We start from the raw sequence: 144,179 nt of genomic DNA, 5'->3' as shown, positions 1-144,179 counted from the left end.
AAATAGCATTGAATATTTTGTGCTAAATTCATATCTAAGCTAACATATTAAAAAAAATTTTAAAGCTTCCTTCTTGGTAGGCTACTGCAAAATAACACAAAACATGATTCTGAAAAAAATATAGTTAGCTATAGAGCTATAGAAAAGAATGGACAGCTACAATTACAATGGGGAGAATTATAGAGGCAGCAAGGTGGTGTGAAATATGTTTAAAGGAGAATGGCTTAGCAGAGAAATTTCCTTGGTTCTAGTAAAATATACTGCATTTAAGATACTTGAATAACTTTTCTCTAGTTTCTAAAGTATCTTGAGTATCATGTGTGCAGTGGCATATGGCCAGTGTGGTGAGTGGGAATATCTGGCCTGGGTGCCAGGCACAGATTTACAGTGGTGGCAAGTGGTAGCAAAAGCACACTCCCCTCCATGGCCCTCCATGGGGAGGGGGTGTGCCCTCATTGCTTAAAGTTGGGCCCATCTGCCTTCAGCTCTGTTTGAATCCAAAATAGGAGACATTCTGGTAGGGATGGTGTAGTGTGCAGATGGCCCATGAAGACCACAAGGCCATATTGAAAACCTGTGAATAACCAGATTCACATAGATAAGAATTCAAACTAGTATACTTTAACATCAAAAGTGATTTGAAAATATGGGTTTCAGACTTTACTCATTAATGCCCCCACAGTGCAGCCCTTAATTGCAGTCAACATTGACATCCTGCAGATCTAGGGTTTAATTTATTCTATAGAAGTTAAAGGGATGTATTGAGATACTTCACTCTGCTCCAAAGTACAGCACCTTGTGACAGATCACTTCAACATGAAGGAGAAATTAATACTGTGCTCTTGAGCTGCTCAAAATCTGAATATGCTGTTATTGACATAACAAAAGTATCATTGATGGAACTGAGAACAATCAGACAAGATGTAAGGGAACAGTTTGCTCAAGTTTTTATGACAGAAAGGCATATTACACAAAGAACTATCATTTTGAAAGGCAAGCAGAAAAAGAGGTTCTTTACAGCAAGAGGAAGATTATGTCATGAAAATGCAACTATCAGAAAATGAAGAGTAAAACATGCCAAGTATTTTATAATAGCCTCATGAATCTAGAGGTGTTTAAAGATAACTGAAAAGTAAGCATTGGAGACTGCCACTTACAAAAACGTCCAACCTCTGGGGAGAGCGAAAGAGCATTTATTGACATGTGGAACTCATTGCCACAGGATTCTGTGATAGTGTTTTGGTGACTAATTAATGATGGCACTTTCCTGTTCGGAATAAGAAACATGAATCCCGATTACTGGTGCAGCGGGAAGACAACAAGGGGTGGCTTTCACTATCTCATATTGCTTATGAGCTCTCTAGAGGTCTGGTGGTTCAGTGTTCAATGGGTGGCCTCCTTCAGAAGTCTACCTTGTTTGTATCTGCAGGGATCATTCCACACATGGGGAGGAAAGATGGTTTGCCCCACAACTAATGCCTTCTTAATGCTAGTTTAAAAATAGCGGTTTACAGAATGCCACTTGAAGGCACCAGTAGGTATCATGCTAGGCAGGCCTGGCTCTCTACTTCATTTTGGTCACAAGTGAGAAGAAACAAAGGCAAACCTGGAATTCCTTTGGATCCCAGAACACTTCACAAAGTCATCCTTCAACAGCACCATGCCACGGCAATGCCACCAGACATTCAGTATCAATTAGATGGTCAAACGCGTTTCTTGTTTTGACTGCGCAAAAGTCAGACTAGATGGCCAGCCTGCCAATTTATGTACTTTCAGTATTGCATCACAGGAAATCTAATCATCTTTAGTGAAGTCAATAGCAGGACATTTACAGCCCAGTCCTATGGGGCTTTTATGATAGAGGATTTTGCTGTTGTAAAAGTCGCAGTGACACCATAAATGGCACACACCACTGCTGAGTAAGTTGGAGCCACTGGAACAAATGACCAACAGATCTGTGTATCTGTCACCAATGGATCTCGCTCATGCTAGAGAGGTTAAGGTGCTGGCAGGAGACACCATGGGCAGGTTGTGGGCAGTTCAGTGGAGCTTTGAGGAGGGGAGGGAGGAGAGCAGGGGGATGTTTGGGGCTGGAGGGAGTTGATCTCGGAGGCAATAGTGTGCACCAGAAACCCATCCCCATTTTTCCAGCCCAACCTACCCACTTCCTCTCTGCAGATTTATGTCAGCAAAATAGCCCACAAGCGTCCACTGGCAACCACAGGCCCTACCAGCAGGTAAGTAAAAGATATTTTATTTTACCTCTCACTGTCTGATCACCGCTCCACCACTGAATGCAGCACATGCCCCATCTGCTCCATGGTGGAAGATGGTGGGGGATAGGATTGGCCTATTAGATATGTCATGTACATCCACAGCTGACATGATTTTATAATGGAGAGGCATCATCAGGTCTTGAAGAATACGATGGAGTCCCAACAGAGAATATTAAAATCAATCCAGATTAGATACAGTTTGCAATCCAAGAAGACAAATACATAATGCATATTATTTCAGCCCAGGGAATAGTTAATGGAAAAATCTGGCACTCTAACTTTTTTCCTTCAATATTCTCTCTCTCTCTCTCTCTCTCTCTCTCTCTCTCTCTCTCTCTCTGTGTGTGTGTGTGTGTGTGTGTGTGTGTGTGAGAGAGAGAGAGAGAGAGAGAGAGAACACCAGTTCAGAAACCAAATTTTAACCCCCAGTGGTCCCACACAGTAAAGGATGTGTTTGCTCAACTAACTTTCCAATGCTGAAGCAGCTGTGTGTCCTGCATTGAAGGGGCACTCACAGAGGCCCCCTCAAGGTAAGGGAATATTTGTTGCATTGCAGCTGCATTAGCACTAGAAAGTTGGTCAGGATTGGGCTGTTAAAGTTGGTTTAGATGCATCTAGAAGAGCTGTTTGGATGAATCCTCTCCGCCACCCCCCACACAAATGCTTAAAATAACCAACCAGGTGCCTAGGGGTGGGGTCAGGACATGTGTGTGCACCATATTGTATCACTTTAAGGTTAAAATATCACATGAAATTGCCCTATATGTGTCATCTTAGGATAACACTCCATACATCTGACAAGGAGGATTAAAGCTTATGTTACAATATGTTAGTCTTTAAGGTCCCAAAGTTCTTGCAATGCTATAAAATCAGGCTCTGCCTCAGCTTAAATCCTAATATCCCGGATTAATTGTATTGCAGAAAAGGCTATATTGAATCTCTCTTGCCCTCTGAGACCAGTCACCCCCTATCTTCCAAAACTCACTCCTGATCCCTCTCCTGCAGGCTGTAAACAAAGCTCACTTGAAGCCTTGTTCCACTCTAGCCTACCAACAGCCTTTGGAAAGGAAGATATCATGTGAATGACCCATTTGTATGACAGGAGCTTTAGGTTGGATTATTTGCTTTTCCAGCCTCTACACTTGCACCCCAAGCAGCTACATAAATATGTAATATAAGTGTGCTCAAACTGTCCTAGGCATTCAGTTATGATATATAAGTGGCAAAACATGAAGTGGGGAAGTCAGGGCAATTGTGAAAATATTTGAAAGCAACAAATGACTTTTTATGGGCTGTATTTATCCTGAACTCAATACAGTTCCATGCTTCTTTGCAGTTCTTGTGAATTGCCTTGTTTCTTCTACACAGAAAAATTACTCTGAATAAAATCCACACTCCTTAATTTCAACAGTAGACAATTGTAAACTAAGGTTTTGGTGTAGTTTTTGTGTATTTAGCTTTATTGTTCCTGACGTCAAATATCTCCTTGGTTTTGCTCCTTCATGTAAATGCTTCCTGTAATTTACTGGTGTAGGGACAATTCAGAGTGTTTAACAGTGTTAATTAAAGGTGTGCTGACAGTCTAAGCTTCAGAGAAATCCCAAAATGTGGAGTCAAGATCTGCCAACGTATTATTGGAACTCTGAGGTAGATTATTTGGTTACACAGAATGAATCTAGGATCAAGTAGGTATGATCAATTCCTTCTCATTGAGGAAGCTGAATGACAGGTTGGAAAAGAAAGATAATACAAGTAGAATATGAATTCAGCAAGAATCACTCAACAATCCCATATGGAATCTCATGTCGTGTCTACTGATAAAGCCTTTCAGTGATTCTGGTTCTGTTTTTAAAAGGCCTTGAACTTTATGGTCTAAAAGAAACCATGCAGTTTTCCTTTTGTTCCTATGTTCATGTGAATGAACATTTTTATAAGTAGATTTATTCAATGTCAGAAATGTATTTCTGAATACGCATCTAACCTAGTATCCATGATTTTTCAAATTGAGAATGTCTGTATTTCCTGTGATCTTTTTCTCCGTGTGTTACTATAATGCTATAATGTATGTCCTGGGAGTTACTGAAACTGTAATAAAATGATATTGTATATTTTTGCCCTTAACAAGAAATTATTGCTGGTCAAAATTCCTGCTCTTTATGAAAACAGTCTCGTTAGCTAGGGTTTTTCACTTCATGCAGAGGATAAAGTATACAGTGGATGAGACTGGCTTAAGTGTCTTGATGAATTATTTGGGTCAGGTAACATTTTCAAGTGCATCCAACGGATGAGGAAAAAAAAGAATGAGCGTGGGAAATAAGCATGTCGGTGGTTTGCAGCAGAATCCTATGCATGCCTACTCAGAAATAAGTCCACTGAGTAACAGCCCAGCCCTGAGCTGTCCAGTGCCCAGAGGAGCAAAATGGCTACAGCTGAATGGCTACCAGTGCCCAGAGGAGCAAAATGGATACCACTGCATCCTATGGACTTTGCCAGCATCTCTTCAGAGAAACGGGACATGAATCATCTTCCCCCAGGGAAAGGCCCAAGCCCCGCAATGGGGCTGCTCAAGTCTGTGCCAGCTATTTTGCCGGTGCAAAGTTGAGAGGCCCTTTGTCAGACCAGGAGACCCAACGCAGGGTTCTGAATCTGGCGGAGCAGAACTCTGCTGGTCCCGCCCCATTCCCTCCCCACCGTCCTGCCTTCCCCCCCCCCCGACTAACCTCTCTGCCACCTGGAGCTCACTCGTTGTTCCGGGCAGTGTGTGGCAGACCTGTGGCTGACACTGGCTCAGCACAAACTGGTGCTGAGCTGGCACCAGTGTTGACCCAGCACTGAGTGTCGCCCGCATGCCTTATGGTATGTTTGCAACACTCAGCACCAGCAGAGGGCCAGCAGTGAGAGTTCATGATCAGGCCCTAAGTCCTCTACTTCATCTCAGATATGAATAGGATTGCAGCCTGAGAAACCTTGTAGAAAATACACTTTCCACATGCATTACTTTAAACATACACAAGGATTTGCATGGTTTTTTTGACAGTGGGTTTTTTTGAACTTTTCCAGACAATGCGCTGTCCCTGTATTTTGGAAACTTCCCTGAAGTTAGGCCTTGCACTTTTAAAAAATAATATTTTATCATAGTCCAGTCTCATCCTACTCTCATTGTCCCTGTCTATAAAACTATCAGGTACCCACTGAAAAGGTACCTATGGCTATAAGAACACATAATCAATTAAAAGCATAAGGTTTTGGTATAATGTATTAGTGGCATGCTTGTTTCTCACAGCAGAGTCCTAAGCATGTGCATCCAGAACTAAGGGCCTAATCCTATGCTTGCACTGGCAGCACCAGGTGTCGTGAAACGCTATAAGGCTCTTTATCACCAGTGCTCAGCATGCAGTGACAGCACAGAGGCCAGCATTAGTTGGCTCTGGACCTCAGCACTGGGAGGAACCGCTGCAGGAGCAACCAGCGGTTTTGGGGGCAGGTGGCTTTTGAGGGCAGGGGGAGGATGGGAGGAAGGCAAGTGGAGGGTGGAACTGGGCAGGGGTGGGCAGGCCAGAAGGATGATCAGGCCCTGGAGGGGGCAGAGATGCCAGCAGACTCTGCCACTGAATCCTATGCCCTCTTCCTGTCCAGGAAGCCCGACATGGGCTGCGTCAGTTCTGCACCAGCAAAATAGCCAGTGCAGCTCCAAGAAGACCCATTGGGGCTGCAGCACAATGCAAGCAGCATCCTCTATTTTGAATAGGCACTGGCAGACAGAGGAGAGGTACTGCTTGACCTGCAGGTATATTGCTGGGTGCTGTGACCCTCTCAAAGTCCTCTTGAAGGTTCAGTTCCCAGGTGAAAGCAAGGGCTGTTGGGAGCCGAGGAAATCGGTTTCATGCTTCATTCCGTAGCAAGCATCTTCTTTCTGCACCAACTAGCTCTAGCGAAAAGATTACATTTGGTGTTTGCTTCAGGCAAATTCAGAAGATGTGCATCCAGACATAGGATGCCTCAAAAGATGAACAGGGAACATACTGACTTACGGACACTGAGTGCAGACCAGGGAACGTTCTACTTACTGGAATCTGAGCTATAATTCTGCTGACTCTCCAAGAAGCTATCAAGAAAGAAGCATCACTGATATACATCACCTGCAAGATAATTCCAGCACTAAAGTCTGGTGAAGGTTGCCCTGCTCTTTCTGTAATCATTTGTAAGAAACAGGAAGTATAACTCTTCTTCACAAGCTAAAATTAAAAAAAAAATGCTGGGTCAAAATCAGGTATATCATAGTAAATATACTACGTATTTTTTCTTTTCTCGTACCTTATGCTGTGTACCCTTTAACTGTGATCCAGAGAAGCAAATACCTATATGCTTGGTGTTTGCATGCAGCAAAGCTTCTTTCTTTTTTGGCAGTCTGGCTCCAGAATTCAGCTCCCCCCACCATTGTTGCCTGTCAAGCTGCTTTGGAAAAGTGGAAATTTTCAAAACGAGTGCATTGTAATTATACTGACAGGTTATTGCTCCAAGATTGAATACCCACAGCTAGGTCGCAGGAGGTGTGTTCGGTTAAAAGACATTCAAATGACTGTTTAATCTATTTCATCATCCTTCCATTGTCTTCAATGGGTTTGCTTTATAAATTGTTAATTTTATTTGTAAGATTTCTCATGATTGCTTAAGGATTCCTGTTATATTTTCCCCCTGAGCTCAGAAAATTAACCTGTGCAGTTCAGGATGTAATCATTATCTCACTAACTTCTGAACAGCTCACTACAGCCTGGAAAGGTTACTGACAGAATTATTGGGCCTGATTATAACAATTTTGCAAGATTTACTCATCAGGGAGGGAAGGACTTTCTTAGATAAAATCCTTTCTGCAAATCCTGTCTTACTGCCCAGTCCTATTATGGATTGGGCTGGCAAGTGGAGGGCTTTACGACAAAGGTAGGTGCAACAGTGGTGGATGCAAAACAAGGTGAGGTTGGGTTGAAACAGGAGCAGGGAGGGAGGTGGATCGGGTGAGGAATCACAAGTACTTGCGTGCGGAAATATCCTAACCCAGTGTTTCCCAAATTGTTTAAAATAAAAAAAAGCCGTGATCGGAGGCCACATCCAGTTCTGTTATTGGAAACTGGAAGCGGCATCCAACCGTGTTTTTCAAATTTTCCAGGCTTGGAGAGCCCTGCAGAGGTGTCCACGGGGCTCCTTACACCCTCCCAGACCCCGTTGCTAGCTTCAGGTAAGCCAGGAACCCTCCCCTCCCTCTTTCCCCAGCACCAGCATGATCCTCAGGATTGCGTTGCTGCAGTCCCCCTACCCGTGCCCCTTAAGGGGCCAGACCTAACTGTTTTCCTGGCCAGTGGATCATGACCCACCAGTTTGGGAACCACTGCTCTAGAACAGAGGTCTCCAAACCCCGGCCCGGGGGCCAGATGCAGCCTGCAGCGAGCCTCTACCCGGCCCGCAGCCAGCGTCTTGTCCCCTGAAAGAGGACTGAACACTCGACTGAACATGACCAGAGCTGTGCTCTGATTGCATCTGGAGGGTGTTCTGAGGGTCAGAGAGGCTGAGTGAATGAGTCCACTCATTCATTCATTCATTCATTCATCTAAGTTCTATCTCTAGTTTATTTATTTAAATTTTATATTTAAATTTTTTTCCGGCCCTCAGCACTGCACCAGGTATTTCCTGTGGCCCTCTGGCCAAAATTTTTGGAGACCCCTGCTCTAGAACAAGAGCATCTTTGAGACTCTTCCTTGTATTTCTTCAAAGTTAAATTTTCCTTAAAGAAACTCATCATACCTTGAATTCACCTTAACCCTATTTTCTGAGAACAGCGTGTGTGTTCTAAAAGGAAACTCTAAAGTGTTTTATCAACAACACATCATGGCAGTATTTTAAGATGCTATAAACATGTACCAATCAATCAAGGATTTCCCTAAGGAAAGAGGAGACACATCAAATATATAAATGGTTGAGATGGTACAAATTCAAAATGAGTGCTTCAAAGATAGCAAGGAGACACAAAGCAAAAGATGGGCAGAACCATATTTAGACCTCAGAAGAAATCCTGTAAATAAAGGTCATGAATCAATTCCAGGGGAGCCAAGACCACAGAATAACCCAAGTTAATGTGACCAAAAATTCCACTTTGAAGAAACACACATTTCATGGACAGAGGAGACACTGAGAGGGGACACTCAAGCAGAAGGTACCTAGGACATTGGACACCTGGGGCAGGCTGTTTGAAGCCATAGGTAGACCTGGCCTCTGCCTTGAGATTTCTTGGTGGAAGTCAGGTCTACCCTTTGGTTCAAGCAACCAGTAGACCGGGATATCTAGAGGCCAGGTCTACCCGTACCTTTGAGTGGCCACTCAAAGTGACTTGGCATCTGCCTCAAGATCCCTGGGGGAGGTCAGGTCTACTGGCTACTCAGTGGGGCATTTGACACTTTGGGTGTACTTGACATCCAGGGCAGACCACCCCCCTGCCCCACCTTTGGTATGCTACTGCACTCAAGATACACTTTTTGCAAACAGATGTGCTTTTCATAATTATGCTGATATGCAAAATGTATTAACAAAAAAGGCAGGATATGACCAATCAGAATATGGTGAAGATTTGGACCACGTTACTCAGTCAGAAAGCTTCCTGCTTTCCTTTTATTAGACAAGCAGCTGAAGTGGGGGTGAACCTTGGTAGTTTATATCTGCTGCTACCATCCCACAATACAGGAACTAGGCAGAGGAAGGCCATCTTGGGGGGGGGGGAACCACCCCTCTCAGGAGAATTGAACTGAATCCCAGGAATTCTTATTAAAAATCAAACCCACAGTAGCATCTACTGGGTGAAGAGACATGACAATTCATATGAATATTATCCAGGCAGACCAAAGGTCACAATGTAACTAGTTTATTAAAAGTCTAACAGAAAAGAAATTAAAACTATGAGGAAAGGTGGGTAGTACTAGTACAGCCAGGCTGTTGGAAAATGCCTGAACTTTGTTCAGCATACAGCATGAAGAAAGTTTTTCACCATATAGATGCAGTAACCATTAACAACCAGCAGATGGAGCTGGAATGCTACTCCAACACTCAGCCTACATCCCCCCTCCCCCAACACATTGTTGTGTTAAATCTGCTGAGCAACTATGTAACTAGATGATCCTGGCTTGCTCAAAGAATCCCCAGTCTTTGTACTTATGGGTGAGTAAGTAGGTCCTTTTCTCTGAGCTCCTAACAAATGGGTCACTCAGGTGACTGGCAGAGAACAACCCCCAGTTCCTTAGGGCTGGGAAATATATACAGTCAGTTTTTGTTATCTGCAGGAGTTAAGTTCCTTAAAACCCTAGCAGATAGCGAATCCACAGGTAGTGAACCATTTATCCAATGAAATCAATGAGATTAGGAGGAGGGATAGCTTACCTGCCAGCAGTGGAGACAGAATCCAGTGGAGACCAGCACCCACAGCAGTTTGAAGGTCTCTGCAACCATTCTGAATGTCTTTGCAGAAGGTCAACAGAGACCTTCAGAAGGCTGTAGAGACCATGGGTAGCCAAGAGCACCCCGCGAATGGCGCAAGGTAAGTGTCAGTCTAGCTGCCCGCGGATAAGCAAATCCATGGATAGCAAATCTGCAAATAGCAGGAACTGACTGTAACGATGAGGATGTGATCAGGTTGCCCAATTGGAGGAGTGAAACCCACCTGGTGGTCATTCCACCCAACCCCCTTGACCAAAATGAACAGGTTTGGCTGCCCAATCATCTAAAGCATGCCAAACTCAGTACAACAGAGATGGAGGAATTTCCCCAATCTACAAATGCTCTTAGAGCTAGATAATGAAGCTTCAAACTAAGGACATAGGCTGCTTGAGAAGTGTGGCCCAGCCGCTTTTTAGGCTGCTGGATGAACCTACACAGGGGCTCCTGAGAAGTTAAGTGTTCAAAAATGCAGAAAAACAGGCAAAAAAATGGAGTGGGGGGAGAACATCACACTTCAGCAGATGGGAAATCATCAAGGATTCCATTTCATTTCAAAGGACAAAGTTAGAGCTAGTCAGAGAGCACTTCTGCAGTCACAAATGAGAGAAGGCAGGCTATTGGCAGCTGAGCGCTTTTTTGTTTACAGATCATTAGGAACAGGAAGGAACAGAAAATAGGTTGAGAAAATAGCTCAGAGAGAAAAACCAGATGAGCTAGTTCAGTTGGCTGATCTTGTCAGTCCTTGTCAATTGAAAACAAATACCAAAGCAAGTACCTTCTGCATACTTGAAGCCCCAAACCTGCAAGTTAGTGGAAGCCTCTCTACAGCTGATTAACTTTAACAACAACAACAACAACAACAACAACAACAACTCGGTATTTATATACCGCCTTTCTGGTCATCGGATTACTCCTCTGACTTTATTCAAGGCGGTTTGCATAGGCAGGCATTTCTAAATCCCTCAAGGGGATTTTTACAATCACAGAAGGTTCTCTCTTTCAAGCGCCACACAACATTTTTGACAACATTTCAGATGGATCTTCTGGGTCTGATTTCACTTCTGGCCTCCAGGGCCTCCCCCACAGGTTGACAAGCAGCTCCTTCATCTCTCACATGGAGGGCAGCCAAGACGCTTCTTTGCTCACACATCGAAGAGCAGATGGAATAACTCGGCTCGGCTTGTCAGCTGCTTCAAGGTCTCGCCGTTGAAGCTGCCGGTGTTCTCAAACTGGCGACCTTCTGATGTTACCTTCCGGCTAACGGAGGCTCTGCCCTCTAGACCAGACCTCCTGCTCCTAATAAAAATAGCCTTATGCTACAGTGCATGGTGAAAGAAACTGTCTTTCAGTTTGTTGTCTGCTTTAGGGGAAAAAAATTACAGTATTCAAATCAAACGTTTTGAAATCTGACTTTTCTTTCTCTGAAACTAAAGATCACTTTGCTGATGGTGCTGGTGAATATATTCTATAAACTGCTGGAGCAACATCTAAAGCAGGGGTGTCAAACAGAAGGCCGGGGGGCCGGATGCAGCCTGTGGAAGCTTTTCATTCAGCCCTCAGGCTCTCAGCTGCTGAGTAGTGTTGAGGTGTTACTGCTGTAAGGGCAGCCCACATGAAAATTGGCTCTTCCGTATCTTGAAATATATGAAGATTTGTGTATTTTCCCATATCTTCAAATATATGTGTATTTTCTCTTCTGTCATTTGCAGCTAATGAGTTCCTAAGTGATAAAAAGTGCTTATTTTTGGTTATGACCTATTTAATGACATCAGTTCCTGCCTAATGACATCACTTCTGGTCCTCAGCCGGCATCATGAATACTATTTGGCTCTAAGTATGAAACGGGTTTGAAACCCCTGATCTAAAGCTTGTCGCTTGCCTTACAGCTAATGAGGGCGCTTCGGACTGGACTGAAGTCACCTGTACAAGATACCAGGCTTTCCCCTCTGTAAGCCTCCCAGCCTGCATTGGGTCTCCTTGGACCTGCACCAGCAATTTGGCTGGCACATGTCCAAGGACAGAAAGGGAGCGGGGAGGCTCCTAATAGATAGGATCCAGTGTGTGCCATCACTGTTGGAACCACCCCCTCCTACAGCCACCCATCCCCTGTTCCTCCCCTCTCCCCACCTGGTTTTGCCCCTTCCTTATCCCCGTTCCAACCTCCTCCCCCAACTTTTCCCACCTCTCGTGCTGGCTTACCTGCTTCCACAAGCAGCCAGCACTCCAATGAAGCATGTGGGAAGGCTCCGGCATTCCTGCTAGTGCTGTAGCAACACATGCCACCGGAACGTGCTTAACGCCTGCTTTATAGCAGCCAACACTAGTTTTGCCAGCAGGGCAGCCCATTAAGATTGTGCTGCCCTTTATAAGAAGATTCGCTCCAGTTGGTTGTCCCTAATGGACCATATCTTATGCCACTGATGTGACTATCTTTGCTCCTCTTGAGCTGACAACGTTAGAAGATAATTTCTTTCCCCAGGGCAGCTTCTTCCATGCTATCTTACCATTTTCTTTTAGTGAAAAAGTTTCCTTTGTGGTAAACTGCCGTGGAGAATTTCCTCACAGCTTTTTTGAAAGACACCTTGACCCAGGCAGTGCTTTCTCTAACTTCAATCTACATTAATAATCAGAAGCAAAATAAAAGCAAATTTGAAACCAGCAGCACAGTGTGCCATGACAGGTCATAATGGAAGGTTTACTTGACATCACACGTTTGACTTTGCCAAAAATCCTACATTTCTCAGTCAAATAGCTGCTGGCTTTCAACACATTACTGTCATTTGGAGAGGAGAGAAGTTAAACCAAAATTAACTGTTCACCACCAATAGAGTCTAAACAAATGGGAATTCAAACAGAGTATGAAATGCTCAGTGTGCTGCTTTAGAACAAAAAATGAAAAAAAGAAAAGTTCAAATCAAGATAAAGTCACTTGTTATCGTCTCTAACTGGTGTTTGAAAGGATGAACTACAAATATCGGCTTGTAAAGTTCCTGCAATATTTTCTGTGATGCTAAAGGGTAAATATATTCTCCATAGAAGTGTGAACAAAAAAAGAAACCAAGAATGGATGGGATCAACTTTCAAACAGCTGATGCTATCAGACAAAGTGATAAAGGAGCAAGAAGTGGAAGAAAAAAACTATGAAAACATGATCTAGAAGACAAATACACCTGAGAAGTTAGATACGTAAGGAAGAAATTAAGAGCAGGATTATAACAAGATGCTTGTTTACAACAATATAAAATCTATCTATCTATCTATCTATCTATCTATCTATCTATCTATCTATCTATCTATCTATCTATCTATCTATCTATCTAAGCAATGTGCACAGAACAAGAATTCTCTTTGCTGGTCAGATCTTCCTGGCAAAGAAGCCCAGTTCAAGAAGTACAACCAAAGCAGCACCCCACATTTCTGTCAACCCCCTTTTTTTTGCAAATGCACACATCAGCCTGCGGAAGCCCCAAACTACTGCCATCTTCTCCTGCTTTGAGGAAGAGGCCAACAGGGTAAGAGGGTGGTGGTGGCAGAGCAATCTCAGACCATCCCATTCTTCTTGCCTCCTCCAGTGTGCTGCTTCCTCCTTCCCTACCCAGTTGCTTCTTCAAAAAAGGTCAAATGGAGCATACTGGAAGCAGAAGAGGGCTTCCTTCTGCTCCCTGCAGGGCCCACCTAGCCTGTTTTAAGCAGCTGAACAGGGAAGAAGGCAGTAGAGAGGATGGAGTGATGGGATTTTGATCACTTCCCTCCCAGAAACAGGACTGTAGCAAGCCCCTGTTTTCTTCTCTTGTCCTGCTGCTTGATTGCATCCCTTCTCTTCTTCTTCTTGCTTGATCTTCTTCTTGCTTGATCTCTGCAAGTGAGAAGAGGACTGGAGAGCAGGGTGAAGTGGTTAAATGAATAGTGGGCTGGAGGAGGTGGTGGTCAGGCACAGGGCACCCTGGTCAGTTCATTGCCTTCTCTAGTCCATCACTTGCAGCCACTTCTGCAGACTTTATGGGTGGCCCAGCCCAGCCCAGCCGGCAAGGAAGTAAACCCTTTTCAGAATATTGGCTGTGGTTTCCCTGAACCACAATTACATCTGGGGCATAATTTAGTGGTCCAGAAGCACACAGAGATCTAAAATTGATCACAGATTACAATCACCACATGTTTATGACCTTCTTGCTCTACTTGTTGTTGGCATCCTTCAGTCTCGGAAGACTATGGTGTCACGCTCTGAATGGTGGTTCTGGAACAGAGTGTCCTTTCCAGTGCACAAAGCCTGGGTAAAGTAGGTATGGAGGATAGGCTGTTACCCATGCAGCAAATCCCTCCTCTCCACGTCGCTGAAATGGTCCAATGGAAAGGCGGAGGCCAATACGGTTGGTTCCAGCGGCGTCGCAGGAGTTGCCAGAACGTGACTATGTTCAGCCATGAACTGCCTCAGGGACTCCGGCTCCAGATTTTGCCTCGAGGTTGACTCCTGAAGCCTTTTCCATAACTGGATGTAGCCACAAGGCAGTGGAGGTTTGGGATCAGAGTTTTCCTTCTCTCAGATGAGCTGCCTTCCCAGGCTGAGGAGTCCCATCTACCCGGTGGCTGTTTAGTCGCCTCTTACGACAAGTACAGCCAAACTGAGGGCCTATTCTTATCCCCAGCCCCCAAGGGATGGCCTATTCTTATCCCCAGCCCCCAGGGTTGGGGATAATCCATTGGATTTGCTTCTTGCTCTACTAACAGTGAATATAGATAGGTAAAATTTGAGCATTCCATAAAAGGAAAAGTATGAAATCAAACTGGGCAAAATAAAACCTGGTCTTTTTACAGTCTAGACTAGAAAGAGGTTGGACATTGTTCAGGTGAAACAACGTCACATGATAAAAATATTCAGGGCTGACATCATGGATTGGTCAGATCAGCCAATCAGATCTATGGCCATCAGAAAGTCTCTCTGGCTGGGTCAACCTCTGAACCCTTAATATTAGTGGCACTGATAACCCCCAACATGCATGAGGTACAGGTGGAGAGGGGGAGGTTGCCATGGGGGCCCAATGCAAAGCTTTGCTTCAAGAAACCTAGTTCTGGCACTGAAAATATGAACAGGTTGTTATCTCACATGGGGATGCTGGAGGGTCACCATTACAGGAGGCATGGCTCTGGCACACAAGACACTAAAATTGTCAAGGTACACCATCCATTGACAATTGACAAGACACACTGCTGATGGAGACTAACATCCCCCAAAGGCCCTACTAATGAAGGACCATCTCCCAAACTCCTATGGACCATTTGTGGTACACCAATATGCCCCAGCACACTGGTTGAAAATTTGAGAGAGTCAGAAGGGCTGAGCCAGCAGGATCCTCTCCAGAGCAATTCAGAGCCAGCCTAGATAGCAGCTCATTATTTATAAGCCTGCAAATTTATTATTTGAAGGCAGGATAGTTTATAATGAGGACAAGAGCAATAGAAAAGCCAGCATCTTAGTACGAGTATGTCCCTGAAGGGACTTATTTATAACCTGCTGGACAACTGCAAGATAATTGTGCAACAATTTCTAAGGAAACTATTCCCTGGCCTGGAATGATCTTAAGAGTTTTCATTATTTGTTTTCTTCATTCACTCTAGTTATGATTTGAGTTATCTTCCAGAAAGAAAGAGTTATTAACTTGAAACATATAGATTCTATCATAACCATCTTTACCATTTTAACTGTGTTGCAAACCATAAGTTGAGATTATACTGCACTCATCCTTGAATGTATTCACCCATTAAAACATGGTTTGTGGGAACCTCTAAATGACTCCAGCCTATACCAGGGGTTACTCTAGGACAGCAGTCCTACAAAGCTGGGGCTTGGTTTGAATGTGACACAGCTGTGTCACATGGTTGCTGCATTGTTTAAGAGACACTTATTGGGTAATTTGTGTGCAGGATTCGCATCTGTGTCTTCCTGGACTGCATGTGGCTAGTATGCTAGTACTGAAGATCCATGGCTTACTGGGTGAAGCAAGCATCTTTTAACCAAGATAACAGCCACTTGAAATATTTACAGGTGTGCCATCTGCATGGATCATCATGTTTAAATTACATTAAATTTCCTTTGGTGCTGAAAGGGGTTTGGCTGTTTAGCTGCATATTTGAAAGCAGCAGAAATTTCAAAGATCTCCCTTCCATCAGGTACACAGCTCTCCATCACATGTGCACATAGCTTGATAGAATTATGGCCATGTACTTGCTCATTATTTTCATAAAATACAGTGGCTAGAGAGCATCAGTGAGTAGCTGTTCTTCCCCAGTGTTCTATCTTGTAGTACAGGGGTGCCCAAACCCCGGCCCTGGGGCCACTTGCGGCCCTTGAGGCCTCTCAATGTGGCCCTCAGGGAGTTTCCAGTCTCCAGTGAGCCTCTGGCCCTCTGGAGATTTGTTGGAGCCCACATTGTCCTGACGCAACTGCTCTCAGCATGAGGGTGACTGTTTGACCTCTCACATTAGCTGTGGGATGAGGGCTCCCTCCACTGCTTGCTGTTTCATGTCTGTGAGGCAGCAGTGGCAGCAAAGGAAAGGCCAGCCTTGCTTTGTGCAAGGCCAGTTATAGGCCTTGAGCTATTGCAAGACCTTCATTCATTCATATAAGTTCATCTTTAATATATTCATTTATGTAAATTTATTCAAATTTTAAATGTAAATTAATTCCTTTTTTTGCCCGGCCCCCCGACACAGTGTCAGAGAGACGATGTGGCCCTCCTGCCAAAAACTTTGGACACCCCTGTTGTAGTACATTAGTTCAGTTTGAGAACAAATCATCATGGAGTGGCCTGCCAGCATTATCTTCAATGAGCAACTTTTTACAGTTAACTCATGTTTGTTCAGTGGGGACCACCAGAGTGGTAAGCAGCTGCAAGCAGCTGTAGCGCATGCCTGATCTAGTCATTTATTCACATTAACTTCCAGAGCTGAGCATACAAAAGAATTTACCTGACATCGCAAGCATAATGAACAGCTCCAAATGTGACTGAAAGAGCTTTTCTCAAATGTAAGGACCAGCTGTGTTTTGTAGTTATTTCTGCTCAGCTTCACCTTTCATGGATTTTCTGCTCCAGTCTAATAGGTACAATTCTCCTGTTGAGTTTGTTGGGTTTTGCTTTTGTTTAAGGAAAAAGTAGAGAAATATTTGTCTTTTTGGTGCTGAAGCTGAATAAATATGCAGAAGGCTGGGCTCGATTGTCCATTCCCACTGGGCAACAACTAATCAATTCAATTAACAAATAAGGAAAAACAGTTAGTAGCTTGCTGTTTGGTCTTATAACAAATCAGTGAGGTCACGAGGGTTTGTGTCACCTGGTGTGGAGAACGCCAGCGTGTCGCCCCCATGATGGACCTCCTCTTACGCAGTGGGCGGGGCAACAACCTGAGTAGTGAGCATGGTGATGTACCATCGCCCTGCCCCCACTGGTATTTTGTCCATACCTTTTGATAGAATAGAGGTATTTCAAAGCGGTTTGTTCCATTACATTCTGCTGTACATTATGCATCAAATGGTATATAACATGATCATATTCTTCCTACAAACCACAATTTTTGCGATTTTGGTCACTAGTGGGGTCACAGTCTCTAGGGTATCTCCTTACTGACACCTTATTGGTTCCATGCAGCGTCATAATAACATCTCATTGGCTCTTCGAACAATTAGTCTCATTGATCCGTTTTGAATTAAGGAAATGTACTTTTTTGTTACATAAGACAGTCACATTTTTGTTTTCTGGTTTTTTGGCCATAATTTTTGGCAGAATTGAGATATTTCACTCTGGTTTTTTCCATTGCACTCTTCTGTAAATTACACATTGAATGGTATATAGCATGATGGTATTATTCCTACAAACTGCAATTTTAGCCATTTTGGTCAATAGTGGTATCACTCCCCCAGTGCGCATCATCCCCCAATACACTTCACCCAGTGCAGGCTGCATCCCTGCACCCCCTAGCAATGCCACTGTAATAACATATCTTTTCTGTCTTCGGCAAAGAAAATATTGAAAATGACAAGCCTTTCCTTCTCACATTAGGAGCAAGGACTCCAGCCTAACATCCAAACCTTTTCAGATGACACAATCAGGATGAATAAAAGTGGATGTGGGAACAAGTTCACTGCGAAAGATTCCACTATTTGTGCATATTGAGTTGGAGTCACATGCCTGGGAGAAAAGCTACTTTTCTCCTTGGGCTCCCACTGGGTGCCAGAGGGGGTGGAATCACATCCACTTTCGGACTAGAGGTGGGACATTGCATAGGCCTACTGGAGAATTGGAGAACTGGGCCAGCAATTTGACCGTCACGGCAATCAGTGGCGAAGGGAGTATTTAAACTGACTTGCCCACCGCAAGCCTTCCTTGCCGTCAGCTTGGCAGAGAGAGTACCTCTCCATCTTGTGCTTGGGCCTCAGGCTATATTTCACTTTTTAAGCCATTGGCAACCTGCTACTGCTGGTTTCTTGCATTCAGGAGCAGATGGGCAGCTCTGGTAGGGCTGTCATTGAGCCCATCTACATAGATTTAACCTGGTGTATCTGGTAACCTCTGTATTCAGGGTTCACAAAGAATAGGCAGCCAACGTCATTGCTTCTAATGACAGTTCCTCCTCCCCCCGGGCCAGTGGTGCTGGTATGGGAAGTGACAATGTCATCCATCCATGTCCACTTAGTCCTTGGATATAGACACTGCCAGTGTGCCATTGGACCTGACCAATGTTCCCCTGTCAAAATGGCTGCTCTTCTGGGAACTAACCCATTACAGCATCTTAGGAAATAAGATACAGGCCCCTGTTTCACAAGACGAATAACTAACATCAACAAGAGTGAGTTTGCAACTATCCTCAGGGCAACAGAGAATAAATTAGTTTCACAACTAGTTTAACAAACAGATATCGTCTGCTACATTTTATAATTCACATTTTTCAAATATGCAATCACCGTATTAACCAATAATTTGATTTTGTGGCAGTCCTCAATGGCCTGCTGGTTCCCTAATCGGATTGAACATTAGATGAAATTAGTGTGCAAAACTAACTCATTTATCCAGAACATGTGGAAAATTGGAAACTGCATATGCTAACATTTGCTAATGTCCCTGTGAAGCCTCATCTCAAAGACCTCTGGAATTTCATATCCTAGCATGTGGTTTCTTCACAGTTGGCTAAATTCATTTGGAATATGAAAGGAAGACGCTCTCATTACACACTTTAGATGGCTTTGCATTTTAACTCCATTTGTTCTTATAACAAAACCCATTAAAGCGTATCACCCTGACCCAGAAAACTGAGTTTATGACTCTCCATAGGTAGAAACCGGAGTATGCCCTGTGAAACATCAGACTATAAAAAGGGTAGTAGAACAGGGAGGAACTGATTAAGGCAGGCACTCGTGCCCCGAGGAATCTAAAGCAGAGTGGAAAACAACAGTCATGATTCTCTGACCTAGTTTACAAAAAGCTGTACGCATCTGAAAGCATTAAGGAATTCACACCACTAGAATCAGTCTGGTGACAGTAATAATACTTAATACTAATAATACTTTGCCGGAGTGGCCCACCCACCAGGTGAACTGAACTGCCCACTTGGGGATGCTCCACACCCTGCAGTCCAGACCCACCAACCACCTGCTTCAGCTGGCTGCTGTCCCTCCTCTTCTCATTGGCTCTCCTTGTAGTGTGTTGCAGAAATGCTTATAATTTGTAAATTACAGCCTAATCCCACCTAAACCCCCCACAGGATGCAGCCATGCCTATGGAACACACGCTACATCCGGGGGGGGGGGTAATTGCAGAGCTAAGGGGAAATGTGTTCCCTTACCATGGGGCAAGCATCCACTGCCCCAATGGGCCTCCTTGGATCATGCCAGCCATTTTTCTGGTGTGATACCAAGAAAAGCAAGGGAGAGGAAATAAGGGAAGGAATGGACCAAGATCCTGGCTCAGGTCACTGCTACTAGTATCCACCCCTCCCTCCCATGTTCCAGCTCCCAGTCTCCCCTTTCCTTCTCAGACACTCCCTTGTTCCACCCCACACCTGTTCGTCCCACCGCCTGCCCCTGCTGCCAGCTTACCAGCACTGGTGATGAGTGGCTCCTGTACTGGCATGCATGCATGGCTGCCAGCCATGTGGACTCACGGCTTCATTGTTTATGTCATCACTGCGACATTTCTGCAGGTGAAACATGTTCTGCCAATGGCTTTATCAGGATTCGGCCTTATCACCCAATCCTATGCTCTCCATGTTGCTGGTGCAGGTGTGCCATCTTGGGTCAAGCCTACGCTGTGCAGAGGAGGTCCACACGGACCCATAGTGGTGAAATCACTGCTGTCAAACATGCCACCTTCCTGGACCCAATCTGCCCTGCCCCGTTGCCTCCCCACCCCCGAGTTAGCATCACCGACAGACTGATCCAGCACAGTTACCATGTGTGAGGCTGCTGCAGCTTGTCAGAAGCCCATAAGGCAGTCACCACTGGCGAAACCTTCATTTTGCCAACAATTAGTACCCAATAAGATTGGACTAGTGCAGTGCAATCCTATCCTACACTGGAGCCAGGAGGCCTGCGCTGTATCCAGCACAAGACTGGGGCCAGAATTGGCTCAGCCAGAAGTAAGGGGAAACTCTTTCCCTTACCACTAGATAAGCCACCGCAGCCCCAATGGATCTCCTTGGACCTGCACTACCTCAGGAGGTGACTCAGGTCCGAGGAAAATGGAGTGGTTTGGAGCCACTTCACCCTGCTCAGGGAACAGGATTGGGATCTGGCAGAACTTCTGGGTTCCAGTCCCCCTGCCCACTCCCCGCCTGCCCGCCCCCTGGAACACCCTCCGCCTGCCCTCCCCCCACCCTGGAAATCCTTCCTCTCACCTCCTCACCGCCCTCTCCAGACCCCTGCGTCAGCCAAGCTTGGCCAGAGCAGACTTACCCCTCCGTGTTGGTGAGGGGACTGGATGCAGCCTCTGTGAACCAGTCATCCTGGCTTTTCCACAGCATGATATTCTTGATAAACCTATGGTGGCATTGAAATCTTGGCCCATTGTTCTGACTAATTGTGTTGTCAGCAAGAATGAAGTGGAAAAACGGTGTTTAATGATGCACACTGATTTATTGAATCAAAGGAAATTAAATATATAGTTGATAAGGAATTAATATAATATTATAACATTTTAATATTTTTCCCCTCTGAATGTGTAACAAAAGAGAACACTGGTCAGACTTTTCCAAATTAAATTTACAGCTGAGCTGTCATCTGGTTTTGCAAAATCTAAATTCAATAGCTTCATATTGGAGGCTCAGATGCAATAAGAAGCTATTTGGATTTTTTCTTGGGGGACAAATGATTTCTACACATCTGATTTCAAAGTGCTATCTGTGTTAGTACTGGTGTCCCCTGTTTCCCTGCAGTTTCACTTATCAGCAGTTCATAAACTCCCCCCATCATGCTCAAGACTCATCTCTCTTCATTAGCCAAGGCTTTGCAAAACACAGCTTTTTCGCTTTACTACAGAGAACTGTGAGAACAAAACCAGTCACTGAGAATGCTAGACTTAGAGCTTCTAGACTAACACTATAGGAGGCAACAGAGAGAACTTACATTATTATTATTATTGCAACAAACAGCTAGCCACATGGAATAACCAAGCCAGGAGTATGTGTTTTTGTTATGATCACCCTTTTTCCCCATTTCACTTCGCTTATCTGGCCACCTGCTCACACTTATTGTCTTCCACTTCAAGAAGCAACAGGAAACACTGAGGGTCCAATCCTTTTCAGCTTTGATGCAACCTTGCCAATGGGGTGCGTGCTGCACCCTGTAGTGGTGGCGGAAGTCACGGAGGCCTCCTCAAGACAGGGGGACGTTTGTTCCTTCACCTCAGGGCTATATTGCAGCTGCATCAGCTCTGGGATGTTGGATAGGATTGGGCCCTGATTTGTTTAGGGTTCATGGGTTGTTACTTTTAGTGCTCATAGATTTATTTTCAGCAGTGATAGAAATGCATTTATCCATCATAAGATTAAACAAAAATGAAACCTCTGCATCTATTGCTTTCTTTGCTGGAATAACTTCTTTCATAACCCACAGCTTTATATCTAAAGCTGGCAATGTCTCTCTATATTTCAGTGTTTTGATCTCGGCTACAAGGAATCTTCCTCGTCTCTGTAGCAATAGGCACTCTGCTACTTTGTGATAAAATGCTTATCTGCTAACTTATCAAGGTCATGGGAAAGGAAAAGGCTTTTGGCCAAATTCTATCCATTTTTCCAGCACTGGTGCAGCCATGCCAACAAGGCATGCGCTGCGTCCTGCAGTAGGAGAACAGGCACAGAGGCCTCCTCCAGGTAAGGGAATATTTGTCCCCTTTCCTCAGGGCTGCACTGGCATTGGAAAGTTGGATAGGATTGGGCCCTTAAACAGGCAACTCAAGAGCCCAAAGGATTGTATTGGAAATGGGGGAGGGAGGAGTCATGGAAGCCATAGCATTGGGCTAATTCATACTGTAACACCTTAGAAAAAGTAATTTCATTGCTTGCAAGATATAGCCAACAGTGCAGGTCTCCAGCACAGATCTTGGGTAGCTTCAGGCAGTACTTCACTGACCAGCCCCTCCTCACATGGTGTGAGCATTCACATTCTGCTCCCTTCCTGGGATTCTAGGGCACCATTGCTTGCTTTCATGTATCCTCTGATGCAACAGTTATCCTGGTCTTTTGTTAGGTGGATTCCAAGGACTTTATAAGCCTAGTGTGAAGGGTTCTATTGGCCTCCATACCATTTGCCTTCCCTAGAGGGCAGTGTCTCCTTCCTAATAACTTTTTTGTACTTCTGCTTATGACTTTAGTGCAGTGATTTTCTGCCACTGTGCAGAGGCACATTGATGTGCTGCAAACAGTCTGCAGGTGTGCTGCGAGAGTTTGGTGAGGGCCATTTATTAATAGGGCCATTGGAAGGATGTGAGCCCCCCATGTTAACCTCCCATGTTCCAAAGGTTTCAAATTGCTGCTTTAGTGTCTGAATATTCTTTTAACTGTTTCTAAAGGGCATTTCTAAATGTATTGCTCATCAGTGAAAATATACATTTCTGCACCAATTAAAGAGGTTAAAGAACCCCAGCCCTAATCCAGCCCATCTATATTAAGTCCCCAAAGGGAGGGGGAAACAACTAGCATCACCAAAGTGGACAAAGCTGCAAACCATGATATATTATCTTGGCTGGTCATTTCATATCTGAAGCAGCATATCAGCAGAACAGGGACTGCATAGAGTCTTGGACCTACTAAACTAAAGAACTAATTAGATCCACAAAGACTCTTTCCCTAAGGACAATAAAATTGAAATGCTATCAGGTTTGTTTATTTTTTAAGCCTTTGGATTCTCTGAAAGTTTGGTAATAAGCAAATTAAGGGCCTAATCCTATCCAATTTTCAAGCACTGGTGCAGCCGCAATGCAACCCCAAGGTAAGGGAACAAATGTTCCCTTACATTAAGGAGACCTCTGGGACTGCCTCCCCACCACAGGATGCAGTGCATGCCCCATTGGCACGGCTGCACTGGCACTGGAAAATTGGATAGGATCAGGCCCTAAGTCTCTAGTTACTAGTTTTGTGGAGTACCACTTTCAGAAATTTGATGTTACTTTCTGAGCAAGCATCTAACAACAATCAAGCAGAATTAATGAAACACTTTCCCCTACAGGTCAGGGCATTTGTTGTATTTTAAACCAGAGTGGGCAGAAGGTAGATGAGATCTATCGGTGAATCTCTAAGCGATTTGCAATAAGAGCATAAGAAAAGCCCTGCTGGATCAGGCCAAGGGCCCATCTAGTCCAGCTTCCTGTATCTCACAGTGGCCCACCAAATGCCCCAGGGAGCACACAAGACAAGACACAACCTGTGCCCTGGTGCCCTCCCCTGCATCTGGCAATCAGAGGCAGCTTGCCTTTAAAACCAAGAGCTTACACACACCTACTATGACTTGTAACCCATAATGAACTTTTCCTCCAGAAGTTTGTCCAATCCCCTCTTAAAGGCATCCAGGCAAGATGCCATCACTACATCCTATGGCAAGGAGTTCCACAAACTAATTACACACTAGGTAAAGAAATATTTTCTTCTGTCTGTCCTACTCTCCCAACACTCTCCCAAAACTCAACTTTCATGGATCATCTGGTGATATGCGAGAGGGAAAAGAGTCTCTCTCTCTCCACTTTGTCCATCTCCTGCATGATTTTGTATGTCTCAATCATGTCCCCCCTCAGGCACCTCTTTTCTAGACTAAAGGGGCCCAAACGTTGTAGCCTTTCTTCATAGGGAAGGTGCCCCAGCCGAGTAACCATTTTGGTTGCTCTCTTTTGCACCTTTTCCATCTCCACTATATCCTGAGATGCGATGACCAGAACTGGACACAATACTCCAGGTGTGGCCTTACCATCAATTTGTACAACAGCATTGCAATATTAGCTGTCTTATTCTCAATGCCTTTCCTAATGATCCCAAGCATGGAATTAACACTCTTCACTGCTGCCGCACATTGGGTCAACACTTTGATTGAGCTGTCCACCAGCACCCCAAGATCTCTCTCCTGATCTGCCTCAGACAGCTCAGAACCCATTAGCCTATATGTAGTTTTGATTCTTTGCCCCAGTGTGCATTACTTTACACTTACTTTCATTGATACGCATCTGCCATTTTGCTGCCCAGTCTCCCAGTTTGGAGAGATCCTTCTGGAGCTCTTCACAATCTCTTCTGGTCTTCACCTCTCGGAAAAGTTGGTGTCATCTGAAACTTGGCCACTTCATTGCTTAGCCCTGCCTCCAGGTCATTTATGAACAGGTTGAAAAGTACAGGTCCCAGGACAGATCCTTGGGGCACTCCACTTTCCACCTCTCTCCATTGTGAAAACTGCCCATTGACACCCACTCTCTGCTTCCTGGACCTCAACCAGTTCCTAATCCAGGAGAGGACCTGCCCTCTAATTCCATGACTGTGAAGTTTTCTCAGCAGCTTTTGGGACCGTGTCAAATGCCTTCTGAAAGTCCAGATATATAATATCCACAGGTTCTCCCACATCCAAATGCCTGTAGACCTTTTCAAAGAATTCTATAAGGTTCGTGAGGCAAGACTTACCCTTACAGAAGCCATACTGATTCTCCCTCAGCAAGGCTTGTTCGTCTATGTGTTTTGAGATTCTATCTTTGATGAGGCATTCCACCATCTTACCTGGAACAGACATTAGGTTGACTGGCGTATAATTACCTGGGTCCTTCCCTTTTAAATGATCGGTGTGACATTTGCTATCCTCCAATCTTCTGGCACCATGACTGTTTTAAGGGACAAGTTGCATATCAGGACATCAGCAACTTAATTCTTCGGTTCCGTAATAACTCTTGGGTGGATGCCAACAGGGCCCGGTGACTTATTGATCAATTAGGTCTGAAACAGCTTCTCTTTTAACCTCTATTTGACTTAATTCCTTGGTCAGGAGGGGCCATTCAGGCAGGGGTATCTGCCCAAAGTCTTCTGCCCTGAAGACAAATGCAAAGAACTCATTCAATTTCTCTGCCATCTCTAAGTCTCCTTTTATCTCCCCTTTCCCTCCCTCACCACCCAGAGGGCCAACCGCTTCTCTGGCGGGTTTCCTGCTTCTAACATATTTTGAAGAAGCTTTTATTAGTCCCCTTAATGCTGCTGGCCACTTGTTCCTCATAGTCTCTCTCGGCCTCCCATACCACCTTCTTACATTTCTTTTGCCACAGTTTATGTTCCTTTTTATTCTCCTCATTAGGGCAAGACTTCCATTTACGGAAGGAAGCTTCCTTGCCCCTTGGCTCCTGTCAGATTTCCTCCAGGGATCAGTTTAAAAGCTGCTGTGCCACCTTTTTAATGTTGTGTGCCAGCAGCCTGGTTCTATTCTGGATCAAGTGGAGCCTGCCCCTCTTGTACAGGCCCCGCTTGTCCCAAAACGTTCCCCACTGCCTAACAAATTTAAACCCCTCCTCCATACACCAACATCTCATCCACGCATTGCGACCCCGGATCTCCGCCTGCCTAGCTGGTCCTGCACGTGGAACAGGCAGCACTTCTGAGAATGCTACCTTTTGGGTTCTGCTTTCAGTTTCCTACCCAATAGCCTAAATTTGGCCTCCAGGACCTCCCGGCCACACTTCCCATGTTGTTGGTGCCAACATGCACCACAACAGCTACCTGCTCCCCAGCACTCTCTATCAGCCTATCTACAAGTGATGTCCGCAAACTTTGCACCAGGCAGGCAAGTCACCATGCGGTCCTCACCTCCGTCACAGACCCCCCTCTCTGTGTTCCTGATAATTGAATCCCCCACTACTAGAAGTCCTTGACCCACCTCCCGCGAGGAGTATCCGTCGCACAAATGGATACGGGCCCATCCCCTGAAGAGGGTGCCCCCCCCAGGGGATAAGCAAGGGTTTCAAGCTCCCAGTTATTTCACTGTTTTCTTTGTTGCATTTCAGTATTCAAATGTCATACCCTGCTTTTTTGCAGGGGCAACCATTTATTTTACAAATAAAATGCACAATTTCAAGAACGATTGCATCAAAGATACTACTCGATAAAGTAAAGCATCTGCACCAGCACCAGAATCATAAATGTGAGTAACTGGCACACGCTGAAACCAGAACGGTTGCTACAGACAAGGAGGGAAAATACATTCATAATTGCAACAACTTATTTCCCATTTTCAATTAGGCTACTGAAATCAATAAAGCTTAGAGATACACCTGTTCCTTGATTCTAAGTGTGTTTCCCCCCACTTCCACCCCCACTCGCACCTGGCTCTGGCTGGTGAAACTCAGGGTTTTAGCCCGAAAATCAAAGATCTCACAAGCCTAAATTCTGCCCATCCTTGCCTTAAACCATTCTGCATCTACACTATTTATATTTAAATGAAAAAAGTTCTTCCTCTTGTGCCTCCCAACCAATTGTTGATCAAGTACTATACTGTCATTATAAAGTGGCAAAATGAGTGGCTGTAGTTAAAAAATGTACAATATTCCTGCCTACCTGCTTAGGTAAGAACCTTGCTTTTGTACGCTTTCCTATCATCACAGTATAGTACTTGATCAATAATTGGTTGGATGGCACAATAGGAAGAACTTTTTTCATTTAAATATAAATAACGTAGATGCAATTTCTGAAGTGCATTGTGGAGAGCTTGTAACACCTGAACAATGGTGCTGTCCCAGTTACAGGTGAACAATAGCTTTTTGTGCTTCTGTCAAGGCCTCGTTCTTTTAGTTGAAAGAGGTACTCGTGTGTCCCATTTTTGTAGGTGGGTATGTTAAAAGATTCATGGGAAAAATGGAAGTGGTAAAGCCATCAGTGGTAAAGCCATTGATTTTCTCTGTAAACCACTTTGTGAACTTTTCATTGAAAAGCTGTATATAAATACTGTGAATAATAATAATAAAAATGTGTGTGTGTGTGTGTGTATTGTATGTATGTTATGCCAATAAAGGGATGATGATGATGATGATGATGATGAACTCTCTGGTCAAGTAATAAAATGAACTCACATTAAGCTAATTTGAGGAAATAAGTGTTGTCATTATTTCTTCAGTTTAAATCAAATTATTTCCACATTTCTTGGCAGCTTAGATCAAATCAAGTTTAAACTACTTCTGACAAATATGCATATAGCCATATAGATCATTTTGTGGTTTAACACTTTTATATTAGTGTCAGAGTTTCATACAATCCATTTGACAATATTAAACCATTAACACAGGACCAAATACTCCACGCATACTTCTGAAGTAATCTGTTTTTATTTGGTTGCCCTGTTGCTTTTCAGTTCAGATTAAAACATAGCAATGGATGCCCTCTAGTGGTCCAGAACAGAATTTAGATTTCAGCCTGGCCATTTCTTCAACCACCTTCTCAAAGAGATCAGGAATACAGTGTGAAAAAGTTGTGGGCTCCATGTACTGTACTTGTTTGCTTTGTGTAACTACTGAGAAATTAACAGCCCAATCCTAGCCTATGTCAATGCAGTAGGACCAGTGTGGCCATGCTGCATCCTCCACATGAATTGAGCAGGCTGGAGGACTCCTTGCAATAAGGAGACATTTGTCCACTTGCCCCAGGGAAAGCCCCAGCTGTGACAGCAGGTATACTTAGACCCGTGCCTGCTAATTCGCTGGTTTATTATTATTATCATTGAAAATATTTACATGCTGCTTTTCTATGAAAAATTTCCCCAAAGCATTTTACATCACAAAAAGGGATGCTTCTCAGCAATGGGAAACATCAAAGGTTGTCTGTTTTTACAGGAAACTGCAAAACTGAGTGTTGAGGGAGTAAAGGACAAAAGTAAAATAAAATGGGTTGCAACAACCATGAATGACTTTAGCACCTACACTGAAAATCTCTATAATTGGTATGCGTCTAGGATGCACACTCATATGGTACACGGGGCTGTTCTGCAGAATTTCTGCAGAGAACTTCAGCAGAATGCAAAAATGAGTCAAGGCCAGTGCCCCATGTGGCGATTGCCTTCTCTGTGTGCCGAACAAACAAAATGATGGGGCTAGACAAGAAAAGTACAATGAAACTAAACAGTTAACTAGGTTGATAAGAACAGAAAGAAACACTTAAATTTTTATTACAAATTTTACATCTTTGGATCATTCAGAATTTTTTCCATTTATGTTACAGATCAGTGTTGACAAATCAGACACTTGGCTTGGAATTCTCATTTCAAAACGCAAATTTTGCTTGACAAAAGTATTCCATATGAGTACATAAAACCAAAAAGAAAGCACACTTGGGAACAAAGTAGTCATTATTCCAAATGTCATCTCTTTAGAACTGCGTAATGCCGTGTATTAGTTTCAATACTGGGCTTAATTCAGATCTTAAGAACATTTTCATTGTCTTGCAATTACAGGCCTCTAATTGAATCAAATCATTGTGTTCACAGGAGTCCAGAAAAATGAAACCCTTATTTTAATGAAAGTTTTTCTTAATTAAAACTAGTGCCCCTTACTCCTGCCATGATTTCAGCCTGTTTCATTGCCACCCAAGCAGAATCGACTAAAAAAACCTCAGCGTCATGTGATGTGTTCCGCATAATTTGTAGTTTGGCACAAATATGAACTCGTACAACCAGAATAAGTGGCTGTGTTGGGACTTTAAGGGGTTAATTTTCTTTTGGGGGGGGATGATTTACAGTTCTAATTAGAGTAGAAGCAAAAAGCAAGGAATGTGTGTGTGTGTGTGTGTGTGTGTGTGTGTGTGTGTGTGTGTGTGTGTGTGAGAGAGAGAGAGAGAGAGAGAGAGAGAGTTCAGTATCAATTTTAAGAAAAGAACTCAAGATTGGGACAGTTGTGCATGGGAGTGTTAACCTTGCCTGCCTCATTGCTGTCATGTCAAAATTGTACTCCCAAAACTCCTACGGAGACCAAGAAGAAAACTTTTACTGGCACTCTGATTTCTCCTTGGGCTGCTATTTAACTATTTAAATAGTTAAACTATTTAACTGCTATTTAAAACAAACAAACAAAAACACAGGGTCAACTACATGTTTAACATGTAGTTGTGTTAATATGGAGCTTAGTCTTAGAAGTTAGTATTCCACATTGAGTTAATCAGAATGGTACGCGAAAAGTATCAGACGAAACAAAATTTGGCACTGTTCATAGCACTTCTAATGTCCAGTTGACAAGACGTAGAACTGTACCTTATAAAAGTCAGTTCGTTAACAAAGATATGCAGGCATCCCACAGTATCTGTAGTGGATAGGTTCCTGCTGCTACAGTGGATACCCAAAACCGGGGACAGCAGCGAACCCTACTAAAAATTTTCCCCTCCCGTGTAATGATTCACCTCTCTTCTTTGCAAAATGGAGATTTTTCTTCCTTTTGCTTTGGAACAGGAAGGAGACAGTGAGAACCTAGACCAGCGTTTCTTAACCAGTGGTAGTGGTAGTGTATCCAGCACAGGATAGCAGCCCAAAATGGCTCAGCCAGAGGCAAGGGGAAACTTTTCCACTTATCTCCAGGTAAACAGCCTTTTGCCCCTATGGGTCTCCTCGGACTTGCACCATCTCCTGAGGTGGAGCAATTCCAAGGAGAGCAGAGCTGCTTGAAGCCGCTCCAAACTCCCTGGGGACGGGGGTTGGGATCCAGCATAACTGTGGGGTCCCAGCCTCACCTCCTGCTCCCCACCTGCCTGTCCCCAGGGCTGCCCACCCCCGCCCTCCCCTACCCAGGAACACCTCCCTCCCATCTCCTCCCTGCCCACCCCAGAGCCTTGCATTGGCCCAGCTGGGTGGACACAAGGCTTGCCAAGGAAGCCAGCCCGGAGGCCAGCACCTCTGTGCTCCGGCCCGGCTTACTCCCAAGGATGTGATTTATGGCATGTTTACTACCCTCCTGGGCCAGCGCAAGGGACTTGCACTGGCCCAAGTGAAGGGCAGGATTGCGTTCTTAGACTCATAGCTGCTAGAGAACTTCCTGTTAGCATTCACGCTATCATCTCCTGTAGTTCTATCAGCAGTTACAATCTAGGTTCTCACTGTTTGCTTCCTGTTCTAAAGTGAAAGGAAGAAAAATCTCCCTTTTGCAAAAAAGGGAGGTAAGTCATGAGCATGAATGGGGGGAAGGATTGAGAAATGCGGATAAGTGAAATCGCAGATATGGGGCGTGTGGATATAGGGGGGTGCCTGTTTAAGCTCAATTTCATTAGCGGTGAAGTCTTGAATGTTCAAATAATCAGAACATATTCTGCAATCATAACATTCAAATCTTGCAGTAGGAATAAAAAAGATACACAAGTTATTACAATGGTCAAGAACTTTTTTATATTACCACTTTATTTTTTTCAAGTTTTAGCATTCAGAACAGGGAATTTTTAGTTGGGCTAGTATGAGACTTATGAATATGGCAGCCTGCATAGACTCTGTACTGAAAATAATGATCTCTTCGAAAGTCTGGGCCAAGAAAAACTATATTCTGGAACTGGCATACATTAGTCAAATAAATCAAATTTGTGTACAGTATCTTTTTCCGTATTTTGCAAAACTGATTCTAATTCTAATGTTATGAGAAGGTAAAATAGCTATTCCAGGCACAGGAGTTCTGGACTCTAAACTTTTAGAAAATTTTCTCAGTCTCTTTTCCACAACCTTGATTCATCTGTCCTTGTGTATCCACAATCAAATCTATATTTCCACCTTAAGACCTAGGAGCTGTTGCTTTTTAAAGTTGAACATGTAGCTCAGCCCTTACATACTTGGATGTTTCTTTTGTTAAATCCTGACCACTGCCAGGGTGAGGAGGCTTAGAACCACAGCAGGGGTGGAGGAAGATTTTAACACTTTCCTTCCACTCAGGTCCTAATCACCATTTGACCCCCATGCCCTGCTGCAAATGATACTTATCAAAAAGAAACCAAGCAGGCAAAAGACAATCTACATGTTTACCATAATATGTATTTTGGCCCTGAGATTCACAGGAGGTGGAATTATCTGTCCAATACCGAATTTGACTGCAGAATCATAAACTATGCACAGCATTGACGGCTGGCTTTCCTGAATCGAGAGCTGAAGAAGACACAGAGTAATAAATATCTCTTTATATATATATTTGTGAGAAAATAAGCAGTTCCTAACATTATATCCCTTAATTGGATTCTTGTGTCTGCTTCTAGCAGAAACAGCCCATACAATTTTTTTTTAATGATGCCACAAGAACTTGGAACATACTTTTTTTTTTTTCCTTTTCCCCAAACATAAGCTGAGATTCAGTGGATTTCTTAGGACCAGGTACTGCAATGTAGGCCATATTCTGTTCTCAGTGGTTGCAATCAGCAGATACCTGCCTAGCATATTTGAGTCAACGCTATAAGTTCCGGATGAAGTACACTTCATCCCAAAGTCACCAATTAAGGCCTGCCAAATGGAAGGACTAACTGTTAACAACCCATCCACCTCTAGGCCTGTTGACAGTGATGTTCACCCCAAAAAAAGTGCCTTGCAATTCAAGAAGGGCTTCCAAGCCCACCAAGAGGGATTCTGCTTTCTAGCACTGTACATTCCTTAAGCCGGTTAGAGTCACTTTTCCATGAGTGTAGATGGCTTCATCAGTGCCTCGATTAAGGTGCTTCACCATATTTTTCTCAAAGAGCAGTGGGTGGTAAGCTCCCATAGTGCAGGCTTGGTCATAGAGTTTCTGATAATAATGACACATGTCTGTTTGCCTTTTGGAAGGCAGAAATTCGTAAACATCCACTTCGTCACAGAAGTTCAGCATGATAGCAATGCCTACAGGAGAGATGGAGAGGGGAAAATGAATAAATGGCGACATAAGAATGGATGATGTTTCAAAAAACCATCACAGGATGGAAATAAAACAAATTTCAAATGTCCCAATGATGTGGAGAGAATTTGGTCTTCTCCTTTGGCAGAGGAGTTGAAGGGCCCATAGATGCACAGGTGTAAAGCTTTAAAATTAAGCTACTGCAAATTTTAAATTTGCAAATTACTGCAAATTAAGCTACTGCATAAAAAATGGCCAAAGAATCCTTTTTTGGTATCTAACTACATTAATATTTCCAAAAGTGTTATTTCCTTTAGCACTGCTTTATCCTTTAGCACTATTCATCTAGGGTTGATAGTACCTCTAGCAAATGAAAGTAGTGTATTCTGACCAATCAGTGCCAATTTTCCTTCAGTGACATCTCTTATAATAAGTTATACAGCAGGGGTGTCAAACACATTTCATATCGAGGGCCAAACAGCATTCATGATACCAGCTGAGGGTCAGAAGTGATGTCACTAGGCAGGAAATGATGTCATTAAACAGTTCATAACCAAAAATAAGCACTTTTTCTCGCTTAGGAACTCATTACCTGCAAATGACAGAAGAGAAAATACCCAAATCTTGATCATACTTCAAGATACAAGAGAGCCCAACTTTCATGTGGGCTGCCCTTACAGCAGTAACACCTCAGCATTGCTCAGCAGCTGAGAGCATGAGGGCCAGATAAAAAGCTTCTACTAGCCGCATCCGACCCCCCGGCCTTATGTTTGACACCCCTGTTATACAGTATAACACAGTTTCAAACAGTGCTCAGTTTTTCAGGAACAGATTCTTAGCATTAACGGATGTATGCTGTAGTGTGTGTGTGTGTGTGAGTGTGTGTGTGTGTGTGTGTGTGTGTGTGTGTGTGGTAGCTTAGGTAGCCCCCACCCTGTTCCCCGGGGCATTCACGCCCTTCCCTTGGGTTCCTTCTCCCCTCTTGGTCTCCTTTTTCTTGTTCCCTTCACCTCCCGCTTCTTTGATCCAGTAGTCCCTCTGTCCTTTCCTCAACCTCTTTCCCTTCCAGCATTCCTCTTCACTGCATGCTTCCTCCTCTGGTGTCTCTTGCCCCAAGCAACCACTCCACTTCCCCTTGCTGCCTTCCCTTTTAAGCCTGCCCACCTTCCTGTGCTCCGCCCCTTCCCGACAGGCCTGCCCTGCCCTCACTGGCCTCTGCAGTTCCCATGGTGCTGGACGATATTACTACCAGTCATGTCAAGAACTCCCATATGGCCCCACCAGCAATGAGCTGGTCAGGCACAGCATCCCCTGGCAGCACCAAAGGGGAGATACCTTAGTCCTCCTTCCTTTAGGGGGGCTTCTGAGCTTAGTAGAGGCCGAGGACATCCATGCCCAGCTGAGACAAAACTCTGCTAGAAATAAAGTGACTTAGCCAGTTTCACGGAAAAACCAAAAATGATTTTGTAATGTTTTAAAAGGCAATTCTCTGTGAAACTGGAAGTCATGTTATTTCTATAGCAGAGCTCAATCTAAGCTCGGAAGAGGCTGGGGATGGATGTTCTCAGCCTCTGCTGAGCTTAGAAACCCCTTTGGAGGCGAGGGGTGGCCCTCCCCCGGGGACCATGGGGATGGGCGTTTGTCCATATCCACAGTTTCAACTCTCGGGGGGGGGGAGTTGTATCCGGAACAGAACCCCTGCAGATAAGGGGGCACACCTGTACTAGCACAGGTAAGGGCAGTGCTGAATAGTTGTATCATGTTTGCCAGCCGTAGGAGGCACTATTGGTGTCTCATCAAGTAAATGAATGAAATACACTCCTTTCCAAGAGTTGTACTGCACAAGAGTGCCATCTTGTGAGAGTTAAAAGATGCAGCAGCAACTGTGATAATTCATGTGTGTCTGTGTTGTGCATCTGTGTATTTATACCTGTGGGATTCCAATGGAATGCATTCCTTTCATTATAAACAGTTACTTAGCTATAAGTAGAGTTGCTTTCTAGAAATGTTTTTGAGAGAGAGAGAGAGAGAATGTTTGAACTGAAGATTATAACTTCTGTTTGCTATTGTGAAAGTAGCTCAAGAAATTAACACTATTTAGCATTTGTATAGAGCTTTTAGGCATTCAAAGCACTTCACATACATTACCTTAATATAATCATTTCTAACAGCCTGTAAGGTAAGTATAAATATTCTGATGTTACAACTGGAAAGTACATTGTCCACGTTCATGGCAGAGGTCATATTTAAAATAGGAAAGTGCTGAATTATAATTCAACCTCTTAGCTACTATGCTACAAGGAGGGTTTCCAAATACTGAGTAAATATTGATTTCCAAATACTGCTGGCTAAAGAGGAAGGGTATATAACACAAGACTTCATGTCACTGGACCTAATTGAATGAACAATTCAATGTTAGGATTTCCTTTGAAACTGTATATGATTGAGGTCAGGATTTCTGATTATCTCTATACACTAATTTGAAAACAGCAGCAACAACAACAAAACTCAGCATTTTGGACCAGAGTAAACATATTTATTTTTAATAGCATCTAAATGAGGCCTGATTTCAGAAGGCCACGACACATTCCTGAGGAAGTCTTCAGCGGGGTATATGGCAGACGTCACTTTATAATGCAGGTCACACATATTAGGAAAACTGCTTCTCACTGAAACCTGAATATTTATGAGGGCCAGTGAAACCTAAGACCCTTTTTGGTCAGGAAATAGGGTCTTTTCACAGATCCTTCAAGAGTCCTGTTTTTAAGCTTTTCTGCTTGGTCACTGCTGGAGCCAATGGGAGCTTTCCTCCTGAGACAACTAGCAGCTGTGGAGAGCCCCTATTCAGAATGGAACTGTGGCACAGGTGAAGGTTCTCCCACTCTATGGTACTAAGCGGAATCAGCCCCCCCCCCCCCCGGTTAGGAAAAACAGCCGCACAATTGACAAGTACGTGACTATCTTCATACATTGTTTTGCTCTCACAGGTAGAACATTTCCACTCGAGGCCAAGTTATTACAAGAAATAAACTGTGGCACAAGTCAGGCATGCCCCCCCCTAAAAAAGGTAAGCAAGTACACACACAGATTCACAAGCACACAAAACCGAGTTAGGACTGAAGTCTATTCGAGTCATGATTCTTTTTCTGAGTCACGAGCCATGAGTTGTGAGATGTGATGTGAGCCATGAGATGTGATGTGAGCCATGAAATGTGAGCCATGAGTTGTGAGAGTCACAAGCCATGAGTTGTTTCCTGAGTCATGAGCCATGAGTTGTGAGATCTCATGAGTTGTGAGATCTGAGTCAGTGATGTCCATGACTCAACACGAATCGTGAAAAACGTGTGTTTTCATGACTCAAGTTGAGTCTTTACGAGTTGAGTTCCCATCCCTGGGAGAAGGCACTGTTATTTTAATGCTCATGTTTTTCAGCAACATGTTTTAAGAGATACAATCCTATGGCATGGGCTGTATAGACTGTAGTACAGACCAATGGTTCTTTGTCAGAGACAACAGGACAGGAAAATAGGACAGCAAAAAGGAACCCAAGGTTTGTTCGGCAGGTCCCTTACCAAGCATTCCTGAAGAAGGTGGATTTGGTTGCATATCTTCAGGTGCGTTTTCCTGAAGAATATCCCAGAGTTGCCACTGCATGTGGGGATTCAGAATATAAAAAGGCTGTCCAGGGTACTTGCGCCGATAGTGCTTGTAAGCCTTAAAGAAATTGTAGTCTGGTCTTCGGTACCACTGAAACCAAGAAGAAAAAGAATGGCAAACCCACTATTACTATGAGCAAAGCTCACTCAAAACAGCAGTATGGCCCACAGAGGTTCTCAAAAAGAAAAAAAAGTCCCCTCCCACCACCAAACAAACAGATAGCCAGTAATGGTGACACCATGGTAGAACAGTTACAATGCCTGATGGCAATGTGGATTATATAAAGGTTGGGCATTTCTTATCCGGAATTCCAAAATACGGAACTATTTTGAGGCACTAACATGACTTCTTTTTTTTTTTTTACCTAAAGTAGTAGTTCTCAAACTGGGACACCACGATGCCCCAGCCTGAGGGCCCTGAACTCTGCCCCCTTAAGGGGTGGGGAGGGGGAAAGACAGAAATGCGATCACCTGGATCGTGCCTCTGATCAAGGGCGCAGGGGTGAGCATCCACTCACCCCCGCCTGCAGCAGTTTCCTGAGGGTCAGAGGAGCCTAGCGCCAGACTCAGCAAGGCTTTCCAAGCAGTGCAGACCCGTGCAGAATGTGATTGCAACCATTTCTGGTTTTGCAATCAAGAAGCAGGAAGTGGTCGCGCTCACGTTCTGCAGGGATCTGTGCTGCTTGGAGAGCCTTGCTGAGGCTGGCACCAGGCTCCTCCGATCCCTGGGAGGCTGCTGCAGGTGGGGTGAGTGGAAGTGTACCTCTGCACCCCTCCATAGCAGTGCAATGCTAGGCATCGCATCACTGCCTTTCTCCTGCCCACGCAAGGACTTACAGGCTCTCAGACTCTCCCAGAGAGTTTACTATCTCCCAGAGAGTTTGAGAACCACCGGGCTAAAGAAATAAAACCATGTTTCATGCAGAAAATTATTTAAAATATTGTATAAAATTACACATGCAAATAAAAAAAAAATTGTATATGCAACTATTCCGAAATACGGAAAAATCTAATACCCAAAATGGATCTTGGATTTTCTAGTCCCAAGCACTTCGGATAAGGGATACCCAACCTGTACTGAGAAATACAAGAAAACTAATTTTCATTTAAATCAGGGTTTTAAATTAGAGAATTTTTTTTAATGGCCTGATTTAAAATAAAGGCGATTATGAGGGCTGGAGCCAAGAACGTCCAGATCTGTGTTCTAATATCGTCCACGATGAGCCACTCTAAGCAGAAGAGCAAAGGTCCCCATGGCCATGATGTCATCCCAGATTCCAGGAGCACTCACCCAGGTAACCATGGCTTTCTTTAATTGGCAGGGTATAATAACTTGGGCTTTGCCTGGGCAGCAGTCAACCGTGGCTATGTCCAGCCAAGTTGACAGCTGCATCTTTGGCTTTCATTTGCATGTCTGATTCCTCTCAGATCCAGGGAACAACGCCGCCTTGTTTTTTATCCTGCCTGCTCTCTAGGCTGTCTACAGCCCATTGTCATTATGGCACACTGACAATGGGAGATAATCCATGAAGGGTGCAGTTCTAACCCCTTATGTCAGTGCTTTCCAGCCAATGGGACATGTGCTGCATCCTGCAGTTGGGTGTCACTCACGGAGGCCTCCTCAAAGTAAGGGAATGATTGTTCCCTTACCTCAGAGCTACATTGCCCTTATGTCAGTGCTGGAAAGTGGAAACCACTGGAAAGCTGAAAAGTACTGACATAAGGGGTTAGGATTGCACCCTAAGTCTGTTCTAATACTGCTACAGGAAAGAAGTATGTATGGACTGAAGTGACATACACAGAACCAGGCATTTCCTAGACCAGGGGTGTCCAAACTCCGGCCTGGGGCCACTTGCGGCCCTTGGGGGCTCCCAATCAGGCCCTCGGGGAGCCCCCAGTCTCCAATGAGCCTCTGGCCCTCTGGAGACTAGCTGGAGCCCGTGCAGGCCCAACGCAACTGCTCTCAACATGAGGACAACTGTTCGACCTCTCACCTGAGCTGTGGCTCCCTCCACTACTTGCAGTTTCACGTCTGTGATGCAGCAGTGGCAGTGAAGGAAAGGCTGGCCTTGCTTTGTGCAAGGCCTTTCATAGGCCTTGAGCTACTGCAAGACCTTCATTCATTCATATAAATTCCATCTCTAATAAATTCATTTATGTAAATGTATTCAAATTTTAAATGTAAATTAATTCTTTTTTTTTTTTCCTGGCCCCCAACACAGTGTCAGAGAGATGATGTGGCCCTCCTGCCAAAATGTTTGGTCACCCCTGTCCTAGACCAACACCACCTTCCTCTAACACCGGGCACACTTTTATACACGTCATACAGAGTTGAAACTTTACCTGATATACATCTGCATGATATGGTGCTGGGTCCCAAACAATTAAGGTTCCAAGATTATACTGAGGGTCTGTAAGAAACTTCTCTTCTTCCACAGTAATGAGCTGGGAATGACAAAAAGAGTGGTTAATGTAGTTTGCCCATTTGAAATGTGCCGGGGTTTGAGACTACTTGGTTTTACCTAATGTCACTAAGGGTGCAATCCTAACCCCTTACGTCAGTGCTTTCCAGCACTAACATAAGGTCAATGCAGCTCTGTGGTAAGGGAACAAACATTCCCTTAGTTTGAGGAGGCCTCTGTGAGTTACACCCAACTGCAGGATGCAGCACATGTCCCATTGGCACCACTATGCCAGTACTGGAAAGCACTGACATAAGGGGTTAGGACTGCACCCTAAGGCTGATTATTACATGAATTACTGTTGAGATTGCTTCATGAGAATTACATCTTTTCTACTGTGATTTCTACTGAAACTAAGACTCATGCTTTTTGTGAAAAATGGTCCATTTAGTTGGAAGTGATGAGTAACAAGAGGAACTTCAAATTTAGGCTAATCTAGTTGTGGACAATAGTTCATAGCACTGTTTTTCAAACTGTGAGTCAGGATCCTTGCATTGCCCTTATGTCGGTGCTGAAAAGCACCGCCATAATGGGTTAGGATTGTGCCCATAGGCTGCAATCCTAACCACACTTTCCTGAGAGTAAGCCCCATTGAACAAAATAGGACTTACTTCTGAGTAGACCTGGTTAGGATTGTGCCCAGAATGCTGAACTGGATGCAGCATTAATCTGTTCCAGAACTGCAATTCTTACCTTCCTTCCCTCCTATCTTCTGTTTCCATGTATCAGAGAGGTCCTTCCACTGACTGTTGCATGTTTAATACTGTTCTGTTTAAATGATTGAGGTAACAGGTAAACTGTACAATTATGTATCTATCTATATAGGAGCACATGTACACAGTGCTTTTTTTGTAAAAGAAAAGGTACAGGAACTCACAACTTGTTAATATTTATTTATTTATTTATTTATTTATTTATTTATTTATTTATTTTTAAACCATTTTTATTGGAGAAATAAAATATTTTTTTTATGTGCTTCCCCTTAAAGATGAACTTACTTCTGAGTAGACATGCATAGGATTGGGCTGTCAATCTCCACATCCCCTTCCCCCTAGCTACTTTTTCTACACATGGGGAAAAATACTGTACAGGTGCACTTGTAGCGTGTAGTACGTAGAGTGGCACTACTTCGAGGAGAGGAAGCAGTGAATGGATACTGAAAAATGGCTTACATGAGTTCCATGTAGTAAAATTACTCTAAGCAACTGTGGGAGTAAGAACAAAAAAGAAATTCTTACACGAGAGGGGTCCTTAGGTGCACATAGAAACAGCTACGTTTGCAAACAAGCGATTAAATATGGTTTAATTCAGGTATCAGAATACTCTGTGTCTTTGGGAAGGCACTTGGCATGCAATTGTATGTTCTCTACTGCCCTGAGCAGCTGCTGTGCATTGCTGGAGAGGAGCTGCAAACACTGGCTGGCGGAGGGCATGCTTGTGGGGGAAGGATGAGGAGGATCTCTGGCAAGGCTGGACAGCACGTTGTACACACGTAGAATCCCTTTTCATCTGCCCTTAGCATGTGAAAACGGATGCAGATATATCTCTCTGCCAGGATTAAGAGCCCAATCCTAGGTATGTCTACTCTGAAGTAAGTCTCATTCTAGTCAATGGAGCTTATTCCCAGGAAAGTGCCTAGGATTGCAGCCTAAGAGCCCAATCCTTTGCATGTCTACTCAGAAGTCCACTTTAGTGAATGGGGCTTACTGTGGATAGGATGGCAGTCTCAGGGCCCAATCCTGTGCCTGTCTACTCAGAAGTCAGTTCCATTAGAGTCAATGGGGCTTCCTCCCAGGAAGGCGTGGAGAGGACTGCAGCCTCAGAGCCAAAGCCTATGGCTGTCTCCTCAGAAGTCAGTCCCACTAGAGGCAGTAGGGCTTCCTCTCAGGAAGGTGTGGAGAGGACTGCAGCCTCATAGCCAAAGCCTATGGCTGTCTCCTCGGAAGTCAGTCCCAGTAGAGGCAGTGGGGCTTCCTCCCAGGAAAGTGTGGAGAGGACTGCAGCCCCATAGCCCTTCCTCTGCCTGTCTACTCAGGCTGCAAGGCTATGACACTTTCCCGGGAGTAAGCCCCATTGAACACAATGGAACTTACTTCTGAGTAGACATGCATAGGCTTGGGCTCTCAGGCTGCAAGGCTATGCACCCTTTCCCAGGAGCAAGCCCCATTGAACACAATGAGACTTACTTCTGAGTAGACACGCCTAGGCTCATGCTGCAGATTGGCACGGGGGCTGCACCAGCCAGCTTCCTTCCCCTCCTCCTGCGTCAAGCCAGTACCTGGGCGTTCCGTGGGTGCCGCAGCCCGTATCCCTGGCTGGCTGGCTGACTGTCCTCCTCCTCGGCGTGTGTCCCTTGGAAGCTGCGCAGGGAAGCAGAACGTGGGGGGGAGGCGGGCTGGGCTCAGGCGAGAGCTTGGGGATGGGGGCAGAAGGGGGTCATTGTGCTGTCAGTCAGGGGCCAGGCGCCCACCCACCCTGCACCCCCCAGCACCCACCCAGCGAATGCCTCTGTTTTGCTCCCCCCCTGGAATGCCTCCGAAGGGGAGGGGCCCCTGCAAAAAGGTGCCGGAACTCCGCCCCCCAGCGTTCCATTAGAAAAAAAGCCCTGCATGTACATGCACTCACACACTCACAGTGCAATACATGTTGGAACTTCTGCATGGAGGATTTGGATTTAGACTAGTGGTTCTTAAAAGGGTAACAGATTTATTTTTTTAAACATTGGTAATTATTCTCCCCTACGTTCTCCAGCCTAGTTGGAGAGTTGCTCCAATGAATGGATCACTAGATCATTTCATATTAACCAGTGGGTCTCAAACTTTTTAGGCCAAGACCCACTTTTTAGAATGATAATCTGTCGGAACCTATTGGAAGTAATGTCACTAACCTGAAAGTGATGTCATGGCCGGAAGTGATATCATCAAGCAGGAAAAAATTCCAACAATCCTAGACTGCAATCCTATCCACACTTACCTAGAAGCAAACCCCATTGACTATCATTGCGAAAAGCATATACATTGTAGCCTGTTAAAAGTATAGATCTCCCCAAATGCAATTATAGACCATGTTGACATCAAGTCTAATATACTAAAAATAAAATATTGGAATGACCCACCTGAAATTGGCTTGCGACCCACCTAGTTGGAAGTGCCACCCAACTGCAGGGTACAGCACATGTCCCATTGGTACCACTATGCCAGTGCTGGAAAGCACTAACATAAGAGGTTAGGATTGCACCCTACATCTGTTAGTGGCAGACAGATTCACAAGCAGGGAATTATGGCAATATCCGCCTCTTACAGTGGTAAACAGCAACTTGTACTGTGAAGACATTTGTACTGTGTCTCCTAGCCATTTAGTCAGTATGTGCATGTATAGGATGGCTACAGAGTCCCTGCGCATGAGATTGTCAGCCCATTTCTATCTAAATCACCACATGGCAATGTAGTGGTGCCAGTACAGGCTATGCTGCATCGCATGGGTAGGATTTTTGGCTGCTAGAGATCTCCTCAGGGTAAGAGGACATTTGTCCCAATGTCCCCAGCAGCTGCAATAGGTCAACTCGGACCTGCGCCAGCAATGTCGCTGCCCCAAGTCCTCGTTGATCTGCGCAGGCAGATCAGGCCTGGAAAGGGGTTGGATACAGCAGACGCTGACCCCTCTGAACCTGTCCCCTCCTGGACCCAATCTGCCCACCCCTCATCCCTGCGCTGGACTTACCTGCTCTGGTGGGCCCCCAGTGACCACCGGTGCCATCTGAATGGTTCTGGCCTTCCCAGTGGCACACCTAGGCCGTACGCTATTACACAGTGCTTTGTGACAGCATAGCATGAATTGTGCAGGCCCTTGTTAGGTTTCGGTTGTGTGCCCATTTAAACCTGCACAGGGACTTTATGGTCACTTGTAGTACTCACCACCACAGTTAAAGCACCTACATATCTTTTTTTCCACTTCATATAGAAGTGGATGGGAGCTGTAGCTTCCTAACATAGCAATAGAAATTTGGGAGCTGCTTCATACAGCTTATGTCAATGCAGTGCATCCTCAATCACATTCTTGGAGCAAAACTGAATTACTGTGTGCCTGCTTTCAATGTGTTAAAAGATAATAATGTTTAATGTTCTCTCTCCGACACTGGATGGTTTGGGCCAAGACCCTTATCTTGTATCAACAGACCTTGGACTTATGGATACAAAGGACATTTGGGGGTAGATGCAGCTTGCTGATATGGTTGTCATACGATGTCATGTTGATGCTTGTATAGTTTGAGATATAGCTATCATGCCATGTCATGGTATGGCAACTGTGACTGTTGTTTCAGTTTGAGGGAGTGGGTGGAAGTGATGACTTTACAGAAGAAGCAGATTGAAGCAGATGGAAGGAAGAGGAAATTCTGAATTGTGTTTATGCCTTTTAAAACTGTATTGGAAGACTTTTCACAAAGAAAAGTCCACTGATGGATGTTAAATAAGGATGTTAAATAAGGGTTTTTGCTAAGGGCTGCTTGATACAACCACTGTTTATTATGTTCCTTTTTGTTAAAGGAACCTACATACTAGTGTATAAGTCTATCTCATGGACAAGGGCACGTTTTAAGCCAAAAATCATAGAATTTGCTATGATCTGCGGATAACTCAAGAGGGTAAAACTTAGAGGCATATGAAATTCTTTATCTGAAAACGGCTTACCAGTAATTGTTCTGAGGAAGCAAAAGAAAGCAAAAACAGAGCTATTTTGCCTTATTCCGAGACAGCACAGATATGGAGCTATTCTCCAAACAGGAAGCAAGAGAGGTGATGGTGCTCACAGGTGTTGCAAGCTTTGTGAGGAATACAGCACAGTACTTCCATATCTTCTGTACATTGGTGACCCAAAGCACTCTCATAAACTTTCTCTACCATCCTCATTGAAGTGTTAACTAAGGACTCATCAACATCCTGTTACCAGCAACTTCTGGCCATTTTCTGCCATCAATAGCCATCAATACCTCAGACAACTTCCCAAGCTTTCTCCCTGGGAACTATTTCAATGCTTATCTGCTCTTCATCAGCTGTCACTTAACTGTCTGGGCTTTGACTTGCTTATTAATTCTCACTTATTGCCTCCATTCTGAGTATCATACTGACTAATGACTATGATGAGATATGCATAGGGCAGTCTACTTTTGCATGGACTAATCTTTCATCTTTAGCTAAAATTTTCTCTTCTTCCAACAGATGAGACATTCTCCTTCCCTATCTACTCAGAGCAGGGAGGAACTAACTGGAAGGGCCATTTCCCATGGTAAGGCTTTTAGATCTGTGTCCTTTAGGTGCCTAAGAAAGGATTAGTTTTCAGCTGCTCCATATACAGTTTAAGACAGAGGGCTTCACCTATTCCTGCTGTTCTAATCAATCAAGTTGTTTGATGGGACCAGCTCCAGAGAACATGCAGTCCCTTAGGTATACAAACTGAATTGCATCCAAGGACTGTACACACTCTGTAAGAAAGTGGTTGTTCTTGAGTGTGGATTTGCTTCAGAGAATTTTGAAATGAATTTATAGAAGTCTGACATGAATTTAAATAATGTTAAAGGCATTCTTTGGACATGTGCTTTGTAATATAAAGATGATGAATTATGGATAATTTTGGTGTCTGTAGACTTTCCTTTATTCCCTTTCAGGAAAATGATTTAGAAACATCAGAAAACTAAGAGTATATGCATTCATTATATGAATTGCTGAAGCTGAAATTAAATCCGGATAAGACAGAGGCTTTCCTGGTTCGGAAATCCTTGATGCAGGTGCTGGATTATCGGCTTGCTCTGAATGGGGTTGCACTCCCTCTGAAGGAGCAGGTTCGCAGCTTGGGGGTCCTCCTGGACTCACAGCTGCTCCTGGATTCCCAGGTGGCGGCTGTGGCTAGGGGGGCCTTCGCTTAGCTTCGGCTGGTGCGCCAGCTGCAGCCGTACCTGGATCGTGCACACCTGGCCACAGTGATCCATGCCATGGTGACATTGAGGTTAGATTATTGTAACGCGCTCTATGTGGGGCTGCCCCTGAAGACGGTTCGGAAACTGCAATTTGTGCAGAATGCGGCAGCCCGTGTGGTCACTGGAGCTAGGCGGTTTGACTCTGTCAGTCCGCTTCTCCGGGGGCTACATTGGCTGCCCATTCGTTTCCGGGCCCAATTCAAGGTGCTGGTTTTGACCTTTAAAGCCCTATACTGCTCTGGGCCAGGATATCTTAGAGACCGCCTACTCCCGTACAATCCGGCTCGTCCTCTTAGGTCATCAGAGAAGGCCTTTTTACAAGTGCCGCCACCCAAGGAGGTCCGGGGGGCGGCTGCAAGAAATAGGGCCTTCTCGGTAGTGGCACCAACATTATGGAACTCCCTTCCCCTTGATTTGAGAATGGCTCCCTCTCTTGAGAGTTTTTGGCGAGGCCTGAAGACACTGCTGTTTATACAAGCCTTCTGATTTTTTGGCCTTCTTAACATTTTTTATACATCTTTTAGTTTTTTACAGGCCTGATTCCTCTGTGACTTGCTCTTTTGTGCTCTTTTTATTCTGTCTTTTAATCTGACTACTGTTTTTATGGTCTCTGTTAATGTGTTTTTAATATGTTTTTTATCTGCTATTTGTGCTAATTTATGTTTTTTAAATCTGTTTTTTACATGTTGTTAGCCGGCCTGGGTCCCTTTTAGAAGTTTATTATTATTATTATTATTATTATTATTATTATTATTATTATTATTATTATTATTATTATACTTTAAAATTTATAAACCAGCGTTTGTTCTATAATTGTACATGAAGCAGTATATAGATACTTTTGGTATCCATAATCTAATTCAGCCATTTTCAACCACTGTGCCGTGCCACACTGATGTGCCGCGAATGGTCTGCAGGTGTGCCATGGCAGTTTGAGGGAGGGTCATTTATTAGTAGGGCCACTGGGAGATGTGAGCCCCCCCACCAACAGCATGGTGTGACTTGTCAATTGTCAAAAGACTGACAGTGTGCCTTGACAATTGTAATACCTTCTCAGTGTGCCGTGAGATGACAAAAATAGAAAATCACTTATCTGGATTTATAAATCTATCACATTAATCCCTTCCAAAACAGTCACATTCCTTGTCCAGCAGATAATTCAGATATCCTGCTCAAAAAGGTTAGACTAGATTACATCAAACTTAAATGTTTGATGAGAGAGTGGGTGTCAATGGGCAATTTTCACAATGGAGAGAGGTGAAAAGCGGTGTGCCCCAAGGATCTGTCCTGGGACCGGTGCTTTTCAACCTCTTCATAAATGACCTGGAGACAGGGTTGAGCAGTGAAGTGGCTAAGTTTGCAGATGACACCAAACTTTTCCGAGTGGTAAAGACCAGAAGTGATTGTGAGGAGCTCCAGAAAGATCTCTCCAGACTGGCAGAATGGGCAGCAAAATGGCAGATGAGCTTCAATGTCAGTAAGTGTAAAGTCATGCACATTGGGGCAAAAAATCAAAACTTTAGATATAGGCTGATGGGTTCTGAGCTGCCTGTGACAGATCAGGAGAGAGATCTTGGGGTGGTGGTGGACAGGTCGATGAAAGTGTCGACTCAATGTGCGGCGGTAGTGAAGAAGGCCAATTCTATGCTTGGGATCATTAAGAAGGGTATTGAGAACAAAATGGCTAATATTATAATGCCGTTGTACAAATCTATGGTAAGGCCACACCTGGAGTATTGTGTCCAGTTCTGGTCACCGCATCTCAAAAAAGACATAGAGGAAATGGAAAAGGTGCAAAAGAGAGCGACTAAGATGATTACGGGGCTGGGGCACTTTCCTTATGAGGAAAGGCTACGGCGTTTGGGCCTCTTCAGCCTAGAAAAGAGACGCCTGAGGGGGGACATGATTGAGACATACAAAATTATGCAGGGGATGGACAGAGTGGATAGGGAGATGCTCTTTACACTCTCACATAATACCAGAACCAGGGGACATCCACTAAAATTGAGTGTTGGGCAGGTTAGGACAGACAAAAGAAAATATTTCCTTACTCAGCGTGTGGTCGGTCTGTGGAACTCCTTGCCATAGGATGTGGTGCTGGCGTCTAGCCTAGACGCCTTTAAAAGGGGATTGGACAAGTTTCTGGAGGAAAAATCCATTACTGGTTACAAGCCATGATGTGTATGCGCAACCTCCTGATTTTAGAAATGGGTTATGTCAGAATGCCAGATGCAAGGGAGGGCACCAGGATGAGGTCTCTTGTTATCTGGTGTGCTCCCTGGGGCATTTGGTGGGCCACTGTGAGATACAGGAAGCTGGACTAGATGGGCCTATGGCCTAATCCAGTGGGGCTGTTCTTATGTTCTTATGTTTTATGTTCTTTTTCCTTAAAATGTACAGATGGCCCTCATTATCCGCGGGGGTCCCAGGACCCCCCTGCAAATAAGGAAAACTGTGGGTATTCAAATCTGCTGTTTTCAGGCCCCCCAAACCCAACCAGAGCTGAGCTCTGGAGGCCCATCTGAAGCCCGCAGAGGCTGCACGCATCCGCCGGTGGCCTCTGCAGGCTTCAGAATCAAACCCAGAGTCATTTAAAGGCGACTTGCTAAGAAAGCTGCCCAGGACTGTTTAAAGCAACTTCTGGTTTTTGTTGAAAACCAGAAGTCGCCTTTAAACAACTCTGGGTTTCATTCTGAAGCCTGCAGAAGCCACAGGCAGATGCGTGTAGCCTCTGAGGGCTTCAGAAGAGCCTCTGGAGGTGAGTGGAGTCCAGCTCTCCTTGCCTCTGGAGGCTCCAGGTCAACCTGCACTGCGGATTCAAGGACCTGCAGTTGAAGAAATCCTTGGGGACTGAACTCGCAGATAACGCAGGCCACCTGTATTGCTGCAAAACCTAGACTCATTTTTCTTCTATCCTCACCCCTTAAAGCCTCTTATAGAACCCTTTGTTGTTCTTTATTCCTTTGTACACATACAACAGGCCAACTTTGACATACCTGGGAATTAACGAGGCGTATTGTCGTCTTCACCCCTACATCAGCTTCAAATCCTCTGGTAGGGGCTCCATTAAAGCGCAACACTGCATCATGGCTGTCTAAAAACAGTAAAGATGACACATGAGTTAAAGCCAACTAGCCCCAAAGTCTCTAAAACACTGGAACTCAACCGTACTGTAGCTTCAGAAAAAGCTAGTAAGGAGCTTTAGAGCCCGATCCTGAGGTCCGCAGCACGGACCTCAGTCGCAAATGTGCTGTAAGGCACATTTGCGGGGCTTACCGCCGGGCTCCCACTGAAGCTAGCCCAGCTCCGACTGGCACTGAGCCAGTGTGCAGCGGCCGCCTGGGTTCCGTGGCTCGGCGGTCTCCTGGACTGCCAGGCTGTGGAACGGGAGATGGGGGGATGGTTGGGGGAATGGGGGAGGCATTCCAGGAAGGGGGGAGGCGTGGCTGGGGGCATGGGGGAGGCGTGTCGGGGAGGGGGAAAGGCGGATCCGCAGAGCCGAGCTCCGCAGGATCCAAGGTGCTCGGGCAGGGCTACTCACTCTACACGAGCGCCTTTACTTTAGTGGCGACCAAAAGGTCACCACTAAAGTGAGTAGCCCCATTGTGGGGCTGCTTCCCTTACTCGGGGGAAGGGGACGAATGTTCCATTCTCCCAAAGAGCCTCCAGCGGTAGCGCAGGAGGCGTAGGATCCAGCGGGAGCTCTCCATGGAGCTGCCGGGTCCCGGAGCTCCGGGCAGCTCAGGCTTGGGCTGCGCGTCTTCTCACAATCAAACTCCTCTCTTTGAGCCTGAGAAGATTATATCAACTAATATCCTAATTAGCTTCATGGGATGTGCTCCCCCAGTTTTGTCCCCATTTGAGATAATTCAGCCTGCTCTTAAGTCTGCAAGTGTACCTATTTATTTGCATATTTACACACCACCTTTCCATGTAAACACACTTAAGGTGTCTCAAAATCAAAATCTTTTTCTGATTATTATTGCTTATAAACAAAACAAAACAAAACATTTCTTTCTGGATCTTTATTAAAAGTCTGGTAAACCTAGGTGGGTCCTGTTAGAGTGTCATTTTTTTAAAAAAATTGGTGCTAAAATGTTTGGGAACCACTGGATTACATCATGCTGTCTACTCCCAAATAGATACACTTTAGTTGAGAACTCACTAATTTATTTACTGAAAAGTCATTTTTCCTAGACCGCTACAGTACAGGAGAATGTGGCAATGTCTGAACTTCTATTCCACAGAGGCAGAGAAGCCTGGAAAACTACCCTTCTGCAGTTCTGAGGTTCTGTTTGAGCTGATGGAATACACCAATGGCCTCATCCTATCTAAGTTCCATTGAAATGCATATATTTCCAGTAGAAGCAATCTATCCTTTTCTCCATAGTGGGGGTGCAAAGAAGCGAATGTTATTTATCTCTCTAGGCTGCTAGATGTCTCCTCAAGGAAAGGAGAAATTCATTCACTTCTTCTGGGATAAGCCCCAGCAGGTCCTATGGGGCTATTTGGACTTGCGCCAACAAAATCACTGGTACAAGTTCAAGCAGTCCTATGTCAGGAAATCAGGCCCTGGGGTTGGTAGAATATGGCAGCAGCCACTGCCACTATTCCCATGCCCCTCCCAGGCCTGATCCACCCCCACCCTCTCCCACCTCCATTACACCCCTCCCCACCTGCCCTCTCTCCATTGGCCCGCAGAGCACATACCTGCTTAGAATTGGGCTGTTAAACTTGAAAGCATTTTAACCTGTTGATTTTAAGCTATCCGTTTTATTGGAACTTAATCATAACACCAAATCAATTAGGGTGCAGGTACTCAACCCTTATGTTACTGTAAACCCCCCTCAAAAGAATATAGAACTGTAAAGTGACCCCACCTTTTCAATAGCTAGTTGCAACCCACATTTTGAGAACTCCTGGAATAAGACAGTTGATCCACCTATGCAAGTATTGCCTTGCACTTTGTGGAAGCAGCTTTCTGGGGATCAGGCAAGGGTCTCCCCCAGCTCTACCTGGAGATTCCATGAACTGAACGCAGTTTATTTATTTTGGTATTTATATACCCCCTTTCTCATGGACTCGAGGTAGTTTATATAGGCAGGTTGAACATAAATCCCGTTTTCCAGAGGGAATTTTTACAAATATTATTCTATGAGAAAGTTTTATAGAAACTCTGTTTCTTCAGATGTTTCCTTTCACAGTGCAGCAGTGCAAACCAGTCAAACTGGTTGCAGTTCCTAAACTCTCACAGGCAGCTGCACCAAGCTTCCGACCAGTTTCCACTTTTTTCCAGCTGACTTCTCCACACTCCAGAGATACACCAGTGGCCTCTCACTCTCTCACAGTCCTATTGGCTAGAGCCGCTAACAGAATGTGTGTTCTACTGGCAGCCAGTTGCGTGCCTACCATTGGGTTTGATGGGGCAAATGTCCCAGGCGCTGGCCACGAGGACCCCGCGGAAGCCTCTCTGAGACTCCCGACGGGGGCGGAAACTATTCTTCCAGTTTGCCAGAAGCATAGTTTATAGCGCCGGGGAGCATCATAGAGGTTTCCCTGACTTGGGAGGAGGTCGCGCGAGGTTCTGTAAGCCTCTGGTGAGTGGGGGGGGTGGATATCTGCACAGGGGGCGGTGATATCCTGCGGGGGGCACCATCACGGAGCTTTGACACGGGTGCAGGGCTGCGGAGGTCCGCGGCTGCTGGCAGCAACTGCTGAAGAAGTCCTTTCTAGCAGTGAGCTGAGTAGAGCACTGCTGGGACCCTGGTGAAAGGCCAGAACCTTCCCGCACACATCATCAGCTCTCCTGTTACTTGCTGGAGCAGGTAAGCCAGTGGGAGAGGCAGGAGGCATGGGTGGAGGGCTGAACAGGAGATTGGAGGAAGCTAAACTGGGTGGGGAAGGGGCAGAGCTGCAGGAGGGGATGATCTGCTGGCAACTGGATCCTATTCCCCTTTCCTGAAGCCTCCCCTTCCCCTTTCTCTCCTTGGACTTGCGCTAGCAAAATTGCTAGTGTAGTCCGAGAAGACCCATTGCAGAGCGGGAGGCTTACATAGAAGTAAGGGGATTTAAATTACCTTTCCCTGCTGAAGCCTCCCAATTCACCCCCGCTGGATACGTTTGTGGTTTTGGGGTGGCTGCACCATTGGGGGGATAGGACTGAGCTGTCAGTCTCTCAGTCTTCCATCTAAGCAGTTGAGGGTGCAATCCTAACCCCTTATGTCAGTGCTTTACAGCACTGACATAAGGGCAGTGCAACTCTGAGGTAAGGGAACAAACATTCCCTTACTTTGAGGAGGACTCCGTGAGTGCCCCCCAACTGCAGGATGCAGCACATGCCCCATTGGCACTGCTATGCCAGTACTGGAAAGCGCTGACATAAGGGTTAGGATTGCGCCCTGATCCTGTTTAGCTTTTCAGACAAGGCAACAGCTCAATCTCCAGAGCATACCACCTATCCTTCAGAGCCTTATGACTGCCTCCCAAGCTGCTTGCAACCCTTCCCACCATGGGTCATGACCCACATTCTGAGAATGTGAATTAAGATTCACATTCAGTGTGAATTCTGAATTAAGATACTAATTTTAATGTGCTGGGAAGAGTATCATCAAGTGTACTCTCCATTCTCACATGTGTGGTCTTAAAGACATTTATGGTTACAGAGCACTGAAGGGGAAGAAAATGTATCCAATCAATACAGAATACATTATTATTTCCAAATTCTCCAAAATACTGAAAATCCCAAAAGTCAAAGATTGTTAACAATATTTTGTTTCTTTTGTTTTAAAAGGAGGATAACACAAACCTATTTCTGGTCCCAAGCGGGATGATTTTATGGATCCTGCTGAAGACACGACTGCACAACGGCCCAGCTGGCCCACTTCGGTACTGATGTTTCTCCTCGGAAGTACTGCCTCCCATTCTGATGTACTGAAGGGACCATCTAATTTACTGATCATCTGAAAATTCAGTCGTTTCCGGAGTTGGCACAACACCTCCTCTGGGCTATGTTTAACAGCATTCTTCGGTCCAGTATAACTCACATGATATTTGTTTATAGACAGATAGTTCTTCCTCACCTTTTGCAGTCTAAGGATGAGATTTTTGGAAGAACTGTTCTTATTCCACACTTTTATAGCTGGCATTACAGAGACATTTTTTTTAGCTGCCACTTGGACTGTTTTGGTGGGTAAGGGGGCATCAGTTGTGCCAGGGGCAGCAGCATCCTGGACAGTGTGTAGTTTTGAGGTGCGCCATATCCATATCTTCAAGGGTAAATGACCCTGGCTATCTGTTTTTAGAGTGAAAAAAGATCCTTTCTGTGTTTCCTTCCATAAACAAATTGTCAGAACCAGAAGAAATGCCAGGAGAGCGTACATCCATTTTCTAAGCAAGTTAACATGAGTCATAATGTACAGTGCATCAAGTTGGGAACATCAGGCTGGAAGATGGACCTGAAAAATGAAACAAAAAAGCATTAAAAAGAGAGAAAATAAGGAAAATATTCAAAATGTTTAACCATTTGCAACCTTCTCAGTCAACAGTGAGGCTGGGAACCAAGGGAAAGCCTCAACTGAATAGAAGACACTTTTTCAAAAGCAAATCTCCCCCATGGCTACACTTATCCCCAAGAGACATTATTAATGTAAGCTTTAATGGCAGCTGGAGCTCGTCAACTTGCTATTAGTACAGCAAGCAACCCATCTTCCCATCTTAATCCTGATAGAGTAGCAGATGAGGCAATATTGTTGCAAAGGGATTTGTGAACTCTGCATTCATGTGGAACTTCTTCATCACCTATCTAGAACACATATGCCTCTGGGGCATATGTGCCTTACATGCCTTATATGCCTCTGGGGCATAAGTCATGGGAGTGTCCTCGATGCAAGGAGCTCCAGGCTCTCAGGGAACGCGTCCGCTCCCTTGAAGCCTTGGTGGCCGACCTGGAGAAGCGCAGGCAGCCAGAGGAGGACCGTGGGGAGACTTCTGGGGACGATCAGGCTTCGTCCCAACCTCAGGCGTGCAGCTCCTCAGCTGCCCGGGTGGGAAGTCTCGGGACTGGAGGACGTCATCCTGGAGAGGAGGGAAACAATCCCCTAGGGGGGAACCCTTCTCCAGGGGATGGGCCCGTATCCGAGCGCACTCGGGATACTCCTCGGCAGGAGGGGGGTCGGGGGCTTCTTGTAGTGGGGGATTCGATTATTAGAAACATAGAGAGGGGGGTTTGCGACGGATGTGAGGACCGCATGGTGACTTGCCTGCCTGGTGCGAAGGTTGCGGACATCACTTCTCGTCTAGACAGGCTAGTAGACAGTGCTGGGGGAGAGGTAGCGGCTGTGGTGCATGTCGGCACCAACGATGTGGGCAAGTGTAGCTGGGAGGTCCTGGAGGCCAAATTTAGGCTTTTAGGCAGGAAGCTGAAAGCCAGGACCTCAAAGGTAGCGTTCTCTGAAGTGCTACCTGTTCCACGCGCAGGGCCAGCTAGGCAGGCGGAGATCAGGGGTCTCAATGTGTGGATGAGACGGTGGTGTAGGGAGGAGGGGTTTAGATTCGTTAGGCACTGGGGAACATTTTGGGACAAGCGGGGCCTGTACAAGAGGGACGGGCTCCATTTGAACCAGAATGGAACCAGACTGCTGGCGCATAACATTAAAAAGGTGGCAGAGCAGCTTTTAAACTAATCCCTGGGGGAAGGCCGACAGGAGCCGAGGGGCATCCGGTTCGGGACTCCTCATCCCTATGGGATGAGGATGGGGAGGTTAGAGAACAACAAGACAAAGGCAGGGTAGGAGAAGAAATTGGGAAAGGTAGGGTGATGGAATGTGATAGACGGTTTGGCACAATGAGAGGATGCGGGGACAAAGGAGCGAATAAGCAGCCCATCCTGGGGCATTCCGTGTATAAATGCTTTTATGCGAATGCCCAAAGTCTACGAGCAAAGGTGGGAGAACTGGAATGTCTGGTGACAAGGGAAAATATTGACATAGTGGGCATAACAGAAACCTGGTGGAATGCGGAGAATCAGTGGGATACTGCAATCCCGGGCTATAAACTCTACAGGAGGGACAGGCAGGGGCGTGTTGGAGGTGGGGTGGCCCTTTATGTTAAGGAAGGGATAGAATCCAGCAAAGTAGAGATTGAAGGTGGGTCCAACTCCACCGTAGAATCTCTGTGGGTTAAATTACCAGGCTTGTGCAGCAATGTAATACTGGGGGCGTGCTATCGTCCTCCAGACCAGAAATCAGATGGGGACCTTGAAATGAGGAAACAGATCAGGGAGGTGACAAGGAAGGACAGGGTTGTAATCATGGGGGACTTCAATTATCCTCATATTGACTGGGTCAATTTGTGTTCTGGTCACGATAAGTTAACCGGATTTCTTGACGTGCTAAATGACTGTGGCTTAGATCAGCTAGTCACGGAGCCCACCAGAGGACAGGTGACTCTGGATTTAATTTTGTGCGGTACGCAGGACCTGGTTAGAGATGTAAACGTTACTGAGCGATTGGGGAACAGTGATCATGCTGCGATCCGTTTTGACGTGAACGTTGGGGGAAGAATACCAGGCAAATCTCTAACAAAAACCCTTGACTTCCGACGGGCGGACTTCCCTCAAATGAGGAGGCTGGTTAGAAGGAGGTTGAAAGGGAGGGTAAAAAGAGTCCAGTCTCTCCAGAGTGCATGGAGGCTGCTTAAAACAACAGTAATAGAGGCCCAGCAGAGGTGTATACCGCAAAGAAAGAAGGGTTCCACTAAATCCAGGAGAGTGCCCGCATGGCTAACCAGCCAAGTTAGAGAGGCTGTGAAGGGCAAGGAAGCTTCCTTCCGTAAATGGAAGTCTTGCCCTAATGAAGAGAATAAAAAGGAACATAAACTGTGGCAAAAGAAATGTAAGAAGGTGATAGGGGAGGCCAAGCGAGACTATGAGGAACGCATGGCCAGCAACATTAAGGGGAATAATAAAAGCTTCTTCAAATATGTTAGAAGCAGGAAACCCGCCAGAGAAGCAGTTGGCCCTCTGGATGGTGAGGGAGGGAAAGGGGAGATAAAAGGAGACTTAGAGATGGCAGAGAAATTAAATGAGTTCTTTGCATCTGTCTTCACGGCAGAAGACCTCGGGCAGATACGGTCCCTCCTAACCGAGGAGTTAAGTCAGATAGAGGTTAAAAGAGAAGATGTTTCAGACCTCATTGATAAATTAAAGATCAATAAGTCACCGGGCCCTGATGGCATCCACCCAAGGGTTATTAAGGAATTGAAGAATGAAGTTGCTGATCTCTTGACTAAGGTATGCAACTTGTCCCTCAAAACGGCCACAGTGCCAGAAGATTGGAGGATAGCAAATGTCACGCCTATTTTTAAAAAGGGAAAGAGGGGGGACCCGGGAAACTATAGGCCGGTCAGCCTAACATCCATACCGGGCAAGTTGGTGGAATGCCTCATCAAAGATAGGATCTCAAAACACATAGACGAACAGGCCTTGCTGAGGGAGAGTCAGCATGGCTTCTGTAAGGGTAAGTCTTGCCTCACAAACCTTATAGAATTCTTTGAAAAGGTCAACAGGCATGTGGATGCGGGAGAACCCGTGGACATTATATATCTGGACTTTCAGAAGGCGTTTGACACGGTCCCTCACCAAAGGCTACTGAAAAAGCTCCACAGTCAGGGAATTAGAGGACAGGTCCTCTCGTGGATTGAGAACTGGTTGGAGGCCAGGAAGCAGAGAGTGGGTGTCAATGGGCAATTTTCACAATGGAGAGAGGTGAAAAGCGGTGTGCCCCAAGGATCTGTCCTGGGACCGGTGCTTTTCAACCTCTTCATAAATGACCTGGAGACAGGGTTGAGCAGTGAAGTGGCTAAGTTTGCAGACGACACCAAACTTTTCCGAGTGGGAAAGACCAGAAGTGATTGTGAGGAGCTCCAGAAGGATCTCTCCAGACTGGCAGAATGGGCAGCAAAATGGCAGATGCGCTTCAATGTCAGTAAGTGTAAAGTCATGCACATTGGGGCAAAAAATCAAAACTTTAGATATAGGCTGATGGGTTCTGAGCTGTCTGTGACAGATCAGGAGAGAGATCTTGGGGTGGTGGTGGACAGGTCGATGAAAGTGTCGACCCAATGTGCGGTGGCAGTGAAGAAGGCCAATTCTATGCTTGGGATCATTAGGAAGGGTATTGAGAACAAAACGGTTAGTATTATAATGCCGTTGTACAAATCGATGGTAAGGCCACACCTGGAGTATTGTGTCCAGTTCTGGTCGCCGCATCTCAAAAAAGACATAGTGGAAATGGAAAAGGTGCAAAAGAGAGCGACTAAGATGATTACGGGGCTGGGGCACCTTCCTTATGAGGAAAGGCTACGGCGTTTGGGCCTCTTCAGCCTAGAAAAGAGACGCTTGAGGGGGGACATGATTGAGACATACAAAATTATGCAGGGGATGGACAGAGTGGATAGGGAGATGCTCTTTACACTCTCACATAATACCAGAACCAGGGGACATCCACTAAAATTGAGTGTTGGGCGGGTTAGGACAGACAAAAGAAAATATTTCTTTACTCAGCGCATGGTCGGTCTGTGGAACTCCTTGCCACAGGATGTGGTGCTGGCGTCTAGCCTAGACGCCTTTAAAAGGGGATTGGACGAGTTTCTGGAGGAAAAATCCGTTATGGGGTACAAGCCATGATGTGTATGCGCAACCTCCTGATTTTAGGAATGGGTTAAGTCAGAATGCCAGATGTAGGGAGAGCACCAGGATGAGGTCTCTTGTTATCTGGTGTGCTCCCTGGGGCATTTGGTGGGCCGCTGTGAGATACAGGAAGCTGGACTAGATGGGCCTATGGCCTGATCCAGTGGGGCTGTTCTTATGTTCTTATGTTATGTTCTTACATGCTCTAGCTGGAAATTAATTTCATGTGGGCATGTATATCACTGCTGTGGCCATCATAAATACAGAACCAGCCATTACAACATTCTGGTACCTGGTGGAGGGACAGTTCATGCCCAATCAGCCATCACTTACAGGCCAACCCAATCCGCTTGCTTACTCCAAGACCTGTGGGTGTAGCATGTGATATACCATTGCAGCAGCCTCTGCACTGGTCTGTGGAGCAGTGCCACTGGTGCAAGGCCCAGACAGTTGTACATCGTCAACACCGCCCTGCAGATCGGCTTCTGCCACAGTTTTGTTTGTGATGGGGGCGGATCGGGGTGGGAATTGGGCTGTAATGAGGATGGATCAGGGCAGATCTTGGCAGCCACCAAATCTTATATCACTATCCCAGGCCTGACACACACCCTTCCACAGAACAGATATATGCCAGCAAAAGAGCTTGAATAGACAGGAGTAAGCCTATAGGGGACCAGGCAGCAGCTGAAGAGGTAAGCAAAATTTTTCTTTACTTATCTTGTCCAGCCAGTCCTGCTGTTGTGCAGGATACAGCATCTGCTGCACCAGTTGCCCTAAATGCTACATGCCAGTGGGAACATGAGCCATCCATTCCAGCATGGATGTGACGATGCCCTGATCAGATCATTGGTCCATATCTCCCAATGGCTGTTGCTGGTATCTACTTTGTCTCTCCTACCTCCTTTTTTTAAGATTTTAATCCCTTTCGCAGCATGGCACTACCTTCTTAATACTTAAGAAGTAATACTTCTTAATACTTGCTATTTAAATCACTTTGAGAACTGTTGTTGAAAAGCAGTGCATAAATATTCTTAATAACAGCAATGATGTGTTCATCTCTATTATGTAATATATTTAGAACAGGCTCCATGTAACTCAACCGTTGCGTATTTTGTCTGTCTTCTGTCATTAGAAGTTAATGAGTTTCTAAGTGAGAAAAAAGTGCCTATTAATGGTCACTTCCTGCTTAATGCCTGCTTAATTCCTGCTTCCACCCTCAGCAGGTGCCATGAATGCTATTTGGCCCTCTGACACACCTGATATAGATGGAGGGCATGGAATCCCCCAGGATCTCAGGAACTGCTATGGTAGGGGAACTCTTGGTTTCTACCAGATTGAGGTTGGTTCCCAGGTTGTCTCCAAGTTTGACACTTCAAGCTGCTTTCTGACAGTAGCCAACTGTCAGTGCAACCTTATGTCCTTCACTTATTTATTATTCATTCATTTCTCTCATTTGTATTCCATCCAAATCCTGGTGAAGTAAGCAAGGCTGAAAGGGAAAGAGTGGCTGGCCCAAGGTCACCCACTGAGCTTCAGGATCCAAGCAGGCATTCAAACCTAGATTCTCCAGTCCAAATCCATTAACATTCCTATTAAGCATCACTCTTTGAAAGTCCTTGGATATTCTGAACTGATTCTGTCTGGATCATATTAGTGCATGAATCATAAGTGGAAATAATCTGCAGGCTGCTGTCTAGACTACACAATTACCTGCAACTCTGGTGGACAGGAAAGAGCAATATTTTCTCTGCCTGATCCATTTCTCCAGGATGCAAAGAATCCAGGGAGATTCCGATTATACATTCTATGATCTGTTACAAGATCGATAGGGCACTCTCAGTTGCATAAGAATACCACTTCAATTAGGTGGGTTTGGAGAAGAGAAAGAAATTAGTTGACTAAACCAAGAGAAGTACAGTGGGAAGGATTTCCTTGAAGAGACAGTGACAACCCAACCCTCCCATAACAAACCTCTGGCTTGCATAAATGTACTATCTTTGTATGCAAAGTAAATCCTGGAATGAGCAACAACAAGAATTCAAACTAAATGGTTTGCATAAAGGTCAAGCAAAGGTGACTTCTGAACTGCAAGAGAATATTTGCTACTCAAAATTCACTATGCAGGTTGCTTAGCAAATATGATGTTATGAAAAGAGCTTCCCACTACAGGACTGGAATAGTTTGAAGGATTCCACCCCCACACATGCACACATACCTTGCTTGGGCTATGTGTTTTAATGGAATAGAATGATAAGGACTTTCTTCCAGGGTCCACTACATACCCTTTGGTTTCCAGAGGCAATGATGACAGCTATATTGTGTGAATACATCAAGAAGAAGGGACAGGGATTGGAACTTTGATCTACAGGCAAATAATAAGGCAAATTGATGGGCTACGTTGAGATCTAGGGCTGGTCCCTCCAACCTGACTCAGCCGCAGACCTCCGCAGCCCCGCGCCCGGGGCAAAGCTCTGCAACGGCGCCCTCCCCATGGGCTATCACCGCCCCCCTCAGGCAGAAATCTGCCCCCCCTCACCAGAGGCTCACAGAGCCTTGTGCAACCTCCTCCCATGCCAGGGAATCCTCTGTGAGGTTCCTCGGCACTATAAACTGTGCTCCCGGCAAATCGGAAGCACAATTTCCATCCTGTCGGGAGCCTCAGAGAGGCTTCCGCGGGGCCCTAGAGGCTGGTGCTCGGGGCATTTGCCCCAGGTCAGCCTATGGCAGGCATGCAACTGACCTGACTGCTCCCATCTCCTCAGGGTTAGTCAATCATTAAATCTAAGTGCAATGGAAGCACTGATGTAACAAGAATTCAAACTACAGGTTTATCCTCCTTACCCACGAATCTGTCCCAATGCAGGCCAAATCCATGTCAGGAGGGGTCGACCTGTAGGTGGCCTGGGACCCGGGGAGGCTGAGTGCTGTGGGAGGCTGTGGTGTTTTTCAGCATCCATGGGCGTTCTGGGAATGGAACCCCTGCAGATGCCGAGGAACAACTGTCAATGGTTTACATTAAGGTCAAGAAAAGGGTGACTTTTGAACTGCAAGCTTCCCAAAGAGAATGTTTGCTACTCAGAATTCAATACTTCCCCCGGCCCTACTATGCAGGTTGCTTAGGAAACGTGATGCTTTTGTTACAGTGATGTAACAGTTTGGAATGGACCACACATTCAGATAATGCGTGGTAGAGAATTCCTAGGAGTGTACCACCTGAAACTGCAGAAAGGGAGTACATGTCTCAATGTTCACTCACAACAAATCTGAAAATAAGTATGACAAGGACAGGATTCCAGTTGATCCATCTCCCAGACACGTTTTTGTTTTTTAATGCATGGAGAGGCTTTTCTTTTTCTACACACAGGCCATTCAAACATATACTATCCCACCTGCAGAGTAATGGTAAAGTCCTAGGAACTCAGTGTCACATGATTGACCCACATTAATAATTGACTCGTAGGCTGTAATCCTAGTATAAGTGCTTACCTGCATGTAGGTTCCACTGAACTCAGTGGGGCTTACTTCTCAGTAGACAGGCACAGGATTGAGCACTAGCATGGAGTCCAACTCTGAGGAGGGAGGAGCAGTCATGTTGAAGGGATAAGCCCCAGATCAAGTCTTAGGTCTCACCACCAGCTACCAGCTTCAAAACCCCAGAACTGGAAACTCCAAAACGAGCACCCATTTTGCCAGAGCCTGAGCCGCTCAAAGTACCAGCTCCTCCTGACCCAGGACTGTAGAACTCCTGTGAGGCAGCATCAGCAACAGGCGAGGAAGGATGCACTGGAGCCAAGAAGTACAAGAATCCAGGGTAGTAGGCTGCCCCTTTAATGCTCTCTGCTCTCCTGGCAGAATGACAGAGCCGGGCAGGGGGCAGTTTGAACCTCAAGTTTGCAGCAGAAGTTCCATTTTCCTGCACCCATAAACAACCCTGTCCTGGAACACTAGGCCCCAAAAGGATTGGGATCTAAGTAAATTAATGGATTCAGGATCAGGTTCTTAACAGTGCAATCCTAAGCAATCCTACTCAGAAGTCTCATTGACTTCAGTGGGGTTTAAACCCAGGAAAGTGCAGAAAGGACTGCAGCTTTACAGTCCAATCCTATGCATGTCTACTCAGAAGTAAGTCCCATTAGAGTCAAAGGAGCTTACTCTCAGGGGCTTGCTTCTGATGGTCACCTTTTCTGCTTTCCTGTTTTTAGCATGATGAGCATTTAAATGTTAAAAATTTTTAAATTTTGTTTGTACGGGTAATGTTGCTACATTTTGTTCATGCTGGTCTTTGACTGTATTAATAAATTGACTTGACTCGACTCCCAGGAAAGCGTGGATAGGATTGGGCTATTAGCGATTTACAGTACTGTACCCTACACACTTACAGAAATGAAGAACTACTAGTGACAATCGCTCTAAACCAAGGTGATGAAATCTTATCCGAACTACTGTGTCTTCAAAGCATGTTAATTGGATGACAGATTTGGTTCCTACTGTTGGAGAAACGTGAAGGTAGAACAGACCTGGTCAGCATTAAAGCATCATTCACTGTGTTTCCACCTCCGCACCACCTGGTCTCTTCTAAGAATCCAGTACTTCAGAGCAATGAGATTTCTAACAAAGGTGGGAGACCATGTCATAGAGAACTAGGAACTCTTAGAAATGAGAGGCAAGAAGCAGAATGGTCTTCAAAAAAATGCAGAGTTTATTGCTGAAGTGCTTTCTTTGCAGATGATCACAGACTGCTGTCCTCTCCTTTTTAGCATCCTCCCTGCCAGAGCCCCCACTCCAACTAGAGAGCAAGGTGCTTGGCTAAAGCCAGAGACATCACTAGGGTTTGCATCTCCTGGTGCAAGAGCTTATTGTATCACCTCCATGATGGACTTCTTCCCATACCAGACCACCATGCAGAATAAATTACAATATTATACGCACAACCTAGATGCAGTGGCATCACTAGGGTTGGTGTCACCTCCATTAACTTTATTTATTTTAATAAACAGCAATACACGTAACCCAACAAATCAGTAAACAACCAAACACAAGTGGCCAACTTCATGACACACAACTGAATAAGAGTTCTAATGTTAGCTCTGATATATGGAAATGAGAGCTGACTCACACTAATAACTTATTGGTTCGCTGCTGTATCATAACAACACCTCATCAGCTCTCAGAACAATTAGTCTCATTGTTCAGTTAAGGAAATCCACTTTTTGTTACAATTGTTACAATTGTGATTTCCGTTTCTGGTTATCTGGCTATAATGTTTGATACACTACATTTATTTCAGCATGGTTTGTTTCACTGCATTCTGCATTAAATTACACATCAAATGATATAACATGATGTATTTTTCAAAAATACCACAATTTTACCATTTTTGCCAATAGTAGTGTCAGCCCCCCCCCCAACTGCACCCCCCTAGCAATGTCACTGGCTAAAGCTGCTTCCTGTCTTCACAGCACAAACTCTCTCCAACAGAAGACTTGTGTATGCAGAGGGGATAAGTGCAGAGTGTGGTCTCTGTCTGCTGTTCCCCCTTCCTTGAAACCATCCTTCCTTCAGTGGGGAATTGGGAGGGGATGGTATCTGGTTGAAGCTGCTTCCTGTCTCCACAACACAAATTTGTCACAGCTGAGGCTGTATAGAAATAAAGATCTGGAAGTTTTAAATAAAGCTCCTGAGCTCTTTATGGTAACTTTACAGACTTAAGTTTGGTTAGGATTCAATATGGAGATACTTCCATTATTAGTCATAAACTTATTGTTATGTTGGTGGTTGAATGTGTTGGCTGCTGGTTTTATTTTTGTGCATATTTTTTTTGAGCTGGCTATATTTCCTGGTTTTATATTCAAATTATGGTTATGAAGCAGACTGAATTATGGAAGCCTGAAGTTTTTCTGTATTTGGTTTGACATCTTATCAAGACTTTTAAAAATTATCTCTTTAAAAAAAACTGATCTTGACTGAATGAGTAGGAGTTTAAAAGGAAGGCTTATGGGTAGTTAATAAAAACTTATTACTTGCAAGCACCTACTTCTCTTTCATCTTTAGAAGTATGGGTGCAACCCCTGTAAACGAAACATTGGCGCAATGGCTGAAGGTAAACGCCTCAGAAGTGATTTAAAGAAAGTCATGATAATATGGATCCTGCAGAAAATGCGGCACCTGGAAGTGGATCCATTTCAAGGGGTTGTTCAGTGGTGACAAGGACACATACATTTGGCTGAATGGCTTGGCCACAGCTGGCATGCCTGACACAGAGGATCTTCAGTCTGCACCAGCAAAATAGCTGGCGCAAAATAGCTGATGCAGACTTGAGTAGCCCCATTGCAGGCTACTGCAGCCTTACTTGGGGGAAGGGCACGTTTGTCCCCTTCCTTTGAGGAGGCCTCTGGTACCATTTTGGTGCCGCTGCACCTGGTGGCGCTGGCAGCCACAGGACTGGGCTGCCACTCATGAGCCGTAATAGTTTCACTCTCACAGACGTGGATTAGCTTTGTAAAAACAGACTTGTAATAAGAATGCCCATTATTAGATGGATAGACATTTACTAATGTACTTATCTAATGGCTGCCAACTTTAATTATCAACCACAAGTATCTCCTGATGCCTCTCTCATGTCCTGAAGTAGTTCATAATCTAAATCTTCAGTATAAATTGCTACTCCATTTGTCTTAGTCGAGTCTGAAGCAAAATGCCCATTCCCAATTTATCGTATTTCAAGAGATGTTCAAGAGTTTTTTCCATAAATGTTTGTTGAAGGAATACCAAATACACCTTTTCTGCATACAGTTTTCTAAACATCTGCCACTTTTTGGAAGGGCTATTTTGCCCCTTAGCATTAACTGATACCCTAATTATAAAAAATGCTAAATACCAAATCAAACCTAAAAATGAAAAAATCAGAACAAAATATGTTAAACTCATACCTGGATATAAATACTCCAAAGTCTCATAAGGAAATGCAAGCTCATACACACACAATTCAGTATAGAATTATAATCTAATGACATTAAGAGAGAATGGGGACTTTAATAACCTAAGGCCGCAAACGTAACCAATTTTCCAGCACTTACATAAGGGCAATGCAACTCCAAGGTAAGGGAACAAACATTGCCCTACCTTGAGGAGGCCTCCATCACTGCCCCCCCCCAACTGCAGGAGGCAGCACACGCCCCACTGGCACAGCTATGCCAGTGCTGGAAAGTTGGTCAGGATTGTGCCCTAAACCTTCCTTAATAACCTAAAACTCTTCTCCATTTTCTGCACCTTCTGATTTTATTACCTGGACTCTCAGCTGTCCCTATCTACAGGGAAGGGCTTTATTCCTACAGGACAGTATGTTTGCTTGATCTACAGTTATACATACTAGCTTTAAAATCATCCACTATATAGCTGAGCAATCTTCCCTCTTACAATATATAGTTACTGTCCTTTGTAAAAAGATTAGTTTGAAAGGAAATCCACATTGATAACTGTAAGTTCTGGAATAGGCTGTTAGTATGGCCAACACAGAAAACTGTAAATAGCTATCTGAACCACAGAAAGTCTTCCTCACAAATGCAGTAGACTACATAAAAAGTGGGAAAATGCTGATTAAAGCAAAACTAGAACAGCACAAGGGGGGTATCTTGCTTTAATTCAGGCATTTGATTGTGCTATAAATTGATGGACAGACATCTGGTATTTGTGCCTAGGAAACTAGTTTAAATATGAGGAAAAAAAAATCATGCAAATAATGATGGAAAAGCTTTCTAGGAATCTCAGCGATTTCAGAAGCAAATGCAAACTGTTTTGATCATTGCATGAATGTAAAAACTGACCTCACTAATGAAATCATAAAACATCTTCCCACCCCCTTGAGAAAAAAAACCTGAGTTATCAGACTTGCAGATAACTTCAGATCCCATGAAAATGTCTATCCAACATACTAGGTAACACTTTATATTCAATGCTGGGCTGGATCCTTTGGGTTTGATTTGCAAGTGCCTGGAAGGGTTCATGTTTCAAACATGCGTCAAGCCTCAGCTGCAGCCCTAATCCCAGAACTGCAATATTACTCACTAGAGAAGTCTCCAAATGTCATAGTTCCTTGGTTCAGAAAATATATCTGTCCAGCTGACAGTATATATAATATGAACAGAGTTTCATTTCCCCAAGAAATACTTCTCCTCCTCAAAATATAAGATTTTGCACACGTACCACTGGCAAGTTCAGCTGCTTTTCAAAATTTCATCTGGTGTTCATCCACGTCCGTAATATTAATTGCACGCTCCAGGTAGCAACCCTATAGCTGAAGCTTAAAAGCCATTTCTGCCCAACGTTGCCTATATGCAACAGGGACCAAATGTGTAGCCCTGTGGGGTCAGGCAAAAAAGGGTTAAGCAGTATCTCTTTATATACTCTGCTCTCCTCCTAGTGCATTAACTGTTGGGGCAGAGCTGGAGAAGTGCTTCCTGGAGCAGTCAGATAATGAACACCTTCCTTGTGAGTAAAGCTTGGGAGCTTCTATGAGCTATGCTCTGTGCCTATAGCTCGGGGACTATACAGTTTGCTGATATCTTAAAAATGAGCCTTGCAAGGTTTTTGCACAGGTTCCACAGCTTTAACGGAGCTCTGATCACTGTACAAAACTGGGTGAGAATGCTAAGAAACCAGATGTGGTTTTTTTCTTTCATGTGTTCTCTAAGTCAATGGCTGGGTTCAGCTATGTGAACCTGTGGTTTGTTGTAACTATACTTAAGGATGCACACCAGCAACCTCAGCTTAACATACCTGCTTGCTTACGTTTCCCATCTTCTCAGTATTCAGCTTCAGAAATTCATTTGTTTCCATGGTGCAGTGACCACCTGAGATGGATCAATGGCTCTGTGGTTTTATATCCTGGTTTAATTGGTCCAAAACAAACTGTGGGCAGACTAGGGTTCATATAATGAATACGTGTAATGTAAAACTATGGTTCAGATAAACAAGCGATGGTTTCCTACTGAACCACTTTGCACAACCGCTACCTCTCTCCCTGCCACGACTGATATGAGAGCTCCGTGAGCATGCACAGTATGCCCTCCCATCACGTCAGGGCTCTCACACTTTATTGCACGGGAGGATAGTTTGTCCAAACTACCCCTCCACATATGCTTTGCATATTTACTCTGATGTAATGGGAGGGTGCAGGTTGCACAAGCTGATACAGTGCTCACATCCTTCGTCGCATGGACGGGCTCCAGACAGCAAAATATGATCCAAACTGGCCCATTATGCCTGAACCCAGCTTATGATTTACATTATCAAAATTGCCTACATTTTGTGTGGTTGCATCCAGGTTGTTCTACTCCTTCCCACTCTTCAATTGCATCTTTCTGGGATTCCATTAAAACAGTCCTTCTTCACTAGGTCTCTGGCTTGGTATAGGACAGGGGTGTCCAAAGCTCTCTGACTGTGTCGGGGGCCGGGGAAAAGAATTAATTTACATTTAAAATTTGAATAAATTTACATAAGTTTACATAAATGACTATATTAAAGATGAACTTATATGAATGAATGAAGGTCTTGCGATAGCTCAAGGCCTATAAAAGGCCTCGCACAAAGCAAGGCTAGCCTTTCCTTTGCTGCCACTACTGCATCATAGACGTGAAACAGCAAGCAGTGGAGGGAGCCCTCATCCCACAGCTCACGCGAGAGGTCAAACAGTCGCCCTCACTCTGAGAGCAGTTGCGTTGGGCCAGAGTGGGCTCCAACAAATCTCTGGAGGGCCAGAGGCTAATTGGAGTCTGGGGGCTCCCTGAGGACCGCATTGAGAGGCCTCGAGGGCCGCATGTGGCCCTAGGGCCGGGGTTTGGGCAAACCTGGTATAGGAGATGCTATATGGAAGTTCTATATAAGAAAATGTTACATTTCAGGGGTCAATTAAGTCCTTTTGTTCTTACCCTTTTTTGATCACCCTTTTTAAAGGTATGTTTTTAAAGGATGTTTATCACCCTTTTTAAAGGAAGGAACCCTCTTGCTGATGACCATGAATCATGTGAATCATGAGTTAATTTCCTAGGACATCCCCCATTTGTCTTTGCAAGTGAGGAAATCTGAAAACTGGTCCTTCTGGGCCCCTTGTGAGTCTTCCAGCAACAGAAACCCCACCCAACTGTGTCCATATCTTGAATATTTATAATCTGAATCCTAAGTAGGATAGCTTCAGTATTTCTGTGCTTGGTATTATTTGGCTGCTAGTGTGTTTTGTTTTTTTGCTGCTGAGTTGTTCATTTTATCATGATTATTTGAATTGTTTTTTATCTTGCTTTTCCTTTTTGCTTTAAGCTGCTATGCATGATCATATGGGTGATCAGGCATAGTGGTAGACACCTCTTTTATAAATATCTTTTCCTCCAATGTTTTTACTTCTGTTCCTCCTATATTGCGTTATTCTCCTGTCTTGTCTCAGTCCCATGTCTATACCAGAAACTACAGATCCAAAATGTTTACTCATTCTAGCCCATGAGTCTTTGTCTGCTTAGGGACGTAATTTGTGCAAATACTGAACTGAGAAGGAACACTACATCTAAGAATGGAATATCAATCACACCCCAATGTGGCCTAACTGTATGTTGAGGGTTAGGCTTAAGACGTCTTTAGACTTTTCAAAGCATGAACTATCGGAAATTAGGAGGGGTATCTACTAAGAGAAGGGCAGGAAAAACACATTCAACAAGAGAAACAAGGACCAGGATTCCAGCCCGTTTCAAAGACATACATTGTCAATTGGAAGTATCACTTCCTAATCCAACGTGTTAGTTGTTAACTGACTGGTGCAGTCTGGGTAGTGATGAAAGTGCACTCACTGCATGTTCAAGGGTACTCTTTTCAGGGTTGAACTCGGGCATTCAAAACCCATTCTGAGGCTGAGCCCTGGCTCAAATTAATCCTCCTTAAATCACAAGTGAGAAGTGGACTGGACAAAAATTAAACACTACTCATCAGAGGCAGTTCAAAGCTTTTCCGCATCTGGGCCTACCTCTGTCTTTGCCGCTCCCCTGCCCCAACCCAGAAATAATTGCAATGACATCATCGTTACTGTAATTCCACGCAATTTCCTCCTTCATTCCCCCTTTGAAACAAAGGGAAAACGAAGGAGGCAGCCCAGGCTCCATTGCTGTGTTTTGGTGTTGCTGGAAGTGGCACCCAGGAGATATGCACCACCTGCCTCCTGGAAGAGGTGCTCACCTCTGTGCTGGGAGCCACTTCCATCGGAGCCAGAAGCAGCACGTGCCTCCTCTGAAATTGGAAGAGGTGTGCGCTGCTTCCTGCTGCTCTGAAGGCCACCCCTCCCCTTTCTTTAAAGGGGAGGAGAGGGGGGAGGCCCTCAGATGTGGCCAGGAAACACACCAAGAGCATTTGCAAGAGCGCAGTCACTCTCTGTGCAGTTCCCCGCTGATTGGAGGGCTGCCCCCCTCCACCCCTTTAAAGAAAGGGGAGGGGTGGCCCTCAGATTGGCATGTAACCATGCTGACAGTGACTGCAAGATTCGGCGTGGTTCCTCAAAAGCTGGTGGTGGGGCGGGTGGCAAGTCGCGATGCTGTCCCCCCAGGCATCTAAATTCCTGGCGCCAGAGATATTTGCACCCCCTGCCCCCTAGGTCCGCCACTGCTATTCATTTCTCTCTTTCTACAATTAATTAAATTCAAATTAGTTAACTAGTTCAAATTAAGTCTGAATACAAGTAAGTGACTTAGGGTACAATCCTAAACAGATCTACTCAGAAGTAAGTACTATTTTGTTCAATGGGGCTTTACTCTCAGGAAAATGTGGTTAGGATTACAGCCTTAGATTTATAATCTCTCAAAATTGAATTGATGAACTATCAAATATGCTGAGCTACATGTTTTCTAAACAGAACCATGTGAAAAATAGCTTCTTGATTTTGAGCATTATAAACATGTTACAATTCATCACATGATACTGTTTTTTTTGGGTTCGATACTGGGGACCAGTCAGTGGTGAAGTAACATTTTCCCAAACTTCCGCTAGCTGACAGTCCTGCTATCCCTACTAAACTGTCATTTTGCACTGGCAGTAAGTAAGAGTTGACAGACTCATAACTTCCTTTAAGCACCAGTTTGGGCAATCCCAGGTGTCTCATAGCTCAGATTCCCTACAATTAAAATAACCTTCACTGAAGATGTGCTCCCTTATGATCCCACTCTCACTTCTAACAGGGGTTGCAATTAGTAATGCAATAATAATACTTCAGGTTAATGAAATTCATCTGAGTTTGTTTGTTTTTTAATATATACAACTCCCCACCTACCAGAAAACTGTAGGCTCCTGAAAGAACAACTCTGAAGGAATAGGAGTTTTTCAGATTTCTAAAGGAAATGCAGGTGGGCCCCAGTATTCATGAACCCCTCCCTGAATCCTTCCCACATGCCCATTTACGTAGTTTAGAACCTTACTGGGGTAAAAATGATGTTTCTTATACAGGTCGCTATAAGTATTCAACGCTTGCCTGAATGTTTGAAAATATTTGATCGAGGTTAACAGGAAAAGATTTGATCGAGGTTAACTTCCTGTTAACTTCAATTGAGTCTTTTCAAGTAGCATGTAGCTGAACGCTACTCTTCAGCTACACATTTCTTAAGATTTGATATGCATCTCCTGAAGTTTGGTATCTGTTTTACAATGGTTTGATTCTTTTTAATCACAATTTAATCAAGAATTCAGGGTCAGCCTTGCCATGAAATAATCTGAAAAGGTCGTGTGTTGGACACCCTTGGAGGGGCAGCAAACAGTCAAGTCTCCAGTCCACCTACCTACTGCGCTCTCTAGCCTACTACCAAGGCTCCAATCCTCTTCAAACAGGTTAAAAGCACCGTCTCAATATAGATTCTTGGTGGACCTCATTTCTTAAATTGCCTCCATTATGAAAATCATTCATTTATTCCTATTCTCTACTTCCTGTTCTTTAACAAAAATGAATTCTTTGTAAAGCAGCATGAACATGGACACTGCAATACTACTACTACTACTACTACTACTACTACTACTTATTATTATTATTATTATTATTATTATTATTATTATTAACAACTATTTCTAGAATTTCTACCTTGCAGTTCAACACAGTGCTGAAAGAGGTTTTTCACTAGTTGCATTTCGTAATGGGCTGGTTCAAAGCTTCAACAAGTCATAGTTTGTTGGGTAATGACTGTGACCCTAAGGAGTGGTGATCTAGCATGCTCCTTCCTCCTCCAGCTCCAGTGCACAACTTGGATAAAGCACCTTTGTTTGTTAAATCACACAGCTCCATATATTTTATGGACCAAGGAGTCATCAGATTAGATAACAAGCTATGAAAACCATAGCTAAACCATGGCTCCAGACTTTGGATGGCACACAGAGCCATGGCTTTATAGAACAGGATTTTCAATTGTGTGAAATGAGGAGGAAGGGGGGAAAGAGAACATACATGTTAGGCTTTCCGTTCATGATAACCTGAACAGGCCCTGGAGTACGGCAACACTGGACTTTCCTACTCCAAATTCTAGCAACTTATCCCATATTTTTCATAGGTGACTGTGCAGGTAAGGAAATCGGTTTGGTTTTCATTATTAAAATTTGTGTAATAGAAATACTCAAGTGATAAGAGAAAAAGTGTCTCTTGGATTTGGACACGACACATGCATTTTGTACTTAAAACTGAGGAGGGGCAATTAACAAACAGCCTGCGTAAATAAAGTTGAAACAAATACCTTCTCATGTTTCTGCTAACATATCTGCAAAATATATTACTTTTAACAAATCATGAGGTTCCTTATAAGCCAACCAAGTGATTGTCATCAAGCCTCAGAACAAGTGGTTGAGGAATGCATGCCAAAATACTTGATGAAGATGAATTTGTGCTTCCATTTGTGCTGCACAATGTTTTGGGGAGATATGATATAGTAATAAATTGGGTTCATAGATTTATACTTCATTAATACTATTTATTCATTCATATTTGTATATTGCCCTACTTACCTAAGGAGCTTAGGCTGGTGGACATTGTTCCTTCTGTGCTTTTGTCCTCCCAACAGCTCTGTAAAGTGAGGGTGAGAGACAGGGACTGGCCCAAGGCCATTCAGGAAGCTGTGTGGTTGAGTGGGGATTTGAACCTGGATCTCCCAGGTCTAACATCAGAGCCACTACTGGGCTTTCTTGAGAAGGAAAGGTATTTTATACATCTTAGAAATAAACAAATGGTGGATGAAACACTGCTACTCAGAATCTGCAAAATGACTCTTCCTAGAGCTATAACTGCTTCTTACAACAGGTTTTAAAGAACACGTGTTAAAGGAGGAACATTCTACAAATGCAGAAGTCAGGAAAAGTTTGCAGAAATGACTAGTCACAAACCCTGAGCACACAGATAAGGCTTTATTTAACCGAAATAATGCTATCAAAGGCTGTCACATTTATGTCTAGTTTTATTGTCAGAGGGGCAGATCAGACTGGGTGGCAGAGAAACTTAGCAATAGATAAAGGCAACAGCTCATAAATGTTCTACACAAGAGGATAAAATAATACTATGTCCGTTATAACACTTTCAAATTAGCATATAATCATTACCGTTATCATATGATCAAAAACAGTTGTGTCAGTTGTAGTCTGAAAAAAACACACACACCAGGGGATTGCGAGTACGTGACCCAGCTCTTTTAGAATGATACCTTAATAAAATCCTCCCTCTGAGGGCACAAAATTGTTGCTTTCACCATTCTTCTGAAGAATAACCTGAGCATCTTACAACCCACATCTAGGAATATTTACAGGGAAAATCAGTTCCACCAAACCGAATGCAACTTCCTCCCTAGTAAGGCTACTTAGGATATCAGCGTAAGGGCCCAATCCTATCCAATTTTCCAGTGCTGGTGCAGCTATGCCAATGGGGCATGCACTGCATCTTGTGGTGGGGCAGCAGTCACAGAGGCACCCTCAAGGTATGGGAACAAATGTTCCCATACCTTGGGGCTGCATTGTGGCTGCATCGGTGCTGGAAAATTGTATAGGATAGGGCCCTAAGTCTACAATATGCAGAATTCCCCTGCATCCTTCAAAATGTATTTTATTATTTCTTTAGTCCTTATGGCTGCTGACACTCAAAAAACTCAAAAAGGTTAGTGAAGCGGGGCTTATCTTAGCAGAAACCATGTTGATTCTCCTGTAGCAAGGTTCATTCTTATACACTTAGGCCCAAATCCTAATCAACTTTCTAGCCCTGGCATAGCTGTGCCAATGGGACATATGCTGCATTCTGCAGTTGGGTGGAAGTCACGGGGGCCTCAAAGTAAGAGGATGTTTATTCCCTTACTTTGGAGCTGCATTGCCCTTATGTTGGTGCTAGAAAGTGGGTTAGGACTGCACCTGTAGGAACTGTAACTTTAATGAGGCTTTAATGAGGTAAACTAATGACCAGTTTACCTGGTCAGCTTAACAATTCTACAATTGAGCAACTGAGGCTGGGAGATTTCGAGCAAGACTTTTGACAAACTCAAAATTGCATGAAAATAAACAGCTGTGGAACAGTTATGTTCAAGTCAACATTTCTAATACTATATATAACTCAATCTAAACAGAAAAAAGGGAAGGAATGTTTAGCTTGCCTGTCTAAATTTAAAGCCCACGTTTTGCACTGTGGCATAACAGCCTGACAACAGTTTATCTGTTCTGCTCTTAGAAGAAAATGTTCCATGTGCTTTGCATAAGTTCAGAAAAAGGAGAGAACAACAGGTGTCAGTAGAGGTGACAAGCTGTCACAGCTGAAAGACAGATGCTCAATAAAACAAGCCCAGCAGGAGCAAACATCTCAAGTGAAAAAACGAGCAAGTGCCAACCACCTCAAAGATAAGAGAACCCACAGAGGCTCCTGCATGAGCTCAGTGGCTCCTTATCTTTCTTTCCAGAAATCCACTATCTAATTGTGCAACAGTTTTTGCAAAGCAAGTTTTCCACAGACATTCTAACGCAAAATTCGCTGAATATACTCAAGCACAAACCTTGTTAAAAGAAACGGGCCTTGTGCATAAACATCAATCATTTGCCACTCCCTTTCAAGGCAAAGTTCTCCATACAGGGGCATCCCTAGAGGACTCAGCAGTGGTTTCAAACTATGAGCTATGGCTCCCTGGGGAGCCGCAGAAACTAGCCTGGGGAGCCGCGGAATCCTTACAAAAACCCGCTGCCCTGTGCAACGTATAGGATTGTAGCCCTCATGTAGTTCCGTAGGTCAAGGGAGCCACCATTTGAAAACGTTTGGGAACCACTGTATTACAGCATTAATAAGAAGGTTTTTGAAACAGTTTTACAAAGCAATGTTTAAACCAGAATCATCGGACCATTAGACTGTCTATTCTTCTCCACCACCACCCTTGGTCGGCCAATGCAGCAGTGCCAAAACGGCTACTGCTGCATCCCATGGGGGGGCAGTAATGGAGGTCTCCTCTGGGTAATGGAACATTTGTTCCCTTACCTGGGGGTAAGCCTCCATGGTGCACGGGGAGGGGAGTCTGCTTGAACTTGCACCAGCGAAATTGCATGACCCTGGGATGGTTGATTAGGCTCAGGAACGGGGTTAGGATTCGGTGGCTGCCACAAAACCTGCCCCCTTCCTGGACCCGATACATCCATCTTGTCTCATTCCACGCCCTCTGACCATTCTCCCCCTGCCCCATCCCACATTACCTGCCTCAACAGATCCATGGGAATCAGCTGGCGTGCGCAGGAAGGCTCTGGCCTTCCCGCCAGTGCTCCAGCAGGTCGTGCCTCTGTGTGCTGTTGGAGGGTAGTTGCCCTCCATGAGTTAGTCAGAACTGGTGGAACGTTTGTTCTGCCAGTGGGGCAGTCCAATAGAATTGAGCTGCCCAACTTTACATTAGCCATTAATGAAAGTCATCGGTCAATATATGGTGTTGGCACCACTGATGATGGTTATCATCATTATTATTTAGAATGCTCACTTACTAAACATAGCTAATGTGGTTTAAATAGCAAAAAGAACTGTATATATATAAAAAAGCTCCTCCTTAAAGATGTCTGGATCACATGCAGTAAATGAGCAAAAACTGAATACCAGTTGCGCAATAAACTGCATAGATAGCCTGAAGAACATCAACAACACTCTCCAATATCACATTTCTGGAGGAGTGATGGGGGAGAGAAACATTTAAAACATCTCCTATGAGTTATGAAGATATGAACTTGGTAAGATAATCAGGTTGCAATAGTATTAACTTCTCAGGAGTAAACCTCCCAGGATAAATCTTTGTGGGGGAGAGGGCTAAGAGAAGTATTTGAGCTAATGGGGGCAAAGGGGGGTGCTTTTACTTACTCTGGGCTGCTAAATCATCCAGGAGTTGCAGAGAGCCCCCTGCGGCCCTCCACAAGGCTCCCCAAGTGTTAGAATGTTGAAAAAAAGCTGTTGGAAACCACTTCCTGGTGGCAACCGCGCAATGAGAAGCCGTTTCCAATTGCTTTTTTTCAGCATTCAGCCCTGCGGAAGGCTGCAGAAGGCTGTGGAGGGCTCCCCACAACTCCTGGATGGTGCAGCAGCCCTCAGTAAGTACAAACAGCCCCCTTGGATCCTGGGGATCACGTTGCTGCCTTCCCCCGCCCCTTAATGTGGCAGGGGCCAGGGCTCTCAGGCAGGGGCATCAAGGCACCCCAGTTTGAGAACCACTGGTATTAAGCCAAAACTGTTAGGCAGGTGTAGCAGATCACAGTTTTTATAGGGAGTGACATGCAGCACAAAAGAGGCATCAGCATCATAGATGTGCACAGTCTGCTCATTGTTGTCTCTTCACAAGTTTTACAGGTTTTTGTCATGTCCCCCCCCCCCCAAAAGCTACAAAATCTGTTTGTCCAGATTGAGACAGGCAAATTTAATGTGGGAATTGTGGAAGATGATACCATTATTGTATCTCTAATCGTTAGACATTCAATGACTCCCGTCTAAGCATACAAAATAGAACAGAAAAACTGAATAGGTATACACTTTCACAGCTATTACCAGGAAGTTCTGATTTAGCAGTATACAGAGAAACAAAACAATCTATTTTAGAGGTGAGAGTAGCTAACATGCCAAAAAGGGGGGGAAGGGGGAGAATGCAAACAAAATGTCTATATATTACTCATCAGAGGAAATACTGCAGAAACAAGAAAGCAGTCACCGTAAAATTGTGGAGCTCTGTAAAGTTGGTGTTCAGATAGCCCTCAGCCAAGTAAACTTCGATGGAGTAAAAGATACATGGGCAAATGTGTTGGAAACTATGCCAGTGTGCACAGGAGTTCCCATTTCCTAGGCAACACAGGATCCTTTGGAAATAAAACAGGAGGCATGACCATCAGAGCTTATAGAAAGGTCAACCACCACTGGAAACAGGCACTTTTATGGACCCAAGTATGTGTTCTGTTTGAATTCAGGCTCATTTGCCCTTCAGTCATCTGAACTTTCTGCAGCTTTTCAGGTACACATGACACTTCTTCCTTGTATAAAATGAAAATTTCCTTTTCTGAGAAAGCAGAGCATTTGGATCCTATATGCATGTACATTAATTCTCTGAAAAGCTTTGGTTCTGTATTTTGCATCTCTCTGCTTGGTTATGAATGAGCAAACCCATTTAGAGATGGAAAAGATTCCATTCCATTTGGTTTTTATGTTTTCCATTCCAAATGGAAAAAAAGTAGGCTTTAAGTTCTGAGGTTGCAGAATTCCCTAACGCTGCAGTTCTCAAATGCTCAGGGACTTTGAAGACCGCAGTAAGTGCCTGCATGGGAGCGGGGAAAGCAGTGGGGGCAGGGGAAAGGCAGCGACGCAATCCCCAAGATCGCGTCGCTAAGAGGGTTGCAGGGACTGGAATTTATTTACCAGTCCCTGCAGGAGCCTCCTGGGGGTGCGGGGAGCCCTGCGCAACCATCCACAGTGCTCCCCAGCCTTCAGAAAGTGAAAGTGGAGCGATCGCACCCCGCCTCCGTAAAACCAGAAGTGGAGCGCGATTGCTCTGCTTTCACTTTTTGAAGGCTGGGTAGCCCTGCGGAGGATCGCGCAGGGCTCCTCGCACCCCCGGGAGGCTGCTGCAGGGACTGGTAAGTACATACATACATACATACATAAGACCTTTATTGGACTGGTAAGTAAATGCCAGCCCCTGCAGCCCCCTTAGCGACACGATCCTGGGGGTCGCGTCGCTGCTTCTCCCCTGCCCCTGCCCCTTAAGGGGAAAGAGTCCAGGGTCCTTAGGCTGGGGCATCGCAACGCCCCAGTTTGAGAAGGCTGCCCTAACGAGAAACCATTTTTCAGCCTTCCAGCATGTAACATACACAACAGCAAGTCTGAAAGGCTGAATTTAGCAACTATAATGCTGAAAGTAATGTAGTCCAAAAATGTCAAATGGTTGTTTTAAGAAGTGAATGTACATTTTTAAAGGAAGTCAGTCCCTAATATCTGCCTGAGTATATTCTGGACTCTTGTGATGGAAGCACACAAAACAAACAATGCCTTCATGAACAGAATTTAAAAAAAAACACTATGTTCAAAACCTTCAGCTATCTCAAAGAGAAACTCTGATAAAAATGAATAAACAAATGTTGACCACACAATTGCTACTAGAGCGTCTGCTGATAATGTTACCAAGTTACTTGGAATTCAGTTGAGAAACAGGATGGGTAACAACAGCAGATAAAGTAATAGTTGCAAAATACTGAAAGAATAAAAGGTACCAGTGTCAATAGTAGAGGAATGACTACATTGGGAATTTTGGTAAAATGTTTAAGTTACCAAAGCACATCATGTTTCACAATGGATAGGCTTTAAAACAGTGGCTCCAAACGTTTTATCTATCAGGACCCACCTAGATACCAGCTGCTCAAGCTTCTGTTTTTATCCTATACTGAGGTGGGGGGGGGCTACTTCTGGAGAGTTTGTTGAGTTCCATGTTCACTGGATCAGGACCATCCTGGTGACCTTGCACTTCCTTTTGCCTGGCTTTCAATAAGAGCCAAGGCATGTTTGCCTACGTGAGTAAATGCACACGTGTGGCTCAGTTTCGACTTCCACAGGGCTCAATACATTTTCCTTGTCAGCTGGGGGGGCTTCCTTCTCAAGAGTTTGTTGGGGCCTGTGTTCACTAGATTGGGACCAGTCTGGTGGTATTGTGTTCCCCTATAGAATAGAGAGAAGTATTCCTCTCTTTCTCATAACTCTGGAACCTGGAGTCATCCAATGAAACTGATTGGCAGGTGATTTCAGACAGACAAAAGGAAGTACTTCTGCACACAGGGCATAATTCATCAATGGAATTTGCGGTCACAAAGTGTGATGATAATCACAAGCTTGGATGGCTCTCAAAGGGGATTAGACAAATTCAAAGAGGACGTGTCTATCCATGAGCGATAGTCATGATAGCTGTATGCTGCTTCCAGGCTCAAAGACAGTCTGTCTTTGAATCCCAGCGGCAAAGACGCAATGCAGGAAATGCTGTTGCTTTCATACACTGCTATGGGCTTTCCAGAGGCAGCAGGAGGATGGGCTAGACAGACCTTTCATCTGATGCAACAAGACTATTTTTATGTTCTTGTGCAGCATTATGATAAGATACAGACGAGTGTAATTCATCCCCCTGTATAAGATTGCTGGTGTTCCTAAATGATAATACTGTATTTGTAAGTTGTGAGTTCAAAACATAATCTTAAAATCTTCCACTAATCAAAACAAACCCAGAATTAACACTCTTGCAATTGGACACACTGCAAGACTCTGAGTGACAGCGTCCAACACTCTGTCTTGGACACACAGGTTTATTTGTTTTATTTGCTTCCGGCCCTTTTAGAAAAATTAAACAACTCTTTAGGTTCCATTTCCTTCCTACAGTTGAGCTCACTCTCTTTCTAATGTTTACAGGGAGATCTGAGAACATGGCACTGCACAATCAGATAAAAATAAAACAAAAACCAGATATACCAGTCATAAGAACCAGTGATTGTTCTCTATGCTCAGCCTTCCGTCTTGGAATTGAACTGATTTACTGGAATGAGTCAGGCTCTCAACTGCCAAGGCAGCAGCATAATTAACATTATGCCTTTTCGATCCACTTCGTGTTAAAAGCACTGACAAAAAATCAAAAGCTCAGGGAACACTACTCTTCAGCTACACATTTCTTAAGATTTGATATTCATTTACGGAGCTTTGGTATCTGTTTAGCAATGGTCTGATTATTTTTAATCACAATTTAATCAAGAATTCAAGGCCTTGAAACAACCTGAAATGGTTGTGTTTCGGGCACCCTTGGAGGGGCAGCAAACAGACAAGCCTCCAGTCTACCTGTCTGCTGCCCTCTCTAGCCTACTACCAGGGCGCTAATCCTCTTCCAACCTGCTAAGAGCAAGAGGATCAGAGTCCTGAAGGAAAATAAAAGCTGCCACAGTTCCAAATAAGGTCTCCCCGCGCACCTAATGCTTGCTTACTAAGCACCAATTAGGTGGAGAGAAGCAATTTGGAACCCACCTCTCTGTTTCCATTTCCTTTACTTACTACATAAGTACTAGATTAAAAGAAGCAGAGCCTCCCTCTGCTGCATTGCTTCTGCTGGAAATGAATGGGATCGGCATCTAATGGGAACCTAGCACGTGCTGCTCCTATTTATTTCAAACAGAAGTGGTGCGTAAAAGGGGTGCTTCATGCAGCGCTCAGGCAAATAAAGAGAAGTGGCACTAAGGTGCTTCCCTCTTAGCTTTCCCCTCCTAATACCGTGTTTCCCTGAAAATAAGACACTGCCTTATATTTTTTTTGGCTCAAAAAAACACACTAGGTCTTATTTTCAGGGTAGGTCTTATTTTTTTCAGAAGTCAGTCCCTTTATAGTTAATGGGACTTACTCCCTGGAAGGTGTGGAGACGGTGTCCCCTTAGTGCCCAGGAGGTTGCCTGCCTGCCTGCCTACTCAGAAGTCAGTCCCTTGATAGTTAATGGGACTTACAGCCCAATCCTATGCATGTCTACTCAGAAGTAAGCCCCATTAGAGTCAGTGGGGTTTACTCCCAGGAAAGTGTGAATAGGATCGGGCTGTCACTCCCTGGAAATTGTGGAGAGCTTCAGAGCCCGGTAGGCAGGTTTGCCTCGCTTGCTGCTTCCAACCTCAGCTCCTCCTCAATATTCTCTGCCCAAGGTAGCATGGCAGGCGCTTTCTAGGTGGCGCGCATGGGAGTACAGGGTTCCCGGTCACGTTGTCCACCTGCCCCCGCCCGAGGACCCCTTCCGCCCCCCCCGGCCCCGATCACAACTAGGTCTTATTTTCAGGGTAGGTCTTATATTTCAGCAATTCTCAAAAAACACACTAGGTCTTATTTTCGGGGTAGGTCTTATTTTCGGAGAAACAGGGTAGATGGGGTTGCTTGCTGGTCCCCCATTCTTCTCACTCACCTCCCTGCCCACCCACTACTAATCCACAAGAAGGGATTGCTTGCAAGCACAGAGACTGCAAAATAGGAGGATTCAGGCAGTGTGGGAGCAATGGGCTGCTATTACAAAGACCAAAGTATTTCTGAAGTAATGAAGCCTTTCAGGTTTTCCGGTAACTCCCAATACTAGAATCTGAAGTTACTGGAATTAAATGAAACATTTCAAATAATTTTTTTAGAAGAATTCTGCAGGGTGAACAGCATTTCCCAATTATACGAGTATATCATTCCATTTTCATTGTCCAGAGGAACTGGTGGTGAGTCACAACATTGCACCCCCTACTATGGAGCCTTCACGAGCACTTCTGAAACACTAAATCAAAAAAGTAAAACCTCCCCCCCCCCAAACAGCAGGGACATGAAAGTTCCAGATAATTCTTACACATCTTGTTCTGGTGCTCTGCAACATATTCAACAAAAACTTCTAGTTATTATCCTTCATAACTGCGCAAAGAGGTGGGCCACTGTGAGATAAAGGAAGAAGGACCAGATGGGTTGTTGGCTTGATCCAGTAGGGCTCTTCTTATGTAGGAACCCCCCCTTTTTTTCAAAGTGGTTAATCTCTTCTATTCATCAGTGAGAGAACAACAGAACCTCTTCACCTCCAATGCAGTGCCCCAACCAACCTCCCAAAGACTGTTGTTAGGGTTGACCTTGTCTTTCTTTTTAGATTCTGAAACTTTGGGATAGTGATCTATCCAGTGGTGTAGCTAGAGGGGTGCAAAGCACTAAGCTTTGCAGGGAGCCTCACTACAATGTTTAAGGGACCCCTTCCCCTCCCCTTCAGAGCCATTCCAGGCAGGGGGGAGCACAGAGGTGTAGCCCTGGTTTCAAAGGGAAGGGGGAGGGACCCCCTGCAGCTGCAGTGAGGCTTCCTGCAAAAGTTTGTGCTTTGCACTCCCTCTAGCGATGCCACTGGATCCATTTTCTTACTCCTTATTTATTTATTTATTTATTTATTTATTTATTTATTTATTTATTTTAATTTTATTTTTCACATTTTTATATCGCCCTTCCTCCAAAGAGCTCAACGCGGTATACACAGCTGCTCCCCTCCTTTTATCTTATTCCTTTTCCTATGTTGTGAACTTCTTTGTTTAAAAAAACTGTATATACTACTATGTCTACTATTGCTACTTCTCCTTAGTAATATCATTTGGGGAACAGCTGTAGCTCAATGGGAAGATCACGTTTTGCAAGGAAAAGTTCCAGCTTCAGTCCCCAACAGGGGATGTGAAACCTCAAAAGCCACTGCCTGTTACTGTGTAGTATACATTACAGAGCTAGATAAACAAATAGTCTGACTCAGTAAAAGGCAGCCTGTCATGTTCCTGAAGTCAATGTTACAAACCTGCTTCTTGGGAGAGGGGAGAGTTGAGTACCTCTTTTTATACAGGGTCTTGCAAGTACAATTCATACTTCTCTCTCTAGGTCAGGGATGCCCAATCCCGGGCCCGGGGGCCACTTGTGGCCCTCAAAGACTTCCAAACCAGCCTACGGGGAGCTCCAGTCTCCAATGAGCCTCTGGCCCTCCAGGTACTTACTGGAGCCCGTGCTGGCCCGACGGAACTGCTCTCAGCATGAAAGTGTCTGCTCAACGTCCTGCATGAGCTGTGGGACAAGGGCTCCCTCCGCTACTTGTTGTTTCACATCTGTGATGCAGCAGCGGCAGTGAAGGAAAGGCTGACCTTGCTTTGTGCAAGGCCTTTTATAGGCCTTGAGCTATTGTAAGATCTCATACTAGATCTCAGCCATGATGACAGTATTTTACTCAGATTTCTGAAGCATAAGAAAAACCTCTATTTTCAAAAGAACATAGTCGTTCATACAATTTTCCTTTGGGTTCCTATCCAAACAGGGTCAGGCTTGAGCCTAGTGACACTTGCAGATTCTGCACAAGCCGGTGTGGGGAAAAAAATCTTAAGCTGGTCCTTCTGCTGTTTCTATTAAAGGCAAATGGTCAAGAATGGAGATGAGTACCCAAGAGGATGAAAATGGCCCCTGTGGTTACTATTTAACTGGCCACTCAATATTATTCAAATGCTTCCATCCCACATCCCCCGGCCCTGCCTCTGACATCAATGCATTCACTGGCCTTCCCATATTTTCGTCTTCCATGGTGTGTGTGAAAGGGGCCACTATTAGCATACATACAGGTGTACAACATACATACAGCATACATCTAAGCTAAATAGTGTATGCTAAAGACGCTCCTTTCAAGTGCTTGGCCAAACATATGAACATCAGTGGCAGTCTTACTTCCTCCTCCATGTCTGTGATGGATGTGCAGAGGGGGAAACGAGTCACAGAGCAATCCTATGCATGTCTACACAGTGATCAGAATCCACCTCAAGATGAGTGAGGATATTTTGCATCTCCCCTTGGTATTTGGGGGCTGCATTCCTGGCTGCAAGTGTTAGTCTTCTTGAACATACAAAACTGCCTTCTAATGCATAAGAGCATTGGTCCCTTTTGGTCACCACTGTCTACTCTGATTGCTGTAATTCTTCAGGGTTTCAGACAGCATTAAACAATTCTAGGTTATGTAAAACAAGCAGTATAAGTCAATATACCTCAAACACAGTGCCTGTTCCTAACAAAGAAGAGGCCATTAAAACAAGGAAAAGTTTCCCCTCTCTCGGCTTAGTTTGTGTTCTGATCAACATCTAGCTTTGTATCATTCACTTGCTCTAGCACAGACTGAGCATATAATGGACCAAACTGATAACCCCCTTCCTCCCTTGATGCCCTTTTTGCTTCTGTGGCTTCCTCACTTCTAGATCTTTACCAACACACTGTGCCTAATAAGCAGTTCTTCTTCCTTCCTTTTTGTTCAGTCTTCCTGTTTTCATACTTACAGTGACTAGTGCCAGTTGAATAGCATATCTTTGCTTTCTTTTCATCAGCAACATGGAAACTTAAAACAGTTTCTTTTTTTCCTTTTCAGTTTGGGTTCGGGGTATGCCTAAAATAAAGAATTTGAATACCTTGCACTTAACTGTATCCTGGAGCAACATATCTGTACTGGCTGTCTTGCAGAACATATGGGGCCTACTTCGAAATCTGCTTTGGTACACAACAGATACATGCTAGGACATATGATCAGCCCTTGTTTGCATGATAGTGGGTTTTTACATTTCCATGAAGTTGGGGAAATGACCATTGCTCTTCTTGTGTACTATGTGCATTCAAAAGCTGAACACTCTGACAGGATGCAGATCTTCTTTCTGCTCCAGAAATAATAAATATTTAGTTCTTTGAAAATGGCTGGAACACTTATACTGGCTTATACTGGCATTTTTCACACTTCCTTGTGACAGTAGAAAGATGCTGGCTTTACAGCTTCCCATGTCATGTTCCAGTTTTTTTCTACAAGAAAGGTCAAAGGCCACTGCACCAATTATTTATTTTAAGTTCACTGAACTTCTAGGAAGCTTGCTACTGGTTTATTTTAAGTGACATGTAAAGAAAATGCCTGTGATAAAATGGGTTGTACGAGGCCATTCCATTCAGTGAAGGAAAGTCCAAACAGACTGAAATCTTAAGTTTCTAGAGTAAAATTTTCCCTTTTCCTCTGTCCTAATTCCCTCACCTTTTCCCAAACCAAGATCACAGTCACTGCCACTAGAAGGGAAAATGAAGTACAGGTACCACCAATTAAATATCTTCATACAAGAGACTGCGGAGTGAAGATTCACAGGAGTTCTCTGGGTTAAGGCAAGTATTTCAGACAAGGTGGCTGTTTTCCTTGTTCCCTGTGGTAACCACAGGGTACCATGGTGATAGTCATGGTTTTGATAGCACAGACCAAAAGCCAAATAAAAGAATTACACAGGCAGGATTTTCTTTTAAACGCAAGAGAAATGTGTACTAAGAACTATACTTACACTTCTATCTAGGAATCCAAAATAAGCATGAATTATACAAGTTCATGAGCAAAAGAAGAAATAAAATTGGAACAGAAGCTCCATCTATCCCTAAGTTTATTCAAACTTGTTTAGATGTTACAAGATGTAGACACAATTTACCTTTGGGCACAATCCTGAGTGGCAGTGGCAATGTTGTCTCGAAAGTACCCTAAAGCACTTTCATGTTGACATAAGGAGACTTAGACTGGCACTTGGACAAGCATCAGCCTCTCCACGTCAACACGGGCCCCAGGCAGGGTGAATTTGCGTCAGCAGAGTTCGGCCAGGGTAGGGTCTGGGGGGCTATGGTGAGGGCGGGAGGGAGGCGTTTCAGGACAGGTGGCGTGCATTCCCAGCGGTGCATAGGGAGCAGGAGGTGGGGCCAGGATCCGGCAGTTATGCTGAATCCTAGCCCCAGGTGGCCCAGGGCAGTCCTGGGTTGCTCAGATTTGCACCACCTTTTCAGGTGGGACAGATTTGAGTAGACTCATTGGGGCTGCTGCAGCTCTCCCCGGGGTAAGGGGAAAAGTTTCCCCTTGTCTTGGGCTGAGCCTCAGAAAGTCCCAAATTTGTGCTGGATACAACACAGGCCCACTGGCCTGCCTGTTACAGGGCAAATTAGGATTGCACCCTCAGTCACAGAAAGATTCTTTCTTCAGTCATCTGCAGGATTTGAAGCTTGGTCTGTCCATCTCCTCCAGAGTGCTTCAAGACAAAAGGCTAGACAAAGACAAAGAACAGCCCCAGACAAGGAAGTGAAGTTCAACAGCAAAAAAGACACTTGCCAGGAAGTCACTTCTTATCTATTTCTTTATTGACACCCGCCTCCTTCTTTTTCTAGAGCAGGGGTGCCCAAACCCCGGCCCTGGGGCCACTTGCGGCCCTTGAGGACTCCCAATGTGGCCCTCAGGGAGCCCCCAGTCTCCAATGAGCCTCTGGCCCTCCGGAGATTTGTTGGAGCCCACACTGGCCCAACACAACTGCTCTCAGCTTGAGGGAGACTGTTTGACCTCTCAGGTGAGCTGTGGGATGAGGGCTCCCTCCACTGCTTGCTGTTTCACATCTGTGATGCAGTAGTGGCAGCAAAGGAAAGGCCAGCCTTGCTTTGTGCAAGGCCTTTTATAGGCCTTGAGCTATTGCAAGACCTTCATTCATTCATATAAGTTCATCTCTAATATATTCATTTATGTAAACTTATGTAAATTTATTCAAATTTTAAATGTAAATTAATTCTTTCCCCCCCCCGGCCCCCGACACAGTGTCAGAGAGATGATGTGGCCCTCCTGCCAAAAACTTTGAACACCCCTGTTCTAGAGGTTTACAGTTGGGTTTAAGTTCAAAAGTTCCTTTTTTTGGGATTCTCTATGACTGATGTGATTGCTTCTCAGGTAGGCTCCGGGAAAGACAATATCCTAATTTGCATTTGAACAGCCTCAGTCTGGGCTCCAGGCAGAGATGGGGTCACTTGCAATCTCTTTCAAAACGTGAACAGTGTGGAGAAATTAACTTCACAGAGCATACAAAGAGTGCAAACCGAAAAGTTGCAGAACAAAAATTATCACACTTCCTGTTGAGTAGAAGTCCATTGCACCACAATGCTGTTCTATTACAGAAAACAAGGTGTGTTTATTTGTGTCTGGCTCAATGCTCTTTGGTGGTGGTGAAATCTTGCACAGCAAAGTGATGAGCACTGAAGGATGATGATACAGAGATCAGGGTCTGCAGTATCAGCAATTTTAAGAGAAGCACAATCTAATGGGAATTCAATACCTGCAACCTCTCTACAGTGGAATGAAAGGAAAATATTGCCTTCCCAGTAACAGAAGGGGTGTGTGTGTGTGTGTGTGTGTGTGTGTGTGTGTGTGTGTGTGTAAAAAGTTTCCATGTTCCATTAACTTGATACCTTTCGGCAAGGCCTGAAGACCTTTCTGTTTAAACAAGCCTTCTGAGTTCTCGACCTTTTTAACATCTTTTTAACATCTTTTAATATTTTGTATAGGCCTGATTCTTTTATGACTTGCTGCTGCTCTATGCTCTTTTTACCTATTTTTATTCTGGCTGCTGTTTTTTATGATATGTGTTAATATGTTTTTATCTGTTTTAAATTATGTTTTTAATCTGTTGTAAGCCGCCTTGAGTCCCTTCGGGGAGAAAGGCGGGGTAAAAAATAAAATAATAATAATAATAATAATAATAATAATAATAATAATAATAATAATTATTATTATTATTATTATTATTATTATTATTATTATTATTATTAACTTTACCCTGTCTTATCTACCCCACACAACATCAGTAAATGTGACGCAGCCATATTTAAATTAAGCATGCTCATAATTTGTGTACTGTATACACAAATGTTGATCTGAATACAGTAATTGCATATTTTGTTCAACACATATAATACATGATCAGTATATTTTTGAAGGAGCTAGTTGACTTTTTAAATGAATGAACATCACACAGGAATGATACCAGGTTATGGCAGAGGTACTTAACCTTTGGTGACTCATAGATCCCCTAGAGCAGGGGTGCTCACACTTTTTTGGCTCGAGAGCTACTTTGAAACCCAGCAAGGCCCGGAGATCTACCAGGGGGGAAGGAAGCGTCTGACAGACACCCCCTTTAATGTATGGAGCCCCTGCTGGAGTCTAATCAGTTTCGTCAGTTTTGTTGCTGCATGCCTGAAGAGCAGCTAAAGTGTCAGTTTCAGTGTCAGTTTAGTGTCAGCTAAATATGTCAGTTTTGTCTAGTCACTAGACGAAACTGACATATCAACAGTTTGGAGAGACAGGGCTCCGTGATCTACTCATTTTGCCTCGCGATCTACCGGTAGATCGCGATCCACCTATTGAGCACCCCTGCCCTAGAGAATGCTGAACTGCTTATGCATTCCACCCCTCCAAAATACTTCTTATTGCTATTTATTAAGATTATTATTATTTGTTATCTTCTTGAAATTGCATTGAATATTATGGGGAAAAGAAGAACTTCAATAACAACTTTCAGTTTCAATCATGAGGGAAAAAAGGTGCTGGATCCACACAGAATTTGAAGACATCAAAAAAGCTCATGAGAAAAATCAATGAAAAGGCCAATAAACAATGCATCCAAGAAGAAAAAACTATTATAGTATTGACTTTTATTGATCCATCAGTAGTCAGGGCCAAATTCTAAAATGTTAAAACTCTGTCCTTGTCTAATAAAAAAATGTGTATGAAGGCAAACATTTTCCTAATTCTGGGAGGACCTCAATACAAATCCTGGCTTCTTTCATGTACCACTTAGTGGTACAGGCCCCATAGGTTAAGAACATCTGAGCTGAGGAGTCAAAGGCTTACAATTCCTCTGGATCTAGTCAGGAAGAGACAGTTTAGATAAGAACGAAGATTCAGAGTTTTTATGTTAAGAAGCCAGGGGAAGTAGAAGATCTTATAAACAGACATGCAGAACTACCTGATTTGTATTGGCTGTTAGTGGTCCAAACAATATTGCCCCCACTTGACCCAATCAAGACCACAGAGAGGACGGCCAAATATACTGCCCACTAAGTTTCGAAGTTCACTAACAGCCCAACCCTAGATGTTTCTACTCAGAAGTAAGCTCTACTGAGTTCAGTGGGACTAACAGCCCAATCCTAAGCTGTCTGGCATCCAGGGCTGCAACGGTGCCATAATGGCTGCCGCTGCATCCAATGGATACCAGGCAGCCACCAGCAGCACCTAGCGACTCCTTGGGGGAAGGGGACATTCGTAAGGGAAGCGACCCTGCAATGGGGCTACTCAACTATTTAAGCTGGCCCATAGTAAAGTAGCCTTGTGTCTGGCTGAGAGGCCAGACACAGGGTTTTGGATCCACAGGAGCAGAGCTCCACTGGTCCCGCCCCCCTTCTGCCCTGCTCCCCCTCCTCTTCAGCCCTCCCCCTCCCCCAGAATGCCTGCCCCCATGCCCCCACTCACTGTTCCACGGCCTGGCACTTGCCTGGAGAGTCGGGAAGTGTCCAACCAACCTCTGACCGGCGCTAGCTCAGCACAGGCCCTTGCTGAGTGGGCACCAGTGCCCATCCAGTGTAGAGCATTGCAGATGTGCTTTATGGCATGTTTGTGATGCTCAGCGCCAGTGCTGGGCCAGTGCTGGCCACATTGAATTGGGCCCTTATCCCCACAGAAGAGTATACAGGATTGCAGCTTACATAACCTTGGAACAGTCACGTATTCTCCTTCTAACCTACCTCACAGAGTTGTTACAAGAATAAATTGGGAGGGGGGGAACCATATATGCAGCCTTGAGCTCCCTTGAAGAAGGGTTGAATAAAAATGAAGTAAGTCACCAGGTGTGGCACTTGTGAATTCTGCTGATATACAGAGGTGGGCTTGGCAACCCTTGCCATCTTCTTTTTTAATTACTCACATATTCCTAATGTTAGCATGCATGGTGCATAATGCATACATACCAAATTTGCAGATGCAAATGCTGAGATGTATTCCTCTTTGCCTCCAATGAGTTTGCTCATCTGTTGTTTACCGAGAAGCTGCAACACAAAGTGGGCATTTAGCAATTCTTTCATATTACTTTATTCATTTCTTTATTTATTTCCCCGAATGCAGCATCTAAACTGAGCAGTATGATAAACTTATAAAATCAACTGCCAGGTTTTCTAATCTTATATCATATTTGTATGTACCGTTTCAATGCTCTCTTATCGTGCATTAGCAACCTTCATGGAAATTAGGCAAAAAGAAGCAGGCAAGGAAGAGTTGTTGCATTCACACTACCTTCCCACACATTCTCAATTTCAGAATAATATAGCAACATAAAATCAGAATAGAATATAAGAGGAAGCTCCTCTTTCCCACTGCCTCCACTCTCAAATTCAGAATGAGAAAACTGTATTAACACAGAAGAGCTACATCTAGGGTTCCCAACCCATGGTCTGCAGACCTCTGGTGGTCCGCAGTGCCCTCCCAGGTGGTCCGCAACCTCTCTGGTGAAAAAACAAAAAAAATGCCTTTCTAGGAAGAAAAAAAAGCCTCTGCGGTGCCAATCAGAGCAGCTCAGAGCCAATCAGAGCATAGCCTTTCTCCGTCTCCTGCCTCCCCCCTCTACCTCCCTTCCCTTCTTGTCTGTGAGTGCCCAGACAACCAAAAAAGTGAAGCGCAGGCGCCTTGCAAGGTGTACGTGTTTGTGCAGCCTCCTGGCTCAGTTGCATGCAGAGGAGAGGTGCCCTGCTGCCGCTGCCTCCAGCCTGCTGCCTCCCTTCCTTGACCCTGTGCCTGGAGGTGATCCCTCACAGCCTGGTTTTTCAGGAGTCAAATTAGGACTGCAGCCAGCCTGGGAAGTCTCTTGGCCACCACCGGAGAAGGGAGGAGGTGGGGGGGCCTGAGGAGGGGAGGAATGGGAGTAATGAGGAGGAGGAGAAGGAACAGGCTCCCAAAGGCATCGCTGGCTGGCTGGCTGGCTGGCTGGCTGGGGGGGGGGGTTTCCCTGGGAGTGGGTTTCTCTGGATATGATTTCCCTGGGAGTCCGGACTCCAGCTGGCCAGGGAACACAGAGGAAGGGGCAGTATGGCAGCAGGAGAGAGGAGAAACAGTATGCTCAACCCCCAGCCGGCAGGACTGGGCCCCCTGGATGTGCTCTTCTAACGCCCAGGGGTGGAGCAAGGGATCCAGGCAACCAGGTTTTGGCACCCCTTTTGGAGAGGGAAACAAGCAGCACCTCTGCTGTCTTACTGCAAGCTGCCACCTGGGGAGAAGCAATCCCACAAGTTGAAGAACAAGCATCACCGTAGCCAAGTACAACAGGTGCAACCCCTGACTCTTCCTCCTCAGAGAGCAGCAGCAGCAGCAGCTTTCTCCATGGGGAGCCCTCCCCCACCCCACACTTGGCCAGTTCCCTATCTCCTCAGATTGTAATCCTACGCATGCTTACCTTGGATTAAGCCCCATTGACTATAATGGGACTTACTTCTGAGTAGACATGCCTAGAATGGGGCTGTTAGTCACACTGTGGCTGTGATGAACTTCTCCAGAAATTTCTCCAATCCCCTTTTAAAGGCATCTAGTCTAGACACCATTATCACATCCTGGGGCAAGGAGTTCCACAGACTAATGGTAGAGTAGGCAGCTGTTGTTTTGTGGCTGCAGCCTACCTATAGGCTTGCTCACACTCTCTTAGCTCCAACCAAAGTAGTCCACAGCTAGAGCATGACAGCAATTAGAACAGGAAGTGAAGAGAGGCTTTCCCCCCTCCCTAAAGACCTTGCAGTGCACACCAAAAGGACTTTTCTTCCTGAGATATGCTGCAGCCATTCTGAGATGTCTCTCTCAGCTGGTGCTTCCTTCACACGTCTCTTCTCCTTCAGGATCTGCCTAAATTGTGTTGAACACTTTCCTAAGGACTCTGGACTCACAAGTGGGGGGGGGGGAGCAGGGCCAGGGCTGTGTAACAAAAGGAACTGTAGAGGGATGTGTGTGCTTTTTGTTGGCTCATTTAACTACCTTGCATGACTTGTCTATAATCCCCTTGTGCTTACCCTCTCCCTTTTTGAGGTGTTTTTCCACACTTAAAAGAGGCAAGGGCTGTGTGTAATGTGGTCTGGTGTGGGGGAAAAGAGACTGGATTGAATTAGGTGGGTGTGAAAACCTCTGAGTTGGGGGGGAATTATTATGTGTTCCAAGTATTCCATGTAAACCCAAGACTTTCACAGCTAGTGAAGCAAATGCCAGCACAACCATCACATTTATTATTAAATAATCTTCTTATGTATTACAAATTTAATTGTATTTTTTTGTGTGCGAGGGTGGGGGGGTTGCATGTGGTCCCCATCGTCTCAAAATTTTGCCTTAGCGGTCCCTGAGCTCCTAAAGTTTGGGAACCACTGAGCTACATGGATGAACTCATTTCCACTGTGCCTCATTTCCATGGCAGTAGCTTGAAAAGACTCAGCTTGCAAGTGCCACAGAGCGACATGATTCAAGTGTAGGTGCCTGTATTTGCATATTTTGAGCTTCAAGGATATTTAGGTGAATTCCTTGTTTACTTTCAGTAAATGAGTAAGAAACCTGGTGTAACTTGATAAGAACAGAAATGCAGCCCTACAGGAGTTCTGTAGAAAAAGAAGCACTAAGAACAGCCTTCCGCTGAAAAGCATTCTCAGGAAAGATTAGATCTGAGCTGGCCTTAGGATGAAGCAAAGTGAAACACTTGGATCAAGCAGTGGACTGGCCAGAGCGGAGGATTGGCCAGAGTGGTGGAACTGCCAACCCCTGCCACACTGCACCTGGCTTTTAATTTTTATAAACCACCAACAGAAGGAAATCCAGATGACTGCACAGGTCTGGCAAAGAGGTGCTGAACAGCTGGGGAGAAGCAAGTTCTTTCTTCTCCACTTCTGTTTGGTAAGTGAGTTGGTGGGACACTGGTGAGAACAACTGGAGAGAGGCCTGGCAGGAGTGGGGGCACTAGGGTTGGGCCTCGAGGGCAGCAGGGGTCCCAGGGTGGTGGTGGAGGGTTGCTGGCAGCAGCAGGAATTTATATGCCCAGCTCTTGGCATCCTTCCCATTCAGGCCTCTTTCCGGTGTGCCTATCATCAGGCCTGCTGGGGAGACACCTCAGAGTGATTGGGGGGGGGACTAGGGTCGGACCTGGAGGGGTTGTGAGGGTTACAGGGTGCGGCTAGATCACAGGTGGTGGTGGGAATGTAGGGGCCCAGTTCTTGGCCTCTTAATCATTCAGGTCTGTGAGTGAACCAAATGGGGAAAGACCTAGGAGGGGTAAGGGGACTAGGGCTGAGCCTCAGTGATGGTGGGGTGTTGGCAGGGGTTGTGGTGGCAGCAGGGGGTTGCTAGCAGCAACAGAAAGAGGCCCAGCTCTCTGTCTCCTTTCCATTCAGGACTCTTTCCCGTGGGCCTATAGTTAGCCCTACTGGGGAGAGGATTGGGAGGAGTTGAGAGACTAGGGAAGGGCCTTGGGGTACCAGGATTTTGGGGGGGGGGGGCTCAGACAGCTGTAGGAGGAGCATATGGGTCCTGCTGTTGGCCTTTCTCTCTTTGAATGTTGATCTCATGCCAGAACAGAGAAACAACTGGGCATCCTTACATGACAAAAGAATTATCTGCAAAGGCCTGAAATGCTGAGATAACCCCTTTTGGAAGGACCAGCACCCAAATCTTAACCATATTCACATAGGTCTGAAGGGTAAGGGGAGCTGAGGTGCTTATACCTGAGAGAAATTCAGCAGCCTGCATCTGTTTCTATCCTGCTCAGTCACTCTTCTCCACCATGCATCTCTCCAAAGTTCAGACATCATAACCAAGAATACAACTGTTCTTCCACTTGCTCATTCAGGCTATCAGTTCAATGACATGAACACTGCTACACTCCTGGAGCCTGAAAGTTTTCTCACCCAGTGAAGAAGAGGTAACCATAACACATCCACATGCCAGACTGGGAAATTCAGCTACGCAAATCGCAGGAAGAGACTGTCTGTGTGGATTTCTGCACTTCAGCCTCTGCACGCCCCCTCAGAAAAATCATATTTGCAATCTTTAAATAAAAAGACACTTTTGATGGACAACCAAGAAAAAGATGCAACCTGATCTGAATTCATCAGTTACAACAAAACAGTTTGGGGCACACTGGCAGAGGGAATCTAGCCAATCAGAACACCGCACCTCATCTGCAGATTAGTATCTCAGCGCACAAGATCCCAAATACTGTTGAAAATTTATTGAGTTCTGCATTCATTGTATCGGGACCATTCTGGTGGCCTTGAGTTCCCCTTTGCCTAGCCTTCAATAGGTGCTGAGGCGTCAATGCACACGTGTGGCACAGTTTCGCTTTTCATAGGGCTCGATATATTTTTCTTGTCGGCTTTGAGGAGGAGGACTTCATGGGGGGCCTGCATTCATTGGAACTGGACCATTCTGGTAGTGTTGCATTCCTCTTGGCCTGCCATTCAAAATGGACTAAGGTATGGTTGCCTGCTTGCTAATAAAAGCGTACGTGCCGTTCAGTATCATTTTCCATAGAGCTCGATATATTTTCCTTGTCAGCTATCAGCCGGTCTGTTTCAGTTTTGGGACCTACCAACAATCAGGTCACAACCCATGGATTGGTCCCGACCTACAGTTTGGGAAACACTGCCTTAGTGGTGTAGGAAGAATTGTAGTGTGTGCCCTTCCCGTGCCATTCTGTTAATACTGGAAGAACTTAAACCACACTGAATAAGCCCACAGTTCCTTCCCACAATTCCTGCCCAGCTAGGAGTTGTGGTAAGGAGTTCCATCATGGGTTTGTCCATTTTGTATGTTACTAGAGTGGCAGACAAAGAAGAGGTAGAAACTCTATCAGTTCCAGACTATTCAGGACTGACTGATATGGGCAATAGCCACTGTGGATGACCACTTAACCCGCGACTAGGCTTAACGCCGGGGTGGGGGTGGGGAAACTTTACCTTTAATATTGGTATAATCACCTCCTTCAGAAGTTACTGGTTACTTATCTACCAAAAGGTTGAGAAGAGATAGAGGTGGCAGACTAGGTAGTGCTTCTATCCTAGTTAATAAAGTGCTTTCTAATGCAGTGTCTCGTCTCCTGGGTAGCACAACAGGATAATAGTTGGATCTGTTGCTTGAGCTTCTTACTGCATTCTCACAAGACTGAAAATTCCAGGATGATACATATTAAGAGGGAAGGCACAACCTGGCTAGTTAAGCTGAGGCGGAAACATAATGTTTCACAAGGGAAGACTAACAGAGGGAGTGACAGGATGCAAGTATTTAGAAGGACCCTAATAAAAAGAGGGAGAGGAAAAGAGTTAAATAAAATACTATAATGCCATTAATTTATGTGGCACCAACTCTCTCTCTTTCTCTCTCTCTCTTAATGAAACTAATTAAGATGTTCAAGGTAAATGAAAAGTAGTAATTCATTACACATTTCATAAATAACTCATATAAATCACTATTACAAAGTACGGGATAATCATTAAAAGAGATGGTTTCACAAGGAAATTAGACAAATGCATGGAGAACAGATGCATGGAAATCCTGTTAAGGATTATTAGCCATCGCATCTAAAACTCACAAACTGTTTAGCTGGGATTATCAGATTCTGTGGCCCAACAACTGGGGATGACTTCATCATGCCCTGCTGTTGTGATTTCCAGGATCAACTGGCAGACCATAGGTGATGATGAAGAATAGTTCAGCAATAGAAAAAAAATTCTAAGGTTGAGTGTTCTCTTTTCTTGGCAATTTTCAAGATAGGGAAGGACAGAAATCTGTCTAGTGTGGTTTATATAAATGCATATGAACAACACTCTGCCTGAAGTGAACACATTGAGGGAGACGGTTCACTGGGTGCTTGCTAGCCTGGTAATCCCACAAGGAAGGAGCTGTTTCATACACCTCATGAGTTAGGAAGTCACTACTCAGTTTCCTCTAATTTGCCTTTAGCTACCAGGCAAATTTGCATGAACACTGGGCCAGCAATCACAGCACATTTCTCCTACAGGACCATTTTTGAAATTAACAGTGTGAAGTAATACCTTATTGCTTTTCAGGTGACGTTGCAAAAAGGGCCAGAAAATATTCCCTTTGCTGCTGCTGCTGTTGGAACTGAGAGAAACTTTCAGCCGCTGAAGTAATTCTGCCATTGACTTAAGCAGGATGCAGACAGTGCTCTGAATTTTCTTCCCATGCGCCTTTGACTTTGTGCTTTCCTGTGTCTCGTTCTCCAAGGGAAATTGCTGGCATGCAGGGAAGCATGACAAGCACCTCACACCAGCTGAGTCACCAGCCAGAACGAGCAAGAGCATTTTCCAAGGTTATAACAGGATGTCAACAGTCCTACTTCAATATGTGCCTAGGCACCTTCATCACCACAGCCATAACTAACAGCCCAGCCCTAACCAACTTTCCAGCACCAAGGCAGCCACGCCAACATGGCATACACTGCATTCTGTGGTGGAGGGACAGTCATGGAGGACTTCTCAAAATAACGGAACGTTTGATCCCTTACCTCAGGGCTGCATTGTGGTTGCATCAGTGCTGGAAAGTTGGTTGGTATTGGGCTTTTAATCATGTAGCTTTCTCATCCTTGTTTCATCCCTTTTATCATATTTGCAAAATTAAATTCCACTGAACAAGGAATTTCACTGGCATAGGTTTGAGTCAGCATGAGTAACTTCCTCAGGTCAGCCAATAAGGAAAGGAAACAGCCCTCACTTTGAATTACTCATTTTACAGTGAAGAGAGCAGGGAGATTAAAAATTACGATAGTTCAAATTCAGGCGCTTATCATCACAGGCTAATGCTCATGAAGAAATGAGCCCTAACAAGTGGTCAGCACTAGGACTGATCACCTAATCATGTAGCTTAAAGCATGTTAAAGAATATGATATGGCCTCACACCCCACTGTTGAAAAAGACCTAGTGAACTCCGAAACAAGCCCTAAATAAGAATCTCAAGATCCAAAGTTTATAAATTCTCACCACCAATTTCAGTGGTGTTCATTGTGACATGAGAATGAAAACAAGCTCCAAAATTCAAAAATCAAAGAGTTTAAAATCAGGGTATGTTTCTTCAAATATAAATGAAGAGTTTCATATGTATTTTAGACACATGGCAGATGCAACAAGTCTTGCATCACATCCTGAAGGTTGCAAGGGGAAATGATCTATGGATTTTGAGGGCTCTTTCTAACCCACACTAACTGTGCAAAACGTGAAATTTTATCTCAACTTGTGTTGAAATTTCCCCTTATCCATTCTCTTCCTTCTTCAAAAGAGGAACCAATGAACCTATTGTCATTGATTTTTTTAAAGTTTGGATCAGATAGATTCATTCTCAGAAGATGATCCAATATGACATAATGTTGTGGGTTCCCCCCCCCCCCCCGGTAGGTCATTCATGGCTTTGTAGAGTTTGCAGTCAAATTTTATTACTATTACATACAAAATGTAACCCAAATTGTATGGCTAATGGTAGGCTTCCAGACCTCTTAATCAGATCCAAGTTGTTTTCAGTCCAGCATGATCAGTAAAGAGACCCAATACCCAGTAGTATACCATGACAGGTTTAGGCCTCGGTCGTCCATAATAAGAAATTACTTTGTTTCTATTACATTTCTTCTTACTTCCCTTTTACACTTCAGTAAAAATAAACATTCATGTCATTGTGAGGCTCACCTTCCCCTCCATATCACACCAAGAGCCTGAAGCCACAGACCCACCAAGGCAGAGCCTAGTGATGACATTACTGCCAGGTGCCATCAGCTTAAAGGGGGCAAGCCACCATACAGCTGAGGCACTGGGAAGGCCTCAGCCTACAAGAGAGAGGGGGAAGAGAGATGTGGAGAGAGAAGTGAGAAAAGGGGGGAGGAGGAGAAAGGACGGCAGGCCGGAAAGAGAAGTGACAAGGGGGAAGGAAAAAAGAGATTACAAGAAAAGAGAGAGAAGGGAGTGAAAGGAGAGACTGGGAAAGGCTAGAAGACAGGGAAGGAAGAAGACACTGAGAAAAAACAAAGGAGATCGTGGAAGAGATGGGGAAGATGATATCATACCCAGGTCCCCTGAATACAGTTTTCCCTATAGGAGGAAGGGGAAGGGGGCAGTCCTGTGACAGTCTTGATTTCATTTTATTCCTGGTGAAAAATTATTCCTTTTAAAAAAAAAAAATGTGAGAGGAAGGTAAACTGAAGCCTTAAGACTTGGTTGTGAGTGAGAGAGATCCGGCTTCTGTGACTTTAGACAGGTAGACTTGCATTGTATGATGCCTCAAAATAGTTTTTTTGGGGGGGAGAAGAGGGGGGAGTGAGGGCTCCACAATGAGGATTTAACAGTAAGTGATTTACATGTGTTTGCCTTAACAGATTGAAGACTTGTATTCAGTGCATAGCTCATTTTTAATCCAATTTAAGCTTCTTCTCCACTTACATTGGAAGGGAGAACATGGCTATTGTCTTGTTTATCTTGCATAAGGAGATCAAGTTGATATTGTGTACTTTGACTTTCAATAAGCCTTTAATCAAAAGCTAAACAAAAAAAGACAAAAAAACAACTTTGTCATGGTGTAAAGGGAATGCCCTTTTGTGAATCTGCAACTGATTAGATAAGTGTCTAAGCATCGATAGCCAGTTGTTATAGTACAGCAGGGGTGTCCAAACGTTTTGGCAGGAGGGCCACATCATCTCTCTGACACTGTGTTGGGGGCTGGAAATAAAATTTGAATAAATTTACATAAATGAATATATTAGAGATAGAACTTATATGAATGAATGAAGGTCTTGCAATAGCTCAAGGCCTATAAAAGGCCTTTCACAAAGCAAGCCTGGTGTTTCCTTCGTTGCTGCTGCTGTATCACAGATATCAAACAGCAAGCAGCCCTCATTCCACAGTCTACAGTCACCCTCATGCTGAAAACAGTTGCGTTGGTCCAGCACGGGCTCCAGCAACTCTCTGGAGGGCCAGAGGCTCATTGGAGACTGGGAGCTTCCTGTGGGCCAGATTGGGAATCCCTGAGGGCCGCAAGTGGCCCCCGGGCCGGGGTTTGGGCGCCCCTGTAGTAGAGTCAAATGCTGCTGTATCTCCCTTGGAATTTTGGGGAGTGAAGAAAAGAGTTAGGAGGATGCTGGAAAACAAGTCTATGGAATCACAGCCGTTCTGATAACAACACAGTTGTCCTCAAATAACCTCTCTCTTAGATCACAGTGTGCTTACTATGAGCATGGAAAGATACCAGCCTTGTAACCAAGCCTGCAAAAGGAACTAGCTCACTATCATTTTTTTTCAAGCCCACTTGCCCAAATGTATCTATGTTAAGTCATTTGTGGCACATTGATGGATTTCAGGGTTTTGTTTTTTAAAAGAATCCAATACTTTTCCAGTTTGGTTGCCTGCTTGGCTGCCTGAAGACAAATCTGAAAAGCAGTATATAAATACTATTTCACAGAGCCAGAATCAACTTGGATAAAGATAAAAGCAACTCTGTTCTCTTCCAGTTCTGTCTCACTGAGAAATGAAGTTCCACAGATTTATAGGCTCTGAATGGAAATGGACGAAATTAATAACATACCGCACTCCACCCCTCTTCAACCTGCAAGGAGATGTGCCTGCCATATCTCCAACCTGCAGGCTCTGGCATAAGCTCTGCTTGTAAATGAGCACAGGCCAGGTTGAAGAATCAGCGCTGGGAGAGAAGTGTATTTCTATTTTTCTCTCTTTGAACACTTTCACAGCACCAGATGATGTTGGAATGCCCCCAAATCTTATTCGAGCTGGTGCCCCATGGCTGCAAGTTCCTTCTGTGATTGGAAAGACAGCACAATTCATGGGAAGACCCCTTGAATCTCTTTCTCCTTCCATTCACAGAAGGAGTGTGCTGTAATGGACAGGAGGCGGAAAACAGAAGGAAGGGTGAAAACAGATTAATGTACAAATCTGTTAATTGTACAAACAAATGCCAATATTCAGACTTCACTGCAATATCAGATACCAGGGAGCTGTTCATCCAATACAGCAGTTTTACAAATGCATTTGTGTTTGCTATTTAAAGATTTTTTCCCCCTCTTAGAACTGAAGCTAGATTTGGGGGGGGGGGCTAATGATTACTACTAAGATCACACAAAGATTAGATTAAGAAGGCTGTGATTACTGAAATTCAGTCCTTTTCATTTACTGTAGGGATTATTAGGAGATCAAACTCTCCAAAAGTAATCAAAGATTTCCTCATTTGGTTGTGCTTATAGTTGTCTTCTGCCTTACTTCTTGAAAACTGCTTACATACTTCAAGTAACAAATTTGGCTCCTGCTATCAGCAGACATTAAGTTACAAAAAGCTGGGAGATGATCTGGGCAAAATTAAGCACAGAGATGCTTATTTCTCTCCCACTGAAATTCATAGAGTTTGAAAATAATTTTGGCCAGATCATACATACTGAGTTCACTGAATGTACAGAAGTCGTCGTTCCCCATATATGTGAATTCAGTTATCTGTGGATCCACTGATCCAGGGCGCCACCACACGCACCCCCACAACCCATTAAAATTGTTTTGCTGCTTACTGGGCTGAAGTGTTTCTTTTATTGGACGCTACAAGTATGCAAAGCTTATAGTATGTGTATGCAGCCTGAATACGTGAAGAGACTAGATCAAACATTAACAGAAATAGTTAACTTCCTACTTCCTGTTAACATTGGATCTAATCTCTTTCAAGCATTCAGGCTGACCGCAGCCTGCCTGCACACCCTATAAGATTGCGTACTTATAGCATCCAGTAAAAGAAACACTTCATCCCAGTAAGCAGCTACACAACTGGGCACGGGAGGGCCTGCAGTGGGCCATTTAGAAAGGGTTCCCCCCCCCGTATCTGCAGTTTCCGTATCTGTGGGGAGATGCTGGCACTGATCCCCTGTGGATACAGGGGGGACCCCTGTATCTGATAATAACTTCCTTAAAATCAGTGGGATTATCCATAAACTAGATAAAGAGGAGATGTGTAACACACCATATTTTATTCATATGAATGCAATCCTTTAGATAGTTGCCCTATGCAAATTACCTGCACAATGGTAAACCATTTCAGACACCCCATTGTATTATGAAAATATTGTAAAGTGAACCCAGTAATGCATTTTTTTTTCAGTAATTTGTTCCAAGGAGTTTCTGCCACATAACTAAACTAGGTGATTTCTACAATGGGAATATTAATTTCATATGGAATATTAAACAAATACTAAATCGTGATAACAACTTTTTTAAAAGTGCGTAACGTATACAGTGAACTTTTTTAAACTACAAAGGTATTTGATCATATGCTGAACCAATCATAAAGCAGGGATACATAGCCCAATTCTGAAGACAGTGGCTCTGAAGTGTGCAGTGGCGGCAAAACGGCTACCACTGCATCCAGCAGCCCACTGAGGTTGCCAGAGGTCACCTCGGGGAAAGAGGACTTTTGTCCCCTTTCCCCCAGGGAAAGCCCCAAGCCTTGCAATGGGTTTTACTGGCTATTTTGCCAGTGCAGACTTGAGAGACTTGGTGTCGGGTCTTCCAGCCCAACACATAGCTCAGGATATGGTAGAGCAGAGCTCTCTCCAGAGACCATCCCAGTCAAAATATCCTTTCCCAAAGGAATGGCTTTGCAATAGATCCAGGATATTATGTTCAGAAATCCTTCCACCATCAGATAAGGCTAGTACATTGGCTATCATGGATACCTTTATAACAGAAAATAGGTGCCTTTATTGCACAATTGTTACCTAACAGCTATTTTGGAGAAGAGATTATTATTTGAAAGATGACTGTTTCCAGACCAAGCATCTAACCAACAAACTTGCCAGAATGGTTGCACTTTCATTACATTATCATGATATTATTACTGATGATTCTATTAACAAGAACCTATGCTGTTAAACCTAGGCAGTTGAACAGTATATACTGTATTAAAAATCGCTGTGACTTGCTGATGGATCTTATAAATTGGATAAAATGGACTGTAGTCCATGAAAGCTTCTGCTGCAATAGTTCTTCTTTAAGGCAGGGGTCTCCAAACCCTGGCCTGGAGGCCACATCTGGTCCTCCAGAGGATTTGATGAGGTCAACAGCTCATGGTGGGGAAGCTTGGCTGTTCCAGTCCACTGCAACCTGCTGACGGGCCAGATACACAGAGCCTTGCGCAGAGAGATTCTTCCACTGAAGAGGCTTCCCTGAAGATCACCTCAGAAGGCTCTGAGCCTGCAGGGATTCTCTTAGAAAGAGAGCTCTCCTATGGGGTGGGGGGAGCAAGCAGCAAGTGTAACTTGCAAGAGATCCCCAAATTATAACACATCCTTTGGAAGCCTGACAGAAGGAGATCCAGATACTTTCAACACCCTGATCAGACTGCTGGCCTATCAGTCCCATCTATCCAACACTTACTGAAAGCATGTTTTCTCTTTCCAACTTAATTTATTTCTCACATTTCTCCCAACTTAATACTAATTGTTCCCCAACTCTTTATCCCTTCAACACATTAATTCTCTCCCTAGTCCCTCCAAATAATTTCCCCTTCAAATTCTCTTCCCAATCCCTCCAAATAACTTCCCCATATTCCTCCTTTCAAAAATTCATTCTTCCAAAATTAATTTTCCTTTTCAAAATCCATTCACCCTTCTTCCTACGCAACTCAATTTTTCCCTGTCCTCCCCCAGTCCTTTTACAAAATCCATTCCCCCCTTCCATCTCTAATTTGTTTGTTTGTTTTCTGGTCCTTGGCAGCGTGTCATATATATGATGCAGCCCTCATGTCAAAAAGTTTGGAGATCCCTGCTCTTAGGTACAAGACTCTTGATTGCTTTTGCTGAAAAAGACAAACGCACTTGCCCCCTGGAAGTTGTGACTTTGACTGTATATAATGACTGTTAGAGGTGACAGGAAGTACAGGTCTCCTGAAGATACAGGTCTCTACAGAAGATACATTTCTTCTAAGACTGTATATAGAACTCAGCTTCAAGGTTAGAACTGATAACTGTCATCACCAAGAAACTGCTCTGGTCTAGCTTCCATCCTCATATATGCTGCATGAAGATTAACAGCCTAGTCCTATCCCTGGCGGCTCCGCCAGGTGCAGTGGCACCAAAATGACTACCTCTGCATCCAGCGGCACCTCCAGGTCAGAGATCTGCATTGCCAGATCAGAGGTCTACTGCTGCATCCAACACCACCAACAGGGGTCTAATAGGGCTTTCTCAAGTCTGCACCAGCTATTTTGCCAACACAGACTTGAGACCTTCCATGTCAGGCTTTGCACAGCTGGTTCTTCCACCTGCCCTGCCCTCCATCCACCCCATTCTGCCCACTCTCCACTTCCTCTCTGCCTTGAAAATACTCACTGCTGGTCAGCACCAAAGGAGTGCCAGTGTGTGCCCGTTGGGCAAAAAGGCAGGGTACAAATTAATAAAATATTATTATTATTATTATTATTATTATTATTATTATTATTATTAAATATATAAATATATATAAATATATATAAATATATAAATATATTTATAAATATATAAATAATATTATATATTATTATATTATATAATAATAATAATAATAATAATAATAATAATAATAATAATAATAATAATAATAATAATAATAATTCCATGGGGTGCTGCAGCTCAGCACCAACGGCCCCTCCTCTCCAGGTGTCAAAAACATGCCATACGGCACATTTACGACACCCAGCACCATTGCTGGAGCTCAATGCTGGCAAAAGGTCCAGTCAGGATTGGGCCCTAAATTCTGTATATTGCTTTGAGCTGTAATGGAAGGCAAGAGAGAAGTCTAAACAGCAACAATTAAATTTAATACATTTGCAACCTCATAACCTATCACCCAATTGCATTGCTATAATGAGTGCAGTAGACTGCCCGGAGAGTAAGCCCCACTGGAGTCCATGGGCCATGCTTCTGAGAAGACTTTCATAGGCTTGCACTGTAAGCAAGCAGAATGGCCTTGACAAATGCAGAGTTTATTGCTGAGGTTCTTTCTTGGCAGACAGTCACAAAGGGCTGTTCACTCCTTTTAGAATTCTCCCTGTCCCTTTGGCCCAATATAAGTCCTGGAATGGAATACAGGTTAAGTCTCATTATTCACGAGGGTTCCCTTCCAAGAACTCATGTACTTGGATGGCAATGTCAGTAAGTGTAAGGTCATGCACATTGGGGCAAAAAATCAAAACTTTAGATATAAGCTGATGGGTTCTGAGCTGTCTGTGACAGATCAGGAGAGAGATCTTGGGGTGGTGGTGGACAGGTCGATGAAAGTGTCGACCCAATGTGCGGCGGCAGTTAAGAAGGCCAATTCTATGCTTGGGATCATTAGGAAAGGTATTGAGAACAAAACGGCTAATATTATAATGCCTTTGTACAAATCGATGGTAAGGCCACACCTGGAGTATTGTGTCCAGTTCTGGTTGCCGCATCTCAAAAAAGACATAGTCGAAATGGAAAAGGTGCAAAAGAGAGCAACTAAGATTATTACTGGGCTGGGGCACCTTCCTTATGAGGGAAGGCTACGGCGTTTGGGCCTCTTCAGCCTAGAAAAGAGACGCCTGAGAGGGGACATGATTGAGACATATTGAGAAAATTATGCAGGGGATGGACAGAGTGGATAGAGAGATGCTCTTTACACTCTCATATAACACCAGAACCAGGGGACATCCACTAAAATTGAGTGTTGGGAGAGTTAGGACAGACAAAAGAAAATATTTCTTTACTCAGCGTCGGTCTGTGGAACTCCTTGCCACAGGATGTGGTGACGGCATCCGGCCTGGATGCCTTTAAAAAGGGATTGGACAAGTTTCTGGAGGAAAAATCCATTACGGGGTACAAGCCATTATATGTATGCGCAACCTCCTGATTTTAGAAATGGGCTATGTCAGAATGCCAGTGCAAGGGAGGGCACCAGGATGAGGTCTCTTGTTATCTGGTGTGTTCCTTGGGGCATTTGTTGGGCCGCTGTGAGATACAGGAAGCTGGACTAGATGGGCCTATGGCCTGATCCAGTGGGGCTGTTCTTACGTTCTTATGTTATGTTCAAAAAACGCACTATAGCAAATCAATTTAAAAATCAAAGTTTCTTTGCTCTGGTGATTTAAAAACAGCATTGATGACCTTTGTAAAGCACACAGAATCAATCAGTCTCTCTCCAGGAGCTTAGGCTTCACTAGCAGGCAGCAATCCCTCCCTTCACCAGGAGCACCAGCAAGGGGGAAAGAATGGAGAAGGTGATAATAGCTGCCATTTAGCCTTCTTTCGGGTGCTATGGGGGAAGGGAGGAGTGAAGCCTGCAGAGAGAATGATTGATAGATTGTCAGCTGGCTGCCCTCTCTGGCATTATTAAACAACTGTTTTTTTTTAATTTAAAGGGCCCTTCTCATCAGCTTTTAGATAGAAAAATCTGTGGATAATTAGGTTATACCTGTAATCACTTGTATGACTGTCTATCTGCAACAGTAAAAAGCAGTTTTTTAAACTGTGATTTTAAAGGAGTGCATTTTTCCCCTTCTCCACGGATCAGCACATTCCTTCTCATTTGCAGGGGCCAGTTGTGTTGAGTCAAATCTGTGTATAACAAGGCTGGACCTGTACTAGCAGGTCTTCAACCCAGGATGCTCCAAATATCAGGCTGGATCAAAGAATGGCTGGATCACACATTCAATGAGTACGGCAGTTAATCCACTAGGCAAAGCTGACACGGATATCCTTTCAGGCAAGCAGATGCTAGAGATTGGATTCACATCCTCTTGCAAAGGTTTCAGGCTTTTCTTTTGTTCCTTCATGAAGTATTTCAGCTACTTCAACATACGTGTCAGTGCTTCTTAGCTAGTGATAGTCTAACCTACAACTTCAAAACTACTGAGAAAGATAAGCAACAAAATCTGGTTGGCTAAGTAACAACTTCTTGCAAAATACTCCTTTATGAGTGTCAGAAAGTGGGGATTCTAATGCTCATAAATAAATTTGTTTCACAGCAAAACCTCAACAACTGAAAGAATTGAACATTAATTTTCCAGTGCTATCATTTTATTTATTTATGCCCGTTCTTTTGATTGCTCCAAACAAAAATTGTATTTGTCACATGTAGACAAATGCATCTGGAACGATGCTTTTGGAGAGACACAAGGCAGCCACTGAAAGCAGGACCCAGGCGTCATTTAGGGACCCAATGTAAACTGTCAACACAGGCTCTCTCCCATATGCATGCCACAATCCCATCAATACAATCTCATGAGTCTGCTATAAGAATATAGGAAAAATGTCTGCTATATTTGATCTCCAGTTAGTGTATAGCCTGAAAAAATCGTTTGGGCCAATTAAGACAATATTTTAACCCCTGAACCAACCCAATGCAATTACAGGCATGTGCAGTCAAGGCACTCTCATTTTGGTTACCCATTCCCTAACCTTTGGGGGGAGGCTATCTTTAATTGTGCACCAAAGCAGTTCATCCGAGTCTCACTGTTGCACTTATATATAGAGGAGCAATTTGGATGAACTGCCTCCATTCATGCTTTTAAAAAGTCCCCTGAAAGATAGGCAAGGGGTCAGGTCATGGGCATTTACAAGCTCGAACATCTGTAATTATGTGGGGCAAGTTAGGTGGAGGAAAATATCATCTGAAGCGGTCCCGTTTCAGTTTTGAAAAACTGGGTCATTCAGTTTATTTTGTTACCTCTCTTAGGGCGCAATCCTATCTTGTGCTGGAACAGACAAGCCAGGAAGCTTGCCCCATATCCAGTGTGAGGTAGGGCGCCACAGTGGCTCCGTCAAAGATAAGGAGAAACTGTTCTCCTTGTCCCTGGGTAAACCACTGCAGCCTCCTTGGACTTGTGCCACCTCCTGAGGTGGCACAAGTCTGAGGACAGCGGAGCGGCTTGAAGCCGCTCCACGCTGCTTGGGGAACAGGGATGAGATCCAGCATAACTGCTGGGTCTCAGCCCCGCCTCCCAAGCCCCACCTACCCATCTTCAGGGTCACCCACCACCTGCCCTCACCAGCCCCAAAATGCCTCCCTCCTGTCTCCTCCCCACCTCCTCCCTGCCCACCACAGAGTCTTGCGTCAGCCGAGCTTTATGCCTCCATCAGCGTGGAGGCTTAAGTCAGCCTCCGCAGGCCAGTGCGCCTCCATGCGCCAGCCTAGCCGACTCACAAGGAGGCACAAATGTGCCTTACGGCACGCCTGCGACCCTCCTGGGCCAGCAGAAGGAGCTTGTGCTGGACCAAGGGCACCTTAGGATTGCGCCTTTAATATTTCTGACTGTGGGCCCAATCCCATCCAATTTTCCAGTGCCAGTGCAGTTGTGCCAATGGGACATGCACTGCATCCTGTAGTGGGGAGGCAGTCACAAGGGCCTTCTCAAGGTATGGGAACATTTGTTCCTGTACCTCAGGATTGCATTGCAGAATATTCTGCAATACCGGAAAGTTGGATAGGATTGAGCCCTGTCTGATTGGCATCTACAACCACCAAGTATACCTGTGAATTAGAGGTTTACTCATATATATTTTGGGCCTGTAAATCCTACCAGCAGCAGTGACTCCCACTCTGCCTGAGATCAAGGTCTCTTACTGTTTTGGTGCGTTTTCTCTTCTAACAGCCGTCTCTCTGCACTGCTTTGCACAAGAAATTTTTTGAACTGGTAGTTCTTGGGGGAGCATGCCACCTAAGAAAGCATCAATTTCTCCTTCTCTGAAATGACGTTAGTCTAACTGTTGCACAATCACACTTTCCCTATTCTAGAGAGGCTCCTGGCACAGCAACCATTAACTCCAAAATGCTGCTTGTTCTGCTCCAACACTGCCTGTGATTTGCTCCAGCGAATTTCACAAGAGCTGGATAGCAGGCTACAAAAATACAGGGAAAAGGTTTCCGCAAACATTCTCCAGTGTGGTCTACATTCTAGACCACACTGGAGAACGTTCGTGGAAACCTTTTCCCTGTATTTTTGTAACCTACTGTGGCTCTCAAACTTTTAGCACTGGGACCCACTTTTTAGAATGAGAGTCTGTCAGGACCCACCAGAAGGGATGTCATGATTGGAAATGACATCAGCAAGCAGGAAAATTTTTAACAATCATAGGCTGCAATCCTACCCACACTTACCCAGGAGTAAGCGCATTGACTAGCTTTGTTAAAAGCATACAGAGTAGCCCAACGGTTCTCAAACTCCAAGGGAGTTCGAGCCCTGCAGTAAGTCCCTGTGGGCGTGGGGGGAGGCAGCAATGCAATCCCTAGAATCGTGTCACTAAGGGGGGATGCAGGGGCTTGCCTAGACTTATCAGAGCCTCCTGCAACCTTCTGGGGCGTACAGGGAGCCCTGCGTGACCGTCTACAGGGTTCCCCGAAGCTTAGAAAGTTAAAGCGAAGCGATCGTACCCCGCCTCTGCAAAACCAGAAATAGAGGGTGATCGCTCCGCTTTCACTTTTCAAGACCTGGGAAGCCCTGCGGAGGGTCGCACAGGGCTCCCTGCACCCCCAGGAGGCTGAAGGAGGCTCTGGTAAGTCCAGCCAAGCTCCTGCAGCCCCCTTAGCAACGCAATCCTGGGGATTGTGTCGCTGCCTCCTCCCTGCCCCCACCCCTTAAGGAGGCAGATACCAGGGTCTTCAGGCTGGGGCGTTGCAACGCCCCAGTTTGAAAAGCCCTGGAGTACCTGGTATAAAAGTATACAGGGTAGCCTGTTAAAAGTACAAATCTGTCACATTCCCCCAAATGCAGTCAGATACCATAGTAGCATCAAGTCTGATATATTAAAAATAAAATGTTGAAATGAATGGGAACTCACCTGAAATTGGCCTGCAACCCACCTAGTGGGTCTTAACCCACAGTTTGAGAAACACTGATCTAGAATGTAGCTGCAATGTTTTTCCATTTGGTAATGGGGCTGCATCCTAGAGTGTGCTCTTGGATCTCTAGGTCCTAGCATAATAGTACCACCCCTGCTTGGTCCCTGGCTGGAAGCAGTAGCTCCATATTTCCCTCTCAAAAGGGAAATTTCAAATGAGGTATCCAAAACCATCATTAAGGTTTTATAGCAACCAAAACCATAACAAGGACATAAAAGGAAGCAATGAGGAAAGGTCTGTCTTTCCACTAGACTGGTTATTTGTTATACTAAAATCCTTTGGAGGCATTGTCTTTCCCCTAGCACTTGCCTCAATGGCAAATGATACCGCACGTTTATTAAAGTTTACCTGGAAGTAAGTTCCCCTGAGTTTAGCAGAGCTTACTCCCACAGTAGTTTGCAGAAGATGATAACCCAGTCTGACTGCCTCAGGTTGCATTTATACTACGGAGGGCGCACAATTATTTCAGAAGTGCATGGAAAGGGAATGCACAGTGAAGGTTTGCTTTGCAAACTAGTTTTGGTGCTGGTTGTCATTGTAATGGTGTGAATCTGGCCTGCCATGGACAAGCAGTCACGTGACCAGATCATATAACTTGTCCCTGCTTTTATTATGTTGCAAAGAGTCCTCAAGCAAGGTTGAAGGCAGGGTGACCAGATACAGTGGAGGACAGAGTGCCTATACCTTTAACCATTGCATAGAAGAGAGAATTTTGGCAGGTGCAGCTTTTTAAACCCTTCCATGTTGAGCTACACCTGTTAAAATATCCTCTTCTATACAGTGGTTGAAGGTATAGGCACTCTGTCCTCCACTGTATCTGGTCACCCTGGTTGAAGGTCAAAGGAGCAAGAAGACCTTTATCTTTGCATGTAAGCTAATTCACTTTGCAAGAATCTTCTTTTGGAAGCATGGTTCCATTCCATCAGCTTGCAGTCACAGAACATGTGCAAACTGTTCTGTTTTGATTCTGATCTTCTGTTGAATATGGTTTGTCATCTTAGGACCATTTTACCTTCTGGTCCTCTGCTGAACCTTATTTGATAAAGGAAAATGAGTACAGTTGCTTTATGTTAACGGTGACATCTTGTTTGCACCATGCATGGAAGGAGGGCTTAGAGTAGTTTCATTAAAGCCAGAGTAGAACTCCCCAACAGTGCTGCTTTGTGCTTGACCGCTGCTGCTTTTACCTGCACATGCTGCATTACACTGAGAGCATTAATTTCAAGGGAAACTGTACAACATAAGGTATAGGATGGCATCCTTCTTAAGAGACTCCAGTGGGCACAGTACAGCCATTGGTTAGCAATGGGAAACAATATCAGCCTCCAACAGAAACAATCTGAAGCTTGGAAGATAACGCAGCATAATGTGAACATGAGGTTCACAGAATAGCAGGTCTGATTGCTTGATCCACCAAAGATCCTTTGAAACAGTTTGTTCAAGATGTATATACTTTACAACCTCTGATGTACACAATGTGAATAAAGTAGGACAGAGCCTTCTCCATGGTAGCCCCTCAAATGTGAAGCTTCCTGCTTCAGGAGTTTCAAGATGTCCCTTTTTCTCCCAACTAAACATTGTCACTTTGTAATTGCTGTAGAAAACGCTATGAAAAGGGCAGCTGCAGGAGTCAGTTCAAAAGCTGGCAACACTGGTTAGAGTTTTGAGGGTGATGAAGAGGTCTGAATGTGACTAAAGGTGAGCAGCAATAAAACTAAGAATTTAGCTCACACAATAAATATGAAGAGCTAGTTAAAATTCTTGTCACATGACAATAGGAGCGACAATAAGCAACAGTACTTACTAAAGATGCAATAAACTCTACCATTACACAGCATGATTTCATGTTCACCTCAGATTTATGGGTACCTGTATATGACAGTAGACTATCAATTATTTTGCTTATTAATTTTTCTTTAACAGCTGTGGGGGAGGAAGGTGAAGAGAAAATGATCTCTCAATGGGGAGAACTCATGAAATTATATTAACAGAATTCCTGAGGAAAAACCACAGCCGTAAAACAGATAACCAACACATGTTTGTAACATAACTCTTGTCTTTTTTAATGGTTTGTTTTAACATTTTAATGTGTATATTTTACTGTTGTATAATTGTTAGATGCCATGAGGAGTGGAAGCTGAAAGGCAGACTTAAAATGTTCAAATTAATCAATACAAGAAACATACTGGGTGGTATCCTAAGTTTAATTATTCAATGAAATCAATGGGATTTAAGGCAGATTTAAGACATTAATGACTAACTAAACTTACAGCCCAATCCTATCCAATTTTCCAGTGCCGGTGCTGCTGTGCCTATGGGGTATGCTTCCTGTGTTGGGGGTGCAGTCACAGAGGCCTCCTTAAGGTTTGGGAACATTTTGTTCCCTTACCCCAGGGCCACATTGCGGTTACACCGGTGCTGGAAAGTTGGATAGGATTGGGCTGTTAGGCTGCAATCCTAACCACACTTTACTGAGAGTAAGCCCCACTGAACAAAATAGGATTTACTTCTGAGTAGACCTGGTTAGGATTGTTCCCTTAGGATACAACCCACAGATACAACCTTGCTCAGACGATCATCATTCTAAACTATGGGTTCTAGATTATTATGAACAAGCTAGAGTTAATGCATGGTCCATCCTCTCTCTGCTTTTGTGTACAAGACGGGGTGACTGAAAATGCCCACATTCACTTTTGAACTGACCACAGTTCCCCATGTAACTGGGAAATGTTATTTCATAAGCGAAAGTGAAGGCTTATGTCTAGAAGCCATGGTTTATTGTTTCATCTGAACTGGACCAGTGACTAAGAATCCTGCAAGATCTCTCTCAATGACTTTCATGCAATACATCACATGCAATGTATTGGTTTTTAATGCAATAATACTGACTTTTTATTCATCCCTTTCTCTGTTCCACTTATCAAAATGGCATATACTTTGCTAGTAATAATATTAATACATAAAGACCAGCAGTATATTGTCTGTCCTGAACCTATTTGAAGCCTGCTTCGCTAGATGATTCCCATGTTGTACTCTGGGCTGGTCCTGCCGTTTCCATGTTCTAGTCAGGGCTGGCCTTGCCATTAGGCAAAGTGAAATGCTTCACTTGGGCTCTGAGCCTGCCACTAAAGAGAGGCAAATTATGCAGGCATCCATCTGTATCCACAGGGGATTAGTTCCAGGGCCTCCCCCTGCTGATACGGAAACCATGGATATGGAGGAACCCTATCTCCACAGTCCCCACAGGGGTGCCCAGCACCCATTAGTGTTGTTTAGGAGCTTCACAGGAAAGCTACGGGAGCTCAGGATTGGGTTCTAAGTAAGTAAGCAAATAAATGCTTATTGAGTGATAAACCCAAATATTCTCAGGATTTCTGTAAAATGCATATTTTCATTTGTACTAAAAAGAATTATAAAAATGCATGCTGATAATTCATTTACTTCAAAGACAGTGCCACAAAAGATGACATGCTGCTCTCTGATGGTGTTAATGATCCCAGCCAAAAAAGAGGTTTGCAGATAGTTTCATTTGAAATGCTACTCAAAGTATAAATGTCAAAGTGATGCTTTCAGCAAATACTTAGTATCCCTGGCAGTGGATGATGGATTGTGAAGTAATCAGAAAACAGATCAGGGAAAGGTTAAGCAGCATTTAGAGACAACAGTAGCCTAGGAAAAACAGTTGTTATAATTCTACAAACATGATTTGTAACACTCTTTTAATGATTCCTTAAAGAACATCAGTCCTTTTAAATGTGATATACAATGAACCCACAAGAGATTCTTAAATTGTTTGAGACTGCATCAACTTGAAATCTGCCTTCCAAATCATGATTACTAAACAGCTAGCAATTTTTGAAAGATAGTTGTGATCCCTAGTTTTAGACCTTGCCTAAAGCAGTTTCTGAATCTGTTTTCACTAATATTGCCAAGGGTTCACAAACATCCTTTTGGATTACTAGCCAAGCATCAATCTGTTCCCAGATATCCCCCTCTAAACACATCCACAGACACTGTCCAAACTCCCTCCAAGTACACACAAACACTTCAAACACACACATAAGTGCCTGAAACAGTGTCCAAAGCGTATCCTCAACACAAAGATATCCAGGATCCCATGATTTGTGATTCATGATTCATTGCAATGAGAATATTCAAAAAAAAATACCTCTGAGCAATGAAGAGTGCCATGCCCTTTCCACTGATCAAGTGTAGCATGCCCCAATTTACTCAGAGCTACAGAGAAGGGTTTACAGAACAGATTGCAAAGCTTCTCCACAAACCTGAGTCCCTGAACAATAAAATTCAGTCCCGATTTTTCTCAGTTCTTATCCAGCAGTTGTTCATAGTTAATATACTATTTTCCTCCACTTCTTGCTCCCCAACACTCTCGCCACATTAAATTCTTTGATTTTTGCACCTACCCACTCAGGGATTTATTAAAATCCATATTACATCACAGTCCAATAAAAATCAAATCTTTCTCATTACAAGGGCTACAAAGGCTGTGAGATACAGGAAGCTGGACTAGATGGGCCTATGGCCTGATCCAGTGGGGCTGTTCTTATGTTCTTATTCCCTGTGCCAATGTAGTCCATTCCAGAGTTTTGTGCAAGCCCACCTCTTCTCTGGAGTGGTTTTCTCCCTCTTTAATCAACTTTGAGAAGGTGGTACAAAACCTTGGTTTTTGTTCCCTTTTGGAGGAGGACTTTGCCGCATTAGACCTCAGTTCTAATACAGCAACACAGAGAAGTTTATATGAGCCCATCTACCAGAAAAATCCTAACTGTTCAATTAATTTTGACTTTCTGTGGAGGCACTTTACCCATTTGCTTTGCTTCTGCGCTTTTTCTCTGCTGTATATATTTGAATGGACGCTGAGTGGGAGAGAAGGTAAGATCAGGAGTGCCTGGGAACATCAGGCCGCTAGGACATTAAAGCGACTTGCATGTCCTGCAAGCAGCTTTTCTTGATTTGCTGTCCAGGTGCTGAGGCCACATCGCAGCTCAAACAGGAAAGAGTATAACCGCACTCATAGCATCATGCAGGGGTTGACATGAAGACAAGCATCCTACATGCACACAGACACACAAAAAGCAAACACATCTGCTTCTGCAGAAGAAAAGAAGCCTTCCTTTTTTCCCTTCCAAAGCTGCCTGTGAAGAAACGGAGATGTGATTTCCTTTTCATTCTGGCTAGGCTTGTCCAGATGAACAGATTCTTTCCCAAAATCCTAATCCTGATTTTTACAGCTCTCATCCACCAGCAGTGATTTTCACTTACCAGACTGCTCCTCCAGGAGAGGAGATTTTTGAGCCTCATATTGTTATCCTGGGAGTTATAAGAATAGAAAGAAATACTAATTTGAAGGGCACGTACAAATCTTTACCATTATTGTCCTCATTTCTTCTTTCAGCTGTTCAGGGAGGCACAAGGTGGGGTCCCACTGCCACTATAACTGAACTGATTTATCCCTATTAACTGGGTCTGTGGGAATCCCTATTTGACTATGTGTTTGGGATTATACTATGATGCTTCTGTTGGATGTACTGTGCTCTGCTCTGGGAAAAGCAGTGAAAAAATAAATAAAATAGAGAATTAAGTGCAGTTTGGGTCTGTCTTCAACCTCAAAATCCAAACTCAGAAAAAGCGGTACCCCAGTTCATCAGCTTACATAACGCAAACCACTGTATTGGTTTACGGCTTCTTCAGCAACGTAAACGCAGATACATGGGAGCTCGGTGCAATTTCCCAAATACTGACAGGCGAACAGGAGGTGTCTGTCCTTTATCACAGAAATATGTAAAGAGTAAGTTCAAAACAATCAGGGTTCCTCTTGACCACAAAAGCTGTCATATCTGAAGCAGTTCTTTGAAGCCACATTTTTGCATTCCATAGAACAATGGCTGCTTCCAGCGAAGAAAGATTAAAGACCAGTAGGGCTGTTAGCTTGGGAATACAGCCAGTTGAGAATATTAATTCAAAATAACTGACACATCCCCAAGTCTCCTGTATGAATTAGAAAGCCAATGTCTTCCATGGGCAATCACTGGAAAGGTGGGCCAAATGGATATACACTTAGTATTCTTTATTTTGACCATGACTATGAAAGGGATTGTTAACGGGTGTAAAAAGGGAACTGATTAGTCTAAACCATCTTGAGAATGCTCTCTGAGACGGAAACCGAAACATCTTTGCTTTATTTAGAAAAAGAAAGTTCCGTACCTTCACAAGCAGCAGAAAAATGGTGTATACATTTTGTTCAGCCAAGAAGCATTATGTAAGTTTTGCTATTGATGATGTGGGTCTCATGTATCAGCAGAAAACATTACAGCAGGTGCCTGCCTGACATCAGCCTCAACTTGTGTCATTTTGATTTTATATACGTTTTGGCTGCTCTGCAACAAGGAACAAAAGGAGCCGTTTGCTGCTTTGCAAGCACTAGAAAACTGTAAGAAAGAACTGGAAGGAGCAAAAGGAGCCTCCTCTACTTTCTGTAAAGGAAGCATAAAGTGCAGAGCATGCTCGGATTCCTCCCAGTACGCTCCACATTTCCTGCTTTGCTTAAAGAGTCAGCGTGGAGGAAGGGGCAAGATCACTGCATTCTGATCCCAAGACCTCCTGATGCCCTAAATGCTGCCTGGAATTTGGCCCTCTGTTTCACTTTTCTGCATACGCTATGAGTCAATATGAAAAAATTTCTGGGAGATTTTGATCCCCTAAAATCTTGAGTAGCCTGGAAACCCTATGACTCTCACAGCTGCAAAATGAAGAAAAATTTGACAGATTCAATTTTTCTCATCATGGAGCACTGAGGAACTGGGGGCCTTCTCATCGCACCATGCAGCTGTTAAAATTGCTAAGCCACAGCCTGGAAAGCAGATCCCTCTTTCACAATCACTATCTTGCAGGTAGAGAAACATGAAGGGCTTCTTAAGAACATGTGTGATGGTTCCTCCCCCACCAGTGAGATGTGCAAGAGGCTACTGAATACTGAATGCAGTGGCGTAGCTAATGATCATGTGGCCTGGTGCCAAGTTGAAAATGTTGCCCCAGAAGTGATGTCACAACCGGAAGTGACATCACACCCGGGCTTTTTAAAAAGTGAAAATTGGGAGGAACCCACCTCCTCCCCCCCAGCAGCTCACCACCCACTTGCTCTGCTGCCTCCCCCCCCCCCAGTCAGTGGCATAGCTAAGGCATATACGTGCTACCTGGGGTCAAAGAAGATTTTGTAGTGCCCCCCACCCCGCATGACAAAATCAAATCTAATTAAGTAAATAAATACAAAGTTATTGGTTCCATGCTGTATCATTACAACATCTCATTGGCACTTAGAACAATCAGTCTCATAGGTCGGTTTGGAGTTAAGCAATTTCACTTTTTGTTCCACTAGGCCAGGGGTCGGCAACCTGCGGCTCTAGAGCCGCATGCGGCTCTTTCAGCTGTCTGCTGCGGCTCCTCCCGTGAAAGTGGCAAAGGGGGTAACAGGAGGCACCTGTGTTGGGAGGGCAGGCTGCTTCCCTCCTCTCCCTTCACCCCCACCTGCCCCGCATTGGTTTCCCTTTTCAATTTTGCCTGCTCTGCAGGCTTAAGCTCCCTGTTTTTCCCTTCCCCAACTCTCCAGCAGGACGCCCTCCTCCTCAGCCATTGCGAGCCCTTGCAGCCCGCCTTTCCCGGAGCAGGTCCCCACTCAGTGCAAGGAGAGGCTTTTCCTCCACAGCTGAGGAGACATCCTGTGTGTCTACTCAGTAGTAAGCCCCATTACAGGGGATGAAGCTTACTCCCAGGAAAGATCATAACAGTATACCATGTTTGGGAAACACTAAGAATGGGTCCTGCCCTGAAGCGATCTCACTAAATGTTTATGCTCATGAGAGTGCACTGGGAGATAAGGACCTAACTCACGGGGACCAAGAGGAACAGGTGGACCTTGAACCAGGCAATACTTCCATCTTAACTCTTTTGGGAGATCACTCCCTTGTTGCGGCTAGAACAGTTTTGGCAATCTTTCAGGAACTTAAGTTTATATCCTCCCAAATTGATAAACTACAAAAGAAGCTGCAGGAGCAATCAGCCCCAAGACCCAAGGGCAGTTCTCCAGCAACAACACGAGCTTATAGCCACACGCAGATAATGTCCAAGGACGCCTCTGTTTCTGCAAAAGAATCTAGGATCAAAACCTGTCTCTTTGCTTAAAGCTGCTGGCTCTCACTCATGCTGTTTCCAAGCAAACCAAATTCTCTTGGAGGTTGGCAGAGTGCCAGTAAATTATGGAAAACGGAGGAACAGGTTCTGTGTAAAAATATCCTTATGTAAACTTTTATGTATGGATCTTAATCAGATTGACATGATAAGTGCCCAATGGCTAAGTAGTTCTGCATCTAGAGTCAGACTCCTTCTGTCCTTTGACACCTCTACAATTCCCCTGACTCTGTTTCGAATGAGAAGGTTTCTCAGCACATTCAAAATAACAGCAAAGAGAGTCTTCTCTGATTTCTCTGACTCTAATCAAGAGCTGCTGCCCTCCTCCACACATAGCTCGAGGCCTCTGACCACTGCGTCATCCTCCATCCCTGCACAAAGTGATTCTTGGCTGCCTGCCCAGACAGCTAAGACCGCAGCAACATCCCTGTTTAATGAGCAAACTCTCTGAGTCCAAATATAATAAAGAACACTACTGAAAGGGACTCTGTTACTTTGCAAAGCCTAACCATCTGCCTAGAAACTGCCTTAACTGAACTGAATTGCTCTTCCAACCTGCGATATCCAGGGACTGACAAAGACACTTGTGGAAAGCTTTCCCCAGCCACTCTGTCAGAGTCCCATCTGATGTATACGTTTGCCACACGGCAGGAACAAATGAGGGAGACTGAACCTAAGTCGGTAAGCTGTACTTTGGATGTTGATGAAACAGCTGATGCCATTGTGGACACAATGCCTGGAAATCCTAGGAAAGACCTTTCATCACAGCTCGATGCTACTGAGCTTGATAGTATTGAAATTGCTGAAGAATCCAATAACCCAAGGAATTTGGCAAATGGGTCTGTTCCAACAGACTCTCTTTCATCCATAGAGCTGACTGCTAAAAGAGTTTCAACCGCCTCTGCAGGTCTGAACCAACAACCCCCCGCAACACTAAATGACCAATGGGTCAGGATGGACCATATGGGTTCACCTTCAATAAGGTGCCCTAAGAGGGTCATTAACTCAACTACAGAACCACAGGATGAGATGCTCGACATAGATATGGAATACGCCAGGAAACATCCTTCAAAGAACTCTGTGCTCAATTCTGAGGAGATTGCAAGTACTGGTGATGTTCCCCAGCGTCCACCTAACGATCCTCCACAAACTATGATGTCTCCTCGGAAAACTGGCTCTCCCAGCAGCAACACAAGCTCCCAGTCAATAGATCTATCACTGTACCTGGACTTTGATGAGGACACATTGACCAGGGAGGCCCTGGAGGCTTTTAGATTTCTTCCCCGACGGGAACAACTAAGGATGGTCAAGAAATTGGAGATGGTATGGCAAGAACTAACGGACATTATATTGATCCCTTGCTGCTCTGCATCATCTAAGAGCTTACCTCCTTCACGAGACCATACAACTTCTGTTCCAGATGCGGCCCCGCCTCAGAGGCGATCCATCCAGGCAGAGATTCATCAGGAGCCTCCAGCTGGAGGTAGTTTGTCCTCCTCTCAAGGTTTATCATCTGTCAACGTGGCTCAGATCTCTGAGCCTATGGAACTGCCTTTGAATAATCTGGACTCTCCATCTACAGAGTCCATTGTCAGTGGCCCTTGCCAATCAATGGTAGTGTTGGAGAAGGCAGCGGCAGAGACATGTAATTCTCTTCCACCAACTAAACAACAGACAGTATTTGCTAATCTAGAGGAAGCTACTGCACAACTACCACAGCTCTCATCAGAGGATATTCAATCTAGCCAATTGGTGCAGATATCTTCTACACCTGATTGCACTCAACCTCTCCTAGTAACCAAAACAACCCCAGAAGGGGCAAAGCTACTGAACAACCTAGATGCCAAGTCAAGACTGCCTGAGGACACTACCCCTGAAAAAGGGACACGACATTCTCTTATAAGAAATCAGAGGGATCCAGATACTCAAATCCTCTCAACTTCAACTTCATTAGATTGACTTCCACCTACCCGCTCCCAGAGCATTCCACGGGGCCAGCTGAAAATCCTTTCTTGGAATATCGCTGGTGGGTTGTCAAAGACTCGTGGAAAAGAGCTAGATACTGTTTTAAGAGACCGAGACATTATTTTACTGCAGGAAACTTGGGCAATTAGACCTATTCAGTTTGATGGGTTTCTTTCTATATCTTTACCTGCACAGAAGAATGCAGTAAAAGGCCGCCCAGTTGGAGGCCTTGCCATACTAGTGAAACCTGCTTTCAAACATGAATTGCTATTTATGGCTGATAGTTTTTGCAAAATACAAGTGATCAAGGTGAAGCTAATGCCCCAAAGCATAATGATAATATATATATATATATATATTCCCCTGGGGGCTGAGGATAAGAATAGGCCCTCAGTTTGGCTGTACTTGTCGTAAGAGGCGACTAAACAGCCACCGGGTAGATCGGGCTCGTCAGCCTGGGAAGGCAGCTCATCTGAGAGAAGGAAAACTCTGATCTCAAACCTCCACTGCCTTGTGGCTACATCCAGTTATGGAAAAGGCTTCAGGAGTCAACCTCGAGGCAAAATCCGGAGCCGGAGTCCCTGAGGCAGTTCATGGCTGAACACAGTCACGTTCTGGCAACTCCTGCGACGCCGCTGGAACCAACCGTATTGGCCTCTGCCTTTCCATTGGACCATTTCAGCGACGTGGAGAGGGGGGATTTGCTGCATGGGTAACAGCCTATCCTCCATACCTACTTTACCCAGGCTTCGCGCACTGGAGAGGACACTCTGTTCCAGAACCACCATTCAGAGTGTGACACCATAGTCTTCCGAGACTGAAGGATGCCAACTCAATATATATATATATATATATATATATATATATATATATATATATATATATATATATATATATATATATATATATATATGCCTCCTTTAAAAGATAAATCTGCTACTGAAAAGCAATGGGCATATTTTAGTGGTATAATCAAGGACCTGACTGGTAAATTTCCCTCTTACAAGATTCTAATCGCAGGAGATTTCAATTCCAGGGTGGGGCATAATTCTGACATCTTTCATCAACTTTGGGACTTACCTACTGACACGATATTGCCAGAGACCTGTCTATTTGAAAGGCAATCGAAAGATAGAACAATTAATGCTGCAGGGCTGCTTCTAGCCAAATTTTGTATCACTTATGGCCTTACTTGGCTAAATGGCTTAGACGCATTGGGGGATAATGGAGAATTCACTTACATTTCATCTAGAGGTGCAAGTGTTATTGATTATATCTTGGTTCCTCCTCAACTCCTTCCCCAGGTAGCAAACTTTTGTGTTGGATACCCTCAGTCTAGTGACCATCTTCCTCTGTTGTGTGATTTAGACTATCTCCCAAATCATTATCATAACACTAACATCCAGGAGGAAGAAGGTTACCCAAACGTAACAAAAAGAATTAAATGGGACCCAGACTCTAAGAACTTATTTTGTGCATAGATACAAGCAAAGGAAATCCCTCAATTGTCCACTCAGGATCAACCAGGGATTGTCCACTTTTTTGAGAACTTATTATCTACTCTCTTGAAAGTATTAGGCAAGATCCCCTCATCCCGAAGAGTTGAGAGTGGGCGAGATGACTCTAAGATTGATCAGATCTGCTTATCTCTGAAAACCGCCATTCGCAGCACTTACAAAAAATTTAGGGACACTAACAGTAAAACACTTTTAGGCCAATATTTCGAGCTGACTGCCCACCTGAAGAAAGCTGTCAGAGTTTCGATCCATCGTATTGCAGAAGCAAGATGGTCACTGCTAATTAATGCTGTTAGATCAAAAAATGCTAAGAGTTTTTGGCAAATTATATCATGTTGTTTTCACAAAGAGTCAATTGGTACTACCGCAATCCCTGCCAAACTGTGGGAATCGCACTTTAAATCAATTTTTTTTTATGAATCCAAATCGTCCTCTGCTGTTCAGGCATCCATCCCGCCAGACCTCCCAGACTGGCCTGCTGTCTCAGTGGATGAGATCATTTCCATTATTAACCAGCTAAAACAGGATAAAGCAGCTGGCCCAGATGCAATTCCTTCAGACATCTATAAAGCAGCGCCAGACTGGTGGGCACCAATTATTGCGGAACTATTCACAGGAATCAATAAATTTGGAGTAATTCCAGAATCCTGGACCAGATCAATCTTGGTCCCTATTTTCAAAAAAGGAAATAAGAACCTTCCCTCTAGTTACAGGCCAATAAACCTTTTGGATGCCGCAGGGAAAATGTACGCATCCCACTTATTGAAAAAACTTTCTTCCTGGATATTTGATTATAACATCATAGGTCCAGAGCAAGCAGGTTTCAGACCAAACAAGTCCACAGTAGACCACTGTGTGATACTGTCCCATTTAATTTTTAAACAGGTGACTCAAAAAAAATCTCAACTCTATGTGGCATTCCTGGATTTAAAGGCTGCCTTTGACTCTATTGATAGGGACAGACTCTGGGAAAAACTTGAGAAGATGGGACTTGACAAAAGATTATTAGAACTAATTCGTGTCCTACACCTAAACACCTAAACACTTCCTGTCAAGTGAAATTATCCCCACAAGGTGACCTTTCAGCTCCAATCCTGATCAACAAGGGGGTCAAGCAGGGTTGTGTGCTGGCACCCACTCTGTTCATCCTTTTCATCAATGATTTGGCCCCCATCTTATCAAAGCTTGACTCGCATTGCCCCAAACTAGGATCGGTGGACGTCCCTTTACTTTTATATGCTGACGACATGGCTCTGATCTCACGTACAAAAATGGGCTTACGGAGACTGGTCAAAGCCTGCATTAAATATCTTACAACAAACTCTTTGCAGCTAAACTATGAAAAGTCTAAAATTGTGGTATTTGGGAACTCATGGAAACCACAATCTTGACTTTTCAGTGGAAAATTAATACAGCAGGTCAAGGAATTCCAGTACCTTGGTCTTCGATTTCATTACAAGCATTCCTGGTCTTCTCATTGATCAATTGCAATTAATTCATCCAAACCAGTGGTTCAAGCCATAACTCACTTTTTCTTCTCCTGGGGCAACCGGTTTGTACCAGCTGCTTTGCAAGCTTTTAATGCTAAAGTCATTCCACAAATTTTATATGGCATCCCAGTATGGATGCCTGCATTAAATAACACAATTGAAAGGGTTCAATCCAAATTTCTTTACAAAATTCTTGGCTTACCGCATTGTGTTCCCTACGCAGCACTCTGCCTGGAATCAGGTCAACACAGACTGGAGTTACATGCATGGTCCAGTTTTTTGAAATACTGGACCAAAGTCTTCTTCAGGGCTGATCACGACTTGCTGCTAAAGGGGCTGTTGACTGATCCAACGTTAACCCCTTGCCTAGTACTATTTCATACAAAAACTCAACAGATGGGCCTTGAGGTCGATCTACAAGGAGCTCCCTCTCCAGAGGTTATCACCAGACTTGTGAAAACCAGACTATATGATATAGAAAGGCAAGAGATTCTAAGTGCAGCACAGAAAAAATGTTCCCCTCTGAATTTTCATCTTAAAATTACAAGTGGTCAACAACCAAAATATCTGTCCCTCCTAGTGCACCCCCTGGAGAGAAGGGCCTTTACCTTGGCACACTGTAACATGACCCCCTCTAATGACTTACATGGCAGATTTAGAAACGCCTCCTGGGAAGATCGTTTATGTAGCTGCAATTTAGGTAAAGTAGAATCATCCACCCACATTATGTTGCACTGTCCCAGATGTCAAGCATTAAGACAGCAATTTCTCTCTCCCTTGCTCCATGCTAAAACAGGGCATTCTGAAAAAGCTATAATTCAATTCCTTCTAGCAGGTGATGTAGAGCATACAACCCTCTCAGTCGCACAGTTCCTAAACTTGAGTAATTTGAATTGAGCCAAGCTTTCTGTAGCAAATAATCACTGAGCACATTACATCTCTGGCAATATCTGCAGAGTAACTGATTTTTTTTTTTTTAATAATACATGTTTGTATGTAAAATGTATTGTACGTTTGTATCTGTGTCTACACGTAGGTGTGCACATATACATATACTTGTGTATTACTTAGGTTTATATTCTCTCTACGGTTTCCGTACAGAGTCTTCACCTACCTAATGTTTATGCCTAATAAAGGTTGACTTGACTTGACTTGACTGACTTGGTGTTTACTTCTGGAAAGAAAAACAACCAAAGCAATTGCATACATCCTCCAGTCATGAAGATTCCTTCCTCTGAAAGCTGAACAATAAGGATGCAGGCTAAAGCGACTGCTGCTTTCACCAACTAAACCACTGAACTCAGACTACTATTCTAAGCACACTTTCTCATGAGGTGGTTCTTTGGCATCAACAATGCATGGCGTTTCACTCTTTCAATGACTGTCACTCAGAATAGCAGCTCAACTCGAACAGAATCTGGACTGCTCCCAGAACCAGAGCCAGGGTGTTTCCATCCCAACTAAGACATTTTGGGAAAATAGAGTTTTTAATTTAGAGACATGACAACCTTCAACTTGTTTTATAGTCCAACAACAACAAAAAAATCTATGGCAGCCCTGTTCAGTCAAGACGTTCCTCTGACTCAAGGTGAATTTTTCAGGATCCCAGTTATCCTTAGGGGCACTTCAGTACTTCTGGAAAAAAATGTCTGTGTTAGCCATAATGTTAGGGAGTACAGCAGAGTGCTTAAAAGGGAATAAGAGGTAAATTAAAAGAATCTTGAAGAAAAGAAAAACAGAACAGCATCTACTCTTTTCAAAACATTCTCCCATACTCATGAGCATAGTGACTGAACAAGTTGTTTATTTTTATTCAGGAACACTTAAGGATGGTGTATGGTGAAAACACAAATATACAAGTGGAAACAGCACAGCTCCTGAACTGAAAACAAAATGCTGCCTCACAACACTGGAGACACACTGACTCCATTTAAACCTACATGCAGGAGCAGTCCATGGTCTTTAAGCTCTACTAAAGCATTGCCCACCCAACTGCTGTAGCTGTTGCAGTGGAAAGGACCAGCTCCTCCAGCTCCGTTCTTCCTCCTTCCAGAAAAGGAAATCAAGAAGGGTGGTGTGGAGATAGTTTAGCTAGACCAGCTTTCCACCACTCCCCAGTTCCAGAAGGTGGAGCAGTGTGGAGATAGAGGAGCTGCTGGTATAGAGGGCAGACACCAGGATAGGAGAGAGAGACACTCGGCAGAAAGGTGGAATCATCTATGACATTTGTGGGTATTTCCCATTCATGCATTTGAAGCCCATCTAGAAACAAGTATGCCCACCTAGCAAGGAAGGCTGACTACAGCCCTCATTGCTCCTCTCCTCTTACTGTCTTCAAACAGGGATGGGACAGATCTTTCAGTTGGCTCATAGGCAGAAAAATATTGTATAGCAACCTGTAGAGTCTAGGGCTGAACGCTTTCCACATGTGCTGCCTCCGATGCTTTCTCGGCATCACCTGGCAGGACAAAGTTCCAAACAACACAGTCCTGGAACGTGCTGGAATCCCTAGCATGTATGCACTGCCGAAACAGAGACGTCTGCGTTGGCTCGGTCATGTCGTGAGAATGGATGATGGCCGGATCCCAAAGGATCTCCTCTATGGAGAACTCGTGCAAGAAAAGCGCCCTACAGGTAGACCACAGCTGCGATACAAGGACATCTGCAAGAGGGATCTGAAGGCCTTAGGAGTGGACCTCAACAGGTGGGAAACCCTGGCCTCTGAGCGGCCCGCTTGGAGGCAGGCTGTGCAGCATGGCCTTTCCCAGTTTGAAGAGACACTTGGCCAACAGTCTGAGAAAGAGGCAAAGAAGGAAGGTCCATAGCCAGGGAGACAGACCAGGGACAGACTGCACTTGCTCCCGGTGTGGAAGGGATTGTCACTCCCGAATTGGCCTTTTCAGCCACCCTAGACACTGTTCCAGAACCACCATTCAGAGCATGATACCATAGTCTTTCAAGACTGAAGGTTGCCAACAACAAAGTCTAGGGCAGTGGTTATCACGCATTTAGCCCTGGGAACCACTTTTTAGAATGAGAATCTATCAAGACCCACCAGAAGTGATGGCATGACGAGAAGTGACATCAGCAAGCAGGAAAGTTTTTAACAATCCTAGGCTGCAATCCTATCAACACTTACTCAGGAGTAAGTCTCATTTACTATTATTGTTAAAAGAATATACATAGTAGCTTGTTAAAAGTATAGGTCTATAACATTTCCCCAAATGCAGTCACATATCACGGTAGCATCAAGTCTAATAGATTAAAAATAAAACATTGAAATGAATGGGGATCCACCTGAAATTGACTCGCAACCCATTTAGTGGGTCCCGAATCACAGTTTGAGGAACACTGGTCTAGGGAGTAAAATCTTCATTGCACGTATCTCCTCACTATAAGATCATGACTTCTACTCATTCCTTTGGTGCACATGTAAATCATCTCCCCACCACTGCTGGGGGTGGCTGGAAAACTAAGAATTTTCAGGCTTGCTCACTGAGGGCTAGGAAGCTCATTATTGGGCTACAACCATAGAAGGAAAAAAAGGTGCAGTACTCTGGAGAGACAAACCTTCAGAAGTTGAAGGATAATTTCAAGTAGACTTTGGAAACACGCCTGGGTTACAACCTATCCCTAACAGCCCAATCCTGAGCTGCCCGGGGCGCGCAGCTGTAGGGGCACCAAGAACGGCTGCCACCACATCCTGCATGCGTCAACCTGCCACAGGCGGCACCTCAGGAGAAGGGGACTTTCATCCCCTTCTCCTGGGTAAGGGAAGCAGCCCCGCAATGGGGCTACTCACTTTACTCAAGTTACTCACCAAAAGGTCGGCGGTAAAGTAAAAGAGTTCGTGCAGGGCACCTGCCTCCTGCCTCCCCGCTCCCTCTGCCCAGCATGCCTCCCATCTGGGAGGGGCGCCCTCCCAGCACTGGCCCAGCGGTACATGCCTTATGGCAGTAAGCTGGAGCAATGAGCTCAGGACTGGGCTCTTAGTCTGCATATTCATTATTTCAGGGGACTAAAATATGCAGTAAGGAGGAGGAAGCCATAGAGAGTTAAATTTCAACATTATTTCTGTTTCTGTTAAATTTCAACATGATTTCTGTTGAACCAAACAGAACTGTGAGATTCCAAATTTGTGGAACATTTCTGGGAAACAACTGAGGGCGCAATCTTAACCAACTTTCCAGCACTAGCATAGCTGTGCCAGTGGGGCATGTGCTGCATCCTGCAGTTGGGGGGCAGTCATGGAGTCCTCCTCAAGGTAAGGCAATGTTTGTTCCCTTATCTCAGAGTTGCATTGCCTTTATGTCAGTGTTAAGAAATTGTTTAGGATTGCGGCCTGAGTCGAAAACATTTTCTGTTATCTTCTTTCCACTAAATAGTGTCATGTTGGAGTTTTCTAAGAAAAGATACTAATATGAAATGTACACTGTACACATATTCAAAATTTACTATTACTGTCCTCATTTACAATTTAAGTGTGCCGGGAATGACAAGGTGGGATCGCACTGGCATTGTCACTGAATTTAGGGTACAATCCTTTGCACACTTTCCTGGGAGTAAGCCCCATTGATGAGAATGGGACTTACTTCTGAGTAGACATGCATAGGATTGGGGTGTCACTCATCCCATTTAATTGCATGAGAATTCCAGTGTGACTCCACTTGTGTTAGGGTCACACACAGAGACACAAAAGTTTCCTTCATGCAGACACTACACAAAGGAGAGACTGGACTCACAGCTATTGGACCCCATCTGCATAGTCAAGAGAACTTCAGAAAAGAAGGCCTAAACACGCACAGGGGCATCTAGACAAAGACAATTCATCCAAATTGAAGATTAACAATGCCAAAGGAATATTAATATTACCAAAGAACTTTCTAGCTATGCAAGGGTAGTAACTCAGCATCATTTTACATTGGCCTAAGGGTAGAATATTTTCTTAACTATTTCACCAGCTATCACTCTTCTTCCCAAAACTGTAGCAGCATTGTCCTATTAATATTAAAGTTGCAACTTTGAGGATGAATTCCATGGTTTTCATTGATACAAAATAGCCTGTGAAAATTGCGCTCAAGAACAGATGGCAAAGCAATATCTTTCTGTAGAATTTAGACTGTGATGCTATCCACAGTTTCACACATATTAGCCCAATTAATGTCAACTCAAGTTATCTGTGCAGCCTGAAATATACTGAAAGCAACACATCCAAATCCAAATGTGTTTGCATCCCCCAAATTTCAGCAGACTAGCATAATTCCCACTCCTCATCACTTGGCAAATCTGTCCACAAGATATCTAGAGCAGGACCCATGTTAAGAAAACATCTGTTTGTGTCACCTTTCCATAATGTAGGTTAAATTCTGGTCTCACAAGCGTTCTGTCAAATGACTTTCTCCTAAGCTGGAAAGAATCTTGCTCGTCCAGTACTTCAGAGAAAACATATATACATGATCAAGTTCTTAAGGGTCTAATCAACCAAGTTCTCCTGCACAAGTCTTATTCAAATAAATGAGGGTTTTTCCGCACCATTTCCAGGAGACTGGGTCCAGTGCTAATTGGAACATAAACAATCCTTTTCCTTTTGCACACAACATGTTGCACAGTGCAAACTCAAAAGGAACAAAAGATCCCTATTCTGTCACAGCAGATGGTGAGAATACAGGGACAAGGCCAATCTTAATTGTGACATCTCAATAGGTTGCTCTTTTCTAAGTAATGCTAAACATTTTCAAACGGCATTCAGCAAATCAAAACATATGATGAATGTCTGGGAGGCCATACGCCCCTGGAACTTTTTCACCACAAGTTCACTGACTGGCAAGAGACTTTCCCACAAGCTGATGGGATCTCAATTCATTCAGTCCTATCAGTTAGATCATCTGGAGCAAAACCTTAAAAACACTAATCAGCACCTAAACCTTGACAACTTCACATTGCTTCTGAAAAGCAATGTTCTAACCCCAAATGTAACTTCTCTAAATTTGAATACTGAACTATTTACTTCAGGTCCAATACTATCCAACTTTCCAGTTGTGAAAGTTGTGCCCCTATGGGGCATGTGCTGCATCCTGTGCTTGCGGGGCAGTCATAGAGACCTCCTCAAGGTAAGGGAACATTTGTTCCCTTACCTGGGGCTTCACTCCAGTTGCATCAGTGTTGAAAAGTTGGATAGGATTGGGCGCTCAGTTTCCTTGAGGGTTCTGCCACTGACTTCTAGCTCAGTGATTTTTCAACCTTTTTCATCTCATGGCACACTGTCAAGGAGCTAAAATTGTCAACGCACACCATCACTTTTTTGGTCAATGACCAAGGACATGCAGTGGGGAGGGCAGGTGAGGTAGAGCCTCCCCATCAGAGTCCTTCAAAAAGCGCAGCCCGCCATGGGAGTTGCTCAAGCACCCACCACTCATGCGCTTTCTTAGTGAATTGTGGGTGCTTGGGTGCTTCTCACAATGGTGGCACTTTTCGAAGGCCTCCGGTAGGGAGGCTCTGCCTCACCTGCCCCCCAACCACCCACTGCCCATCCCTGCCATTAACAAGGCACACCGCACTGCCAGCCAGGGGCTCACATCCCCCAATAGCCCTACTAATAAACAGCCTTCGCCCAAACTCCTGCGGCACACCTATGGACCATTTGTGGCACAGTGCCATGACGTGCCAATGTGCCATGGTACAGTGGTTGAAAATTGCTGCTCTGGGAAAAAGTTACTGCTGCCAAGCAAAAACATGACCTATCTCTACAGTCCCCCACTCCAAAAATGAGTGAATAAACTAAATATTCAGAGAAACTAATCTTGCTCCCCCCCCCAATAGAGAGGAAAATGAGGATCCTGAACAAATGGAGAGCCACCCGTTGCCTGATTTTTGGCATCCAAAGAACACAGTCCTTCAAGGACCTGCTTTCCACTATGAAGATAGGCAGCAAATACCACCCCAAAGTCCTTCCTCACATGGGAGGCCTCCCCCCCCCCCAGACCTCTCTCTCTCAACACACACACAGATGCACAGTGTGGGTAAAGTTGCTGGGACCCTGGGCAATGTCTCCAGCCAGAGATGCCACCTCCACTTCCAAGTTCTGCAGTGTGAAATGCGGACTTGTGCTGCTGCTTCAAGGGCTCTGCTAACCATTGCAGCAGGGAGCTCCTGTAAGAACATAACAACAGCCCCACTGGATCAGGCCAGAGGGACATCTAGTTCAGCTTCCTGTATCTCACAGTGGCCCACCAGATGCCTCAGGGAGCACACAAGAGACCTACACCCTGGTGCCCTCCCTCGCACCTGGCATTCTGAGGTAGCCTACTTCTAAAGGTGCATAAATGCACTCTAAATGCTTCTAAAGGTGCATATGTACTCAAAGGTGCATAAATTTCGTTGTGCTGTAGCACAATGACTATAAAGTTACTACTACTACTACTACTACTGAAACCAGGAGGTAGCACAGACACATCATGGCTTGGAACCTCTGATGGACGTTCCCTCCAGAAATTGGTCCAATTATCTTTGAAAGGTATCCAGGCGTTCCACAGACGAGCGACACGCGGAGTACAGTAGCGTCGCGTGGCAAGGAGTTCCCCAGACTAAACTACCCGCGGAGTACAGTTGCGGCAGCGTCCTCCTCCTGCCCCCTGCGCCCCGCGTGTGGCTGCGCTGCGCGCGTCTTGGCGTGCAACTCACTTGGGAGCCTGGCGACGGCGGCTGCTGCTGTGCGCCTGGCCGTGGCCCGGGGAAGCTCCTCCGGCGCGGCCGCCCCCTCCTCGTCTGTCCTCGCCTTTGTTACCGCCCCGAGCTCCGCTGGGCGATGGGAAGAAGCCTCCTGCCCAGAGGCGGACGCCGCTCGGCCGCACCGCTTGGCACCGAGGAGGGCCGGGCTGCTGCTGCGGGGCTGCTGCCGGGTGCAAGAGTGGCCCCCATCGCAGCCACCTCCCGGCCGGCAGGGGAGGCGGGCGGGCGGGCGGTGCAGAGGCAGCCGGGCCAGCCTCGTCCAAGGCCGGGCGATGACCCCGCCGGCTCCCCCCAGCCGCCCTGCGGGAGCGGCTGGCTACCAGCCCCGCCAGCGCATCCCGAGCGCCGCTCGGCTCCACGTGGGGACGCGGTGGCCGGTGGGGGCGCCCCGGGGGGGCGGAGCGGGCGAAGAAGCCGGGCTGCCGGCCAGGCGGCGACGCTGACTGGCTTGGCGGTGGCGAGGGAGGGTCCGGCACAGGCAGCAGCCCCTTCCCCTCCTACCCTCCCGAGCGGACGCACACGCAGCCCGGGCTGGGGGGAAGTGGCTCCTCCTGCCGCCGCGCAGCCTTTGTCTAGGCTGCAGTCCTAGCCACGCTCTCCTGCCAGCAAGCCCCGTGGCTGACTTCTGAGTAGACCCGCCTAGGATTGGGCTCCGAAAAAGAACAGGGACGGCGAGATGCGGTGCCCCAAAGCAAGGGGGGGCCAGGCAGCAAAAGCTTCCCTTGGTGGCTGGCTGAGAAAGACCCCGCGGCTTCATTTACCTGCAGAACCTGTGCGCTCGGTGCAGAAGAGAAGAGAGTGCCCTTGAGCACCTGCAGAGTGCCTTCCCTCTCTCCGCGCATAGCCACCAGCCAGGCACGCTTTTTATGGCACCTCAGAGGGGGTGTTCTTTCAGATCGGAAGGCGTGCTCTCAGATGGGCTTGAGCCTGGCATCCTTCGCTATTCAGCCTGGCAGGTGAGGCAGAGCTGCCTGCATGCCTTCAGCCTGGCATGCCTTCGCTGTGCTTCAAAGGCAGAGAAATACTCGGTGGGGGGGGGGGGTGATTCAAAGAGCCTTTGAATCAGGGTGATGAAAGAGGAGAAGGCACCCCAAATCGTAGGACACCCAATATAAATGTAGGACATGACAACACAAAAGCGAAAAACACTCACGGATTGTTTTCATGTGGTTCATATAAACACTAGATTACTTATTATTAAATTTAAAACTACATTACATACAATTTATTACATAGGATTTGTTAATTACAAGGAGGCTATGTGCTGCCTGCAGGGCCCCACTCACAAACGTTCAAAGTTCTTTGAAGGACATTGAAGTTCTTTTCCAGGAGGTAAGGCTCAAAAAGAGGACATGTCCTGGAAAAGTGGACGCCTGGTGACCCTGCTTTGAATTCTAAACATGCCTGCAGTTCAATCTCACCTTTCCTCCAAGTCGTTTAGGGAATCGTATCTGATTCCCTCCACCCCACCCTGTTCTATCCTTGCAACAACCCTGTAAGGGAGATGAGACATGCCCAAAACTAACCACCTATTTTCATGGGTTCATATCCCTAGTTCTTCCTCCTGTTAATCCAGCACTCTGACCGCTGCATCATATTGCCAGAGAGAATTCTGTATGCAGGTGAAACATGCCCTTTCCTATTTCCAGTGGCTGTTATGAGACCACTTGTCCAGGAATGCACCGGATCACGGCTGAAAACAGGCAAAGGCCATATAATGTAATCGGCAGTACAGGAGTGTTACATAATTGGATTATTCATCTAAAAACATTGACTCTTCTTTCACAGAGGACAGGCAAAAGCCAGATAATTGTTTTGGGGGAGGCCAGGTTGACTACACCCCTTGCAGCTCCTGGGCTTTTGTGGCTGGCATAGTATACCACTGATGGCTGCTGAAAGAGAAAATAAGAGGCACAGGATTCCGGCTGCACCCAGAATGATGCTTCTTTGGAGACAGGGTTGCACCGCAGCCTCAGATTTTGATTCAAGGCAGGAAGCGGCAAGAGCAGCCTCTGAGAGCAGTGAAACCACAGCTGTATCCTCTTTGTAGCATGTATCATACCAGTAGTACATATACTACTCATACCCATAGTTGACAAGCCTCCAATTTTACACATTTTGCATCTCACTCTCATTAGGGAGGGTCTTTCCCACCAGACCCTTTGCTTCTTTTTCACTCTCTTTTTAGCCTGTTTTTCCACCTTCCTCATCTTACCTGGCATTCTGTGGAAGAGACCAGTGGTGTGGCTGGTGTCCTCACGAGAAAGCGGAGAGGAGAGGCAGGGGCTGCCTGTCAATGCCAGCGTGCCAACAAAAAGAGGCTTTGTGTACAGACCAGACTCTCTGTCGTGTTGCATCAGTGTGCCTGCACCTCCTATTGCCTCTTGCATGCTGTTCTGTTTCCCCAAAGCAGGTTCGTTACAGATAAGCAGGTTTTGTCGAGGCTGTGTTGTAATTGCCCAAGTTATTGCATCTTTTGTTGCCATTTACAACTGCCAGCCTGTTATATGCAAGTGTCCTACAAATTTAAGGTACAGTGTCAGGTTGGGGAAAAATTAAAACACCTGTAAGCTAGAGTCGTGAATTTCATCCACTATGCACACATGGTGTGCCGCAAATGGTCCACAGGTGTGCCACAGGAGTTTGGGGGAGGGTCATTTATTAGTTGGGTCATTGGGGGATGTGAGCCCCCTACCAGTAGCTCAGTGTGCCTTGTTACAGCCCAATCCTATCCACACTTTCCTGGGAGTAGGCCCCATGGACTCTAATGGAACTTACTTCTGCGTAGACATGCATAGGATTGGGCTGTCAATTGTCCAAAAACTGATGGTGTGCCTTGACCATTTTAGCGCCTTGTCAGTGGGCCATGAGATGAAAAAGGTTGAAAATCACTGAACTAGAGGCTAATCAGCAGAGCATCATGAAACTAGTCCAGTCGTTCCCAAAATTTTTCGACTGGCAGCTCCCTTGACCTACAGGACCATTGGTCGTAGCTCCCCATTAGGGCTACTATCCTATACATTGTACAAGGCAGCGGGTTTTTTGTGAGGATTCTGCGGCTCCCCAGGGAGCCATGCATGACTCACACTTTGGGAACCACTGCTGTAGTCTTATAGTCTGACTACGTATTGTTGGCCGTAATCTTGATACTTGCCACTGACTGCAGTTTTGTTACTTTGTGGGGCTCCTTTCCTGCCCTTCTTCACTGCATCTCTGCAAAGGTTTAAAATAATTGCTTAAGCAATTGTCTAAAAGATAAAGTTCTTTCTGAGGTCAGTTTCTTTGTCCTGCCAAGGGCAATTAACACAACAGTTTACAGCTGATTGGTTTTTATTTCTTATTTTTGCTGTACTGTTTTCGGTGCTGTTTGGGCCAGTGCTGAAACAAATGGAGTGAACTGAAATAAAGAGACATTTAGCCTTGATCTTCTGTGGGCTTCTCATCCTCTGAAAGAAAAGGCTCGTTTTTAAAATAAATCATGTCCTTGAGAGAAGAGACAAGCCCCAAATTATCCCCTGCTCACCCCATATTTTTCCTATGGCTGTCCTGCTACATTTCTCAACCCACTGTTATTTGGGGGGAGGGAGGGGGGCAGAGAACTGACTGACAGGCTCAATGCCTAAATATGTTTTGAAGTTAATTGACTTTCTGCTTACTTTGTGATTTTGTGTTATACAATTCAGGATTGGCTGCTCCTGGCAGAGCAGTCCAACAGCCCACTATGCGGACAGCCCACTAACACTGGCATGACGTCGGTGCAGAGTTGCTAGTGTTGGCGTGTTTCCAAAATCGGCCAGCACCAGAGATGTACACCGCAATCCTTACTTCTACTCAGAAGTAAGTCCCAATGAGTTTTATGGGACTGATGCCCAGGTAAATGTACAGTGAAGTGAGGCACTAGTATCTCAGAGCTTTCCAGCCTGTATAAGTGAAGAATAAGGTCACGCTGTACATCAGTTATAAAGGGTAATTCTTTATGCATCAGTATTGGGAAGATTTCAACAGAACTGGGTGAAACATGTATAAAAGTGCCACTGCTTCACGCTAAAAAGGACAAAGAACAATATATCCACTGTTGGTGTATGCACCCAACCCTTTTTTATGTACTGTACATATCTTTGGGGTTTGCATTTTTCACATTGTCTGCTCTCTGAAGTCAATAAAACGTTAATCTTTATTTGGTGACTCTTGCTTTTCTCAGATTGCTAAAATTTAGTAAGTTGTTAGCATTGACAGATTTGCTTAAAATGACCAGCTTGAGGCTACATTGTAGGTAAGGAGCCAACCCAGCTCTGATAGATTTAATGGCCAATATTTTGTATTCAGCTTCTCAAACACTGTAATAATGGAACTCTAATCATATCAGATACTGTACTGTACTCACATGTCTTCTGTATTGGACAATTACTTTCAAAGAGTGATTTATTCATTGTGCTCTGCATTCAGTTGATATGCCAGACTCTAGTTTGCGAGGAAGGGGTTGTTCACCAACCTCATCCAATACTTTCAGTGAGCAAAGGGAGGAAAGGGAATTTTGTTTCAAAATAGCATGTCACTCCTGTTATCTATTCCATTGGCTTGTTTCCAGGCTCAGTTCCAAATGCTGATTCTCCAAAACCTGAATGGTCTGAGAGTCAGAAGACTTGAAGGACCACCTACTGATTTCCATATGTGTTTCCCTGACACATCACAAATCTTGCTGTATGTGTCCCTGTTGTCTGAACTCTGCAAGTAGGTATGAGAGGCAGGGTCTTTTCAGTTGTGGCTTCTACAGTCTGGAGCACCAACTCTAGGGAGGCCTGCCTGGCCCCTTCATTATTCTGCTTTCATTAGATGTTGATGACATAACTGTCTTGGAAAACTTTTGGAATGGTAGTGAATTAATCCGTTGCAGTACTCTTTTTTTGTTTCCATTATTGTGCGGGATTGTATTGCTCTTGATATTATGGTTTTTGGTTTACTGTTGACCTTCTTTTTTAGCTGCTTTGCTTTTAATTTGAATCAGATAATATGTATGTATTTGTTGGGAGCAGTGGCAAACACGACGGAAGATGGTAGAAGCCTTCAGGAAGACCTTACCAGAATGGAATACTGGGCAGAAATGAATAAGATGAAATTCAATGGGTTCTGCAATGCAAGGTTCTGCACTTAGGTCAAAATAACCCAAGAGACAGGTATAGGTTGGGCAATAGATAGCTTGGCAGCACAAAATGTCAGCAGGATCTTGGAGTTGCAGTAGTTGACACGATGCCTGCATCAATTCTTGATGATAAGGGCAGTTCAGCAGTGGAACAGATTGCCAAGGGAGGTGGTGAATTCTCCCTCACAGGAGACCTTTAAGCAGAGCCTCTAGAGGCATCTGTTGGAGGTGCTCTTGGAGGATTTCCTGCTACAGGCAGGGGGTGGACTAAATGACCTTGTGGGTCCCTACCAACTATGGTTCTGTGATATCTATGACATCTCACATTTCTCAGAAACAGATCTCCCCCAAATCCAATTTTATTTTAAAAAAGAATTCTGATACAAAGTAAATAATGCACATTCTATGTGTATTTCAGATATGAGAAAATTTAAATGTACAGGTTGAGTCTCATTATTTGCATGGGTTCCGTTCCCAGAATTCATGTGAATGGTAAAAATCACACTATAGCAAATCAATTTAAAAAACAAAGTTCCTTTGCTCAGGTGATTTAAAAACAGCCTTTGTGATGTTAAGATAGAGTCATTAAGAGGATAATCCAACAGTCTCTCTTCAGGCCCTTAGAAAGGATGATCTTTCTTTCCAGTCCAGGGGGAAGGGAGGGGGTCCCTTGGAGAGATAATGATTGATGGATTGTCAGCTGGCTGCCCTCTCTCTCTAACTATTGTAAAGGACTGTTTTCCTTTAATTTAAAGGGCCCTTCTCATCATGTTGAGATAAAAATCTCTACAACACTAAGAAAGCATTTTAAAGGGGTGCATTTTTCCCCTTCTCCAGGGATCAGCACATTCCTTCTCATTTGCAGTGGCCATTCTATTTTGAATAAACTATATTCCTATTTTGAATTTTCCATCCTTGGAAAATTTGCTGAGTCAAATCCGTGTATCAAAAATCCACATATAACAAGGCTGGACCTGTTATGAATGTTAATGTTTCAACTGCAAGAAGCTTCAGCACTGGTCAGCTCTGCTTCTTGATGCTGCGGACTGATAAGTGCATTTTCTTGTCTTTGTCTCTTCCTGTTGCTGAGCAAATTATGCAAACAAAGAAGGTGGAAGTAAAGTTTACTAGACTGCAAGAAAATACGTGTAAAATAATGCACATTGGGACAAAAAATCAACACATATAGGCAGGTGGGTTCTGAGCTGTCTGTGACTACTCAGGAGAGAGATCCTGGGGTGCTGGTGGACAGCTGGATGAAAGTGTCATAAGAACATAAGAACAGCCCCACTGGATCAGGCCATAGGCCCATCTAGTCCAGCTTCCTGTATCTCACAGCGGCCCACCAAATGCCCCAGGGAGCACACCAGATAACAAGAGACCTCATCCTGGTGCTCTCCCCTACATCTGGCATTCTGACTTAACCCATTCCTAAAATCAGGAGGTTGCGCATACACATCATGGCTTGTACCGCATAATGGATTTTTCCTCCAGAAACTCGTCCAATCCCCTTTTAAAGGCGTCTAGGCTAGACGCCAGCACCACATCCTGTGGCAAGGAGTTCCACAGACCGACCACGCGCTGAGTAAAGAAATATTTTCTTTTGTCTGTCCTAACCCGCCCAACACTCAATTTTAGTGGATGTCCCCTGGTCTGGTATTATGTGAGAGTGTAAAGAGCATCTCCCTATCCACTCTGTCCATCCCCTGCATAATTTTGTATGTCTCAATCATGTCCCCCCTCAAGCGTCTCTTTTCTAGGCTGAAGAGGCCCAAACGCCGTAGCCTTTCCTCATAAGGAAGGTGCCCCAGCCCCGTAATCATCTTAGTCGCTCTCTTTTGCACCTTTTCCATTTCCACTATGTCTTTTTTGAGATGCGGCGACCAGAACTGGACACAATACTCCAGGTGTGGCCTTACCATCAATTTGTACAACGGCATTATAATACTAACCGTTTTGTTCTCAATACCCTTCCTAATGATCCCAAGCATAGAATTGGCCTTCTTCACTGCCACCGCACATTGGGTCGACACTTTCATCGACCTGTCCACCACCACCCCAAGATCTCTCTCCTGATCTGTCACAGACAGCTCAGAACCCATCAGCCTATATCTAAAGTTTTGATTTTTTGCCCCAATGTGCATGACTTTACACTTACTGACATTGAAGCGCATCTGCCATTTTGCTACCCATTCTGCCAGTCTGGAGAGATCCTTCTGGAGCTCCTCACAATCACTTCTGGTCTTTACCACTTGGAAAAGTTTGGTGTCGTCTGCAAACTTAGCCACTTCACTGCTCAACCCTGTCTCCAGGTCATTTATGAAGAGGTTGAAAAGCACCGATCCCAGGACAGATCCTTGGGGCACACCGCTTTTCACCTCTCTCCATTGTGAAAATTGCCCATTGACACCCACTCTCTGCTTCCTGGCCTCCAACCAGTTCTCAATCCACGAGAGGACCTGTCCTCTAATTCCCTGACTGTGGAGTTTTTTCAGTAGCCTTTGGTGAGGGACCATGTCAAACGCCTTCTGAAAGTCCAGATATATAATGTCCACGGGTTCTCCCGCATCCACATGCCTGTTGACCTTTTCAAAGAATTCTATAAGGTTTGTGAGGCAAGACTTACCCTTACAGAAGCCATGCTGACTCTCCCTCAGCAAGGCCTGTTCGTCTATGTGTTTTGAGATCCTATCTTTGATGAGGCATTCCACCATCTTACCCGGTATGGATGTTAGGCTGACCGGCCTATAGTTTCCCGGGTCCCCCCCTCTTTCCCTTTTTAAAAATAGGTGTGACATTTGCTATCCTCCAATCTTCTGGCACTGTGGCCGTTTTGAGGGACAAGTTGCATACCTTAGTCAAGAGATCTGCAACTTCATTCTTCAATTCCTTAATAACCCTTGGGTGTATGCCATCAGGGCCCGGTGACTTATTGATCTTTAATTTATCAATGAGGTCTGAAACATCTTCTCTTTTAACCTCTATCTGACTTAACTCCTCGGTTAGGAGGGGCCGTTCGGGCAGCGGTATCTGTCCGAGGTCTTCTGCCGTGAAGACAGATGCAAAGAACTCATTTAATTTCTCTGCCATCTCTAAGTCTCCTTTTATCTCCCCTTTCCCTCCCTCACCATCCAGAGGGCCAACCGCTTCTCTGGCGGGTTTCCTGCTTCTAACATATTTGAAGAAGCTTTTATTATTCCCCTTAATGTTGCTGGCCATGCGTTCCTCATAGTCTCGCTTGGCCTCCCCTATCACCTTCTTACAGTTCTTTTGCCAAGAACTTAAAGTGTCAACTTAAGTGTCAACTTAAAGTGTGGCAGCAGTGAAGAAGGCTAATTTCATGCTTGGGATCATTAGAAAAGGTATTAAAAATAAAGCAGCTAGTATTACAATGCCATTGCACAAATCAATGGTGAGGCCACACCTGGAGTATGGTGTCCAGTTCTGGTCACCACATCTTGAAAAGAACATAGTGGAAACTGAAAAGGTGCAGAAGAGAGTAACCCAAATTATTGCTGGGCTGGTGCACCTCTGTTATCAGGAAAGGCCACAGCGTTTGGGGTTCTTCAGTCTAGAAAAAAGGCACCTGAGGGGGGACGTGATTGAGACAGACAAAATTATGCAGGGGATGGATAGAGTGGATAGAAGAATGTTCTTTTCCCTCTTACACAACACTAGAACCAGGGGACATCCTCTAAAACGGAGTGTTGGGAGGACAGACAAAAGAAAATATTTCTTTACCCAACTTGTAATTAGTCTGTGGAACCCCTTGCCACAGGAAGTGGTGATGGCAACTGGCCTACATGCCAGTTGGGAATTGGACAGGTTTCTGGAGGGTTACAAGCCATGATGGGTATGTGCAGCCTCCTGATTTTAGAAGTAGGCTACTTCAGAATGTCAGTTTCAAGGGAGGGCACCAGGATGCAGGTCTCTCCTTGTCTTGTGTGCTCCTTGAGGCATCTGGTGGGCCACTGTGAGGCACAGGAAACTAGACTAGATGATCCTGTGGCCTGATCCAGCAGGCCTCTTCTTATGTTTATGTTCTTATTATTCTCAAGTCATATAAGCAAAGCATAGTCAAGACCCATAAAAAAAGTCATACAGGATATGTAGCGGAAACCACTTAGAAGCATAGGCAAGATGTTTTCTACAACAAGTGTTACAGTGACCGTTATTGAGAGCAGCTTTAGTCTCGGTAGAGTTGGATCCAGGGGCTGTTTTTCTTTTCAATTTCAATCCTATTTTGAATTTTCCATCCTTGGATTCCAAAGGTAAATCTCCCTTGTTTGTTTGTGTTTTAAATTAAATAGAAACTTGGCCCTGTGTGTGTTTGTTTCTGTTTTAAGTTAAATTAAAACTGAGGTCCAAAACAATAATTCATAGAGCAGTGTATTATCTTTTCCCATGCTCAGGAGTTGTTACTACACCTGCTCAGGAATATGTAGGAATGAACCTACATAAGTAAACAAAAAGCGCGTTAAAAGTTCTTTGACCATTGGCTGCGGCACACTTGGAGGAATTGGTATTTGAGAAGAAAAGGGGAGAATAAAAAGAGTTCAAATCACAATACAAGTTCATTTAGGGCAGGGGTGTCAAAACCATTTCATACCGAGGGCCGAATAGCATTCATGATGCCTGCTAAGGGCCAGAAGTGATGTCATTAGGCAGGAAGTGATGTCATTAAACAGGTCATAACCAAAAATAAACACTTTTTCTCACTTAGGAACTCATTAGCTGCAAATGACAGAAGAGAAAATATGCAAATCTTGATAATCTTTCAAGATATTGGAGAACCCAATTTTCATGTGGGCTGCCCTTTCAGCAGTAGCACCTCAGCACTACTCAGCAGCCGAGAGCCTGAGGGCCAGATGAAAAGCTTCAGCAGGCCCCTGGGCCTTATGTTTGACACCCCTGTTTTAGGGATTGATAGGAGGGGGAATAAAAATAAATGTGGCATGAGAGGCAAAGCAATAATAGAATGACATACAGTTGTATAGCTGAGGGGGTGCCAGGGGGGTACCGTGCTCCCAGGTGACACTCCTCTCGGGGCGGCAATGTGGACTCCAATCATGGCCACCAGCTCCTTCTGCTCTTTTGTCAGATGGGAAGAAGCGGATGGCTCAGCTGTTCTGAGAGTGGCTGGGATGGGCAGAGCATGACTCCTGCTCTGCCCCTCACAATCACTGAGCACCGCTCTGAGCGGCCACCCAGAGCAACGCTCAGCCAAGAGTGGTTGCGAAGGGGAGCAGGAGACCCTGCACTGCTGTGAGTGGTGTGCAACTGGAAGTTTGTGGTGACATCATCACAGGTTTCTCAACTTGAGAAGAATTGATCAGGTGTAATGTGGAATTGCCAGTCACTTTGGGGAAATTAGCATACCAGCTCCCATTCAGACTTGACTCAAATAATGAGAGCGGGGGCTGGGGGAATATTGTAGGCAACAGGACAAAACATTTGACACTGTCTAACAGGCTCCAGATCGGCCTTGACCAAAGTTAAGGCATGAAACTCAGGCCTCCTCACTGCCATGGGTGCCAGTTCACAACAGAGTCTTCTATAACATTTATTTACAGGTACATCCATTCAATAAATATCCTTTCCTATGTTAATTAAAAGTGGCCTATTTGCCTCTTAATTGTCCTTCTCAATGGCTCTAGTAGTTTCTGTTTTGGCTGCAGGGCGGGGGAGCTTTGATTTCTGTTTTCCTTGCAGAGTTTTTCTTTTCATTTTTATGGTGAAAATTTTATTTTTTTATTTTATTATTTTAAAACTACAGCCCAATCCTCACTCTCACCAGCCTTCACAATGCAATGGCACCAACAGCATGTGCGCTACATGCTATGGTGGGGGTGGGGTGACCAGACGGCCTGGGAAAGGTAGGTAAAAATCACTTTTTTACTTACTTCCCTGTAAGCTGCCTGGCCACCAATTGTCTCCTTGGACCTACATCAGTTATTTAGCTGGCTCAAGTCCCAGGAGCCTCAAGGGGCATATCGGGCAGAGAAAAGGGAGTGAAATAAAAGTGAAAATGCATTGCTGCTTCTGAGATCCTTCCCACCTTCACCATAAACTGCCTTGGTTCTACCCACTTCCACCATGATCTTCCCCCGAACAGCCCCAAAACTGCCCCACCACCACTTTTTCTGCTCCAGCATGGGCTGGGTGAGCTGCTAGCACACAAGTGAAGCCTCCAGTCATTTGCTCTGGTGGCCCCAAAGCCGGGTCTATGGGGGGGGGGTGTTAAAGGGGCTAATTTGTATCTGGGCCCAGGTTCAAAAAGTGGGCCCAGCATGAGCCAAAGGAGGGAGCCCAGAAATTTCCGGGGATCTTACATTTTCCTATCTCACCGGACTTGCAGCCAGCACGGGATACTGGAGGCACTACCATCGGCATGTGCAAGTCATATGCGCCAGGCCGAGGAACGCGTACATGACACTCCTTAACACAGTGTCAAATCTGGGTGGAAAGCTGCCTGCTACAGTAGTTCCTTGGCTTGTGCATCTGCTTAACATGAAGGAGTGTGTAGGATCTCAGGGACACAGCTGCAGGGATACAGCTGCTACAGAAGTAAGTTTTGGTACACTTTCAATTCTGGTGTGAGCGTAAATATGATGATGCTAATTTTCTGCAATGATTTTCCATATTTAAAATATTTTAGAGAGGAGTGTGTTTGGTTTTCCGTATTACTGTATCTAGCTGCCAATGCTATGTAGGCAGGTAGACCTGAGCTCCACTCCATGGAGTGGGTGCTCCTTTTTTTAGCAGGGGGAGAGTAACTGGCCCACCTCACCCCAGCACTGTCTGTTCTAGTGGCTGTCTGCTGGTATTCATTTGCATCTTTTTAGATTGTGAGCCCTTTTGGGACAGGGAGCCATTTAGTTATTTGATTTTTCTCTGTAAACCGCTTTGTGAACTTTTAGTTGAAAAGCGGTATATAAATACTGTTAATAATAATAATAATAATGTCAGAAAGCCCAGCAGACCTGGGCTCCAAAGACTATACTGGCTGTTGCCACCCTCTCCTGCCCTGTTTTGTCCTTCCCACTCCCGTTCTGCCCACCCCATCATAATACCCTCCCCCTCTTTTGCCCTTGGGAAGGATCCCCAAATAAACTTTGTACCCCCTGATAAAAACCCTTCTCAGAGGCCCTATCCCAAAGTGCATGACAGCAGTGCTGCTTTTGTGGTACTGAACCAGAACTTACAGGGGTGAATCACATGATTCCTTGATTGGATTGGTTCGTAAAAGTGGAAAACAGTAGGTCAAGCATTTTCCTCCCTGACATTGGCATTGGGACATTGGGCATTGAAAAATAACTCAAGGGGCAAGTTAGGGACAATTCAACACTTCTTTCCCAACTGTGATCAACAGGTGACAATAGAAGGGGCAGGACCCTCAAACAGTTCTGTTTAAAAGCACAAAAGTCCTCAAAAGCCTCAGTGGTCCTTTGCCTATCCACACCAGACAGGTTGGTGCTATAACTGTGTTTCACTAATAAATAAAGAAAACAAATAAGGGTGTAAAACACAAGAGGACAATACGGAAAATCTAGGATTGCAACAATCTGATGATGATTGTTGTCTGAGTTCCTCCATAGTAGTGAGTGAGCAAAAGAGGGCCAGAGAAAAGAGCTGATATGGAAGCAATCCAGGGTACCTAACAAGAAAACTGTCCTAGGGTGGTCTCTGGGATAGCTGAGAGTGTAGAGGCTTGGGTGTTTTTTTCCCCCTGTCCATTCTGTGTTTGAGTTACAAAAAGTTACAAACCCCCATTTATTACATGCAGACAGGATGTTCGAAAGTATCCATACCTTTGCCCCAGTAGCGGAGACCTTGTCTTGAGCAAATACAGCCATATCAGGAAAAATAATTGCATCATTGTTCTCAACCCCCAGTTTGTTTGCTACATGAGTTGCACATAGAGACGGTGAGCTTTGAACCTCTTCCATGACTGACTAAAACTTCTCTCACTTCATTGTGCGGCCAGAAAGAATTTCCCATTCTCTTCAGAAAGGGAGATAAAGAAACTCTTCCCATGTCCTACAGTATCATAGCAAACATTCTGTACTTTTCACTTATCCCTTGTGCCCTGCCAGTTTTTGGTTGTGTTTCCATATTCTGTCCCTTCCTCTAGACATCTAGATATAAATAAAGTTTATTATTAAAGTTTATTATTATATCTCTGGCTGCCAAAGGATTCCACTTTTCCACCCTCCATTCAATGTCTCCATGAGTCCTACCCTGCCATCCCTGCTCAACAGATGTCAGCAAGTCAAAGATTCCATTCCCAGTGCTTTGTGAGTATCTGTCAGGCATGGGTAATACTTTTAGACAAAAGCTCAGTTTCCCGAAAGCCTAGTCAACATAGGATCAGTCAAGTGTTATCTGAGAAATTTATGGCTACACTGCCTTAAAACACAGCATAGAGCTGGTTTTGGTATACATCTTTGATATGACGTTCAGCTATAATACGTTTTGCAAAATACACAGGGATTGGACTGACGACATAACTGCAACCACCATGCTATCTCTCTCTCTCTCTCTCTCTCAAGTGATCCCAAGCAGGATGTGAGCCCATTCCACTTCCCTAGATTTCTGTCCTAGATTCTTCTTCTGAAATAGCCATTAATAAAATTAGATTCATTTTCCAGTGATCTGTTTAACCTCATGGCAGATAAAGGTGTTACATTAGCATAAGTTAGATGTAGTATGTTTTTCCAAAACAAAATCTATAGATTTTATTTATTATGACAGCAACTGTTACCCTGCACATGCCTGATCTCGTCTGATCTTGGAAGCTAAGCAGGGTCAGGCCTGGTTAGTACTTGGATGGGAGACCGCATGGGAATATTGGGTGCGGTAGGCTTATACCATAGTCTTTCGAGACTGAAGGTTGCCAACCATTTATTATGAAATGCTGAGACTCTTTTGCAACAGATGGTCCCAAACTATCCTTTAAAAAACAGTAAACATGTTGAACTATTAATCAAAGGTAACCATGATGTTAAACTATTGATCAAAGATACATTAATCTAAGGTAGCAATATAGACATAATCTCTAATAGTATGACATAATCTCTAATTGTATGACATACATAGATGACATGTGGGAGGAGGCACTGTGCCTTGTAGAAATATGTCAGGCAGATGTTTACCAGGTGTATCTCTAGGAAGTGACAGGGCTCAGTTCTGGTACTGAACATAAATTCTGGTATTGAACATGTGTGCTAAATCTAAGGCACCCAGGTGTTTGGTTTTGTTTAATTCTAAATGTATTCCACTTCGTTGAGCTGCTGTTTTGCATTTGGCTCTGAATGATAGATCTGCACATTCTAGCTTTTTTTTTTTTTTAATAGTTTATACAAGCCTGATATCTGCCCAGTTCAGATAGAGAGGTTTTTAACATTTTAATTCTGAAAGTGAGATCTGGGTGTATGGTGAAGCAATCCCATAATACCGCTTCCCTGGGATCAAGCCAGTCCAGACTTATCATGACAGCCCAGACTTGTACAAATCAATTCCACAAGATAACTGTATTTGGTAGTGAACCAGTGGTACGTCCATCTGATGTCCCTGATCAGTGCTACATGTAACACACTGACTGCAGAGGGAATTTTCCTGAAAGCATACCATGCAGTCTGGGATCTGATCTGCCCACTGTCAGCAGTTTTGCACCCAGAGGTACACGTGGCAGTGAAACAAGAAATGTGAAACAATCTGAGAAAGAACCAAAATCGCTGTCTGAAGATAAACCTTTAGCCCCTGACAGTCAGTAGTTGCAACACTGCTTTGATATACTTTTCCTTTCTTTGCCAACCCATGTTTATCATCAATACAAATAAATAAAACATTAGATTTGGCCCACACCAACGATGAGATGATACAAACCAGGTTCTGATGGCAGAAGCTATAATAATTCTCCAAATTCTAGTGTCACCCTGTTGCTGATTTTTTCACAGTACTTGCTCAGTAACTAACTTAACAGGATTAAGTTAGCATTAAAACACAACAAGTTCATGCACAACTTTAGGTGGATATGGTGGGCAGGAATCACAAGCTGTTTAGCAGCAATCAATCTCCAGCACCTGGACTCCAACTGGTTATGTATGAAGTGGACTGAAACCGGGGGCAAATTAGAGGCAAATAGTTGCTGGGGGCAAATTGGGAAAACATGCTGAATGCCAACAAATTTGCGCCATCGGAAGCTGAGCTATGGTTCTTAGCAATGATGCCATTTCTAGATCAGCAGTTATCATCAACTCAGCCAGGCATAAACAGATCAGTGATTGCTCACAGCAGTTTCAGTAGCTTTAGCACACACAGGGATCTGCTTTGTGTTCTTTGTTTAACTGAGCTTTGGATGATGGGGATACTAAATTGGGCCCAATGGCATCACTAAGGGGGTGCAGGCTACACCAGGTGACACACTTGGGGGGTGACACCACTACTAGTCAAAATTTTTTAAAACCTTGGTATTTTCAAATACCATCATGTTATCATTTGATGCATAATTTCATGCAGAATGCAATGAAACATCCCACATTGAACTACCTATATTCTGTCAAAGGTTATAGCCAATGGGTGGGGCAATGTTGCATCACCACCCAGGACATTGCCCCAACCACTGCATAGGAGGAGGTCCATCATGGGCCTCCCACTGACTTCTGGCCTCCCCCCTCCAGATGACTCAAACCCTACTGATGCCACTGATAGGGCTTTCTCAGTAGCAGCCGCTCCCCCTGGAATTCCCTTCCTGGAAGGCCCAGTTGGCTCTGATGCTACCCAGCTTTAAGCAGGCAGCAAAACCTTCTTGGTTCCATCAGACATTGTTGCTAGTTCATTGCTTTCTGCCTTTGCTAGCCACTTTCTGTCTTTTGATTGTGGTTTGTTGGATTAATTTGATTGACTGAAGTCCATTGTTTTATATATTTCTGAGTTGCTGTGAGTGGCCTTGGTCACTCCTTTGGTGGGACCAAAAGGCAAGCATAGGAATATATTAAATAAATAAACCTTCTGTGTGCAAAATTTGTGCTGTTACACCAAGCTATGGGCCCAAATTCTCCAGTGGTGCTTCTTTGGATCATGATCTAACCATTTTCCCTCTTGCCAACCACAGAAGTTCAATGCTCTTTTCTCGTGGTTATCTACTATCTTCATCTATTTGGCACAATACATGTAAATGGAAGCCAACAAAAAAGTCACAGTATAAAGATACTGTATTTATATATAAAATATGTTTCATTGGGCTCATCACAGATGCTTTAAACCCTTTAATTTGGAGTGTTGTTGATCACAAATCACATGGGTCACATGTCACATGGCTACAACCACATCCTTGTGATTGCGCTTAGTTATTGTTTGTGGGCATCAGTTCGCATGTCTAATTTATCTTCAGAGAGTAGAGACCGGGGGATCCCCTTTTGGCTTCTGTTTCTCACATACACATATTCATGTGCACACACAATCCACTCTGGGCAGCATGGGCTTGAGAAGTCATAAGAAGTCAGGAGCCCATTGCTCTCTATGTTAAAGATGTAGGCAGGAAATTTATTTCAAGTATCAAAAAAAGGTTTATTGAACTAAGAAGGGAAAGCACAAGGGAAGATAAGAAGACAAACTCCCAAAATCTAACCCTGAGGTTGGAGTTTCTATCTAAAATTTCCCTAGTTGGTGAGTTCCCTTATGAAGCAATACAACCTGAGTCATAGTCTTTTTCCTGGAAACAGAGAGGTTAGCAACTGACCTTGTCCTTACTGGACAGCACCAGTTGTTTCTTTGAACTGTCATAGCAGTTCCAGTGTGTTAGTGCTTTTTTAATCCCTTTTTGGGGAGGAAACGTACCCAAGCTACCAAACTACCTTACTCTATGTTTGGTACATGCAGCAGACCAAAGGTAGAATGGTGAAGGTGACTTGATTTCTAAGCATTGGTAGAGCCAGATAAGAAAATCATGTAGGAGAAAGGTGTCTATTTACAAAACAGGCTGTGCAGCATGGCCTTTCCCAGTTTGAAGAGACACTTGGCCAACAGTCTGAGGCAAAGAGGCAAAGAAGGAAGGCCCACAGCCAGGGAGACAGACCAGGGACACACTACACTTGCTCCCAGTGTGGAAGGGATTGTCACTCCCGAATTGGCCTTTTCAGCCACACTAGATGCTGTTCCAGAACCACCATTCAGAGCGCGATACCATAGTCTTTTGAGACTGAAGGTTGCCAACAACATATATTTGGGCTCTGCTGTGGCTGAGATACTTTTGAGATTCTGCTTAGTGCTCAGCCTGGCTTTTTGGTGACAATGCCATCCTGTGCATACCTTGATATTGTCTGAGCGATTAGCCTCTTAGTGTCAGGCTGGCACCAGTTTGCTGGTGCCCTGGGGCAAGATCTTACACTGAGCTTCCCATGGTGCCCCTATCCCCTGATGGATCATTGGGTTTTCCCACTGCCACCAATACTGAAGGTTCAGGGATTGGCCTGGCCAGGTGAGATCTCAGTTTGTACCCAGTGTAATGACCTCTGACACCATCCCTGCACTGCT

General features: G+C 44.6%; 1 protein-coding gene across 4 annotated transcripts; it reads right to left on the bottom strand.

Annotated features, from left to right (window-relative positions):
- Nucleotides 1-30,043: 30,043 nt before the first annotated feature.
- On the bottom strand, nucleotides 30,044-127,332 carry ST6GAL1 (ST6 beta-galactoside alpha-2,6-sialyltransferase 1). 4 transcript variants are annotated; one of them, XM_066619928.1, is made up of 7 exons: nucleotides 127,264-127,332; nucleotides 86,670-86,747; nucleotides 50,951-51,599; nucleotides 47,142-47,239; nucleotides 38,056-38,157; nucleotides 35,629-35,803; nucleotides 30,044-32,061 (listed from the first exon to the last, which is right to left on the bottom strand). In XM_066619928.1, exons 3-7 carry the CDS (start codon nucleotides 51,552-51,554, stop codon nucleotides 31,820-31,822), a joined length of 1,221 nt encoding a protein of 406 aa, XP_066476025.1. In that variant the 5' UTR covers nucleotides 51,555-51,599; nucleotides 86,670-86,747; nucleotides 127,264-127,332; the 3' UTR covers nucleotides 30,044-31,819. The 4 variants fall into 4 exon arrangements, with proteins under 4 accessions (XP_066476025.1, XP_066476024.1, XP_066476027.1 ...); XM_066619927.1 differs by lacking the exon at nucleotides 127,264-127,332 and adding an exon at nucleotides 126,455-126,795; XM_066619930.1 differs by lacking the exons at nucleotides 86,670-86,747; nucleotides 127,264-127,332 and adding an exon at nucleotides 126,455-126,795.
- Nucleotides 127,333-144,179: the final 16,847 nt, after the last annotated feature.

Source organism: Tiliqua scincoides, chromosome 3 (genome assembly GCF_035046505.1).
Source record: "Tiliqua scincoides isolate rTilSci1 chromosome 3, rTilSci1.hap2, whole genome shotgun sequence".
NCBI lineage: Eukaryota > Metazoa > Chordata > Lepidosauria > Squamata > Scincidae > Tiliqua > Tiliqua scincoides.
Note: the sequence above shows the minus strand (reverse complement) of the source record. Positions and strands in the feature narration are given on the sequence as shown.

What these genes read in the sequence shown, in the direction of transcription:
- ST6GAL1 (XM_066619928.1), bottom strand. Translation starts at nt 51,554, where the DNA reads ATGACTCATGTTAACTTGCTTAGAAAATGGATGTACGCTCTCCTGGCA. An exon ending in CCGCTTGGGACCAGAAATAG is followed by an intron (nt 47,240 to 50,950) that starts GTTTGTGTTATC and finishes TACTGTTTTTAG; the next exon opens with ACAGCCATGATGCAGTGTTG. An exon ending in ACCTTCTTCAGGAATGCTTG is followed by an intron (nt 32,062 to 35,628) that starts GTAAGGGACCTG and finishes TCTCTCCTGTAG; the next exon opens with GCATTGCTATCATGCTGAAC.